The 144,179-nt window shown below is 39.0% G+C and overlaps 7 protein-coding genes and 6 non-coding genes across 17 annotated transcripts; 9 read left to right on the forward strand and 4 right to left on the reverse strand.

The window, feature by feature from the left end:
* Window positions 1-24,777: 24,777 nt before the first annotated feature.
* Window positions 24,778-24,851, reverse strand: TRNAV-AAC. The gene has a single exon. It is a non-coding gene; the product is annotated as a tRNA-Val (tRNA).
* A 22,418-nt stretch (window positions 24,852-47,269) lies between these two features.
* On the reverse strand, window positions 47,270-47,343 carry TRNAV-AAC. The gene has a single exon. It is a non-coding gene; the product is annotated as a tRNA-Val (tRNA).
* Window positions 47,344-47,444: 101 nt separating this feature from the next.
* TRNAV-AAC lies at window positions 47,445-47,518 on the reverse strand. The gene has a single exon. It is a non-coding gene; the product is annotated as a tRNA-Val (tRNA).
* Window positions 47,519-48,947: 1,429 nt separating this feature from the next.
* On the reverse strand, window positions 48,948-49,071 carry LOC121983650. Its single transcript, XR_006112671.1, has one exon. It is a non-coding gene; the product is annotated as a U6atac minor spliceosomal RNA (small nuclear RNA).
* A 723-nt stretch (window positions 49,072-49,794) lies between these two features.
* Window positions 49,795-65,888, forward strand: LOC121981602 (protein tesmin/TSO1-like CXC 5). The gene is made up of 8 exons (XM_042534200.1): window positions 49,795-50,329; window positions 50,892-51,008; window positions 51,754-51,931; window positions 53,253-53,588; window positions 53,901-53,995; window positions 54,101-54,195; window positions 55,279-55,674; window positions 65,189-65,888. The coding sequence occupies exons 1-8, from the start codon at window positions 50,292-50,294 to the stop codon at window positions 65,407-65,409; spliced, it is 1,476 nt and encodes a 491-aa protein (XP_042390134.1). The 5' UTR covers window positions 49,795-50,291; the 3' UTR covers window positions 65,410-65,888.
* Window positions 65,889-66,012: 124 nt separating this feature from the next.
* Window positions 66,013-66,097, forward strand: TRNAY-GUA. Its single transcript is given in 2 exon segments — window positions 66,013-66,049; window positions 66,062-66,097. It is a non-coding gene; the product is annotated as a tRNA-Tyr (tRNA).
* Window positions 66,098-68,936: 2,839 nt separating this feature from the next.
* Window positions 68,937-69,635, forward strand: LOC121983201. Its single transcript, XM_042536157.1, has one exon. The coding sequence runs from the start codon at window positions 69,049-69,051 to the stop codon at window positions 69,538-69,540; it is 492 nt and encodes a 163-aa protein (XP_042392091.1). The 5' UTR covers window positions 68,937-69,048; the 3' UTR covers window positions 69,541-69,635.
* Window positions 69,636-71,481: 1,846 nt separating this feature from the next.
* Window positions 71,482-75,826, forward strand: LOC121981603 (trihelix transcription factor ASIL1-like). 3 transcript variants are annotated; one of them, XR_006111882.1, is made up of 3 exons: window positions 71,489-72,810; window positions 75,255-75,348; window positions 75,561-75,826. XR_006111882.1 is itself a non-coding variant. In XM_042534203.1 (2 exons), the coding sequence occupies exons 1-2, from the start codon at window positions 71,940-71,942 to the stop codon at window positions 74,421-74,423; spliced, it is 894 nt and encodes a 297-aa protein (XP_042390137.1). In that variant the 5' UTR covers window positions 71,482-71,939; the 3' UTR covers window positions 74,424-74,780. The 3 variants fall into 3 exon arrangements, 2 of the variants coding, with proteins under 2 accessions (XP_042390137.1, XP_042390136.1); XM_042534203.1 differs by lacking the exons at window positions 75,255-75,348; window positions 75,561-75,826 and adding an exon at window positions 74,401-74,780 and having other exon boundaries at window positions 71,482-72,810; XM_042534202.1 differs by having other exon boundaries at window positions 75,255-75,826.
* An 11,377-nt stretch (window positions 75,827-87,203) lies between these two features.
* LOC121981604 (phosphoenolpyruvate carboxylase, housekeeping isozyme) lies at window positions 87,204-92,290 on the forward strand. Its single transcript, XM_042534204.1, has 10 exons — window positions 87,204-87,553; window positions 88,050-88,441; window positions 88,748-88,832; window positions 89,108-89,330; window positions 89,463-89,566; window positions 89,649-89,736; window positions 89,828-89,982; window positions 90,077-91,075; window positions 91,184-91,570; window positions 91,665-92,290. The coding sequence occupies exons 1-10, from the start codon at window positions 87,392-87,394 to the stop codon at window positions 91,959-91,961; spliced, it is 2,892 nt and encodes a 963-aa protein (XP_042390138.1). The 5' UTR covers window positions 87,204-87,391; the 3' UTR covers window positions 91,962-92,290.
* Window positions 92,291-105,399: 13,109 nt separating this feature from the next.
* On the forward strand, window positions 105,400-105,484 carry TRNAY-GUA. The gene is given in 2 exon segments: window positions 105,400-105,436; window positions 105,449-105,484. It is a non-coding gene; the product is annotated as a tRNA-Tyr (tRNA).
* A 2,870-nt stretch (window positions 105,485-108,354) lies between these two features.
* LOC121983202 lies at window positions 108,355-109,018 on the forward strand. The gene has a single exon (XM_042536158.1). The coding sequence runs from the start codon at window positions 108,432-108,434 to the stop codon at window positions 108,921-108,923; it is 492 nt and encodes a 163-aa protein (XP_042392092.1). The 5' UTR covers window positions 108,355-108,431; the 3' UTR covers window positions 108,924-109,018.
* Window positions 109,019-110,864: 1,846 nt separating this feature from the next.
* Window positions 110,865-115,247, forward strand: LOC121981605 (trihelix transcription factor ASIL1-like). 3 transcript variants are annotated; one of them, XR_006111883.1, is made up of 3 exons: window positions 110,871-112,193; window positions 114,639-114,732; window positions 114,945-115,210. XR_006111883.1 is itself a non-coding variant. In XM_042534206.1 (2 exons), the coding sequence occupies exons 1-2, from the start codon at window positions 111,323-111,325 to the stop codon at window positions 113,805-113,807; spliced, it is 894 nt and encodes a 297-aa protein (XP_042390140.1). In that variant the 5' UTR covers window positions 110,865-111,322; the 3' UTR covers window positions 113,808-114,166. The 3 variants fall into 3 exon arrangements, 2 of the variants coding, with proteins under 2 accessions (XP_042390140.1, XP_042390139.1); XM_042534206.1 differs by lacking the exons at window positions 114,639-114,732; window positions 114,945-115,210 and adding an exon at window positions 113,785-114,166 and having other exon boundaries at window positions 110,865-112,193; XM_042534205.1 differs by having other exon boundaries at window positions 110,879-112,193; window positions 114,639-115,247.
* Window positions 115,248-126,548: 11,301 nt separating this feature from the next.
* On the forward strand, window positions 126,549-131,638 carry LOC121981606 (phosphoenolpyruvate carboxylase, housekeeping isozyme). The gene is made up of 10 exons (XM_042534207.1): window positions 126,549-126,901; window positions 127,398-127,789; window positions 128,096-128,180; window positions 128,456-128,678; window positions 128,811-128,914; window positions 128,997-129,084; window positions 129,176-129,330; window positions 129,425-130,423; window positions 130,532-130,918; window positions 131,013-131,638. The coding sequence occupies exons 1-10, from the start codon at window positions 126,740-126,742 to the stop codon at window positions 131,307-131,309; spliced, it is 2,892 nt and encodes a 963-aa protein (XP_042390141.1). The 5' UTR covers window positions 126,549-126,739; the 3' UTR covers window positions 131,310-131,638.
* The last annotated feature ends 12,541 nt before the right edge of the window (window positions 131,639-144,179 follow it).

A 144,179-nucleotide genomic window follows, 5' to 3' on the forward strand; every position in this document is an offset into this window, starting at 1 on the left:
CGCTCGGCCGAAGCATAAAGCATCCTTGCTGTGAAATACTCTCAGCCGAGCACCCGGGCGGACCTATGCCTACCGAGTGGCTGGCCGCTCGGCGCGGGAACAGAAGAGACAAAAGGACAAAGGAAACATCGGGGGAACATCTCCTAACAGTGGGTATGTTCAACGACCAGGCCATACGCAAAATCTTACAACAGAGGATCCCGCTGTCCCATCATAGATGTGCTCGGACTGTAGCAGTATGGTGTCAGGTGAGCTCTTCTGACAAGCCCATACCGAGGTATGGACAGAGGACACGTATGCACCTCGGTATGTGTGCCCGAGCCTCTTCACAGCTCTATATAAAGGGTCCTCACCCTTCGCCGGAGGTACGCATTCTCTGATATTGAGAGCCACTTCTTTGTTGCTTGCTTGTCTGACTTGAGCGTCGGAGGGTCGTCACCGGGAACCCCTTCCCGGCCCGACTTCTTTGCAGGTTCGACGGAGCGTCGTACGACCGGCCGGAGATCCACGTCATCAACCAGGAGAGCGCCACGTGCCCAGCGTCCGTTGATTCAGCTTTCGGACAGGATCAATTTGGCGCCGTCTGTGGGAACGCTCCTGCATTCGAACGGAAACAATGGACGAGGCTGGACGATCACACATGGTGATGCTCTCCATGGAGAAACTCGACGCTCTGATAGAGGCAAGAGTAGCTAGGCTCGTGGAGCAACAGGAGCAGAAGGCTCAAGTAAAAGGATAACGCAGCAGGCCGCCTCCACCTCTGGGGGGGTCGAACTGCCATGGAGGACCGACCGGGAAGTTTCGCCATCCTCCTAGCCTTGATAAAATTCGACGAGTACATTGTATCCACCTCACCCCACGGGTATTCGGGAGTTGAGAAATTGAGTCAGATCTTATGCTGATCGGCAGGTTAGTCTTTCATAAATAGTTTCTTTCGGGCATAGAATTCATCGTAATTTTCCAAAAGAAGGGCCGTTCGGCCGGACGTATATCATCGGAGCCAAAGGCTTGACAATGAAGGCCCTGAGCCGTTCGGCCGAAGGTATAATATCCGAGTCAAGCGCTCGATGAAGAAGGCCCCGAGTCGTTCGGCCGGAGGTATAATATCCGAGCCAAGCGCTCGACGATGAAGGCCCCGAGCCCTTCGGCTGGAGGTATAGTATCCGAGCCAAGCGCTCGATGCCGAAGGCCCCGAGCCGTTCGGCCGGAGGTATAATATCCGAGCCAAGCGCTCGACGAAGAAGACCCCGAGCCGTTCGGCCGGGAGTACGTTATCCGAGCTGGGTGAAAGGTGCGCTAAATGTAAATTTATATACATTTCGGTCGCCTATGTCCTTGTAATGCTGGAAGCAAAATTATAAAGATGGCAAATATCTTCGCCGATCGGCTGTGTTAAAAGTAGCCTTAAAGGCCGTCGAGCTCCGACGTTAAATATCGAGAGACGAGCCGGCGTCTATAAACGTCCGAGCGGAAGACCGTCGAGCTCCGACATTAAATATCGAGAGATGAGCCGGCATCTATAAACGTCCGAGCGGAAGACCGTCGAGCTCCGACGTTAAATATCGAGAGACGAGCCGACGTCTATAAATCATCCGAGCAGAAGACCGTCAAGCTCCGACATTGAATATCGAGAGACGAGCCGGCGTCTATAAACCCTCCGAGCGGAAGATCGTCGAGCTCCGACGTTAAATATCAAGAGATGAGCCGACGTCTATAAATCATCCGAGCGGAAGACCGTTGAGCTCCGACGTTAAATATCGAGAGACGAGCCGGCGTCTATAAATCATCCGAGCGGAAGACCGTCGAGCTCCGACGTTAAATATCGAGAGACGAGCCGACGTCTATAAACCCTCCGAGCGGAAGACCGTCGAGCTCCGACGTTAAATATCGAGAGACGAGTCGGCGTCTATAAACCCTCCGAACGGAAGACCGTCGAGCTCCGATGTTAAATATCGAGAGACGAGCCGACGTCTATAAATCATCCGAACGGAAGACCGTCGAGCTCCGACGTTAAATATCGAGAGACGAGCCGGCGTCTATAAACCCTCCGAGCGGAAGACCGTCGAGCTCCGACGTTAAATATCGAGAGACGAGCCGACGTCTATAAACTCCCGAGCAGAAGACCGTCGAGCTCCGATGTTAAAAATCGAGAGACAAGCTAAGCCGGCGTCTATAAACCTTCCGAGCGGAAGACCGTCGAGCTCCGACAATAAATATCGAGAGTCGGACCGGCGACCATAAACCCTCCGGCCGGAAGTAATGCTGTTTAGTGGTAATTCCAGTTAAAGCCACGCATGTATTCAACTATGCGAGTCCGGCGGACCAAGTGTGCAAGCGGGCGGGTTACCAAGAGTACCCTGTAAACATCTGACGAAAATCTCATTTGCGAAACGAAATATATTCAGCCGAGCGGACTAGCTATACAAAATACTTCGTGAGAAATCCTTTGCAAAACGCAAGAGAGGTGGGATGAGAGGCGATTAATGAGGAGAAGAGGAGGATGGTTTCTTGGATGCGCCGCTCGACACTACGGGCGTCCAGTCAGTCAGACTATGCGCCTCCTTCGACTAGACTTGAAGGGGAGGCATGTGATCCGGTGGTAAGGACGGGGGACCCTCATGGGCGTAGGGTCAAAGACACGTGGAGGTCAACCCCAAGTTCGCGCCGAATGAAGGATGCCGGGCCGAACGGAAGGATGCCGGGCCAAACTGAAGCATGCCGGGCCGAACGGAAGGATGCCCTGCCGAACGGAAGGATGCCGGGCCGAACGGAAGAATGTCGGGCCGAACGGAAGGATGCCGAGCCGACCTGACATTCGGCCAGGAGCTTCCTGGGCCGGACAGAAAACAACCCGACCATGGACGGGTTTCCGATGCTCATAGTGAAAAGGGTCACTTGGCCGAGCGGATAGCCCGCTCGGCCGAAGTATAAAGCATCGTTGCTGTGGAACACTCTCAGCCGAGCACCCGGGCGGACCTATGCCTACCGAGCGGCTGGCCGCTCGGCGCGGGAACAGAAGAGACAAAAGGACAAAGGAAACATCGGGGGAACATCTCCTGACAGTGGGTATGTTCAACGACCAGGCCATACGCAAGATCTTACAAAAGAGGATCCCATTGTCCCATCATAGATGTGCTCGGACTGTAGCAGTATGGTGTCAGGTGAGCTCTTCTGACAAGCCCATACCGAGGTATGGACAGAGGACACGTATGCACCTCGGTATGTGTGCCCGAGCCTCTTCACAGCTCTATATAAAGGGTCCTCACCCTTCGCCGGAGGTACGCATTCTCCGATATTGAGAACCACTTCTTTGTTGCTTGCTTGCCTGACTTGAGCGTCGGAGGGTCGTCGCCAGGAACCCCTTCCCGGCCCGACTTCTTTGCAGGTTCGCCAGAGCGCCGTTCGACCGGCCGGAGATCCACGTCATCAACCAGGAGAGCGCCACGTGCCCAGCGTCCGTTGATTCAGCTTTCGGACAGGATCAGCGGAGAAGCCTCTTACGCTAGTTAATTGCTCAGGACTATTGCTAGAAAAAGAATACAAAAGTTGTTATCTATTTCTTATGTCCAAGGGTCTTTTTATAGCCTCTGGAAAATTTTATTCGTGGCTTGAAAGCGCCTTTCATAGGGCTGGAATGTGCCTCTAGCGAGGCGCCAAAGGATGAAACTTTATCCTATGGCAACGACTAAAATCAGCCTGGTCGAAGGCGCCTTCCATAGGGCTAGAAGACGCCTTCGTACTGTTCATCGAAAGCCCCTTCTAGCCATGGAAGGCGCCTTCCACAATGAAAGTGCAGGGGCGCCTTCAATTTATTTTGAAGGCGCCTCCAGCAGCAATTCCAGCCTCCTTTTGTTCTACTGCTGCTCCGATCGCTTGGGTGATTGCGACCATCCGAAATAGGGCTCACCCGGACCTATTTTTTTAGGGGTGTCAAAAATGAACCCGACCTGACGACCCAACCCGAGTCGACCCGAAAAAAATCAGGTTCGGGTTCGGGTTCGGGTCAAGTTCAGGTTGGAGGGTTGGAGAGTAAAAAAGTTTCGGGTCGAGTCGGATTCGGGTTGACCCGAGTTGACTTAAATATAGGGTTTTGTGGATTTTTTTAGGGTTAAATCAAATTTTATTTTAAAAATTTAGATGTTTTTATGTATATTAATATCATGTTTGTATGATAATGATGGAGTATTGAGATAAAAGTGAAGAATTATAGGGAAAATAGTCCAAAAAAGTCATTTTGAATCGGATTTTCGGATTATATGGGTCGGGTTCGGGTTGATCGGGTTGGTCGGGTTCGGGTTCGGGTTGAGGTGTTTTGGGTTGAACTCGGATTCGGGTCGGGTTTGGGTTGGGTTAAAAAAAAAAACTCAACCCGACCCAACCCACCCGAATTAACACCCTTACATTTTTTGGCCTTCTTTTCGAGCAGGTTTCCGCTCTGGATTCTCGTCCCTCAGAATGTCGCACACGTCCATCTCATCCACCGGTGTACTCTCCCGCAACACCTCATCTCTCGGATGCATCGAGCCCGTTGGCTCCCTTCCCGTCCCATCCTTCTTGCTAGCTGTATCTTCCACTCGACTTCTTGTGTTTCTAATCTCCTGCACACTTAGACACAAGGGTCAAAGACAACATGACCTAACTTAACCTGATTAATCACATCAAAACTATCACGGGGTTCTAACAGGCACCTCCTTGACGCGCTGCTAAGCAGTGACGTGCCAGCCGCATCTGGGCACCCAGACTAGGATAAGTTTATAATTTGTAGAATCGTTGCGATACGGATAAAATTTTATCCACACCCAGGCGCTTGGAGCCCTTCCAAGCACCGAGAGCCCTTCCAAGCGCCCGGAGCTGCAACATCAGTAAACAGTCAGTTTCGACCCGTAGACTATAAATAGAGTCATAGTTTCAGTAGTTCAAAACAATACTTGTAAACGAATTATGTACTTTAACTTCTAATTCTATTCTTTACTTTTTTGAGCTTTCAACATTGTAAGAGGCTACTCCACCTTTGGGAGAAGGAGATTTAGTGAGCTACATTTGTCTTGGATTAGCAATCATCTAATTGCAAACCAAGTAAATATTATTCTTTTTGTTTACTTTAATGCATTTAACTTTCTGTTATTTAATGAGTGTTTGCCTAACTTAGTCCAAAGATTGAGAAAGGATATTTTTTTAATTTCATGCAATTCACCTCCCTCTTGCCGACCACCGGGGGACCTACACAACCTCCATCCGCTTGGAGAAGTAGTTGACCGATCCCAAGAAGAACTTCTTCTGATTGGATCCTGTTGGGAAGGGTTTGACAATGTCCATCCCCTATTGGTCGAAGGGGTAGGAGGTGGTGGATGCCCTCAACAATGCCATAGGAAGTTGAGAGAGAGATTTTGATGCTTCTGGAAGTTGATGCAGGCACCGACAAGTTGAGTCGTGTTAGCTTGTAGGGTCGGCCAAAAGTAACCTGCCAATAGAGCCTTTTGGACGAAAGTCTGACCACCAACATGCTTTCTACAACTGCCTTGGTGAATCTCTTATATGATGTACTTGGCATCCTCAAGCCTAAGCATCTGAGCGGGTTCGGTTCGAGATTGGCCAATCCCAGAACCTGCCCCTCTAGAAAAAATGAACTCGAATTCGGATCCGCCACACCTACTTTTTCAATCAGCCCCGCCTTGACCCGGCTCAAAACCTGACAAGTTGCCCTGAACCCACTTCTAAACCCGGTCAATAAGTTTAGACCCGTCCCGTGTTTGACTGGGTTTAAATCCACCCCGAACATGGTGGATTTAATACGGGGTCGAGTTTAAACTCAATCCATTGCCATCCCTATCTGAGAAGGGGATATGAGAAAACACTCTTATATAAGTTGTCTCCGATAAGGACGAACCGTGTTGCTCTCCTTTTGAATAGTCAAGTATGCTCTGGGTTGTCTAACATGGTTCCCCATTGCAGGAAGGAGAGTAGAGGGGTTCGCCAATCTGCCAAGTTATCTAACTTAGATGCTTGATCGATTGATGCGATCACATGAACTTGGACAATCAAGTCATCTAAAATCCATGCAGCCAAGGCGCTGGCCATCTTGGGGAGCTCATCAGCCTTTTGGTTCTCAGCTTGAGAGATCTTCTAGAGGATGACTTCATGGAAATCAACCTTCAATTTTTTTAAGGCCATGATGTAGCGCCGAAGTCGATCACTCTTGGTTTCAAAAGTCCTTCAGTTGTTGTGCAGCCAGTTGGGAGTCTGAGTGATCATTCATGCTTTCAATTATGATCTATTATAGAAAGCATCTGCTTTCTAAACAATTACTTGTTTGGATTCATCCTGAAACCATATCTCCTTAGTGTGCCATAGGTTTCTTTAATGTTACTGATATTTCTCGGCCTTGGTGGTCTTGATCAGGATGTCATCCATATAAGTTTCCACATTCCTTCTGACTTGGTACTTGAAGACTTGGTCCATCAGCGGATGATATGTTGCCCCAGGATTTTTTAGTTTAAAAGGCATAATCGTGTAACAAAATGTTCCATTAGAGGTGACTAAGCTGACCTCTTTTTGTCCTCCATGACAAGAGAAATCTGATGGTAGCCCTAATATGTATATCCAGTATGCATATGAGCTCACATCCCGAGGTCGAATCCCTTAGTTGTTCGATTTGGCGGAGGGGATAATAGTATTTTAGACACACTTTGTTGAGATCCTGAAAGTCCACACAAATCCACTTGCCTCTAGGCTTGGGCACCAATACTATATTCACCAACTTGATTAGGAATTAGACTTCCTAAATGTGTCAGGCTTTCATCAACTTAGTAATCTCAACTCTGATTACTTTGTCTTGTTCCGACCTGAAGTATCACTTTTTTTGTCGGATCGACCACAATTCAAGTCGGTGTTGAGTCGGTTCTTCATAATATCGGGTGATATGCCCGTGATCTCTTTGGCTGACTAGGCAAAGATGTCCAAGTTATGTGAGAGACATACTATTATCTTTTGCTTTAGATTAGGGGGGAGGTCAGTCGCAACCTGAGTTGTTCAGTTTGGCTACTCTAGCACTATTGAAACTTCCTCATGCCCCTCGGCTAGCCGAGAGACAAGTAGGTCTTGGATGGTCTGAACTTTGGCTTCTAGTGTTCTCTGAGTTTTATGCAAATTTGCTTGTGTTATTTCCATGTAGCACTCATAGCGACTGTCTGATCTTCTATGATTTTGGCTACTTGATCATACACTGGGAAATTAATTTTTTGATGGTAAGTAGATGTAGGATCGAAAAGCATTTAGATATCTCCACAATGACATGATATTATCCACTTTGGACCTAAGCCCTCATGACTTTGCTCTTGGGTTCTCCCTAAAAGGCCTCATGCCAATGGAGATATCTTTTCTCTTATAAACCCATGATCTTTCCCATGTGTTTCCAATATGAGACTATGTTTGCAACCTCTCAAACAAAGGACCATAAGCTTCCCACGTCTCATTCTCGACCCACCAGGTCTTCCTGCCCCTCGGTCCACCCGACCTACTAGGACTTCCTTGCCTAGTCGCAACTAGGACTTCCTGCCTGGTGTCTGGTCCTCTTGATCTGAACATAGGAGCCCCCACTTTCTTTATTCAAGGTCAATATTGTACCCACATGGCTCAATCAGACCATATCTCTTGTGCACAGTTGGCGGTTAAACCTTCTGGCAGTCCGGGCTTTGATACCAATTGTAGGATCGAAAAGCATTTAGATATCTCCACAATGATATGATATTGTCCACTTTGGGCCTAGGCCCTCATGGCTTTGCTCTTGGGCTCTCCCCAAAAGGCCTCATGCCAATGGAGATATCTTTTCTCTTATAAACCCATGATTTTTCCCATGTGTTTCCAATATGAGACTATGTTTGCAACCTTGCAACCCCAACAGTAGACACCACAACTTGGAACGAGCTCATGGTCGATCACCCTAAAATGACATTGTAGGCAGGTGTGTCTACCACTATGAAGATAACAATCTGAGTTTGTCGCAGGGGTTCTTCTCCCAATGACAGTGGAAGACTGATTTGTCCCAGTGACTCCACCTCGTGTCCAGTAAACCCAAACATCGCGGTAGATATGGGTTACAACTTTGTCGGTCGATCTGCATCTGGTTGAAAGCCTTTTTGAAGAGCACATTAACTGAGCTCCCTATGTCGATGAAGACTAGCTACATTGTAGTTAGCTATGATGACTCATACCACCAGCGCATCCTCATGATGAGTGGTTACCCCTTCTAGGTCTCAAGAATCAAACTGATTGGGGCAGCCACCTCTAGTCTTATTTTATTATTAATCTCGTAGCTCTCGATACTTTGACCATGAGTCTTTTTTGTTTGATTCGAGTCTCCATCAATTATGCCTCTCGAGATCATATTAATGGTACCATAATAAGGGGAATTTTCCCTAGCGACCTTGGAAAAAACATCCTGATGATGCCGAGTCGGCTCTTGCGACCTTCTCCTTGAGGTTAAATCCCTTTGATGATCAACCTAGCAATATAAGTTTTCACCTCGAGCATACTTGGTTGGAGATCGCCAAGATGGTGTCGGGGATGATTTTTTGACAGACAAGCGAGCCTCGGCAGCACAATCGAGCTAGTTCTCTAGTATATTGTTGTCACTCATGGGTGAAGTGCCCATGATACCAGTGATAGGAGCAAAAATGCCTCGATTTCTCATTATCTGATCTGCTTGGTTCGAAGGGTGAGGTCGGGGATGCTTCAACGTTTGCACTACTCTCTCCCTCATTTGAGCCGATGCATACTGATGACTCAGGTATTACTCTTTTTGTCAGAGAGGGGGCTGGGGAGCTTTGATTTTAGGTTGGGTTATTATCGGTGTCGACCCACTGACCTGTTTCCTCTTTACGAATTAGGCTTCCTTAATGTTGATGTATTTTTTATAGGAATGTTGACGGCTAGTTAAAGGGGGGTGAATAGCCTTGAAATTAAAATTAGATAAATCTCTTCCCTTCAAACTTAGCAAGGATACAATATTAATTAAAATAAATAACAAACATAAAAAAATAACAAAAAGGTAAGAAGACTAAGGAATTTTTACTTGGTTGCAATATAGGTGGTTGTTAACCCAAGTCAGTTGAAAGATCCACTAAAATTCTCTTTCGTGAAGGCAGAGTAGCCTCTTACAGACTTTGAAAGCTCAAAAACTACTTTAAATACAATAATTGATAAATAATTCCTAGTTCTCGGACTATTTATAGCCTCCTGAGAAAAATTATCGTTGTGCTGACGTGACTTGAAGGTGCCTGCAATACAATAGCATCTGGGGCGCCCTCAATGGATTAAACTTCATCCACACAGCCAACGTCTTCAACTGCTCTACCGCATGAGAGGCACCTTCAATGTGATTGGAGTCGCTTCGATTATTGTTCATCTGAGGCACCTTGGGATACTGTTCATTCGATGCACCTTAGGCATATTGGAGATGCCTCAGGTCCCGAATTTAGCAGTTTCGCTGTCAAAACTTGAGGCACTTCCAAAGCCATTGAAGCACCTCGAGCACTATTAATCTGAATGGTCAATTGTTGTATTAACCACTCTTTTCCCCATGCTCACTTGGGTGATGCTTCTGCCATCTGGAATTGAGCTCACTCAAACTTAACTCTAACATTCTACTTGAGCAGACTTCCTCCCCTCCTTCTCATCCCTCGGATATGCCATGTGCATTCCTTCTCATCCACTAGTGCACTCTTCTATAACTTCTCATCCCTCGGATACATTGAGCTCATCGACTTGCTTCCAGTGTCATCCTTCTCGTTCGCTGCATCTTCTACTCGACTTCTTATATTCTTAAGTTTTTGCACACTTAGACACAAGACATCAAAATTATAAAACCTAACTTTCTCGGTTGACTACATCAAATTAATACAGAGTACTTGCACTTTTCAGCACTACCTAGTAATAGTGGAAATTTGTTGGCGACTTCTTTACTAGATATAGATAGAAGTCTTCTTCCAGCAACCCTTGTGAGAAAGCGCTCATCAATATTTTTGAGGTCGTAGAGGGGACTTCCAAGGTGACTCGGTATAACCATTAGATATACTCTCTTAAAGGCTCTCAGATCTTCTGCTTCAAGGAGAACAAGTTAAAAGGAGTCATATAATACCGCTAGATGCTAACGATAGGAAGGTGACCTTAAAGTCATTAAAGGACTAGATGGAAGAGGACAGTAGTCAACTAAACCAACACTGAGTTGAGTCCAAGAGGTCGTCAGAAAGATTCTGTTGGTGCAGTTAGCACTAACGGTCTAACTCAGGTTTTGATGAATGACAAACCAGGTTAAGTTAGGTTTGTCGTGGTCTAACACTCTGACCGAGTGCGCAGGCGAAGTCCAGACAGGTCGACGGGCTAACCGGATGTCTGGCACGAAGTCCAAGCGGGTCGACGGGCTGACCGGATGCTTGGCGAGAAGTCCAGCTAGGTCGACGGGTTGACCGGATAGCTGGCGAGAAGTCCAAGCGGGTCGATGGGCTGATCGGACGCTTGGCGAGAAGTCTAGACGGGTCGAAGGGCTGACCGGACGTCTGGCAGGTGAGTAAAGGTAAGTCACTGGAAGGGAGTGACTGTGAGGACGCGTTCCCGGGAAGGGAACATTAGGCGTCGATCCGGCTTAGATCCATTTCGGATATCTAAGTCGAGATCGTGACTAGATTCCGATCTCGGAAAGACGGAATCTAAGTCATACTTTTGATATTGAACTTATAAACTGTGCTAACATTTTGTTTTGCAGGATATACATTATCTATTTGCCTCAGACTAACCTTATCTTGCAGGAAAGATGGTCCCTGGAGAAAGGTGGTCCGGGCGCCCGGAGGGGATCCGGGCACCCGGAGGTTCGGGCGTCCGGAAGGGATCCGGGCGCCCGGGAGGCAAGTTTTATCCTATCGCATCGTCGCCACGTGTAGCTCGCTGGTTGGACCTGCCACGTCTCACCAGGGCGCTCAGAAGGGATCCGGGGCGCCCCGAGCCTCATATAAAAGGAGGGTCAGGGGTGGAGCTCAAAACAACAACTGACAAGAATATCTTCTACTGCTTGCTCTACTGCTCTGCACTCCTGCGACGCTAACGAAGTTCCGACAACACACTTCTCCTTTTCAATTTATTCAGTTGTCGGTATTTCTTTTAAGTTTCATTAGCATTTTATGTACGTAGTTTGTAATAAATTTTGAATTGCTAGTGATTGCCTATCGAAAGCACTCAAATAGTGCGGGCCTTGGAGTAGGAGTCAACACAGGCTCCGAACCAAGTAAAATTGGTCTGTGTTAGCATTGCTTAATTTTTCCGCTGCGTCTAACTCTTATCGAAGAATTTTTCGTAATCGATATTCACCCCCCCTCTATCGAAACATCACGATCCAACAGATTCAACACTAGACGTCGTATGTGTATCGGTGTAATAGATTGGCGTTCTCGAACTGACCAAGATGGTCTTTGAGATCGACTAAACCCATGCATTATCCTAGCTGAGAAGGTCGAAAGTTTCGCGACAGTTCATCTTCTAGTACGTGGCTCAAGAAAAGAGTGTCTTGCAGCTTCCTCTCTTCAATGAGTTTGAGCCATTTTCCTTCTAACCGTGTGAGTGTTCCTAGGGTAGGTTCACTATCTTGTTTGGTGATTGATAAATACCATTGGGGGAAGACCCATCGGATTTGATAGTACTTAGCTAGGGATGGGAGACACCTTAGTTGAGGCGGTGAGCACCCCTTTAGGGGTTGGATTCATTGACGGGAACCTTTGTAATATTTCTTACATAAGCTGATCGACTAGTCATTGAAAATCCTCTCTCATCGTGGTGATAGTTGTTGGGATTGCAAGGTTGCAAACATAGTCCCATATTGGAAACACATGGGAAAGATCATGGGTTTATAAGAGAAAAAGATATTTTCATTGACATGAGGCCTTTTGGGGAGAGCCCAAGAGCAAAACCTGTTGGTTACTACTCGGAAAACCTAGAGGTTCCACTGTACAAAAATTTTGTACAAAGGTCTGAACCTTTTCCTAGCTACCATGTGTTCTTTTAAATTAAATTTTGGATCGCCTGCGGAACTTAACACGTTTAATCCAAAACTTAATCTATTTGTTCTTTTAGGTTTTGACTTGGATCTCCTGCGGAACTTAACACGTTCGACCCAAATCACCTTAAGTTATTAATTCCATTAAATATTAATTTCCATAATTGGTTCCCAGTACTGACGTGGCGAGGCACACGGCCTTCTTGGATATGGGAGCAACCACCACCGACTAGACAAAACCTTTTATAGAAAGCTAATATTTAATTTCCTAAAATAACTTTAGGTTAACCGAAAAGAACAATCAAATCACAAGGAAAAGAAAAACAAAAGAACACAACATCGAAAAACATATTCGAAATTCTAGAATCGTAAGCCTCTTGTATTTGGTATTATTTCCATAAATAACTAGTATGATGCGGAAAGAAAAATTACTAGTTATACCTTGTAGAAAAACATCTTGATCTTCTACCGTATTCCTCTTCTAACCTCGGACGTTGTGTGGGCAACGATCTTCCGAGATGAGAAACCACCAAGCACCTTCTTCTTCTCCTAGCTAGGTTCGGCCAATCACAAAGAAGCTTCACCAAGGACGAAGAACAAAACACCAACCAAGCTCCAAGGGATACAAGCTTTCTCTCCTCCTTCTTCTTCTTCTCCAAGTAGTATCCGGCCACCACAAGAACTCCAAGCAAGAGATAAGTTTCGGCCACCACAAAAGAGGAAGAAAGGAAGAGGATGGCCGGCCACAATAATTTTCTTCAAGGATGAATAATTTCGGCCACCACCAATGCTCCAAGGGATGCTAGAGATGAGACTTGCTTTCTCTCCTTCTTCTCCTTCCTTGATCCGGCCACAAACAAAAGCTCCACCAAGAAGATAGGTTTCGGCCAACAAGAGGAGAAGAGAGAAAGGGAAGGGCCGGCCACCACACCAAGGAAAAGAGGGAGAAAATAATAGAGGTTGTTCACCATGAAGGCACCCCTACCCCTTCTTTTATATTCCTTGGCTTTGGCAAATAAGGAAATTTATTTATAATAAAATTTCCTTAACTTTCCTTGACAACAATTAATTAAGAAAAAATTAAATAAATTTTCCTAATTAATTGTATGTGGTCGGCCACCTCATGTAGAGCAAATAGGATAATTTTAATCAACAATTAAAACTTCCTTTTTTGTCTTTGGAAATTTTAAAAAATAAAATTTCCTTTTAAAATCCCTTCATGGTTGATAAAAAGAAATTTCTATAATTTTAATTTTCAACATGTGAATAATTTTTCAGAGAGAAAAAATAAAATATCTTTCCAATCTACAAATAAGGGAAGAGATCTAATCTCTTTCTATTAATCTTTTTGTAGATCTTTTTAAAGAGAGATATTTTAATTTTAATTCTCTGTAATAAATTATATCTTCTACATAATAAAAATTAAAATTAAAATTTTTTTCAATTTAATGGGGGCCGGCCACCTAAGCTTGGGTTCAAGCTAGGGTCGACCACCCATGAACCAAGGCTTGGCCGGCCCTAGCTTGAACCACAAGCTAGCTTGGTCGGCCCCTTTCTCATGGGTATGAAGGTGGGTATAGTACTCTATAAATAAGAGGCTACGATAGGGACCGAGAGGAGGAATTGGTTTTGGTCTCCCGATAAAATTAAGCATCCCGTGTTCGCCCCGAACACACAACTTAATTTTATCAATAATAATTCATTCCACTAGAGAACTATTATTGAACTACCGCACCAATCCCAAATTATATTTTTGGGCTCCTTCTTATTATGAGTGTGTTAGTCTCCCTGTGTTTAAGATATCGAATGTCCACTAATTAAGTGAATTACTGACAACTCATTTAATTAATATCTTAGTCCAAGAGTAGTACCACTCAACCTTATTATCATGTCGGACTAAGTCCACCTGCAGGGTTTAACATGACAATCCTTATGAGCTCCTCTTGAGGACATTATCAACCTAGTATCTCTAGGACACAGTTTTCTTTTATAATCAATAACACACACTATAAGTGATACCATTTCCCAACTTATCGGGCTTATTGATTTATCGAACTAAATCTCACCCATTGATAAATTAAAGAAATAAATATCAAATATATGTGCTTGTTATTATATTAGGATTAAGAGCACACACTTCTATAATAACCGAGGTCTTTGTTTCTTTATAAAGTCAGTATAAAAGAAACGACCTCAAATGGTCCTACTCAATACACTCTGAGTGTACTAGTGTAATTATACAGTCAAGATAAACTGATACCTAATTACACTACGACCTTCTAATGGTTTGTTCCTTTCCATTATGGTCGTGAGCTACTGTTTATAATTTATAAGATACTGATAACATGATCCTCTGTGTGTGACACCACACACCATGTTATCTACAATATAAATTAATTGAACAACTACATTTATCATAAATGTAGACATTTGACCAATGTGATTCTTATTTCTAGATAAATGTTTATACCAAAAGCTAGGCTTTTAGTATACACTCTAACAAAACCATGAGGGCTTAGGCCCAAAGTGGACAATATCATGTCATTGTGGAGATATCTAAATTCTTTTCGATCCTACAATTGGTATCAGAGCCCGGACTGCCAGAAGGTTTAACCGCCGACTGTGCACAAGAGTTATGGTCTGATTGAGCCATGTGGGTACAATATTGACCTCGAACAAAGAAAGTGGGGGCTCCTATGTTCGGATCAAGAGGACTAGACACCAGGTAGGAAGTCCTAGTTGTGACTAGGCAAGGAAGTCCTAGTAGGTCGGGTGGACTGAGGGACAGGAAGACCTGGTGGGTCGAGGATCGGACGTGGGAAGCCTATGGTCCTTTGTTTGAGGGGAGGGGGGATTGTTGGGATTGCAATGTTGCAAACATAGTCCCATATTGGAAACACATGGGAAAGATCATGGGTTTATAAGAGAAAAAGATATTTCCATTGACATGAGGCCTTTTGGGGAGAGCCCAAGAGCAAACCATGAGGGCTTAGGCCTAAAGTGGACAATATCATGTCATTGTGGAGATATCTAAATTCTTTTCGATCCTATAATAGTCTCCTCACAAACTTTGTCGTTTGTGGCATATTAATCTTCAACAGTTAATGTTCTCTCGGTTTCCACCATCTTAGCAGCTTAGGTTAGGTGATTTCCTATAGATGACACCAATTTGTTTCTATGTGAGATAACTATCGAGTGAGTCGGTGGAGAACAATTGTTGTGGTGAGAAGTCCTATTCCGATGGTGAGGAGAGCTTCCAAAATCCTTGTATCACTCAACAAGAGGTTAGAATGGACGCTGAGGTTGGACTCGATGTGAGTAGTCTGATGCTCAAGTCAGTACAAGGGCTAGGGGAAAAGAAAGCAGTGGAGAGTTTAGATGCGTATATGCGTGTACATGTGTTTACTGAAGCGAGCTTCCTTTTATACCTTGGCCCATGTTCAAATCGTGGACCGCCACATAAGCCACCATTCCCCTATCCACGTCTCTAGTTGCCCCCATATTCTTCATTTATGCCTGCACCCATGTTCTTCTCTTACCCCTGAAGATGTCTAACACAAGCAAGGCCAGAGGAGTCAGGAGTGACTAAGCTGAGGGAGTTAGGTGCGATAGAACTGTTAGGACCAAAAGTAGCTAGAGGGGGGGGGGTGAATAGCTCGTCGCGTTCGCTCGGTGCTCGGCGTTGCTTGTTCCTTCAAAGATGTGCAGCGGAAAATACAGAAACAAACACACAACGCTAACACGGTTGGTTTTACTTGGTATCCACCTCACAAGAGGTGACTAATCCAAGGATCCACACCAACACACACACCCTCCACTAAATAAAACTCTCCTTTGTGGTAACTACCAAGGGCGGAGAAGCCCTACAATACTCAATACAAGAAGAGAGGGAAAGGATACAAGAAATACAAGCTTACAAGCTTACAATGAGTACAAAACCCTAACCCTAGCTTCTCTTCTTGGCTTTGATCCGCCTCTTGACTTGGAGAGCTTCCAAGATCCTTCAAGAACTGGCGATCTGAGCTTTGTGAGTGCTGTGGAGGAGTTGGCGAGAGCTCTGGAGTGAATCGGAGAAGAGATGCCGCAGCCATCGAACGCCTGCAGCTATAAACGACGCCAACGGTCGGATCCCGATCGATTCGAATGTTCCCAATCGATCGGGGAGGCTTTGGATCGATCCACGGATCGATCCGAGCTCACTCTGAAGCGCCTAGATCGATCCACGGATCGATCCGGCGCTTATCGCAGGCAGCAGCGTCCCAATCGATCCATCGATCGATTGGGACCTCTGATCGATCCACGGATCGATCCGCAGGCTCTGGGACAGTCCGGATCGATCCACCGATCGATCGAGCCCGGATCGATCCATCGATCGATCCAAAGACTTGATTTTGTCCAAAACCAAGTCCCAAACCTCCCAAACCAACATCCGGTCAACCTTGACTGTTGGTATGTCATGCCTAGCATCTAGTCACTCCCTTGACCGCTAGGACTCCCTTACCAAGTGTCCGATCAACCTTTGACCCACTTGGACTTTTCTCTGCAAGTATCCGTCAATCCTTTGACCTACTTGGACTTTTCTTTCATGCCAAGTATCCAGTCAATCCTTTGACCTACTTGGACTTCCCAGCACCAGATGTCCGATCATCCTTGATCCATCTGGATTTTCCCTTGCCTGGCTTCACTCACCAGGACTTTCACCTAGCTTCACTCACTAGGGTTTTCCATCTGCCTAGCTTCACTCACTAGGACTTTCACCTGGCTTCACTCACCAGGACTTTCACCTAGCTTCACTCACTAGGGTTTTCTATCTGCCTAGCTTCACTCACTAGGACTTTCACCTGGCTTCACTCACCAGGATTTCCATCTGCCTAGCTTCACTCACTAGGACTTTCACCTGGCTTCACTCACCAGGATTTCCATCTGCCTAGCTTCACTCACTAGGACTTCCTTCTGCCTGGCTTCACTCACCAGGACTTTTCTTCTGCCTGGCTTCACTCACCAGGACTTTTCTTCTGCCTGGCTTCACTTACCAGGACTTTCCTTCTGTCTGGCTTCACTTACCAGGACTTCCATTCTGCCTGGCTTCACTCACCAGGACTTTCATACTGCCTAGCTTCACTCACTAGGTCTTTCATTTTGCCTAACATCCCAGTTAGGACTTCCCAGTCAAGTATCCGGTCAACCTTGACCTACTTGACTCTTATTCAATCAATATCTTATTGTCAAACATCTAAACCCAAACCAAGACTCGGCATGGTTACCCAGGTCAACCTTGACCTGAGGGATATTGCACCAACAATCTCCCCCTTTTTGATGTTTGACAATACCACAATAACACTTACAATCCCATATGTAAGTTAGGTTAATCTCATAGCCTCCTTCTTCATGCCACTAGGTAATGAAAGCATAAATTAAGCTCTTCATTCTCCCCCTAAGAGGGCAAACTCCCTCTAGGTAATGAAAGCCTAACTTACTCCCTTTCATGAGTCCTTTCATTCTCCCCCTATGACCTTCCCATAGGTAATGAAAGCCTAAACTTAACCATACATTCTCCCCCTATTGGCACACATCAACCCTTCGTTGGACACACATCAACCCATCGTTGGACACACATCAACCTATGCTCCAATTCTGGGCACACTTCAACAAATCCATTTGTTGAAGACTCTCCCCCTGAAGAGTTTCTCATCGTTGTTCACAACATCACTCGTTGTGATCAACACGATAATGAAGGTCCCATACCCTTCATTTATCCTTAACTTCTCCCTCAATGTAGACAACTACCCAACCTTGAGCATTATCTACCACTTGAGTGTCCACTTGAAATAATGAGGATATCCACTCCCCATTTCTCCCCATTTCAAGTTTAAATGCTCAACCTTGAGCAAGTTCACAACAGAAGGTTAACCACCTTCCAAGGTTCATGAAAAATAATTTTCATGTCTTTAAAGAGTCCCTCCCCCTAAAGACATGGTGGTAACTTCTGTCATTGCACCAACAATGACTTGGAATCCCTAACACATTAGGAAACCCAAATTTTAGAAGTTTTGAGGTTCAAATATTCAAAATTTGAAACAACCTCAACCTAAACTTCTACTTAGTCTTCGTTAGTCAATCCATCCTTGTTTTCAACATGAAAACACCCTTTGTATGTATACAAATGTATTTAAGGGGTTTGGAATGGTTACCTAGACTCAAAGAGGTTCAAAGATGCTGAAATCAGGCCTTCCCAGCCAAAACCAGCAACTTGGATCGATTGAAGTTGGGTTCCAATCGATTGAACCTTTCTGAATCGATCCACTGATCGATTCAGACTCCCTGGATCGATCGGCTGATCGATCCAGCGAGCTTCTGCTCGCGGGAATTGCCGTTTGAATCGATCCATGGATCGATTCGATCCATGGATCGATCGGAGCTCTGATAGTTGCTGAAATTCCATTTCAGTCAACTTCAGAAACCCCTAGAAAATTCTACAAAAATCCAAAAATTATGAAATTTTGTGTAGACATTATTTAGGGCGTTTACTATCACGGAAAAATAGTTTTCTATGAAAATACTTCATATTTTCAAAGATTGACACAAACTTGAGAACTTGCAAAAACTTTAGTGTTTTATTCAAGTTTGTGTCTAACTATTCAATGGTGATTACTATCAAAAGATAGCCTTCACCAAGGTTTTCCAAAATCATTTTGAAAACATTTTCAAAACCAATATCCCATCATGTTCCTTGGGCATAATGCACATGACTTGTACATTAGCTTTCCCAATGATGGGAAAACACATAACTATGTGTTTTGATGAATTTAAAACTCAAAGGAATGCACTAAATCAACATCTTGAGCTTTGTTCATCATCCTAACATCTCACTTGTATATAATATGCACTAAAACACATACAAGTCACCTTAGAGGTCTTTGTGAGATGTAAAATTTGGTTTTGCCCTATTCTAGGGATCATGCATATCTATCTAGGCATTTTAGAGATATTAGACATCCACCCAGGATGTCACTTGTTAATAAGTGTCGTTAAATGTCATTCGTCCTTAATTACAAGGAATTAAACTAAATGCATGATTATGTTATGACATACATCAACAGAAAATAATTTTCAAAAGAAAATAACCTATTACTACATGATGTATGAATGTCATGACATGGTATTTTTGGATTTTCCATAATAAAACATGAATGCAAAAACTAGACATGATGTCATGGCATATGATGGGCAAACAATCATGGCAAGATTTAGCATAAATAAAATATACCTAGATTAACTATCTAAGTATCCTTAAAATCTTAGCTAAACTTACGACTTAAACCTAGATTGCCCTAAAGTACTTCAAGAAAATGCCAAAACCTAAATTGGCATTTCTAATTTCCTTGATTTAATGTATGCCAATTGAAAATAAACATGTCCTCAAATGTTGGCATATTCCATGTTTTCTTCAAGAGTAGCACTTTTAAATTTAAGGCCCGGATTGCCTTAAATTGCCTAAGAACATACCAAAATCCCAACTTGATAGTTCTTATGAATTTCCCAATATGTGCCATTTAAGATTAAAATCAATTCTTCCACCATTAGGCACATTTTACTCTTTCAAGGAGTAATCAATAGGTCCATTTCATTTTCAAAGGTTAACTAAAACCTTGAAAATGCTCCTTGAGTGTCAATTTCCTCAAAGTTGGGTTAACTACCCTTCTAATCGGAGTTGACACTCTCTAACCCATCTATGGGGTAGAGAAGATGCTCCTAGGAACCCAACACCTATTGGTGCTCCTTGGATGCTCTAGGTACTCACTAGGGATAACTTCCCTAGATACCTTCCTAGTGACCTTGTTTGTGACTTTCTTAGACTTCTTAGAAGTCTTAGTCACATTTATTGCAAAAATACTCTTAGGGATGACTTCCCTAGTATTCTTGGCTTGACCACTAGACCTAGGGTTTGTTCCATAACTATATGGAACTCTATGGTAAGAGGGCACATCCTTCTTAGCCTTTGGTTTGTATCCCAAACCTCTATGGCCATTAGATGACCTTTGTGCTCCTAGACCTAGGCTATGCTCATTTTACCCTTTTAGGATATTTTCCATCCTTTTTAGGGTCTTTTCAATTTTATCAAGTCTTGACCTCAAGACTTGATTTTCCATCACTAAGTCCTTAGTTTTTGGTTTTCCATTAAGTTCATGAGCATTTTTGTTTCTAGGCTTGTAGCTGCAATCCTTAGAGTTTTTACCTAGACTTTTACCTACATTCCTAGTCTTAGGTGTAGTAGTTTTAGCATGAAAAGCTATATGTTTTTCTTTAACGCTATCATGCTTTCTATTTTCATGGTAAATAGCATTAAAATGATAGAAATTTGACCTAGCATGCTTTTTACCATTTTGTAAGGGAATAGGCTCAATGAAAGTTACCTTCCTTTTTACCTTAGAGGCTCCCCCTTGACTAGTGCCTCCTTGAGCCGTGACCACCTTCTTTCCCTTGGGGCATTGACTTCGGTAATGCCCCTTTTGATTGCAAGAGAAGCATATGATATGCTCCTTGCTCTTCTTCGTTCCGGGGATGGTCTCCTTGGGCTTCACCTTGCCCTTTTGTGCCACTTGGCCCTTCTTCTTGGTCAATTTAGGGCACTTGCTCTTGTAGTGCCCATGTTCCCTACACTCAAAACATATTATATGATTTTTATTATTAATTGAAATATTCATACCTTTTTGTATAGGGATGGCACTTGCTCCTCCATTTGATATTTCTTGAATTTCGGAGGTGGCACCATCTTCTTCTTCTTCACTTGACCCGGATGTAGAAGCTTCTCCTTCTTCTTGATCCGGCGTCACCAAGGATTGCTCCCCCTCAATCCTAGAGGTGGAGGCTTCATCATCTTGAATATGAAACAAGGAGTATGCTCCCTCCTTGTTCCCTTCGTTGCATTCCCTTGAGGATGAAGCTTCTTGGATCTCCTCTTCTTCGGAGGTTGAGCATCTCTCAACCTCGGAGCCCTCCTCTTGGTCTTGCTCCAAAGAGTCACCCTCTCTGGATACTTCTTGCTCTTGTACAGTGGAGGGGATCTCTTCATGAAGCTTGGCCAATTTGCTCCATAGTTCCTTGGCATCTTCAAACTCTCCAATTTGTTCCAAGATGTTGCTTGGCAATAAATTGACCAAAAGCTTGGTCACTTTGTCATTGGCCTCACATCTTTGGATTTGGTCTTTGCTCCACTTGCTCCTTTTGAGTACTTTGCCCTTGAAATTTGTGGGAGCTTCAAAACCTTCCATGAGAGCAAACCATTGCTCTATCTCCATCATAAGAAAATTTTCGATTCTTGATTTCCAAGAATCGAAACTCGTAGAAGTGTATGGTGGAGCCACCCTTGTGTCAAATCCAAGTCCATCTTGGAATTGCATGTTGAAGTTGAGCTTGATAAAGTCTTGAACTTGAAGAATTTGATCCAACTTTTTCACCCTCTAGCTTTTCTTGATATGTTTGACCCTTCCGGCGATGATTCCGGTGAAGAGCAGCCTTGCTCTGATACCACTTGTTAGGACCAAAAGTCTCTAGAGGGGGGGGGGGGGGTGAATAGCTCGTCGCGTTCGCTCGGTGCTCGGCGTTGCTTGTTCCTTCAAAGATGTGCAGCGGAAAATACAGAAACAAACACACAACGCTAACACGGTTGGTTTTACTTGGTATCCACCTCACAAGAGGTGACTAATCCAAGGATCCACACCAACACACACACCCTCCACTAAATAAAACTCTCCTTTGTGGTAACTACCAAGGGCGGAGAAGCCCTACAATACTCAATACAAGAAGAGAGGGAAAGGATACAAGAAATACAAGCTTACAATGAGTACAAAACCCTAACCCTAGCTTCTCTTCTTGGCTTTGATCCGCCTCTTGACTTGGAGAGCTTCCAAGATCCTTCAAGAACTGGCGATCTGAGCTTTGTGAGCGCTGTGGAGGAGTTGGCGAGAGCTCTGGAGTGAATCGGAGAAGAGATGCCGCAGCCATCGAACGCCTGCAGCTATAAACGACGCCAACGGTCGGATCCCGATCGATTCGAATGTTCCCAATCGATCGGGGAGGCTTTGGATCGATCCACGGATCGATCCAGAGCGCCTCTGTGCTCTGGAAACGCGCCTGGATCGATCCACGGATCGATCCAGCGCTTATCGCGCGAAGCAGCCGCGTCCCAATCGATCCACTGATCGATCCAGAGGCTCTCTGTTCGCTGGGACAGGTCTGGATCGATCCACTGATCGATCCAGCACTTGATTTTTGTCCAAAACCAAGTCCCAAACCTCCCAAACCAACATCCGGTCAACCTTGACCTGTTGGTATGTCATGCCTAGCATCTAGTCACTCCCTTGACCTGCTAGGACTCCCTTACCAAGTGTCCGGTCAATCCCTTTGACCCACTTGGACTTTTCTCTGTGCCAAGTATCCGGTCAATCCCTTTGACCTACTTGGACTTTTCTTTCATGCCAAGTATCCAGTCAATCCTTTGACCTACTTGGACTTCCCAGCACCAGATGTCCGATCATCCTTGATCCATCTGGATTTTCCCTTGCCTGGCTTCACTCACCAGGACTTTCACCTAGCTTCACTCACTAGGGTTTTCCATCTGCCTAGCTTCACTCACTAGGACTTTCACCTGGCTTCACTCACCAGGACTTTCACCTAGTTTCACTCACTAGGGTTTTCCATCTGCCTAGCTTCACTCACTAGGACTTTCACCTGGCTTCACTCACCAGGATTTCCATCTGCCTAGCTTCACTCACTAGGACTTTCACCTGGCTTCACTCACCAGGATTTCCATCTGCTTAGCTTCACTCACTAGGACTTCCTTCTGCCTGGCTTCACTCACCAGGACTTTTCTTCTGCCTGGCTTCACTCACCAGGACTTTTCTTCTGCCTGGCTTCACTCACCAGGACTTTTCTTCTGCCTGGCTTCACTTACCAGGACTTTCCTTCTGCCTGGCTTCACTCACCAGGACTTTCATACTGCCTAGCTTCACTCACTAGGTCTTTCATTTTGCCTAACATCCCAGTTAGGACTTCCCAGTCAAGTATCCGGTCAACCTTGACCTACTTGACTCTTCTTCAATCAATATCTTATTGTCAAACATCTAAACCCAAACCAAGACTCGGCTTGGTTACCCAGGTCAACCTTGACCTGAGGGATATTGCACCAACAAGAACTAGAGGGGTTAGGAAAGACCGAGCTAGGTAGTAGTGATCGAGCTGAAGGTATATTGGGTGGTCAGGAGAGACTAAACTGATTGAGCTCGAGCTAACCAAGTGATCTGGGGGTAGTTAGGAGAGACCGAGCAAAGGGAACCCAAGGTGATCGAGCTGAAAAAATGTGAGGTGACCGAGTTGAAGGAGCTGAGTAGACTGAGTTGGAGGAGTAGGGTGAATCAAGCTGGAGGAGTGGAGTGGACTAAGTAGGAGGAGTTGTGTGGATTGAGTTGGTTGAGCTAGGTGAACCGAGTTGGAGGAGCCAGGTGGACTGAGCTATAGGGGTCTGGTCTTGGCTAGGATCTAATCTGACCTAATATGATCTCCTTTACTTACATCTCTACTTGATTTTTAACCAAGCATTTTGACTTTTGACCTAATTGTGTCATATATGGTGGCAAAAAGATGATTCATTCGCCCTAAACGCTCATATCAATTCGTCACAGGACCAATACGGAATAGATAAATCATGGATGAATACTAACTTTTAGCATAATGACTAATGCATGAGGGAAGTATTTACCTTGACTATGTCGAAATTCGAATCCCAAACGTCATAATGACAGTACCTCAACAGTGCCATATATGGGTTCCTATATTTTCGACGTCAATATTTATAAACATCATATGCTAAATCTTAATTAAGCTTTCGGTGGCAAATATTTACCTTTGTTCTCATTGCCAACTTAAAGGAAACAAATGGTTAGGTAAATACATGTTGGCAAGTGTTTGTTTTAGTGATATGTCATATTTTTTATTTTTTTTATAATTAGTAGATAGATAGGCTTGTTTAATGCATGAGTTTAAAAAAGTCAGTGGTATATTAAAATAGTGAGGCTCGTAAGATTCTTTTACGTTATAAAAGAAGAGCAGGTCAGACACCTTCTAAATAATAGATTTGTTAAAATTATTTCATATTTTAATAGGTTTAATAAAACTATTTTATATTATAATAATTTTAATCAAAACTACTGCAATATTATTATTAGGTTTCATTTGTGGCCTAATTAAAAGTTAGAAAAATGTTATATAAGTTATTCTAATGTTATGTTTCTAATACAACAAATTGAATGATGCAGCTCTTCTTTTGGTCAACTCTCCTCGCTCATATTACACAATAAATAAATAAATAATTATATATATATTTTATTTGAGAGGAAGACATAATCATAGTTGACCTTTTCAAAACGAGCGTAATATATTTGTTCATATTTCTCCAAAACAAGATTTATTTACGTTAAATCTTGATGAATTCCAGGCAATACAATAATGTTTTCCTTATCGAAGTGAAATTTTTCATTTTGACATCTTAACTTTGTGTTTTTAAAAACTCCCCATTTCGAGGAGCATTTTAAAAAGGTAAACTTCCGATGGCAAAATGAAAGTATCCCATAGCACACATGTAATAAATCAATTCATAATTCTGGGCCATGCATTGTCAGTTACAACGGCCAATTTAATACCGAAATCCGAAGAAAATTTGAACGTCCATGAAAAAATTATGGCGTCGCCCGGACTCGAACCGGAGACCTTCAGTGTGTTAGACTGACGTGATAACCGACTACACCACGACACCAGATGATTAAAGCATCGTAGAAATATTTAAAATGAAATATTTAATCATGCATTTAATATATATATAACAATATCTATTTATTTAAAGAATTATTTCCTTTTAAAATATTTATATTTTCTATTGCCTTTTGAATTGCATCAAGTATCTAAGATATTTAAATAATATTTTCGTATAAAATATTTTATATGAAACAAATAAAATCTTACATTATTATTTAATTAATGGTTAAGGATGATAGAAACAAAATATCAACACGAATAATTTTTAAAGTTCTATTAAGAAGAAATTAGCTCAGAACCTAATAACAATAATCAAATCTTAATATCACATCGCCTAACCACTTTGCAAGGCACCACTGAGAATAGTCTTTCTCTAGCTTCCAAAAGCATCAATTTGGATGATTCTCTTTGGTCCTTTTCTAGTTTCTCACTGAGAGCTTCTTTCAAAGTGTATCAGATGTCACCCCTGGCTATGATCTAGTGACAGTGTGCCAAATGTTCGTAAATACTTATCCTTCGATTTCTTGCTATGGTATACTGTAGATATTTTTCTCTAGGATGAAAAATTAGAGAAGTCAACTGTTGGGCTAGAAACCACTTGTATTTTTTAATAAATTTCGATGATCAGTGAAAATTTTCTATAAATAGAAAGAGTTAAATATTTGGATTAATATCTAAGAAAAAAAACTGAATATGATGCCAAGTGCCACCATTGCCGCACAGAACAGAACACAAGCGATCGTCACCAAAAACACAAAAATGGCAAGCATAAATCTCACACGATTGCAGATAAGATTCACAAGATAATGATTCAACTACAGAATGTAGCAACAATACCTCCATTAGATTCTATAACATTAAGTCAACTATATGTTTCACGTCAACTCTTGGATTTCTCCAATTGCATCTGAACCTTTCAAGATCCTCAGCCTCCTCCTACAAGAACTAGTAAACATTCTGCGTTAGAAGAAGGTGAGTGAGGGGCGTTGGAATTTCGTTGTATTTTAATTTTTTTATAAAAAAAATTGTATAAGAATAGAACTCTTCCTAGCAACCCGCATGTTCGATAAAAATGTGTTCGATTAATCAAGCAAGTTCTTGAATGATCGAAGCACACCTTGATCAAAATACAAGATCGCTGGCCTCTTATGTTGGTATTCAAAATCTATACGCAAAATCGATACAGAGAAAAATGAAACTAGATACGTAGCGGAATTAAAGAACTAGTTGTACCTTTTTTTTGTACCTAAAGACCTCTTGATCTTCTGTCGTATTTGTTAGTTGCTACTCGGAAAACATAGAGGTTCCACTGTACAAAAATTTTGTACAAAGGTCTGAACCTTTTCCTAGCTACCATGTGTTCTTTTAAATTAAATTTTGGATCGCCTGCGGAACTTAACACGTTTGATCCAAAACTTAATCTATTCGTTCTTTTAGGTTTTGACTTGGGTCTCCTGCGAAACTTAACACGTTCGACCCAAATCACCTTAAGTTATTAATTCCATTAAATATTAATTTCCATAATTGGTTCCCAGTACTGACGTGGCGAGGCACACGACCTTCTTGGATATGGGAGCAACCACCACCGACTAGACAAAACCTTTTATGGAAAGCTAATATTTAATTTCCTAAAATAACTTTAGGTTAACCGAAATGAACAATCAAATCACAAGGAAAAATAAAACAAAAGAACACAACATCTAAAAACATATTCGAAATACTAGAATCGTAAGCCTCTTGTATTTGGTATTATTTCCATAAATAACTAGTATGATGCGGAAAGGAAAAATTACTAGTTATACCTTCTAGAAAGACCTCTTGATCTTCTACCGTATTCCTCTTCTAACCTCGGACGTTGTGTGGGCAACGATCTTCCGAGATGAGAAACCACCAACCACCTTCTTCTCCTCCTAGCTAGGTTCGGCCACAACAAGGAAGCTTTACCAAGGATGAAGAACAAATCACCAACCAAGCTCCAAGGGATGCAAGCTTTCTCTCCTTCTTCTTCTTCTTCTCCAAGTAGTATCCGACCACCACAAGAGCTCCAAGGGAGATGAAGAATTTGGCCACCACAAAGAGGAAGAAAGAAAAAGAGAATGGCCGGCCACAACACCAAGAAAAAGAGGGAGAGAACAATAGAAGTTGTCACCCATGAAGGCACCCCTACCCCTTCTTTTATATTCCTTGGCTTTGGCAAATAAGGAAATTTATTTATAATAAAATTTCCTTAACTTTCTTTGACAATAATTAATTAAGAAAAATTTAATAAAATTTCTTAATCAACTAATCATGGCCGGCCACCTCAAATAGAAAAATTAGGAGAGTTTCAATCAACAATTAAAACTTCCTTATTTGTCTTTGGAAATTTTAAAAAATAAAATTTCCCTTTATAATCCCTTATAAAAAGAAATTTCTATAATTTTAATTTTTCAACATGTGAATAATTTTTAAAAAGAAAAAATTAAATATCTTTCCAATCTACAAATAAGGAAAGAGATCTAATCTCTTTCTTTAATCTTTTGTAGATCCTTTTAAGAGAGATATTTTAATTTTAATTCTCTTTAATAAATTATATCTTCCACATAATAAAAAAATAAAATTAAAATTCTTTTTAATTTAATTATGGCCGGCCCCTCTAGCTTGGGTTCAAGCTAGGGCCGGCCACCCTAAACCATGCTTAGGCCGGCCCTAGCTTGATTCCAAGCTAGCTTGGCCGGCCCCCTTTAGGTGGGTATAGAAGGTGGGTATAGGTGGGTATAGTACTCTATAAATAAGAGGCTACGATAGGGACCGAGAGGAGGAATTGGTTTTGATCTCCCGATAAAATTAAGCATCCCGTGTTCGCCTCGAACACACAACTTAATTTTATCAATAATAATTCATTCCACTAGAGAACTATTATTGAACTACCGCACTAATCCCAAATTACATTTTTGGGCTCCTTCTTATTATGAGTGTGTTAGTCTCCCTGTGTTTAAGATATCGAATGTCCACTAATTAAGTGAGTTACTGACAACTCATTTAATTAATATCTTAGTCCAAGAGTAGTACCACTCAACCTTATCGTCATGTCGGACTAAGTCCACCTGCAGGGTTTAACATGACAATTCTTATGAGCTCCTCTTGGGGACATTATCAACCTAGTATCTCTAGGACACAGTTTCCTTCTATAATCAACAACACACACTATAAGTGATATCATTTCCCAACTTATCGGGTTTATTGATTCATCGAACTAAATCTCACTCATTGATAAATTAAAGAAATAAATATCAAATATATGTGCTTGTTATTATATTAGGATTAAGAGCACACACTTCCATAATAACCGAGGTCTTTGTTCCTTTATAAAGTCAGTATAAAAGAAACGACCTCAAATGGTCCTACTCAATACACTCTGAGTGTACTAGTGTAATTATATAGTCAAGATAAACTAATACCTAATTACACTACGACCTTCTAATGGTTTGTTCCTTTCCATTTTGGTCGTGAGCTACTGTTTATAATTTATAAGGTACTGATAACAACATCTTCTGCATGTGACACCACATACTATGTTATCTACAATATAAATTAATTGAACAACTATAAACAAATGTAGATAATTTGACCAAATGTGATTCTTTATTCCAAATAAATGTTTACAAAAACTTAGGCTTTCAGTATACACTCCAACAATCTCCCACTTATACTAATGACTAAGCTGCCATATCTTCTACCATACATCTGATTCCCATTCCCTCCACATGCCGATCGAAAGCTTTCGCTGGAAGGGCCTTAGTGAAAGGATCTGTCAGGTTATCCGCTGATGCAATCTTGGCGATGACAACTTCTCCTCGCTTCACGATATCTCGTATCAGGTGGTACTTGCGCTCTATATGTTTACTTGCCTTATGAGCTCGTGGTTCCTTCGAGTTTGCAACTGCACCGCTATTATCACAATAAATTGTGATGATTTTGGGCAAACCAGGAATCACATCTAAGTCCATTAGAAAGTTCCTGAGTCATACTGCTTCTTTAGCTGCCTCAAAGGCTGCTACATACTCAGCTTCCTTGGTTGAGTCCGAAACGCATTTCTGCTTAACACTCCTCCATGAAATGGCTCCACCTCCTAAAGTAAACACATAGCCTGATGTAGACTTACTGTTGTCCCTATCTGATTGGAAATCTGAATCTGTGTAACCCATAGGGAGCAAATCGTCTGCTTGGTAAACTAGCATATAATCTCTAGTCCTTCTCAGGTACTTTAATATACGTTTTACCGCAGTCCAATGTCCTTGTCCAGGGTTACTCTGATATCTGCTGACCATGCCCACAGCAAAACAAATATCATGTCTCGTACATAGCATTGCATACATAAGGCTTCCTACAGCCGAGGCATAAGGAACTGCTTTCATGTTTTCTATCTCCTTTGATGTCTTAGGAGACATCTCTTTAGATAGAGCTATTCCATGCCTAAAAGGTAAGAAGCCTTTCTTGGAATCCTGCATGCTAAAACGAGCAATGATTGTATCTATATATAAAGCTTGGGACAGACACAACATTCTTTTCTTGCGATCCCTTATTACTTTGATCCCAAGAATGTGTGCACACTCTCCTAAGTCCTTCATATCAAATTGTTTGGACAACCATACTCTTACGTCTGATAATACCTTGACATTGTTGCCAATTAACAAAATATCATCTACGTATAGTACAAGAAATACCACCACGTTTTCGTTACACTTCTTATATACACAAGACCCATCCGGACTTTGAATAAATCCATATGACTGAATTACTTCATTAAACCGGATGTTCCAAGATCTTGAAGCTTGCTTCAGTCCATAAATGGACCGATTGAGCTTGCATACTAGATGCTCTTTGCCTTTTTCAATGAACCCTTCTGGTTGCTTCATATGAATGTTCTCTTCAAGACTTCCATTAAGGAAAGCTGTCTTGACATCCATTTGCCAAATCTCATAATCCATATGAGCAGCAATGGATAAAAGTATCCGGATAGACTTAAGCATGGCTACCGGTGAAAAGGTTTCCTCATAATCGATTCCCTCTTTCTGAGTGTACCCTTTCGCAACAAGCCTAGCTTTGAATGTTTCTACCTTCCTGTCTGTCCCTCTTTTCCTTTTGTAGATCCACTTGCATCCAACGACTTTTACACCATCAGGTGGTTCTACAAGCTCCCAGACCTTATTAGAGTACATAGATGTTGATACAGTCTAACCTGGCTGTTGTTTTGATGTTGACACTGATTTAAGTTTGTATTAGATATTAATTAAATCCGGACTAGGTCAGAGAGGGCTCGGTAGCTCGTTCTCTGGACCGGACGAAGTCGGAGAGGGCTCGGTAGCTCATTCTCCGGACTAGGTCAGAGAGGGCTCGGTAGCTTGTTCTCCGGACTAGGTCAGAGAGGGCTCGATAGCTCGTTCTCTGGACCGGACGAAGTCGGAGAGGGCTCGGTAGCTCGTTCTCTGGACTAGGTCAGAGAGGGCTCGGTAGCTCGTTCTCTGGACCAGGAAGATGTTAGGGTTTAGGGCTGGGAAGCTCTAAAACCCAACAGAGGCATTGGATCGGTCAACAGACCGATCCAGTGATACTCTGATTGTCTGGATCGGTCTGTCGACCGATCCAGTGATACCTTAGGTATCTGATCAGTCGGTGGACCGATCAGTAACCACACAGAAGATTTCTGTGGGTTATCTGATCGGTCTGGTGACCGATCAGTAACAAGCGACGAAGACTCAGAACCATAGGGGGGTCGGTCTGTGGACCGATCCACCTATAGGTTGATCGGTCCACAGACCGATCAGAATCATGCCAGACCGATCAGGATATGTTCTGATCGGTCCGGAAGGCTATGGATCGGTCTGATGACCGATCCACAACGATGTCGTTTGTCTTCTGCTGTTTCTCTGCGATTTCTGATTCACTGATCAAATCATCTGCTATGAGATCTTTAAGTTACAGGTTGCAGGTGTCGTGCCAATGGTTAATTTCAAATTAAACTCCATCAGAAGAATGAGACCAAGTGATCTTTCTTCTGTGTTTCGCTGCAAATGGTGCATTTGAAGCATCAACGTTCACTGGCTGCGATCAGTGGCAACAGCTTGACTCTTGCTCATTGGTTCGAGCTCAGAGACACCAGAGAAGACCATGGATGGTATTGGTGTGAGTTCAGAGAACCAGATGAGGAGCAAGAGTGATTGACGACGCCTGAGTTGGTTGTAGTGATTCGATACAGGTGACAGCGATTCGGGACAGTGGAAAAGCAGAGGGATAAGAAGAAGGAAGAAGAGAGGTTTTGACAAAACAAAAAGGTTCTGGAAAAACTCTCTGTCGACCGAAGCAAGTGTGCTGTGTTGTTGAGCTCTTGGCTGAGGAATCCTTCTGTCTTTGCATTTTGCTTCGTGGCTGTAAGTTTATTTGTTCAATCCTTTAGCCACTGAACTCTGTAAGTCATTGTGCCTTATTTTCAAATCTATTCTGTGATTTTTGTGGAGAGGTTACTCCACCGAGAAGGATAAATACTTAGCCGAAATTTGTCCGGGGTGTGATCTACCGAACGATCAAGGGATCGTCCACTTTACGGACACGCCGAGGAGTAGGAGCAAGTTATCCCCGAACCTCGTACATACTTGTGTAAGCTGTGGGTTGTGTTTCTTTCCTTGCATCAGTTTTCTTTTTGTTTATTTCCGCTGTGCTAACAAATTTTTGTGAGGAATTGATTGAGTTTTTAGTGGAGGCTATTCACACCCCCCCTCTCTAGCCATCCGAAGGTCCTAACAAGTGGTATCAGAGCAAGGTGCTCTTCATCCGGATTAACACCCTAAAGAGCAAGAAGATGGCTATGAAAGAAGGTTTTAGCACCAATCGTCCACCCTACTTCGACGGAGCGGACTTCCAATATTGGAAGAGCCGTATGGAGTATTATCTCAAGACCGACATTTCCATGTGGTTCTCGGTCAAGGAAGGTTTCACACCTCCGAACGATGAAGAAGGTAAGGAACTAGAGTCGTCAAGGTGGTCCGCCGAGCAAACTCGTAAAGGACAAGCCGATGCCAAGGCGGTGGTCACCCTACAATGTGGGATAGCCAAAGATCAACTTGTCAAGGTAGGTCCATTTGTGAGTGCAAAGGATTTGTGGAACAAGCTCATCGAGCTCCAAGAAGGAACTCGAGACTCTCGGATCGCCAAGAGAGACTTGTTCCTAAACCAACTACAAAACTCACCATGAAGGAGAGTGAAACGGTAAGTGAACTACACGGAAGGTTCAAAGAGATCATCAATGGTCTTCACTCCGTAGATGAACGCGTAGAAAATTGCGATCTTGTAAGGTACGCTCTCAAAGCCTTTCCGAGGAATGCCTTGTGGTCATCTATGGTAGATGCCTACAAGGTCTCCAAGGACCTTTCAATTGTTAAGTTAGATGAATTCTTTTGTGAAATGGAACTTCATGAACTTGCTAACAAGGGTCAAAAAGAGAAAGGTATTGCTTTAGTTGCAGGAGAAAAGAGCAAGGATGGAAGAAGGAAGAAAGAAAAGAAGAAGGAGAAAGAAATTCCTACATCCTCATCCTCCTCCGAGTCCGATGATGAAGGTGGATCATCATCAAGCGAGATGGCCAATTTCGTGAGAAGAATCATGAGAAGGATCCGGAGATACAAAGGGAAAGGTAAGTCTATTGATCAAAATGTTGATAAGACTAATGTTACATGTTATGAGTGTAGCAAGAAAGGACACTATCGGAGCGAATGTCCAAAACTCAAGAAGAAGGAAGAAAGGGCCAAGAAGAAGAAGACTCTCAAAGCCACGTGGGATGAATCCTCCTCAAGCTCATCGAAGGAAGAGAAGGAGAAAAGCACTCGTCAATTAGCACTCATGGCAAGGGAGGAATCGGACTCCGGAAGTGATACATCAGCCGCGGCTTCATCATCTTCGAATGATGAAGAGGTAACTTCTCCTCATTTAGAAAAATGCTACAGGACTATTGCTCATTTATCTACTTTGCTTAAGAAATCAAAAACTGAAATTAAATCATTAAAAGATGAAGTAGAACACTTGAAGACTCTTAGGGAAGATGAGGTTGATGACCTACATCAAGAGCTTCTTGAGGATGAAAACAAAGCCCTAAAGAGTGAAGTTGAGAAACTCAAGAAAATGCTTGAGAAATTCTCAACTAGCTCTAAGACCTTAGATATGATTCTAAATGCCCAAAGGGCGGTCTACAACAAGGCTGGGTTAGGATATCAACCTAAGGAGTCTAGTTTCATTTCCTTAGTGTCTAGAACCCAATTTCATAGATCACATGCTTCTAGGGTTCATGAAACTAGGAAGGGTATGACCAAGGCATGGGTTCCTAGGTCTTTCATTGTAGATGCATTAGGTCCCAAGATTTGGGTACCTAAAACATCTATCTTTCGTGTCTTGTAGGCATTTGTCAAGGGGGAGCATCTATCAACTTGGTTTGTTGATAGTGGATGCTCCAAGCACATGACCGGGGACAAGTCACTCTTTACTACCCTTCAAAACAAAAATAGAGGTAATGTGTCCTTTGGTAATAATGGTAGTCTTAAGGTTATAGGAGTTGGAGATATTCAAATATCCGAATGTCTCCAAATCAAAAATGTCCTTCTAGTCAAGGGGATGACTTTTAATCTCCTAAGTGTCAGCCAATTGTGTGATACGGGTTACACAATTGAGTTTTATTCAAGTCAATGTCTGGTCAAACACATTGACACACTTGACACGGTACTAGTAGGCACAAGGGTAGATAACATTTACCAAGTATCTTTTAAAAGTGCTACTAATGCATCTGCTAAGTGTTTCATGTCAAAAGAAGAAGAATCATGGCTGTGGCATAGAAGGTTGGCCCACGTAAACATGAAGAATATTCGAAAGCTGGCCAACAAAGGATTAGTGCGAGACTTACCAAGCATCAAGTATCAAAAGACAAAATTATGTGATGTATGTCAAAAGGGTAAGCAAACAAAAGCGTTTCATAAAGGTAAAAGCGCTGTAAGTACATCTACTGTTTTAGATTTATTGCATATGGATTTGTTTGATTGCAGTAATGTTATTTCATTGAATGGGAGTAGATACTGTTTAGTGATCATTGATGATTTTACTAGATATACATGGACTTTCTTTTTGAAAAATAAGGATCAAACCATAGATGTTTTTGTTTCTTTTTTGTAGAAGAACTGAAAATGAAAAATCAACAACAATTAAAACAATCAGAAGTGATCATGGTGGAGAATTTCAAAACCATAGATTTTTAGAATTTTGTCAAGAAAAAGGATATAGGCATTAGTTCTCTACTCCAAGGACCCCACAACAAAATGGGGTTGTGGAGAGAAAGAACCAAGTCTTGCAAGAGGCTGCACGAAGCATGCTCAATGAGTACTCACTACCGAGCTACTTATGGGCTGAAGCGGTAAATACCGCTTGCTATGTGCAAAACCGAGTCTTGATACATAGGTTTTTAGGAAAGACTCCCCATGAACTCTGGTTTGGGAAACCCCCTACAATTAAACATCTTAGGGTGTTTAGTTGTAAGGTGTTTATCTTGAACACCAAGGATCATCTTGGAAAGTTCACGGCTAAGGCTGACGAAGGGATACTAGTCGGGTACTCTCTCACCAGCAAAGCCTATCGAGTCTACAACAATAGGACTAAATTGATTGAAGAGTCCTCGGATGTAGCATTTGAAGAAATCCCTAAATCAAATGATCAATCAAGGGATGTAGGAGAAATTCAATTTGAACTTAGAAATCTAAGTTTAAATGATCAAAACATAGAAAGAGTCGAAGTTGACTCCGATGACGATGAGCAAAGGCAAGAGAGGGCTCAGTCTGATCCTTTACCTGATACTGAGCCCTTGCCTGTGTCTAGTGAGATCACTCATGAGGCACCACTAACACCAAGGCAATCTAGGATAGCCTCTAGTCATCCCCAAGACCAGATTGTGGGAGACATTCAACAAGGGGTTAGGACTAGATCATTCTTCAGAAATAAGTCTAATGAGGTCGCCTTGATCTCAGAAATTGAACCAAAACTAGTTGATGAGGCATTGCACGATCCTGATTGGATCATAGCTATGCAAGATGAGTTAGGTCAATTTGAAAGGAGCCAAGTGTGGGACTTAGTTCCTAGACCTAAGAAGACCACCATTATTGGAACCAAATGAGTCTTCAAAAATAAGTTAAACCAAAAGGGAGAAGTCGTAAGAAACAAGGCAAGACTTGTAGCCAAGGGCTATAGTCAAGTCGAAGGCCTCGATTATGATGAGACTTATGCTCCCATGGCTCGATTAGAGTCCATTCGTTTAATGCTAGCTTTTGCTGCACATAGAGGCTTCAAGCTCTATCAAATGGACGTTAAATCGACCTTCTTAAATGGCTTCATTAAAGAAGAGGTCTATGTTGAACAACCACCGGAGTTTGTGAATACCGAAGCTCCAAACCACGTGTACAAGCTCAAGAAAGCTCTTTATGGGCTTAAACAAGCACCTCGAGCATGGTACGAAAGGTTGTCAACTTACTTACTAGAAAAGAGTTTTGTAAGAGGTCAAATAGACCGAACACTATTTCTGCGTAGAGATGGTGAAAACATATTTGTAGCCCAGGTGTATGTTGATGACATAATTTGTGACTCAAATAACAAGGGCTATTTGAATGAATTTATCACTCACATGGAAAGTGAGTTTGAGATGAGTCTGGTGGGAGAATTGACATTCTTCCTTGGACTCGAAATTAAACAAACTCGAGATGACATTTATGTCCATCAAACAAAATACACCCAAGAGATGCTCAAGAAATTCAAAATGAGTGACTCTAAGGAAGTATCCACTCCAATGGCGACAAACACTCGCCTTGACAATGATGAGAATGGAAAACCAGTTGATCTAACGTAATATAGAAGCATGATTGGTAGTCTTCTATATCTCACGGCTAGTCGACCTGACATACTTTTTGCTGTGGGCATGTGCGCTAGATATCAAGTCCGTGCCAAGGAATCTCATTTAATTGCAGTTAAGAGAATTCTGAGATACCTTAAGGGCACAATTCGAGTAGGTCTATGGTACCCTCGTACGGAGTCTTTTGACTTGATAGGCTATACCGACTCCGATTATGCTGGGTGCAAATTGGATCGGAAAAGCACTAGTGGGGGTTGCCAATTTCTAGGTTCATCATTGGTTAGTTGGTCAAGTCGGAAGCAACATTGCGTTGCTCTCTCCACAACCGAGGCTGAATACATTGCCATGGGAGAGAGTGTGTCACAATTGTTGTGGATGATCCACACTCTAGAAGATTATGGACTTTCGTATAAGGGAGTGCAAGTGTTGTGTGATAACATCAGCACGATAAACCTAACAAAAAATCCAGTCCATCATTCAAGGACCAAACATATTGAAGTGCGTCATCACTTCATTAGAGATCACGTAGCTAGGGGAGACATTGCACTCACATATGTTGAGTCAAAGTCAAACCTAGCCGATATTTTCATCAAACCTCTTCCGGAAAATGAATTTAGTCATTTGAGGAGAGAATTGGGGATGTGTTTGGCTCAATAAGCCATTAGGACCCCATTATGATCAATAAGGACAATTAAAACAACAAGAGAAATTGGGAAATTAATTTGGGCAACTTGGGGACATCTCACACAAACTATAGGATTAACAAATGATTTTTGTTTGCTAAAAATGGGGTGAGATGCTAGGATCAGTCGAATTATTCAAAATATATCTTGCATCCCTTGAATAATTAGGTTGAAGAGACATAAATTGAGTATGGGAAAGACCATTACATAATTCATGTGTATTTGGTTCCTAGATCTTACTCATATATTCTAACCAAGGAAACTTGGTTGGACCTTTATCTAGAAATAATGTAATTTTGGTTGATGGACTGTTTGATACATTTGAACGATACTTTTCATGATTTTGATTGAAACTAGGACAAGTCCTTGAAAGAATGATAGCAAGTTGGTTATATTTTGACAAACTTGAAACTGAACATAACAAGGTCGAAAATTTCAGTTTTCAGGCCTTAAGTTGCCTGTTTTCTAAATGTCTGAAATTTTCGGGCTATAAACAATTTCAGACCATAATTTTTAGGAAATAGTTATGCTTGTAGATCCTCCAGGTTCTAGGTACTGAACTTGGAAGTTTTCCTGGAGACACTTCTACGAATTATCGAACATCTCTACGAATTTCAGTTACTGAAATTACTGAAAAATTTAAGTATCAGACACTGATCGGTCTACGAACCGATCTCTCCACCCTTCTGTGTGTAATCTGATCGGTCCGGGGACCGATCAGGTTAGCCTGGCACGCAGAGCCCGCTACTGATCATTTTCTGATCGGTCTACAGACCGATCATGTAGTTCCCTGATCGGTCCAAGGACCGATCAGCGACTGCTGATCATCTCCTGATTGGTCTACAGACCGATCAGGGTGTTCCTGGATCGGTCCAGGGGCCGATCAGGAGGTTCCTGATAACTCCTGATCGGACAGCCGTCCGATCATTTCATCATCTGTACACCCATCTCGCTTAAAGCTTCCCGATCCTTTCTTTTCTTCTTTCACGCGGAAGCCCTAGCCGACTCTTTTCTACACCTCACCTCTTCTCTTCTCGCCGGAACCCTAGCCAAAGCTCTAGCCAAAAGATACTTCAATGGCACCAAGGTAACTCCATACTTCTCTAGAACTTGGCATTTCGGTTTCATTTCTCACCATATTTGTGCTTGTCGTTTCGGGTGTTGGTGGCTCCGGTGCTCACTTACTTACCCCATTGTATCACATTATTAACCCTTAGGAAGAAACTAGTGGGTGAAGGAACCTCTAAGTCTAAGTCACATGAGAAGTCGAAGTCTAAGGTTCCCTCCAGACCTCAACCATCTGTCTCCGGGAGATTCCCAAATCACCATTTTGAACAAGCCTTTAAACAACGGACCTTCAAATTGCTCCCTTGTAGGTCTGTGGATCGTAAATTCATGGACGAATTTTATCCAACTGTGTCAGAAATCATTGCCTACTACAAACTTGATTCACTTGTTTATTTAGAACGAGATATCAACTATGACTTAGTATCTGAGTTTTATAACAATCTTTATCAAACTAATGATGTAAGTTATAAAACAAAAGTTGCTAAGCAGACTCTTGATGTCAGTTTCTCAGCCTTCTTTGACTATCTAGGTTGTCGGAGGTGTTCCGGAAATGTCTTTTCGATATATCCTGACTTACCAGACCCCTTACCTTCACCTTTTGATGTTACACCTGACTCTATTTATGAGTATTTCTTCAGACATCCGAGACCGGGTGGACTAGATGAGTTGGATGTTAATTTTCCTACTTTTGCAGCCTTGAGATTATTTGCCCAAGATTACATCCTCTTTAAGATTGTCACAAACTGCCTTCTACCAATCACATTTAAACCATTGTCTGAGATCCGACCGTATCATTGCCTGATGCTTTATGGATTGCGTCAGCGTCTCAACTTTGACATCATGTCTAGCATCTACTCTTCGATCATCTCCTATAGTGAGTCAAACAGCTTCACTGTTTATATGCCTTATGGGCATATAATTACAGATTGGCTCGAGACCCTTCAGATTGATGTCTCCAAGGGTAGAATAGTCAAGATGATCAGGCAGGATTGCAGACTTGGGAAACAGGCATTTTCCAAGTCTGGCATCATAGGACAAAATGGAGATGTTCGGTGGAAGGATGGGAAAGCACTAGGTGAGCTACCACGGGCACCTCCACGACAGGTTGCGGCTGCTCCTGTTGCTGCTCCTCCTGCTGTTGCTACTGACGATGGAGAGGCAGACCTTGATCTGCGCTGGCAGATCGCCGAGCTGGAGAGTCGCTTTGATCGGCACGATGAGCTGCTGGTTGCTGAGCTCCACGGGCTGCGCGTCTGGATTGACCAGCGCTACGATGAGTTACGCAGACAGCAGTTGGCGACACATCAGGCGATTATGGGATGGATGGCCAGATACCCACCTCCGCAGGATTTCCCGGGCTATCCATCCTCGAGCAGCGGCATGCCACCTCAGGGACCCACTCCTCCCATTGATGATGCTGATGCTCCTCATGATGAGGAGGCTGATTGATACACATTGTTCTATGATGTCATTTTGACTATCTATGTTTTGGATGTTGTTTGTTGGATATTTATGTCTGACCTGGATACTTGCTGATTTCATCTATTTATGCTGTTAATTTCCTTGTTTTTCTTTATGTTTCACTTCCTATTGGCTATTAATTTGCTGTTCATATGCCATGTCTTGTATGTCTCTTATCTCTTTATTACTGTCTTATAATACACTTAGAGGGCATTTTAGGTGGATTAAGAAAAAGACAGTATGGGTTGAGGGGGATTCCTTTAACGTTCTCTTACCTAATTCGCACCTTTTCGGTGTTTGACAAAGGGGGAGAAGATAACTAAGTTTAGAGATAAATGAAAGTTTGACTTTAGGGGGAGGATCTTGATTCCCCTAAAATTGAGATATGAACATTTCTGATCTAAACTTAAATCGTGTTGTCAAACAACAAAAAGGGGGAGATTGTTGATACAGTCTGACCTGGCTGTTGTTTTGATGTTGACACTGATTTAAGTTTGTATTAGATATTAATTAAATCCAGACTAGGTCAAAGAGGGCTCGATAGCTCGTTCTCTGGACCAGACGAAGTCGGAGAGGGCTCGGTAGCTCGTTCTCTGGACTAGGTCAGAGAGGGCTCGGTAGCTCGTTCTCTGGACCGGACGAAGTCGGAGAGGGCTCGGTAGCTCGTTCTCTGGACCGGACGGAGTCGGAGAGGGCTCGGTAGCTCGTTCTCCGGACTAGGTCAGAGAGGGCTTGGTAGCTCGTTCTCTGGACTGGACGAAGTCGGAGAGGGCTCGGTAGCTCGTTCTCCGAACTAGGTCAGAGAGGGCTCGGTAGCTCGTTCTCTGGACCAGGAAGACGTTAGGGTTTAGGGCTGGGAAGCTCTAAAACCCAACAGAGGCATTGGATCGGTCAACAGACCGATCCAGTGATACTCTGGTTGTCTGGATCGGTCTGTCGACCGATCCAGTGATACCTTAGGTATCTGATCGGTCGGTGGACCGATCAGTAACCACACAGAAGATTTCTGTGGGTTATCTGATCGGTCTGGGACCGATCAGTAACAAGCGACGAAGACTCAGAACCATAGGGGGATCGGTCTGTGGACCGATCCACCTATAGGCTGATCGGTCCACAGACCGATCAGAATCATGCCAGACCAATCGGGATATGTCCTGATCGGTTCGGAAGGCTATGGATCGGTCTGATGACCGATCCACAACGATGTCGTTTGTCTTTTGCTATTTCTCTGCGATTTCTGATTCACTGATCAAATCATCTACTGTGAGATCTTTAAGTTACAGGTTGCAGGTGTCGTGCCAATGGTTAATTTCAAATTAAACTCCATCAGAAGAATAAGACCAAGTGATCTTTCTGCTGTGTTTTGCTGCAAATGGTGCATTTGAAGCATCAACGTTCACTGGCTGCGATCAGTGGCAACAGCTTGACTCTTGCTCATTGGTTCGAGCTCAGAGACACCAGAGAAGACCATGGATGGTATTGGTGTGAGTTCAGAGAACCAGATGAGGAGCAAGAGTGATTGGCGACGCCTGAGTTGGTTGCAGTGATTCGATACAGGTGACAGCGATTCGGGACAGTGGGAAAGCAGAGGGATAAGAAGAAGGAAGAAGAGAGGTTTTGACAAAACAAAAAGGTTCTGGAAAAACTCTCTGTCGACCGAAGCAAGTGTGCTGTGTTGTTGAGCTCTTGGCTGAGGAATCCTTCTGTCTTTACATTTTGCTTCGTGGCTGTAAGTTCATTTGTTCAATCCTTTAGCCACTGAACTCTGTAAGTCATTGTGCCTTATTTTCAAATCTATTCTGTGATTTTTGTGGAGAGGTTACTCCACCGAGAAGGATAAATACTTAGCCGGAATTTGTCCGGGGTGTGATCTACCGAACGATCAAGGGATCGTCCACCTTACGGACACGCCGAGGAGTAGGGGCAAGTTATCCCCGAACCTCATACATACTTGTGTAAGCTGTGGGTTGTGTTTCTTTCCTTGCATCAGTTTTCTTTTTGTTTATTTCCGCTGTGCTAACAAATTTTTGTGAGGAATTGATTGAGTTTTTAGTGGAGGCTATTCACACCCCCCCTCTCTAGCCATCCGAAGGTCCTAACAATAGACTCTATTTCAGAATTCATCGTCTTTTGCCAAGATGCTGCATCTATATCTTGGAGTGCTTCGTCATATGTCCGGGGATCAGGTTCATGTTTACCCGGGATCAAGTCCGAAGACTCTCCCAAAAACATGAATCTCTCAGGCTGTCTTACAACCCTCCCACTACGACGAGGCACTGTCTGTGGTTGTGTATCATGTGTGACACGTGTTGCAGTTTCTTGTGGTACTTCATCTTGTACTGTTGGTACTAAAGTAGACATTCCATTTCCTTTAGCTACTTACATCATAAAGTTAGCACATAAGCATAATATCAAACAGACATAAATAATTTGAAATTCTCAGGATTGTCTATCCTATTTTTAAATTTTCAATAAAACCCTAGGTCGGACCAATATCTACTGTTCTTTTCGTGGGAACGTATCATCACCTACTTCTCTTAGGACGGTTTACCTAACTTACCAACATCGAAAAGTAAAGGACAAAGAAGAGCGTTATTGTTAGAGCAATGTTTTAGCGTCATAATCGTATTTTTAAAGCATGGAGCACTTAAAAGAAGAGTAGCAAATGATGTATTGAGGCTCCTGGTCAAAAGATGTATTTATATTGCATTTAGGGTGCTTCAAAAGATCCGGTATCTCAAATTAACCTTACCTGATCCAATACGGCCGCTCATTACCCATTTGTGGTAAGAGTTTGATTCAGGGCACACTGGATTGTTCCAAGGCGCATTGGATTGTTCAGAAAGCTTGGAACCTTTTGGGACACTCTGAATTGTTCTAGGGCGCCTGGAACATTCTAGTGCCCAAAAACTCCTCCAGGCATCTAGAACTTCGTCCATGTCATTTCCTTCGGCTGCTTACATCACTAAGTTAGCACACAAGCATAATATCAAATAGACATAAATAATTTGAAAGTCTCAAGATTGTTTGGTCTTGATTTTTGAATTTCCAGTGAAATCTTAGGTCAAATCGATACCTATTGTTCCCATTAAGAGAACGCATCATCCTCTACTTAGTTTAGGAGGGTTTACCTAACTTACCAAACATCTGATTCTCCAAACTTATTTAGACTTTATGATCGACATCTGATCCTCTAACTCTTAGGGCTTCTTCTTGATGTCTGGTCCTTTAGACTCATTAAGTTGCTAGACGTTCGATCTTCCAGACTCGTCTAGTCTTCTTGTCTAGTGTACTTGATATGTCAAGTCTTCCTGCCTAGTCTCACCGACCAAGACTTTATTGCTTAGCCTTAACTTGGACTTCCACTTGCCTATCCACAAGCAGGGCTTTCCCTTTGCCAAGCATCCACTAAAACTTTTGTCTTGCCTAATATCTAATTAACTTGACCTATTAGGACTTTCTGGTTGAGCTACCTGTACACTTAGTTAAGCTCATTAGATCACAACACCACTTAACTTTAAACTCTTTGTCACTATTAAAACTTAGGTTTAATTATCTAGTGCTCCCTGCACCAATAATAGTTTCAACATAAGAACTCAGAATAAGTTCATGCCTTCACTACACTAATGATTTAAACATCGGTACCATCCTCAGTATTCTTGGGAGAGTTCTCGATCAAGAACCGAGCTAGAGTGAGTATAGTCAATTAGAAGAGCATCTTTTATTGTCACCTCTTTAAGTTCTACCCAATGAAGTTCTTTGGCCTTTTTCCATGGTTGATTGGAATATTTTCAATCGTGGCGACGGGGGCAGTCATGTGTTGAACCTATTGCCCCTCAATACTCTTCGTGGTTTTCTCAACAAAAATAAATTTATTTTAAGATTGTTAGACAATATTACCGGAGATAGAGGGGAAATATTTTAAATTTATAAAACTAAATTTAGAATTATTTGTTGAGTGATCTAAACTGATAATTTCATACTACCAAGTTGGGAAGGATTTGCTGCTTGGAATGACTTGAGTTTTTTGGAAGATGGCTACCTCGAATCACCGAGTTTGAGTTCCAGCCTAGTATGAGTATCGAGCTCCGAGTCGACCAAATAATCCGAGTGATAAGTCAAGAGAATTGTCGCTCGAGTAGATGCCGAGTGCAATCAAATCAAGATGAGTTTTTCTGAGTGGATTTGACGCAGTGTCCTTATAATAGATTCACCCTATCTCTGACACTACTTAGAGGTTATCGTGGGTCATCTGTTTCCCAGGATCTAATAGTAATTTGTTTCCCACCACTAAACATTGGTGATCACTGAAAGGTGGAAGAATTTCTATTGTTCTGTGTCTTCTTTCTCTGGTCATGACCTCCTCTTTATAAAGGAGCTCAACCATAGGTGATAGTAAATGGACAAATAAAGGATATTCAATATCATAGAAGTCAATTTGGTTCAGTGCAATCCAAACTCTGGATTTGCATCTCCCCTGTGCACCCACATTTAAGAGAGAGAGTCTCTCCCTATACATTTGTTCATATCATACGTTCATGTGCAACAATATAAACAAACCAATTAGTTATAACACTCTCAATGTGGGACTAAAATCCCATGGAGTCAATCCCTTCCATCCACCTCTTGTCCATTCAAATTTCCAACAACTTATCCCATGGCACATCATCAACGAGCATCCAGTCCCCATCCTCGTTATCGTAGATAAGAACCTGTTCAAACCCAAATTTCTGAAATGTTTAGAGAATGTCCAATACTTTTGAGCAATGCAAAAACTCCAAAAAAAAAAAATTTGTGACAATTGGCATCAAAACACATTTAGCTTACTAATCATACAACAAGTAAACATCTTCTGAAAAACCAATGAGAGTTCTTGACAGTTGGAGTGTGTGATGAGATCAACTTTTTTGAGATAAGGAGCTCCATCCATGCTGTGATGGAATTGTTTTCTAATCAAGAATTATAATCCTCATGAACTCAACAAGAACAAAAATATTTACAAGATCTAGTACCATTGTAATTTATAGCAAAAGGGAGATGACATAAACATAAAAAAATAATGGAATTGTCATTGTTTTTCATGTCATCCTCTTGATCTAGTGATCTTCCAGAGAAGCAATATACGCAGATCTTCTATTGGGAATTGGACGATGACAACATACTCTCCTCACCAATGGCAAAGCCTCTTGCAGCAAGTGTTTACAACAATACAATAAGAATATGAAATACAAAAGCAAATACATGAAAGAAACTACTTTACGAGCATCTTAATTTGGATATTTTCTTATTGATTGGAATTGTCTCTTGATGGTCTAGAAATATAGCAGCATGTCATACTCAAATATCCAAAAATCGACAACGAGAATCCTGCTTGAAATCCTCTTTATAAGATTGTTGTTTGAGCTGATTTCCACCTACCAATCGATTGTCATCAAATTCGACTGTTTAAACTAAAAGAACAATTATTTTTTTACCTTAACAATCGATTGTTAGGAGTCACCAATCGATTACCAATGAGTAGTCGAATCAGCTAGTTGATTTAGAAGCATTCTGTTCGCTGTTATAATGTGATCAATCGATTGGTATTATAGCAAAAACATTACAGTAGAAACCCTAAACCCTAACACTATAGTAAACCTCAGAAATATCGTAGCAACCCTAATTACTATACTAAATCCTATTTTTGAGGTTTGTGGCTTATAGCAAATCCTAGTTATTGTAGCAACCTTAGTAAGCATAAATCCTAGTTACTGTAGCAAACCCTAAAAACATCTCAAACCCCATTTTCGGGGTTTAGAGTCCATCAATTATCGATATGCTATCAATCGACTAATATTGCTATTTTAGTTTTACCAAAGTTGTATCCTCATCTTTCCTAGTATTTGGTTGACCTCAATCCGCAAGGACTTCTTTTGCTCAACATCTTGGTCAACCTTAACCTGTTGAGGCTGTCTGTTACCTAGCATCCAGTCAACCTTAATCAACTAAGATTTCACCTTTCCCATCAAACATCTGGTCCTTTATGACCCGTTAGGACTTTCATCCATATGCCAAGTGTCCTATCATTTATGATCCACTTGGACTTTCCCTATCTTCGATCATCAAGTGTTCAGTCAACCGTGACCCACTCGAACCTCTTGTCTTATCTCAACTTCCCGTTAGACTTTAGACCATCAAGTGTCTAATCGATTGTGACCCCTTGGACTTTTCACTTCTTATTAAGTATTCGGTCAACCTTGACTCGTACTTGACTAATTAATATATTGATCAAACATTTAAACCCAACTCGAGCTTGGTCAACCTTGATCAAAGGTTGATTGCGCCTAATAAGCTTAGATAGTAACAATACTAATGTCATGAATGACATAAAGTAAGATGTGGATATGTAACATGGAAATTACAAGCTAATGTGATATGTATATGTCAATTTCAATTGGTCCTCCTTATGATTGTAAATGAATCGAGCTTGTTCGAGAGTTTTTCGAGCCTACTCGAAAAATAATTTGATTAGTATTCAAAATTATCAAATTCAATCTGAACTTGAATATGTTTGATAATTTTTTTGAATTAAATTTAAACCCATAATATTTTGTTCGATTGTTCACGAGCCTTCTGTGAGCAAACTCGAACGGAACTTTGATTATGTTGCATAATTTTAATTTAAATATACTAAAATTAAGATTCAAATAACTCGAACTGAATTCGAATTTAAATTATTTCAAACTATATCCAGTTTGGTTCTGTTCGAATCAAGGTTCAAATAATTCGAATAGAACTCGTGTTCAAATTTTATTTTAAACCGAACTCAAGTTAAAATTATTTATATTTTCGATCTTCAAATCGAATTCAAATATCATATATCTTTTTTTAAGCTCTAACTCAAAAATTAATTTTTTTTCATACTAACTATTAAGTAAGTTCACATCCCTATTTCTCTTGATGAAACAAAAGGATGATGATCATATTTATAAATATTTTATGTTAAACTATAGCATGATGTATACCTTATGAATCAAATCTTAAATTAATTAAGCTTTAGGTGGCAAAAATTTACCTTTTATTAATTTCTAGTTGCCAACTTAAATGAAACAACGGTTAGGTAAATATATGTTAGGAAGTGTTTGTTTTACTGATATGCAATTATTTTTATTTTTTTATTTATTTATAATTAGTAGGTAGATAGGCTAGTTTAATGCATGAGTTTAAAAGTAAATAAACATAAGGATCGGAATCAACCGTTTGATCTTTAAAATTTGACGAATATTGTTGTTCAAGTTTAAAGTATCTTCCTTCTCGATTTGATGTCTTGTCGTTTAACGATTAATATGAGACGAGAGGGGAGGGGCAATCAAGCAAGAAGGAGAAAGGAGAAAGACAGGAAATAGCCACGATCGATATCATCTTCAAACTTAGATATCTTATTAATTATTATTATTATTATTATTATTATATAAATGTTGATTAACTAACTTGTCTAAAATTAAATCCTTAAACTAAGCAATATAAATGTACTGACTAGTTCCTCTACTTTGCAATAATAGCAATTTTATTCTTCATGAATTTCTATAGAATAAGTAATCCTAAACGTGAAAAAAAAAGAGATTATGATAATTCTGATAAATTTCATGATTCAAATAAACAATTATCAAATTATACGATAATAACATTCTCTCATTCATTTAAAAAAATAATTTCTATCGCTAAGTTATAAACGAAGAGTAGGTCATATACACTTTTAAATTATAATAGATTTGTCAAATTATTCCATATTATAATAATTTTGATTAAAATATTTTATATTATAATAATTTTAATCAAAACTACTATAATATTATTAAAGTAATTAATAGAACAACGAATGGAATGACGTAGCTCTTCTTTTCGTCAACGCTTCGATCTAATATTACACAATAAATAAATAAATAAATTTATATATATATTTTATTCGAGTGGAAGAGATAATACTTTCTCCGGATTTGGAGCATAATACATTTGTTCATATTTCCCCAAAACAAGATTTATTTACGTTAAATCTCGATGAATCCCATGCAATACAATAATGTTTTCCATATTGAAAAGAAAATTTTCATTTTGACACCTCAATTTAGTATTATTTTAAAAACATCCCCATTACGAGGAGTATTTTAAAAAGGTAAACTTCCGATGGAATAATGAAAATATTCCATATCACACTTGCTAAATCAATTCAAAATGCTGGGCCGCGCATTTTCAGTTACGAAGGCCCATTTAATGTCGAAATCTAAAGAAAATTTTTTAGGCCAATTGAAAAAAAAATGGCGTCGCCCGGACTCGAACCGGAGACCTTCAGTGTGTTAGACTGACGTGATAACCAACTACACCACGACACCAGATGATAAAAGTGTTTACAATAAAATATTTAAACATGTATTTAATATATATATATATATAACAATATCTATTTAATGCCGAAATCTAACCAAAAAAAATTTGGCGTCGCCCGGACTCGAACCGAAGACCTTCAGTGTGTTAGACTGACGTGATAACCAACTACACCACGACACCAATTGGTCAAAGTATTGTAGAAATATTTGAAATTAAATATTTTAATGATGCAGTTATATGTTTTTAAAATTAATATTTATTCATTTCAAATGGTTATTCCCTTAAAAAAAAATACTTACGTATAGGTAGTGGTTGATTTCTTAATTTTTCTATTTTTATTTTTTTGAGAAAAGAAAAAATATTGTTTGGTTGGTAATTTTCACATTTATTTTTAGCAAAGGAGATATCATTATGTGGAAAACAAAAAATATTTAAAAATTATTTTATAAGAAACAAATAAAACACGCTTTTTAAAAAAAAATGAAAATAGAAACAATAAAATCAGGCTCCTTTATTTTTTCCTAATGGCTTTTGAATTGCATCCAGTATTATGGCATAAATAATTTTCTGTAATATATATATTTTAAAATTGCTAATTTTTAACCGATAGATACACTTTATTTCTCAAAAACAAACCAATAATATTTTTCTCTTTTTAATACATATTTATTAAAAGCTTGAGAGAACTCCCTCAATTTCAAATTGTTTCTTCATACTCGTACCTTGAATCTCCACCTTCCTACCAAGAAGACATTGATGATTTGTCGGAGCACCGTACAAAGGATCAACACTAGCCCGAGCTACAAGTTAGCCTTTAGCGAGTCGATCAAACACGAATAGAGGAGAATTTTATCGTATAAGTTGAAGATGTTGATCTCGAGTAGAAGATGAGACGAACAAAAGAAAAGACAATGAGGAGAATTAATAGAAAGAGGAAGAGAATGCAACCAAGGAATGCTCTATAGAGAAGAGAAAGGAGGAGAAGCTCAAGGTTAGACACCATAATTATCTTAACATACCGTCTAGACTAATAAGCTATATATACTCCGATCGAAAATTTTAAAAAACTACCAACATGATTATAATTTAACTAACTTGAAAAAAAACAATACTATTTTTCAAATTTGATATTGCATTTTTTTAAAAGAAATAGAAGGTGAAATAAAACTTTCTAATTAAATAGATGTGTTTCATGCTTTGTTCTTCCTTAGTAAGATGGGCTTTGCTTAAAGAGAGGGGAGAATGGCTTGGTGAACAGGAGACGAGAAGACCAAGAAAGAAGCAATACCATACTTGTACAATTTTAGGACAGACTTAATGAAAATGTGAAACTTTTTCTTAATTAATATGGATATTTATTAGATACTTAAATAATTATTCACACCATTTTAAAGGAATTTCTCAGAATTTTACTATACAACCGGACTTTCTCATTGATATATTTATTTTCTATTAATACTCACATCTATCTTAACATTTTTTTACAACTCACATATAATAGAGAGAAGTATTGATTTTTATTTTTTATAATTGAAATAATAAAAACATTATATAGATATAGTATATTGAGATTATAATTTTTTTTATTTTACTAAAAAGTATTTCGGGAAAAAAAATTTGATAAAGATCCGCATAAGCGGGTAGCCTTAACCGTATGTGTTAACAGGAAAGCCCGAAGGCCGTTCCCGTCCCTGTCAGGGGAGATGCCAACCGTCTCTCCTTTCTACGAACACGCCTACTTGCTTGCCTACTAAAATTATAAGGAGAATTCATTTTAACAAGTCTTCGATGTGGGACTAAAAATTAAAAATTACGACGAGTTCCTCTTTCTCAGATTTGAAATCATGAGCGTCACCTCCGGTTGCTGTCTCTACTCCGCTCTCCTACGCCCTGCTCACCTCCGGCCCTCACCGTTGACTCTTTCGCAGCGGCTGACCTCGCCTCACTCCCTCCCCTCGGCAGCTTCCTCGCACTCAACCATATCCGGCGGAGGTCAAAGATAGCTGCAATGGAATACCGTGGCCGCTCGAACTCTTGCACCGACTGCAATTGACAATAGCGTCGGAGCCTCGGAAGGTTCCAGGAGCCGATCGGGAATAGCTCAAAAGGGGGAAAGAGCCTAGTGGAGAGAAGATGCGGAAGAGATCGCGAGCTTGCAGCCAAGGCCTGAACGGTGGCGAGTCTCCCGACCGGCTTTGCCGTCCATTGGGAAAGTTTACTCCAACAATAAATAATGCAAAATAATTGGACCGAAATGAAATTGTATTCATCCGACCCCGGGCTTTTTATTCACGGATCCGACGGCAATGAAGCCAACACATTGAACCCTATGAATGTGGACTGCTCGATCTCTACACGACTCCTGAACCGTCCGATCCTTCCAGGAATCCAAATCCGCCCGTCAAATATTAGAATTTGATTTGAAAAAGTAGAGAGGGAGTGAGAAAGTCATGCCCCCTTCGTGTCTTCTCTTTCTCTCTCTTTTCCTTGCGCTCGATTTCCCGCACCGGAACGAAAAAAAAATCCGACCTTTATCTCCCCGCCGCCGCTCCTTGCGGCAGATCTCGTATTTACGATCTCAACTGCGGCGCCGGAGATCCCTTCCGCTGCTTCGGGGGGTTTCTTCGCTCCCTTCAGGGTTCTCGGTCGATCCCTGAGCTGCGGCCGGACTCCATGTGTGAGGAGTTCGGCTTCTGCGACGAGGAGTGAATTGGGAGGGTAAGAATTGGTGGACTTGATTAATTGATCCACGAATCGGTGATCGATGGGCGCAGATGGAGCAAAGTGCTCCACCTTCAGCGTCGTCTGATTTCCCTCCGAGGAAACTCGTCCGCCAGCTGGATTTCACAGCCGCGGAGGGCAGCGGAGACCCCCCTTCGGCGACTGATCTGCCGTCCTCGAACCGTTGCAGCAACAGAGGCAGCTGCCTCCCACCGCGCCGGCTTCTCTCCCCATGTCGCTCCCGTTAATTTCTTCTATTTCCGTGGACGCGTGAGTTAATTTCATTTTACTACATCCTTTTTCGTTGATTGAACATTTTTTCTTTCAACGGAAAATTTTATTCTACTGAGAAAAAGGGAAGAGATTTCTGAAATAGTTGCCTGGGAGACCTTTGCAACGGACGACGCTCCTTTTTGATAATAGTTGGAATAGTTTAATGTCTGAGCATTCTTCCACAAGGACTCTTCATAAGGTTTATGCTTTAGGACCTAAAGTGCTTCACTTAATCCAATCTCATCTTTCCTTTAGTATTCTCATTGTTATGAGTCATAGTTTTAATTGCTTGATCTTCTTTCTGTTCTCTGTTAACCTATTTTTTTTCTCAATAACAAGGTTTTCCCAATTGCAACAATTTAATTTCCTGATAGTCTGACATCGAAAATGACAATGATTTTTTTGTTATGGAATTTTACACTAACACTTGGTACTTAATACCATTTTTATGACGATCCTTGTTGGTGTTGACTTGAAGCTTTATCCTTACCCGATGTCTGCATTTATTATACTTTAAACTTGCAAAAATAGCTTACTATCTTACTGTAAACCTCTTCAGCAAGCCAGAATCACCTAAGCCATGGTCACAAGATTCACGACCAGCAAATGATACAAAAGTTGGTACACCAACAAGAAAGAAGAACTGCAACTGCAAAAACTCAAAATGCTTGAAGCTGTAAGTGTAATTGTCATTTGTTATGAAGCGTTTGAACTTGTCTGATACTCAGATTGGAGGCAACATAAAAATTTGTGTCCAAAATACTTGTGGTCAGTTAGATGAATTTTATCCTCTATTGTAATCTATGTAAAGCTACATTATTAGTAATATTTTGGGTGTAGGCTGTTAATATTATGTGATAACTTTGCATTTAAGATCTGTTACTTGTAGGCTGCTAATTCTTGGTTAGCATTATTATTTCGTCAAGGTCATCCGTAGTCCTCAACATACATAGATGATAGATGCCAGTTGCCTTCAATATTTGATCTTTTTCCTCGTCCTCATGAGGACAACCTAATGTACTTAACAAATTATCTTCCCTGGAGCTGCTTCATGCACCAGCTATTATCAGCTAACAGAAATATGCAGCCTTGCAGCTGATTGTTTAAGAGCATGGAAACTATGCTTGAGCTTTCACTTGTCAGACACACATGAATATTAGTTATCAGATATAATTTTTCTTGGCTTTATCACTTTACTTGTTCCAACAAGTTGTTCTGAAACCCTTTAGTCGTCACTTAAATGACTAAAATGTTCAGATGCAGAAATAAGAAAAAAATAGCAGTTAGACTTAGAAGGATCAATATTACGTTTTTCTTATAATATAACTCAGCATGGCTATTAATTGATGGATCATAAAGTTATTTCTATATCACATTGCCAAACTTTCTCATTGTCCTTTGTTATTCACTTTTGCATGTAGGTATTGCGAGTGTTTTGCAGCTGGAGTTTATTGTGATGGATGCAACTGTACAAACTGTTGTAACAATGTTGACAATGAAACTGTTAGGCATGTGGCTGTTGAAGCTACTCTAGAACGCAATCCTAATGCTTTTAGGCCTAAGATTGGCAGTGGTACACAGACACTTCGAGATAGTAGGGTAAGTACAAGATTTGCAGTTATTTCAGTTTAGCTACATAAAATGAAATGTATATATAAGTGAGAGCTCTATTTGTGATTAGTCAAATACTTAAAGAAAGACAAATTGTGCAACGTGCTCTTCAATAAAAAATGAGAAAAATGGGAAACTGTGCTATACTAGCACACTCTAGACAACATCCGTTTCCATAATGTCTTGCCCATCACTTTGTAACTCAAATGGTGTATTCTATTTTATTGCATTTCTCGAATTGTTGAAACAGTGGATCAGAGACTTGGTTATAGACTCATTCTGAATGTTCAATTAATTACAAAATATGATGGAATAGAAACAAGAGATGTCATATGCTTATTTACCATTTCAATTGAGCTCCATGAAAACATTAAACAACAATAAGTAATTATATTTAGTCTTATGTGTATTTTCAATTATTACAATAGCATGGATTCAGCCCACTATGGATTAAGTGGTCTAAAGAAAATTGTCTTGTAAAAGGGCAGCCCGGTGCATGAAGCTCTCGCCATGCGGGGTCCCGAGGAAGGATCCATTGTACGCAGCCTTACCCTACTTTTTGCAAGAGGATGTTTCCAGGATTTGAACCCGTGACCTTTTGGTCACATGACAACAATTTTACCGTTGCGCCAAGGCTCCCCTTCAAAGAAAATTGTCTTGTAGATTAAGTTTATTGGATTAGCCCAAGTTATAAAAGTTGGTCATATGCATGGATGAATGTATTATCAGTCCAGTTTATATCAATAGTTCCATTTTGCATTTATTCTCTCTTTTCCTTTATCCTTGCATCCAAATATAGGTGTTCTCTTCTCTCTAAGAACACTAGTTATCCTCACTAGTTGTACTTAAATTGGTGGCTACAGTAATATGATATCACAACCACTAATGGTGGGAGCCTTCATTTAGAGAACCAAAATATTCATGAGAAAGTATAAGGACAATATGCATAATTTTACTGTATGAGTAAAATCACAGTCAAATTCAACCACTACTTAGACCTGTTTATTTATTCCCTAGAGGTGTCTTGCATCTCTTGACCTATCCTCATCTATTCTATTGCAGACACCTCCCTCCAAGAGATATTTTGTACTCCTCTTCCCCTCCCTCCCTCCTTTTTCTCTTCCTCCAATATCAAAAACTTACAAAAAGAAAATCTCCTCTCAATATCTTGTACCCACACCTCATCGATTAGCAACGATAAATAATAATAATAAAAATATTATTGTTATATGGCATAGGTAATCTACTGTGAGTAAGAAAGTTAAGACTTGTTTTCCATATGGTAACATGAATATTCTTGTATATGTAGGATGAAACAGGAGAACCTCTGTTTGGAAGGCATAATAAAGGATGCCACTGTAAGAAGTCTGAGTGCCTCAAGAAATATTGTGAGTGCTTTCAAGCCAATATTCTCTGCTCTGAAAATTGCAAATGCTTGGACTGTAAGAACTTTGAGGGAAGCATAGAGAGGAAACCTCTCTTCCGTGGCGATCATGGAAGCACTCTTTACATGCAGCATGCAGCCCTAAACGGGGCTGCCGGTGCTCACATATTTCTGTCTCCAACAATATCTAGGAAGAGGAAAATTCAGGATGTGTTCTCATGCACATCTGTAAATGGTCAATCCACCAAAAGTTTTACACAGGTAATTTTCTGGTATTCCAATGCTACATAGACGGTTTTGTTACATTATATTGGTTCGCCATGTACAATTTTGATACTCATTGTGTAGGGGGCTCTTATTAGTTTCCTCTACTGACTCAATTTCATTTTCTTTGTTCCATGGGATGTGCTAACTTCTGTTTCTTCATTTTCTAAGCATTGAAAAATTGAAATTTGTTACTATCACACTTTTATTTGTCCATAGCCTGCCTGATAAACTTGTATGTTGGATCATCTGATATTTTAAAAACAATATTTATGATTTATGTTACTGAGGCTAGACACTTTTTATCAGTCTAAGACTCCTGTACAAGTGTCGTCTTCTACTCCCATTCCTGCAGCTAGTTCTACTAATACTGCTCCAGTGGCATCTACTAAGGTCATTTATAGGTATATATAAATTCTGATATTTAAAATATTTTCTTTATGCTTTCTCTGTGGATGCATGATCTTTTTCCGAAACGTTTGAGATCTAGCCTTTATTTGCTATGGCAGATCTCTTCTAGCAGACACCGTACGAACAGAACATGTTAGGGATCTCTGCAAACTTTTGGTGATGGTATCTGGAGAGGTTGCCAAAACTGTTGCTGGTATGCCTACACAGTACAAGTAGATAAAAGGAAACAAATAATCATCTAGTGCAGTAGTATTTCCTGCAAAATTTGAATTGCATAGGATACAACTAGATCTATCTAAAAAGAATTAAGTGGACCGTCAATGCAAGCATATTACACTCTTGTCTTTCATAATGCTAACAATTCCTAAATAATTTGGCTATCGAATGTGTTAATGTGTTATTTACAGGGAAATTAAATCAGCATTTAAAATTTTATTCTTTAGACTTTCAAAAAAAAAAAACATGTTTTGCTCCATGCGTTTTCTAAATGTTTGTGTCTGTGTTTCTCGATTCTTTTGACTTTTTAATTCATTAACATAAAATTGGGTCTGAAAACTGAGTAACCATAAATCTCATCACAATTATATCCTGTACTTATTAAGCTAATAGTGAAACCTTAATAAGGTAGTTATTTTATCATAACAATTTCTAGATTTGGCTTAAAGAATAATTTTGTTTGTAGATATATTAAATGACCAGCAGTACCACTAGTGAAGTATTAATTGGCAGAGAATCCCCTCTTCATGCCATATGTTTGAGTGAAATTAAGATTCAAGCTTTCACCATCTGATTTTACATTAAATCTTGTATTCTTCAGACTTAGTCTCTACCTCCATTTCGTAGTTTTAACAATGATCTAGTCATCGAGTTAAACCAAAGAGAGCAGAAATTGATGGGAAACCCCCCAATCATTTTGACAATCAATTGTCTTATGTTAACATAAAGTTATAAGTGTCTTAACTGAGACAGCAAAGTCGAGACGAAGTTGATTTTTTCATTATGTAATAGTCCTATGCTAGTTTAGGCAATTTTGTTGAGCATGTATCATCGGAAGTGAATAGCAAACAGAAGTTGATATGGGTGGTTATCAGTAATAATAAAAATAGGTGTCTTTGCATTTTAAATATTCAAATTGTCAGAAAAAATAATGTAAACATACTAGTGACTAAAAAAAGTTTATCACAAGTAGCAGGGCTTTGTTCACATCATTTTCCTCACATTGATAAGAGTTTGCATTGGATTTATTCACATATTCACTTGCCAATTACTTGTTCAGATAGACAAATTGAGGAGTCATCTGTGCTGGAAGGCCATGTTGAATGTTCTCCACACTCAGATTATGAGAGAGATCAGAGTCAGAAAGATTTAGATATGCCCAGAACCTCGGCTGATGAGTGTTCAAGTGGAATTTCTCTTGACAAACCTGACAAAGAAGAGTCTAGGTCTGAATGCAGGGAAAGAGAGAAAGGAGGAAAGCCAATGTCTCCTGGAACTTTGGTGCTAATGTGCAATGAGAAAGACATGATTTTTATGGCCTCTCAAGCTGCTGCTGCAGATCCAAGTTCCTCAAACAACCGAAGTATGTCAGAAGCCTATGTAGAGCAAGAGAAAGGTGTACTAACCAAGTTCAGAGACTATCTCCTTAAGCTAGTTACCTGTGGTCAGATGAAAGGTAAGCATGTTTTCCCATGCTAAAGGTTGTAGAGGTGTTATATTAAATTTTATTCCCATGGTCGCGTCATGTTAGGATATTGCTTTTAAAGTCAAGTCCCAATGTTGCAACTACTGTTGTCTGTTTAATTAATATTTTTTTTCTTTCCTTGAATGTCCCTTCTTCTTCTTCGTCTTCTTCCATTTTCTTCCATTTTCAGTGTATATAGGATATGGAACCAACAATTAATTGTATCATACACCATACACCAAGTTATTCTTTAGATTTGATTAAGTTTTATCTTTCCAACACTTCGGGCTTGTCCTCATTTTCAGTGTATATAGGATATGGAGCCAACAATTAATTGTATCATACACCATACACCAAGTTATTCTTTAGATTTGATTAAGTTTTATCTTTCCTACACTTCGGGCTTGTCCTCATCCAAGAGGGTTGTATCATTACTAGAAAGAAGTTGATATGGTAGAATTCGGATATCCGTAGCCGAGTACTTTTTGGCCATCAATACTTCTTGGACGTTGATGTTCAAGCACTCCTCATATTCTCCGTATCAAGTTAAATGATTTCCTGCCCAAAATCAATATGTAGTCAAAGAGGGCATCGGTCTTGTCCCGGTCAGGCTCCTCCGATGCTTCAATGAGATAATTGAGAGCAGAAAAATAATGTAACGGAAGAGATGATTATATGAGAGTTAGCATAATTATCAATTTTTTTTTATAGTTCTATCTCGTAACAACACTAATTATGACATTAATATTCTTCTATCGCCATGGTCGCCGACCCTTATTACTTTTTTGTTCCGAAATGGTCTCACAATCTCTTCTCTTGGTAATGCTCTACTGTTAATAAATATTGTTATTAACGCTCGTCATTATTAACTATTGTTATTGCATTTTACCTTCTTTCAAAACATTGCTTCCTCTCCCCGAATTTATACTTCTGACATTGTATTGTTATTGCATTTGACCTCCTTTCAAAGCTTCGCATTCTCTCCTCGAATTTATACTTATGACATTGTAAGCCATTTGGACTTGGGCCATTTATCGAGCGTTGGTCTTTGAAATCAAGTGTCATTGGGCATCAGACCTAATTCTCGAGCACCTTTTGACTCTACCTTTGATTCCCGAGCACCCTATGACTCCGAATCTGATTCCCGAGCATTTTTTGACTCCGACCTCACTTCCTGAGCACTGCATAACTCTGACTGTGATTCTCGAGCACCCTTTGGTTCTTGCATCGTATAAAAACCCATGTACTGAGCCCACTTCTTTTTGTGCCTTACCCGGGCGGCCCATCACTAATTGCAGATTATTACATAGTATCATTAGTCACCCGTAGGGCCGAGCAATTGGTTCAAAACCGAACCGATTAAAATGAAACCGAACAAACCAAATTGTTTTTTGGATTAACTGAACCGACTATTTTTTCTAACAAAGACCAAACAAATCGAACGATAAAACATCAGTTAATTCGGTCGAAAATTGAATTAATTTGTGTTTGTTTTCAAAAATCAGCTTTACCGTGGTGCTTGTTTTAAAAAATCAGCACCATAGTTGTGCAGCTCCTGTTCGGTTGATAAAATCGATTTAACCAAATTAGGATTTTTAAATCCGAAACTGAACCAAATTACTAGAAATAATTGATATTTTTTAAAAAAAAAATGAATTTCTAGAATAACTAAACCAAAATTTTAAATTCGGTTGATTAATTTGATTTAACTGAACTTTTGCTCATCCCTGGTCACCCACTTTGTTAGTCAGATGATGTGTTACAAACGAGTCTGGCCGTAGAATCTTGACTATCGCATTTCCAACATACCCATCCACGCCATGATCATAATTTAAATGATTGCTTGATTAACGGACGTATCTACGTCCGACACCCGTATCCAACTGCGCATAGTTATCAGACCCTACTTAAGCATGCGAATCCGATCATGCTGCTACTTGCCTTATTATTCGTGCCTCCTCGATTATAAATCTCTTCCCTTCGATAAGTTCAAGATCCACATATACTGTTTACCCTAGACCTGCCCCGACTCAGGTCTGGCCTGGACCTGGCCTAGGCCATAACCGGGTCAATGGGTTGATTGCCCGAACTCGGGTCGCTCGGCCGAACCGTAACTAGCTCAGCATGATGTTGGACCGGTTACGGTTCCAAGCCTCCAAAAATCGGTGGACCGCCAGTTCGGCCTGGCAGTTTATATATATATATATATTTGTTGGAATGTTCCTAGCTGTTGGAACTGTCGATTCCTAGCGGGGGATGCTTTTTTTTGGTATTTTTTTTAACGGTTAAGATCATTTGTCCATTTTTTATCAATGATTATGATTTAGTGCCCATTATTATCTAAACTCTATAAGTTCATTTCATCATTTCCACATACATCTTCTCTACTTTCATTTTTAATTTTTCATTTTTTACACATTTTCGACTCCAAGTCTCTATTTCTACGCACTTTCGTCTCTAACTTTAACTACAATGGAAGGAGGTCGTGGAGGTTCATCATCTCGGTCTTAGAGGGGAAAGGAAATAGTTAATCCGCCCAACATTCAATCCATCTATTTTGAGAAGGTCACTCTTCCATCGGGAGAATTGCGTACAAAATGTAAGTACTACAATGCTTCCTACAAATCTCAAGCCGGTGGCGGCTTTGGGTCGTTGAAACGATACCTAAAAACGAAGCACCCAATAGAATATGGACTCGACCATTCTCTATCACAATTATTTAGATTTTCTTCAACTAGCGGTAGTATTGATTCTGATTTTTTTTTTATATTCGGATAATAAATTAAGAGAATTATTAGCTAAATTTGTTTCCGTAAAACATCTTTCTTTTAGTTTTGGTTTTAATACAGATTTGAAGAATTTTTTTAAGAATATCTTAATCCATGTGCTAAATGTGTCACTAGGACCATACTTACTCATACAATTAAAAATTTAATAAAACAAGGAAAATAAGAATTTAATTGATGAATTTAGTAAATTAAATAATAATGTTTTCCTATATTTGGAGTGATCATTGATAAATACATTCGTATATGGGTGTGACTTGCCATTAGATCGATAACTCTTGGAACCTAAAAAAAAAGATTGTTAGCTTATAGTGTTTTTGATGAATTGCATATTACTTGTAACATCATACATTATTATGTTTAATTTTAGAAGAATATAGATTAACTCATAAAATATTTTCAATATAATTAAATAATGTTAATTCTAATACCGCTTGTATAGAAGATCTAAAATTTATTTGTCAACCTGTTATTGCTTTTCATATTCATTGTGTATGCCATATTTTAAATTTATTTGTTCAAGATGAATTAAAATTTTTTTAAAATCATATTAAATCAATTAGATATGTAATTTCTTATTTATGGTCGAATCTATCTATAATGAAACAATGAGGTAAGTTTTGTAAAACTAATGAAATGAGACCTAAAAACTTTCCACATGATGTACCAACATGTTGTAATTCAACATATCAATTATTATAAGATTCATTTCAATATAAAGAATTATTATGTTCATTTTTTTTGCACAAAATACTAATACTAATATATATTTATTTTCACAACAATTAAATATTTGTAATAGTATTTATGAAATTTTAAAAGTATTTAACGATGCAACCGAACAATTTTTCGGTGTTTAGTATCCTACTGTTCATTTAGTTTTAGAGAATTTTTCTAATATATTATTAGTTTTAAATGAACTTATTAATAATAATTCTATTTAAAGATTCTTTTTCTCCTGATCATGTTAATATTGATATAATATTAGAATTTATTTATATGATATTTATAATCAATATTATGTAAAATATAGAATACAAACTAATATTTTTGAAACATAGCAAATTACTAGTAGTAGTTTAAAACTTACAAAAGCACTATTTTTATTAAAAGAACGGACGAAACGTCTAGATCCTCAAGTTCCACATAGGAATTTGAGAATTATTTTATAACTTCTTTTGATTTTAATGAAGCAGATAGCAAAAACTTCGATATCTTAAAATGGTGGTCACATAAGGCTCAAAGTTTCTTGTCCTCTTCGTGATTTCTAGAGATTTTAGTTTGTCCAATGTCAACTGTTGCTGTAGAGCAGATATTTAGTGTTGGTGACAATATATTAGATGAATGATGATAGACTTTGTCTCCTAACTCGTTGAAAGCCTAAGCATTACTCGATGATTGGACTAGAGTCGAGAAAAGAATCCAAGGAATGCAACTTTCCAATGGTAAAGTCGAAGATTTTGATACCGAAGGAACGAATACAACGGGAACCGGAAATGGAAGTGAGTAACGTCACTTCCTAATGTAAAAGAGTAAAAATATTAAAAAACTACGTGTGCTTTTTAAAATAAACTTTAAAATTTAAAATTTAAAATTTTTAATATAATGATCGTGAACCGGTAGTTCCGAACTATGACCGTAAATCCGTAATCGTCTTTGACGGTTAAGGGTCGACCTGCCAGGAACCGTCGAACCGACAATTCCGAACCGTCGAACCATCAGTTTCGAATGGTCAAATTGTCGGTTATGAATCGTGATCAAATCTAATTTACCCTACCCTAGGCACTCATCTTCGTCTTCCTTCAAATAATCGAACCCCAACTTTTCTTTTCTTACAACCTTTTGGCCAACCTCCAACCCTTGCTTCCTCCTCAACAGCTACTCCTCTTACTCAGTAAGTATTTGCTTCTTTCTTCACATTCCCGATCCTCATGGCCTCCTTGTCTGAAAACCAAAAACCCCTTTGTCACTTCTCCTTCGTTTGAATCCATCATAACACTAAACTTGACCCATTCCTTTGTTGTCCGCGGCGATAAGTACATCGTTGAAAGAACCAAATTGATGCTTTCTAAATCATCCGATACCAACACCCTTTTGGTACTGTTACTTTCTTCGTTGGTCAGTTTGAAGGACTTCATCTTCCTATCCCTTATTTCCTTCTTCAAAATCCCTCTCAGCCAACTTTTAAATCATAGCTGGGACTGTCATTGCTTTCGAACACCTTGACCTCTCGTTATCACCCATTCTCTTTCATTACTTCTATCAACTGAAAATCGCGGAGCCAGGGGGTCTTTTATTTCATGGCCCATCCCGATCAATCCTAATTGACATGTCTTCTTCTCATAAGGATTGGATAAACTTCTTCTTCACCCGATTGAACACATCTCTTTCCTTTTCATCTGATTATGCGATGAAGCTTCCCCTTCTTCATGGCATGAAGAATGTCCGAGCTCAATGTCCCTTCACCTCTACCATCCAACCTCTTCAAGACGAAACTGTCATGGTCCCGAGTGCAGGATTGAGTCACAGGTTAAGATCCGGATCCGTACTTGATCATGCAACACGCAAGAGAAAAAGCGAGGGGCAAAAGGCTCGTCCTAGACAAAATCCAATTACTCATGTTGGTCCCTTTGGAGGCCGATAAGAGGGGAGGCGCCCTGCAAAAATAAAACAATCCCTTTCTCGGATTTTTAACTAAGACACTTGCATAAACAAAGTAAACAAAATAGAACAGAAAAAACGAGGCTCACAGTTTACTTGATTATAACCGGGGAGGTTGTTAATCCAAGGCAGATGAAAAGCGTACTAAAATATCTCCTCTGGGCGGAGAAGCTTTTTACAACATTAGCACACAAGAAATAGAAACTTAACTTATAATGGAGCGTACAAGTGCTGGAATTGAATTACTTGTGATTGATGAAAAGCTTCTGGATCAAGGCTATATTTATAGCCTTGGTCGGGGCGCCCCGAAGGGGTTCTGGGCGCCCTGGGGGATAAAACTTTATCCCCAACACAACGGATCGCGCTTGACGCGATCTAGTCAAAAGGCCAACTCCGGGCACCCGGACGGTCCGGGCACCCGGACCACTAAGTCAACCAGGTTGACTTTCTGGTCCGGGCCTTCTGCTCCGGTGCTGCTTGTCTCAGTCCGGGTCTTTCGCTCCGGCTTTGCCAGCTTGGGTGATCTCGACCATCCGGAATAGGGCTCATCCGTACCCAAGTTCCAGCCTTCTCCTCGAGCAGCCTTCCTTCCCGGTTTCTCGTCCCTCGAACGTTGCGTACGTTCTTCTCTTCCACCAGTGTACTCTTTCGCGGTCACCTCGTCCCTCGGACGCACAGAGCCGGTCGGCTCTCTCCCCGTGTCGTCCTTCTCGCTAGCCGCGTCTTCCGCTCGACTTTCTGTGTTCCTAAGCTCTTGCACACTTAGACACAAGGGTTAAACCAAATAGGACCTAACTTAACATGTTTGATCACATTAAAACACCTTGGGGTTTCAACAAATTTCACTTCCTCTCTCAACACTCCTTATATAAGGAGTCAAACATAATACGATTCAGGAAAGACCAATCCATAAAGGAAACAAGGAATCCAAAATAGAAAAGCTAATTAGGCCATTATTTGTTTCTACTATAACAGTAGTTAAATTAGGTCATTATTTGTTTCTACTAATTAGACAATAGCTAATTTATTTCTACTATAGTAGTAGCTAATTAGATAGTAGCTAATTTATTTTATTTGCTTTCGATTATAGCGGCGTCCAACAAAGACGTTCACATCAATTGAAAATCAACCCATCGATTTCTTCTCTAGAGCCGATTTGCTTCTATCAACTTAAAATGGGGGACCAGGGGTCTTTTATTTCATGGCCTGTCTCGACTATCAATTCCTAATTGACATGCCTTCTTTTTATAAGGGCTGGATAAACTTCTTCTTCGCCCGACTAAACACATCTCTTTCCTTTTCATCTGTTTGGGCGATGAAGCTCCTCCTTCTTCGTGACATGAAGAATGCCCGAGCTTAATGTCCCTTCACCACTACCATCCAATCTCTTCAAGACAAAACATATAACATCTCTACTCTCTTGGACGATCGGCTCTGTCCCATTTCAAGCTTTATCCTTTTAAATCCAACCCAAAGTCCATCAGTGCTTTGCTTATTATTATTTTTAATATTTACTTGCTCCTAACTCATATTATTTTTGTCTCCTTCCTCTTGCTCGACGAAGCTTCTATCCAAGAGAAAAAGGGTGGGCTTGTTGGCCCTTATTGTTATTTTTAATATTTACTTGCTCCTAACTCATATAATTTTGTAAAGGATATTGTTGACAAAAAAAAAGAAGATAGTTCTTGAGTATATACTTACACGTGCTATGCTTGCAGATAATTTTTCTGAAGCCATTGACTAAAAGGGCATTTGAAGGATATGTGAAGTCATTGCAGATAATTTTTATTAAGCCATTGACTAGTGAAGTCTTTAGGACTTCGTAAAATGTAACATATTGTAAAATGTCATGAAGTGTATATGTTGTTATTACATTTTGGATAAAAGTCTCGGTCACGTAAACAATCATCTCTATTTGTTAAGTATAAATAGAGATAAGACCATTACTTATAGGACAACTTATGTAGTTATGAATAGAGACATATTTATAAGTCGGGGCCGCCTTGATAATTGTGTAAAGATGAGATCATTTAATGTATTAATAATGATTGGAGTAAATGAATCCAACATTTACCGAATTGCTAAAGGTTAGATTGGAATTCATAAGTTGAATTCAAGATTAGACATTAGATATGTCTAGATCAAAATCTTAAATTTTGAGAAAAGCATACACTCTTTATTGGTAAAGCGAAAAATATTGTAGCATGTGATTCATACTACATGTGCTATGACGACAATAAGGGTAGTAGGAGAATAGATCTCTGCTTGTTAATCCCGGTTTTACCCTAAGTGACTATTTAGCTGTTTCTTTAGTATGTATCCTATTGGGTATGAATGATTTGGTCTATGGAACATAACTAGGAAAGCGATGGATTAGAATAAATAAATTTTAGCTAAAAAAGATGATTAAAATACATTTATATCTTTGACATTTATTCAGTTGCATTTTTTGTTGAACATTTAAAATGTGATTGTGAATAATTATATTAATTGGAGATATTGAACATGCTCTCGATATAATAGTCATTATGAGGGATTAGAGATGCTCATATTGATATAAATGATTTAATTTGAGGTAAAGGCAAGATATTGATGTCTCTGGTTTGTAATAATTTTCTTGGTTGTAGTTATTCAATGTGCTTGTTGTCGCACGAATCATGTTCCCTGAAGTATGAATTGAATGTTCTTACATGGTTTTGTGACTAGATGACCCTTATGGACTGACTTGGATAAGTGGGAGATGTTGGACACATGCAATTACTACACACATTGTTCATTGAGTGACTGTCACTTGCCCACTCATCTTCCTCTTTTGTGCGCAAATTATTGCACACGTTACTAGATTCTACTCCTATAAATTCGTCCAAGGAAATCATAGAGGTGAGGAACAACAAATTAAGAAGCTGGTTTGTCCATTTGCACAAGAGGGATTTGGTTCATGAACGGTGAAGAGTTTCATTCATGATCGCTCTTCCAACCACAAGTTCTCCGATTTCTTCTCCTAGAGCACTGTAAATTTTTGTTTCGTACGAATTTCTTACCGAAACAGAAGCTCTATTCCGTGCCAACTCCTTACAACAAAAATTAGACTTGCAAAACTCAACTGGCACAGACTATCAAAGAATAGAAAGAAAAAGACATTCTAATAAAGATCCTAGAGAAAAAGTTGGAAGTAGAGTAGGATCTAGTCACTCATTTCATGGAAGAAAGGAATGCGGCCAACTCCCGAGCCCCAGAGGTGAAACAAAATTGCTAGATTCGCTTTGCCCAAAGCTTAGGCCACCTCTCAGCCATCAAAATCCTATCAACTGAGGTATCCAAACAAACTTCTGAAGGTTTTAATGCCCTGGTTTCCCAACTTAAAGATGCCAATCAACAAAGAAGCATGCTAGCCCACGACCTACTGAATCCTCTAAGGAAACAACTGCTGCTAAGTTAGAATTAAAGCAGTTTAAGATTACCGAGGGAGAAAGATGGAAAGTTTGGGAGGAACAGTTGACTAAAAAAGAGCAGTGAAGATTGGAATTTATTTTCAGCTCGGGTTTGAGGGAGCAGTGAAACAGTTTAAAGAACATGGATTCCCTCCTTTTGGCCAACCTGATGACTTCTTGGAATATGAGATAGCTCTACTAAGTTATCCCCCGGAGGCCTTTGAGGCCGAACTAGATTAGGGTTTTATATATTTTTTTCATATAATGCTTTAGTACTGCATCTTTTGAATTTCCAACACTATGTTTTCTTTCCAGAGTATATGTGGTACTGCTATTATGTCTACTGGTTGAAATCGTCTTTAGATTTTCATGCATTCATCTAACTCTTAAACAATTCAAAGTACCTTTCAACTAAATAGCCATTATATGCACCGACCAAAATCCTTGCTGAACCACAGTACATAAGACTGTTTGCTAATGCTGCCCAGTTTAAAATTGATTTTACAAGTAGCCAAGCGTTCCAAGATGGTAAAGGGTATCCAACTGAATCTTTAGTAGCTTATGATGGTATATATTTAATTTCTACATTATGAATTTTGGAAGTAAAGCTGATTCGATGTGTTGCAGAAGAGAAGTACAGATCCATGTCCTCCATGCATGAAAGAGCTTGTCATATGGAATCAGCTCTCTACAGCATTGCTAGAACTTCAGTTCCAGCTACGACTGTGGAGATACCTCTGACAAGGACGTCAAGCCCTGCATATTCAACAAACATATGTCCACCAGTTGGATGTCAAACCCTAGGAAATGGAGACATGAAGATTAAGCTTGAGAAAGCAGAGATGTAAAACAAACAGGAAAAGAGCAGAAAGAACTTCTAAAAGGTCATTACTGGATCATTGATGTTACATTGGTGCAACATGCTACTTGGCAGAAAAATGTCCACCAGTTGGACCGACTGCAAACCCTACGAAATTAAGACATGAAGCTTAAATTTGAGAAAGCAGAGATTCAACAACCAGGTAGGACAAATAAAACACAGCACTTCTCAAATGTCATTTCTGAATCATAGTCGTGCAGCAAAATGCTAGTACAAGCTTAAACTCAGTTGGAGGAGGATATTTTCAACATTTTTTGTCCAATAGTTTATACATCCTTTAGTTGAGCATCAGATGTGCCATTCCTGCTCCATTGTATTTTGTAAGTTCATACAAGTGATTAATGTATACTTTATTGTATCTGGTCCTCATCACATTCTCCTCTAATATGTGATCGTATTAGAACTACACAGGTTGTAGGCTAGTAATCGAGTTTGTGGGCTTGTTGTGGATTTACTAATATGTTGTCAATTAACTCTAATTTCTGCACTTTAAAAGTTTAAAGTTATGTATGATTCTATTGGGAATAAATATAATTATATTAGATAATATCAGTTGAATTGTTCATCAATACCGACCTTAGCTCAGTTGGTAGAGCGGAGGACTGTAGTTGTCGCAGATCATCCTTAGGTCGCTGGTTCGAATCCGGCAGGTCGGAAATTTTTTTCTTAAATATCAAAAACATCCTAAAAAGCAGTTTTTCTATTTTAAAAAAATATATAAAATCATTTTACATGAAGTTAAATTAAACATTATTAAGTCTCCTATCAATCAAACTCAGGTCCTGTCCAATAATCATCATAACAATCACACAGTTAATCTTTTATTAAGTCGACATAATGCTACCACATTAACGACTTAATAACAAATACTAATTCTTAATCCGAATTATAAAATATAAAATTTAAAACCAACGTAGATTTTGGAAGAATACTATCAAATTGGCCACGTTGAACTGACAAAGATAGCTCACCAACTCCGTCACCTCCATTATATGACAGCCACGGTCTCAACATCTAAATTTCGATTAATTCGGAGATGGTCAATTGGGTCCTAATAAGTTAACTACCAACCTGATAAGGAAATACTCGGTCAACATCGATCGGACCTGTGTCCGACCTCTATGCGGTGCGTAAACCGTTCCAATCTCTCAAAGAGTTAGCTCATCCACCGATCTCAATCGGATCATGCAATTACAATGATACTCATTTAACACGAATACGAGGGGATATACGGCATACACACTCGTCGTGCAAAAAGGCACATCCCAATGCTTAAAAAAGGGGTTTGGGAAGCATTATCGTGGAAGGAATAGAAATGTGGCCTTAAATATTGTGAGTCCACTACTGTTTGTCCTTGGCAGATTGGCCTCTGTTTTGTGTACTCCATTAAACAACTCAAGAGGGTTTCAGGTCCTTTGATCAGTGTTGCCAAGTGGGGTAGCAATCTCCTCATGATCCACAAACTGTGCTCTCTCTTCAGTGGGTCTATGTGCATTGGTTTGTCCACATCCATGTGCTCCGAGCCATAGGTTTTCTTTTATTTATTTTTTTTTTCTTCTTCTAAATTACTCTGTTTGGTTTCATCATGCACATCTTCCATTTTCTATCGATCGATTGATCAACTCAATGTGACGCGAGCTTTTCCTTGGGGGTCCACGGGCAATTTAACGTGACGCGAGCGTTCGGTTGGGTCTCATTGATACTCTTAAGATTTATGCACAAGTTCAAATACAAACAAAGAGATGTCCTTTTGCGTAAAGGAATTAGAGTGAAAGGCCTTTAAGTGATGAAAGTTTTCATATACAAAAAGAGAGACCTCTTTTCATGGGCACAGATGTCCGGATCATTTTTTTTGTCCAGGGGATGTGTCATTCATATTTGTGATCGGATCGTAGTCGTGATGCAGCCGTAAATTGTTACGATCCCTTTTTAAGTTCACCGTCCCCACCAGGTTATAGTTTTTGTTCGGAGCGGTTGGTCGAAGGCCGTCCGGAAACCTCCGGTGGTGGATAAATGGTCAGGTTATTAGGCGCCGAGCGAGAGTGTCCTCCAGGCGACCTTCGGTTGCTCGCTCCAAACAAAAACTATAACCTGATGGGGATGATGAATCCAAGAAGGGATCACAACCATTTGCGGTTGGATCACGATCACGATCCCCCCACAAATATGAGTGACATATCTCCTATACCATAAAAAATGGTCCAAGAGATCCTGCCTCACTTTTCACCTTATATGTTTCATATACAAAGAAAGACACCTCTTTTCACCTTTATATGTGAAAATAGCCATTATGCTAATTTAAATTAAAATATTTTAAGATTCACCCACGAACTCATTTTGAACATTAGGTGTGAATGAATCAAATATTCATTAACAAATTTGATATTAGACTGAGTAAGAAATTATTTATGTTAAAAAAAATAATTATAAAGCTTATTAACCAGCTAAATAATCTTTAAAATATAAAAGTTTTAAATAATCAAAAACTCAAATTATAGTGTCGTCATCCCCTAAGTCCCTTAGAAAATTATTTTTGGACGACGCTAAAGATAAGGACAATGTCTCTTCAATCAGGTTGCTTATTGTATTTTATTTAATGTGTTATGTTATTAGGGCAGCTGTAATGCTTGTTAATAGGGGGTGTTATAACACTCCTTGGTGTTAACACCCATTGTGGAGGGGTGTTATAACACCCTCCCACTTTGAACGTGTTCAAACAATTGAACGCGTTCAAAGTACAATTCTTGTACAGTGGGTGGACCAACCCTAATTTTTTTAATAATTGAATAAAATCTTAAAATTAGGAAAAATAAATAAAATGGGTAACTAATAAATAATAAAGATATTTTTAATAATATTATTATTCATTTAAATTTTATTTATTTAATATGATATAATTTTAAATGCACGGTGGGACCTATGAATAATGAATATTAACGTTAAAAAGAATGCGGGTGAGAGAGATGTTGTTATAACGACTATGTGGCAATGGACCCCATACTTTTTGATGAGGTGATCGGCGCTATAACACGGATGCATTACGGATGCTCTTATATCATGATTAATTAAAGAAACTAGATCCATACACATATTCTTGTATTTCCCAAGTTCTTATTTCGGATATTTATACTACTTAGGTTTTATAAGTTATAACACCCCCAATCTCGAAGTTCTCAAATTTTTATCCATCAATTCTTATGGCTTGGTTGAGTTGATTATTACATGGTAGAGTTATAGACTGAAGTAAGAGTCGAAGATTTGCGATGAATTAGGGAGAAATATGCTTCTATGACCTACTTAGTTTTTAAATTTATCTTTTTATCAATGATTGTGAGACTCACTGTATTAATCTTTCCATGCGATTATCTACTTAGTTTTCTAATTTACATTTTTACAAATGGTTGGGATACCACCTTCTACAGAAACAAATCTTTATCCATCAAAAGTGGGTGGCTGAGTGAGTGAGTGAGTGAGTGAGTCCTACTATAAACTTAAGCTCTTTCAAGGGCACCCCTGCCCTTTTTTATCGCTTTTCTTTCACTTCACTTGCTTTGCTCTGTTTTCGATCTTGTTTCTGCTCTGCTTTCCCCTGTTTTCTCTGGCGGCCATGAGGGAGGCCATAAGGTGCTGCATCGCCTGCATCCTGCCGTGCGGCGCCCTCGACGTGGTGCGCGTCGTGCACGCCAACGGCCGCGTGGAGGAGATCCGCGCCGCCGTGACCGCCGGCGACGTCATGCGGGCGCACCCCGACCACGTGCTTCGTCGGCCGCCCAACGGCGCCGAGGCCACCAAGGCCGTCACGCTGCCGCCGGACGCCGAGCTCGAGAGGGGCAGGATTTACTTCCTGGTGCCCGTCGAGACGACGGCGGCGGCGCGGAGGCGGAGGAAGGGGAGGAGGAGGAAGACGAAGGCGGCCGACAGCGACGGCGCCTCAGCGGCGGCAGCAGCCGGCAAGGCCATGCGCGACCTGAACGAGCGGTACCTATCGGAGATCCTGTCGGAGAAGGTGTCGACTGGGTACATAGAGAGGCGGCGCGGTCGGGTGGCCGTGTGGCGGCCGCACTTAGACAGCATCTCCGAAACCTCCATGGAGCTCTGAAACAGAGCACGGACCCTGTGATTTTCCTCCTATCGTTTGTTAATAATATCATAATCTTTAATTTTGTTGCTAAATTCAAGATTATGCCTACAAAATCATAGATTTACATTTGTCCATAAGAGAATAATGATCCAATTGATCTTTAATAAAATTATAATCTTTAATTTTGATGGATAAGAGAATAACGATCGAATTGATGTACATCTCCGATTGGGTCTAAACTAGCCAAGTTGATCGATCCCGAAACACTTATTTCTAAAAACTAGTCATAAAAAAAAAAGACACAAATAAATGAAAAAGCAGTGCCCCACTCCTTTCACTACTCTTTCTCTTCCTTTCTATCCCTCTTACAGTGTAGTATTTGTGGTTGTTGAATGTGGCAATGATTGATGGCTTCATTGGCCCCATTTTCTTTATGGGTCTCTCGTACTCTATTCTTCTATATTATACCATCATATTATGGGTATGATGCAATGACAAAGTATTTAGAAGATAAATAAGAGGATTAGAATTTAAATTTTAATATGAACTATTTTGAAAATTTATCCGATAAAAGAATTAAGAAGAAGATCGTCTATCTTTGTCTATCTTCAGATTAATCAAATGAAATTCAGAGACCTCAATTCCTATCTTTGCATGCTGATAGTGCTGGTACTCCCCTGCCATTTTAAAAATCAACCTTGGAGTTTTCTGGTCGCTTTCAGTTGTTGCACCGGACGACTATAAAATAAAATTTAAATAATAGACTTATCTAATCTATCGGGATTTTTTAGAATACTAGTTTGAATTGGAGAGCTCAAAGAGTCCAATCGAGTCAGCACCGAGTTGAGTAGAGTGGAGTCGAGTCGAGTCGAGTCGAGGCATTTGAGAGAGAGAACTGAGTCACATTGTTTAGGAGATTGAGCAAAACTCAGGCCAAACTGCTGAGCTTATCCAGCTGCTCCTGCTCCTGCTCCTGCTCCTGCCGCTGTGGGGAAAAAGAAAAAAAAGCAAGAAGGAGAAGAGAAGAAATCTTTCAATAGTAGCAAAGATAAAGTCGTTATCTTAGAGGCTTGCCGGCCCTACATACTTTGCAAAAAGAACAAATCACGAGTACTTATTCAAGTTTAGAATCAGCTTTTCTAAACCGAGGAAATCTTCCTCACTCAAGCTCATGTGTATATGGAATGGCCTCATGTGCACTGATCAAAAGCTGGGCTCACTGACTTCACTCATCCCTCCCTTTTGCCCTTCTGCCATCTTAATTTATCCTCAACTTTTTTGGCAAAAGCAGTGGGGATTGGTTCTACTTGCTGCTGCTGCACAAATGCATTCAAAATGAAGATCATTATACTCTGATATTCTGTATAGGTATTTTAAAAGATTCGAATTAAGATTTTTTTTTTAGATAATCAATCTTTAACCCAATTCGAATTCACATCCTTAGTCTTACCTCCTCTTAACATTTCTGATATTTTATATATCGTTGTACAATATGAATGACAACTTTAAAATATCTCAATTTAACAATAAAATAGATTCTTACATCAAACACCTATACAAATTTATCAACGAGATTTATTTACACCAATATGTCATTAGTCACGGAGGATAGGGATGGACTATATATTGAGAGATGGAGCATGCTAACATGGCCCAAATTTGGAAGTTGTGCACGTCAATGGAAGTGATGACGATACTTTTGTCCATTATTGTTGTAGTATTTTCAATATAAAATAATTTTAATCATGATTATAATAATATTAAAATAAAAATAATTATGATAATAAGTTTTTTTTTTTTTTTTTTTTGCTATGTTTCGCACACAGTGTGAGATTTGGGATTTCCTTCGTACCAAACCCTTCGGGAACTTTCCCGTCGATACGGTAGACGTAGATCTTCAGATTCTTTTCCATTAGTCCGGTCCCCACTTCCACTGGTTACATCTCTCTCTCTCTCCTTCGTACCCTAAAATACGACGCCACCGTAACCCTAAACTCCAGAACCCCTAAACGGCTAAACCCCAAATCCAACTGCATCTCCGCTCGATGACCCCAAACCGGGTCGCTGGCTGATCTGATACGGTCAAACCTCCCGCCCTTACCGGCTGTTCCCGGTGGCCGCCTCCCTCGTCTTTATTCCCCGCCCGCCATTAATTTAACTCGCCTCCCCGCCTTCCCCGTCAACCACCCAAAACCAACGGCGGTGAGACCCCGTCTCCCGCATGGACCCCGCGACAACGTCGCCGCACGGCGACTGCCCCTCGCTGGCTCGCTCGCATGCCCCTCACGTGCCTCCCCTCCCCTCGCCACCTGCCGCCCCCTCTCTCTTTCCGTCAGCTACACGACAACCGAATAAGAGAAGAGAAACCAAGGGGCGGCGGCGATCGGATCTGATCTAGATCTGGGGATTTGGATCTGATGGAGGGGAAGGAGGCAGGCGCTTCTCGGCCGGCGAACTCGGGCTTGCCGTACCGGGAGGATTGCTGGAGCGAGGGGGAGACGTCGGCGCTGGTGGACGCCTGGGGCGACCGTTACCTCGAGCTCAACTGCGGCCATCTCCGCCAGAAGCACTGGCAGGAGGTCGCCGACGCCGTCAACTCCCGCCGCGGTGCCACCGGGCGCCGCCAGCCTCGCACCGACGTGCAGTGCAAGAACCGGATCGACACCCTGAAGAAGAAGTACAAGGTGGAGAAGGGGCGGATCGGGTCCGGGTCGGGAGCCGCCGGCAGCCAGTGGCCGTTCTTCTCCCGCCTCGATGCGCTCGTTGGATCGTCGGCGTCTGCGGCTGCTCCCGCTGTGAAGAAGCGTCCTTTGTCGCCTCCGCTAGCCTTGCCGCTCCCGTACCAACGAAAGGGCGGGTCTTTGCCGGTTGCTGCGGCGGCCGCCGTCCGGCCATTGAATTTGAAGGACAAGCGTCCCACGGCGCCCTCCCTTTCTCTGGCGGACTCTATCTTCCAGCGGGCTGCTGCTGCTGCGGCAGCAGCGGAGGAGGACGATTACGAGGAATATGACGAGGACTTGGGATCGCCGTCTAGGTCTCCGGACAGATCTGGATGCGGATGGAAGAGACCTATAGGGGACGGAGATGGAATCCGTGAGCTTGCGAAGGCGATGGTGAGGTTTTCCGAGATATATGAGAGGGTTGAGGTGGAGAAACAGCAGCAGACGATGGAAATAGAGAAGAAGAGAATGGAGTTTGCCAAGGAGCTAGAGATCCGGAGGATGCAGATGCTTGTGGATTCACAGGTACAGCTTGTGAAGATTAAGCGTGCCAAGCGAGCTGATACCGGTGAGCTTGCTGACTTTCCTCCCTTCTTAACTTTTTTAACTGATTTTTATAAACTTTGTATTTGCTCTGTAGCCTCATGATGTTTTACTTTTCTTCATTATATCAAGACTTACTTCCTTTTTGTCATAGTTTAGATACAAACATTGATATTACACGCATCAGCACTCGGGGCCACTTGATCATTGATATCAAGTTATATTTTGTGTCTATAAGTGGTATTCATCATTAATTTTTCTTTAGCAATCTTGTTGAGTTGGTTACATTTAGGAAATAGGAAAAAGTGCAAACATTTATCTGTTTTATCCTTTGGTTCTTGTAGGGATCAAATTCAAATTAGTAGATAAGCTCTAGACAAAGCGAAAAAGCTTTCATTTTATATTTCATGGATCATGGTAACTTTAATGTTAACCTCACTCTATCCATATAATTTAGCAAAAATGAAGCAACTGTTGTTGTCAATGAATGCTCCAATAGAATTAGGATACTCATGGAAAAGTAAGAAGGCATTAGTTTCTATAGCTGTGCTAGCCTGAGTTATTTTTCTTCCCAATTGTTTAATAGGCATTGTTAAGGGTGGTTTGATTTCTAATCGTCGATGATAAAGTGACCATATATTGCTGCATAATATGTTGGCTTGCTACACCAGCATGGAATCAGTCATTTGAAAGTTTTCACAAATAAATGCCCTGCATGCTTACCTAAGCTTTGCTCTTCCTCATGCTCGTCAAGGAAATGTGCTAGTCTACTGTGCCAACTTTGAATGAGTCATTTGAATGTTTGAACTAATAAATGGTTGCATGCTTACTTCGGTTTGCTCTCTCCGATACTTGCCAGGGTAATGCCTTTCCCATTTCAATGTTAAGAACTAGGAATTCTTTCATGATTTCTCCTTTGAACGATGTTACTACTCCATGTTATAACAGATGGGCGTGCGGGAATTAGGAAAGTGAAAATGTACTAGTTTTAAATTTAAGGATCCAAGTCAGTTTATAAGATATATCATTCATTGCTGGCTCTAATAACTATTTGTTTTGTTATGCTTTTGATTTTCTAACAATAGCAGTTGTTCATGTAATATCTGATGACCACATCAATATGCTTGGTGTTAAGTTTGATTGATCACTAGTTGACTTGATTATCACCAGTGATATAATCATCTATAGAGCTCATTGCAAGATAAAATCCATATAACCAATTCTTAATAATTGGACTTCCCATTCTCATCTTTTGTTATTTATTGAGTGTATTTAACCAAAGAACCTAATTGATTGTTAGGAAATAATTTAATTTATACATTTATATTTTAAACACTTCCCTGATGTGTGAACTAGGGAATTAGACTAGACTTGGCTAAGCTCGACACATGTTACCTCGTAAATGGCTACTTAATTTTCCTAATTAAAGACAATACTGAGATACAAGCTTAGGATTTTCTTCTTTAAAACTATGATAAGTTTCGATTGAGTGATCACTTGTCTCCAAAGTTTAAGATGTTAGGAAGCAAGCCAATAACTCATTTATTACTTTGTTTTAGTCTTTGATCATGAGGAATCCTCACATCACATTGAATGAAAGATAATTGTTTGTCAGGGTGGCGGAAGGGACGAGGTTAAACTGTGGGAGTGCTGCTATAAGAATTCAAATCCTGATAGTTAACAAAAAGACCTCTGGATCTAGCTCGCTTACCACTAGACCAAGCAATTGTTGACCGATCCATTTATACTTTGTGATGACAAATTGGTTATGCTTCTCCATAAGTTGTAACTTCATCTTGTTATTTGCCTTACCAAGCTCGGTCAAAAAGTACTAAAAGAACTATTCAGATTGCCATTATCAACTCCACTATCTGAAGACCAGTTGATGCGTTCTCCTTAACTTGTAAATGTAGAATGGAACCAAAATTCCAGGTGCATGGAGAATTACATGTTTTTAACATTTGGCGGTTTATGGTCTTTATATAGTATACTATCTAAAGTCGGGATAAAATTTTTGTAGCTTGCAAGTGATCTCAAATAGTTAGGATAAACATGTGTTTTTATGATCACGATGATGATAGTGTCGTGTCCATTATCATGCGTGCTTACATTCAGATTTGGTCTATTATAACATCTCTTGGACTGTCATTATCATGTGTGCTTACGATAGTCCAATGGAATTTCAATGGCTGCTAGATTACTACATATTGTAAATGTTGTACTAGATTTGAACTATTAGATATGCCAAAATTATACTAGGTTTGTGTACTGACCTTTTTATGCACTATATCCCCAGATCTTACGATATTATAAACAATTATACGACAGAATCTCGGTATCTCGAGATGAAAATGCTCTTATTTCACATATGCTTTTGATTGTTGTTAAATCTTCATTCTTTGTTGTTGCTGCCTCATATATCTGTTGGATTGGTTATTGAATATTGTGCTTATACTGCTGTTGCTACAGATGGTTACATGGAGAATCTCGAGTAACTTGGACCCATGTTTCATCCATCTTCATCCTTGTGATCCAGGAGATCGATGAGACACCACAGCAACTGGTTTTTCTTCTCTTTTCAGCCGCCACTTAATTGTGTTATTTAAAGCTCATTATCTTAACGCTAGAAAGATGCTTTGTAACCATCATTTGTGTGTTTAGGAATCCAGTTTGCAGCGAATGTTCTGTCTCTAACACCATATGATTACGGAGTCAGATATAGTTGCAAGATTACTGGTGTCGTGACGACTCATCTAATTCAGTGTTTTTAAACAGGATCAGATTCAGTTATGCAAGTGATGACCACTGATCATGAATAAATGGCTCAGGAGAGGACTCCATACTTCAGGTATACCGACAATAAACTTATCAAGTCCTTTGCGATTCTATAGTGCCACTAATAGTTTAAACTTCTTGCATTCATAGTGTATTAGGTGTTGCCACTAAATACTTTGCCAAAGTGCTTGTCAAAGTTGTCACCAAGCAATTTAAGGATAATTGTTTGTTTGGTAGCATTTTAATGTGGACTAACTTTTCTACGAGTCTTTTTTTAATCTATTTGATGAAAATTGTTTAATAGCACTTCAAAGTCGTAAACTCAAAGGGTGCGTTTGGTTGGGGGTTATACTCGATAATCTTGATTATCCATCCAAAATTATCAACAAAAATTCTGTTTAATTTAGGTAATCGATGATTCCTGAATAATGTTTCATGTTCGACACCTTAGTAAAAGGGGTATACAATTGGGAATTAGAAAATTTCAAAAAATTGAGATTTTTTTTATTTTGGGGTTAACAATTTTTTTTTACCAAAAATATCATTTGATAAGAGAAAAACATAAAATTTTTTTAGAAAAAACGTAAAATAATAATAATAATAATAATATCCCTCCATACAATCTTGTATTCATTGATCATGTTTTCATAGGGATGCCCTGTTGTTAGATAGAGGGTGACAGATTTATTACAATTGGATATGGATCAATTTTTGATTGGTATATTTTCTTGGAAAAAATTTTTTTGGCACCCTTTAGGTATTTGACAATCAACTATAAGTTGATCCTGTGATTTATCTCCATTCACATAAGTTGGGACGAGCTGTGAGGAGAGTATAGGATGAACGTAATCATATTTTGTTATAATTATATTCATTTATCACATTAAAAAATGGGCGAGTGATTCCTGATCAAGTTGATAGAAAAATATTCTCTCACGTGATGATTTGCTTGATTTCTTGGTTTATTTTTTTATGTATAGTCATGGGGCTAGCTTTGTTTGATTTCTTGGTTTATTTTTTTTTATGTATAGTCATGGGGCTAGCTTTGGGGTTGAATTAGTGCTAGACATTTTTAGAAAATTGTACCCATTAGCCACAAATCCTACAAACCATTAAGATCACATGCTTAGGTCTATCTCAACCATTATTAGGGCCCTAGATAAAAAAAATTGTATTTTTAAAAATATAAATTTATAACATACTTGTTTATTATAAAATTTGTTTTTTTTAAATGTAAAGTTATTATTAAATGTTTATATTCAAATTTAGATAATAATTTTTCCGATCAAATTGTTGAATTATTTAATATTGTTTAAGATATTATTGAAAGATTTTATTAATTTTAATTAAAAATTAGTGAAGCTATATTAATCTTGAGGCATTATAGAAGTTGTATTTTCATGAGTATTTTATAAGTTATTATTAAAAAAAATTATTATTTTTATTAAATATCATATCTTTTTAAATTTTAACTATATTATTTTTTTTAAAAAAATGATTGTGCAAATAAATCTAAATCATTAATATTTATTGTTTTCAAAGATTCAAGCATTTTTCTTCTAGAAAGTTATCATCAAATGATTTTAATTTTTCTAAAATTATTTTCTATTTTTTAAATTATTCAAACTATTTTTAAGTTAAGAAATGACATCATCAATAATATAATTGAAGTAATTACTTAAAAAAAATAAATAAAATTTTTACCTCAGTTATATTCTCATCAATTTATTTATTTTTTTTAATTATATATTTTCATGAAATTTTGATTTCATCATAACAAATGTAAATATATTTTCTCAATAATCCTTTAAATTGATTTAATATAATAATAATGTTTGTAAAAATTTACTAATAGGATGAATTTAAGATGGTATTTATCACTTTATATAATTAAAAAAAAAAGAATAAATGAGGAATCCTATTTTTCTTAAAAAGGAGGAAGAAGAATGAGCGGAGAACGGAGATCTTCCATGAGAAAGGAAAAGGATGTGTAGATTTTATAGAATCAATATGTAAACCGAAGAGGCGATTAAGTTTTTAAAAATGAACTTTATATATATAAACAATTTTAATATAATTAATATTAAAAATATCTTAGGCTTGAATTCGTCCCTGCTTAGGTCAATGCCATAGAAAGAGTTAAAGCACAATTGTAGAGAACATGGGTAGGTCTCAACTTTTCCCCCTCCAATCATGTACTTAATTTGCAAAATCTAATGTGAAAATCTGTAACCCAATTTTTTTTCCTTACCTTGTCTTTATTTGAAACCGTTGATGTCGATTTGAAGTCCTGATGAAGAGAATTGATAGTTGTATTAGATTATCCGTCAATGTTAACTATAGGCGAATATGTTATGCCCAGGTAGCTTCTGGAGTATACAAACTGATCGTCGAGGCTAGTGTTCGACACTATCTCCGTAAACGATATTGCTCCGTTACGGTGCTTAACGGATTGTTGCAATTTGTTCCCAAGATACAACGACGACGAACGTCTCGGAATCGTAGCACAAGATGAGATGAATGTTTAAGGAAGAGAAGAGAGGATTGAGTGAATATTCCATCATCTGGAGGGTTCTATTTATACTGAAAGAAGAGGTTGAGTGTCCTTTGGGTGAGTGGATGTGTTCTTTGGGCTGGATCGATCTAGATCATCCATTCTGAAGGGTTGTAACCCTTCACCAAGCCCACTTCAATCTCATCCATCAGATCTGAGGAGTTGTGACCCTCAGATCCCGCCTATTGTCATCGGCCATCGGATCTGGATCCATTGATTCGATGCTTCAGATCAAGTCTCATCCCAAGCCGTCAGATCGTTACTCTTTACGATCCAACGCTCTAGATCGCATCACAAGCGATCCATCATACCTATTTGATCAACGTTGATCAACGGTAGCCATCCATTCCCTAAGTCAACTGTCCAGTCATCTCCCTTTGCCCACGAGGATGCTGCATAGGTACTGCCACGTCAGGTACGAGCCTGACACGTCACCTGGAGCATAAATTTAAGCTCCTCAATGCTCCTCGCGACGATGCGAAGTGCAAAGTGCGCCTACAATGCGTACGTGCGCACGTGGCGGGTGGCGGGCTCACAGGTGCGAGCACCTGCTCGCCCTGGGCTAAGGGAGCACCTGTCCTTTTATTTTTGTGTTAACTCCATTAACACATCTTCATTAATAAGTAGAGAACACACATCGAGAATTTCCGATGTGGGACTATTCTCCCATGCACTTTATTAATGAATAATAAATGTTATTTTGGGCCGATTTTAAACATTAATTTCTCATTCACCCTTAATCGGTTTTGAGCAAATTAATAGTCTAAATCTATCTACGCGAATCGTAGATTTCAATTTTGAAGTCAATTACGACTTTCAACAATTGATGGCTTCCTTCCTCAAAATCGTTTTGGTCCATTTAAGGCCCCAATATCCAACAATCCCCCACATGAATGGAAATTAATGCAATGCGTGTATGCATGCTGACACTTTACAAGAGTCCAATCGATAAGTCACTGCATCGGGAGAGGTAGCTTGTGGCTTTGAACCTTCCGTAGTGAAATGCTATCGAGTATACTAGGCTGCGCAGTGAACGTGATGTCTTGAACTGCTCAGCTGTTGGTGTATACTTAGACAATAACACCCACACAGAGATCTATCTCACCTACTTTAGGTTCTCATGGTTGGTTCCATTTCGGCCATGGATACCATCTTGGATTCATGAGTGTTTCATTGAAGCGGCCTGTCTTCACACTCATATAGGTGACACTTCTATCAAGAGTATCCTACCATACTCCACCTTATCAGGTATAGAAGTCACTAAAAGCATAAGCTTAACCTCACTACATGAGGTAGGATAGCACAAATTTATCCTAGGATTGGGATAGAGATAAACTATCTAATGTGCCGGACCACAACTTCTGAACCGTTGTCCCGTTGAACCAAGATCTTGGGATCTCCAGTCAACAAGGTTGGGTTACCGCTACAGTCGTTTTCAGTTGTAGATTTTTAATCTCATTCCTCTTGATGAACAGTATACTCGATCTCGACTCAACCCCTTCGTTAGAGGATCTGCCAAATTATCTTTGGACTTAACATAGTCGATTGCAATCACTCCATTCGAGATCAACTGTCTAATGGTATTATGTCTACGACGTATATGTCGTGACTTCCCATTATACATATTACTGCGTCCTTTCAATCGATTGACTATCACGAAGGATTAGTACAGCACGGTGTTTCATCCATTTAATATCGTCCAAGAAATTCGCGACCATTCAACTTCCTCACCGCTTTGTCTAGTACTATAAACTCGGATTCCATAGTTGATCGAACAATGCAAGTCCGCTTAGTGGATTTCCAAGATACTGCGCCCCCACCGATCGTGAATACATATCCACTAGTGGATTTGGAGTCTTTTGTCGATATCCAATTAGCATCACAATATCCTTCCAACATAGCGGGATATTTTCCATAATGTAATCCATAATTCATAGTATATTTCAAATATCGAGAACTCGCATCAATGCTTTCCAATGGGTGTCGTTTGGATTACTCTTAAAACGACTCATTTGTTGACCATACAGGCAATATCCGGGCGTGCGGTTTGTGAGATACATCAAACTGCCTATTATCCGAGAATATTCCAATGCGATATGGTCTCACCATGGTTTTTCGCTAAGTGTTGACTTAGATCCATAGGTGTTTTCACCGAGAGAGATCGTACGCATTGAATTTTTTCAATCAGATTCTACATAATGGGATTGTGTTAAACTATCCCTTCGATGTTCGAGAATTTTAATTCCCAATATAACATCTGCTTGACTCATATCTTCATATCAAAATTTCTGGTCAACATTTTTTTTGTAGTCATGATTACATCATGATTACGCCCATTATTAGCATGTCGTCTACGTATAGATGCACAATTACATAGTCTTCGTGTGTTTTGACATAAATGCATTTGTCACATTCATTTATTCTGAATTCGTTTGACGATTACTTTGTCAAATTTTTCGTGCCATTGTTTAGGCGCTTAAGTCCGTATAATGACTTAACAAGTCGACACACCTTTTTCTCATTTCAGAGCCATGAACCCTTGGGTTGCTCCATATAAATTTTCTTCCAACTCACCATTTAAGAACAGTCTTAACATCTATTTGATGTATTTCAAGGTCATACAGTCGCAATGGCTATTAGCACTCGTATGGGACGTAATCCTTGTCACCGGTGAGTATGTATCAAGTAATTAAGGCCTTCCTCTTGCTTGTACCCCTTGACTACAAGTCGGCCTTATACTTGTCAATTGATCCATCGACTTTATACTTACGTTTTAGTATCCACTTACAACCTAATGGTTTATTACCAGAAGGAAGGTCTACTAATTCCCAAGTATGATTATTCATGATAGACTCAATTTCACTATTGACAACTTCTTTCCACATTGGAGCATCGGGTCTAGAGAGAGCTTCACTTAATGTTCTTGGTTCCATTTCTGACATGAAAGTCATGAAATCTGGCCCGAACGATTTCTCAACTCTAGCCCGTTTGCTACGACGTGGCTCTTCACTTTGATCGTCAATAGTCCTTTTATAACAGCTAAGTTCGGTAACGTCATTTTTGTTTGAACTTCCGTTGTTATCACTTTCAACGTTTCCCTTTTTATTTGGGAATACGTTTTCAAAGAATATTGCATTCCGAGATTCTATGATTGTTCCCACATGTATATCAGGAATGTCTGATTTGTGAACTAGGAAACGATATGCACTACTATTATGGGCATATCCGACAAATACCGCATCGAACGTTTTAGGTCCGATCTTTACTTGCTTTGGTTTAGGTAATTCGACCTTTGCCAAGCACCCCCACACTTTCAGGTATTTGTACGATGGCTCGCGGCCTTTCCATAGTTCATATGAAGTTTTATCATTTTTCTTATGAGGGATTCTGTTGAGAATGTGATTTGCCGATAATATTGCTTCCCCCCACAAGTTTTGAGGTAAGCCTGAATTTATCAACAAGGCATTCATCATTTCTTTTAGTGTCCGATTTTTACGTTCGGCAACACCGTTTGATTGAGGTGAGTAAGGCGCCGTTGTTTGATGGATAATGCCAGATTCTGTACAAAATTCATCAAACGGTGCACCATATTCTCCACCTCTATCGCTTCGAATTATTTTAATTCGTTTGTCAAGTTGATTTTCAACTTCTGTTTTATAGGTTCTGAACGCCTCTAGGGCTTCGTCTTTACTTCTTAAAAGAAAGACATAACAGAACTTTGTGCAGTCATCGATAAAAGTAATAAAATATTTTTTACCTCCTCTAGTTTGCACAAATTTCAAGTCACATAGATCACTATGTATTAACTCTAGAGGAGTTGTTGTCCTTTCCACCGAATGAAAAGGTAGTTTCGTCATTTTCGCTTCCACGCACACTTCACATTTGTGTGTTCCGTCAACATTGACGTTTGGTAATAAATTTAATTTGACGAGACGTTTGAGAGTATTATTATGCACATGTCCGAGTCGATCATGCCATAAATTAAAACACTCAACAACATAGTGAAGCATTTATTTTATTACCATCAAAATTTGGAGTACAGGCATTACAACTATTTTGAATAGACCCTTTTCTAGGTACCCATTTCCTCGAAGACACCATTCTTCGTAGTACAAAGTTATCGATGGAACACTAGCCTAAATCGGCCTTGACCAATGCTCGAAACTAGGTTCTTACTGATGTCGGGAACATGAAGTACATCAATGAGTGTTAGCTCCTTTCCGGACGTCATCTTCAGAACAACCTTTCCGAGTCCAACAATTGGCGACATCGTGGAATTACCCATATAGAGCTTCCTGCCATTTATCGGAGTATACTTGGAGAACATCGCCTTATCGGAACAGATATGACGAGTTGCTCCAGTATCAATGAACCACTGCTTCGGGTTGGTATCCACCAAGTTGGCTTCAAATACAACCGCAGTGAGATCCAAGTCCTCAAGAGAGGTTGCGACATGATTCGCAGCATCCTTTGGCCCCTTGGTTGGCTTCTTTGGGCGTCTGCAGTCCTTGGACAGGTGTCCTGCCTTTCCACAGTTGTAGCAGGAGCTTTTGAACTTCTTTGCTTGAGCCTTCTTTTTGAACTGCTTCGGCTTTTTAACGTTCGGCTCGACCAGGTTGGACATTTCGTCTATAGTCCGCTTGGTTCCTCTGGAGTCGGATAACTTTCGATTATCCTCCTCTATTCGTAGCCTCAGGATCAGGTCTTACAGCCCTATCTCCTTTTGCTTGTGCTTTAGGTAATTCTTGAAATCCTTCCATGACGGAGGGAGCTTCTCAATTACCGCAGCAACTGCGAATGTCTCGTTCAGCTTCATGCCTTCGGCGTCCAGATCATGCAGTATTAATTGCATATTTTGGACTTGAGATGAGACGCTTTTTGAGTACACCATCTTGAAATCCAGAAACTGACAGACGGTGAATTTCTTCAATCCAGCATAAAATAACATCTTCTGCTGCCATCTTTTGAAGTCGGTTCCGGTGAATTTCTCCGGCTTTTCTCCGTGCGGAATGACGGTCGGTACGGCCGTCGGAATGTCGTTGGTAGCCATATCAGTTTGCACGAAATATCGTTTACGACTGTTATGCCCGGGGTAGCTTCTGGAGTATGCAAATCGTCGAGGCTAGTGTTCGACACTATCTCCGTAAACGATATTGCTCCGCTACGGTGCTTAACGGATTGTTGCAATTCGTTCCCAAGATACAACGACGATAAACGTCTCGAAATCGTAGCACTCCGACTTCCGAGACCAGCGAACCTTCTAGTAGACTTCTTGGACTCTTGAATGCACAAGATGAGATGAATGCTTGAGGAAGAGAAGAGAGGATTGAGTGAATATTCCATCATCTGGAGGGTTCTATTTATACTGAAAGAAGATGTTGAGTGTCCTTTGGGTGAGTGGATGTGTTCCTTGGGCTGGATCGATCTAGATCATCCATTCTGAATGGTTGTAACCCTTCACCAAGCCCACTTCAATCTCATCCATCAGATCTGAGGAGTTGTGACCCTCAGATCCCGCCTATTGTCATCGGCCATCGGATCTGGATCCATTGATTCGATGCTTCAGATCAAGTCTCATCCCAAGCCGTCAGATCGTTACTCTTTGCGATCCAACGCTCTAGATCGCATCACAAGCGATCCATCATACATATTTGATCAACGTTGATCAACGGTAGCCATCCATTCCCTAAGTCAACTGTCCAGTCATCTCCCTTTGCCCACGAGGATGCTGCATAGGTACTGCCACGTCAGGTACGAGCCTGACACGTCATCCGAGTGCCACGTAGGCACTGCAATGTCAGCGAAGTGCAAAGTGCGCCTATAAAGCGCCCATTGCGCCAATTGCGCGTGCGCACGTGCGCACGTGGCGGGCTCACAAGTGCGAGCTCCTGCTCGCCCTGGGCTAAGGGAGCACCTGTCCTTTTATTTTTGTGTTAACTCCATTAACACATCTTCATTAATAAGTAGAGAACACACATCGAGAATTTCCGATGTGAGACTATTCTCCCATGTACTTTATTAATGAATAATAAATGTTATTTTGGGCCGATTTTAAACATTAATTTCTCATTCACCCTTAATCGGTTTTGAGCAAATTAATAGTCTAAATCTATCTACGCGAATCGTAGATTTCAATTTTGAAGTCAATTACGACTTTCAACAATTGATGGTTTCCTTCCTCAAAATCGTTTTGGTTTACCCTAATATCCAACAGAATATTGTATGAACGGATTACTTGTCTTTGTTTGTATCTAAAATATATCTACGCATGTGTTTTAGTTTAAAATTATTTGAGGGAGAAAATCAACTTGAATTATGAGAGCTTAAAGAGTTCAAATTTGACTTTAATTTGTATTTCGTAAGTATATTGGTTATTTAATTTTAAAAATTTAAAATTGTTTCGCTCTCACAACCATTATTACTATTATTTATTAAAAATGTTAAACTTTAAAGAATTTAGAAAGAAAACTCATCATTTTTATCCAAAAAAGAATTGTAGCTCTTTACAGTTATTCACTACTTCAAACAACCAACCATAAAATATTTTAACTTACGATTTCAAACTGTTTATTTAAGGAGATCAACTAATTTGTTTAGCAAGAAGGGAAGGAAAGGAAAGGAAAACCATATTCTTTTCTATGATCCTTGATTTGTGGACAGTTGACAAAATTCACCTTGAAAGTTTACTCACCATCATTTTTTTTAAAAAAAAATTTATTTAAGTGCCCTTTAATTTGCTCACTAAATTCTATTTTTTTAATAATTTTGATGGCTAATTGATTTAGAGATAGATGGTCTTTTCTATCTATTAAATTTAGAACATAACTTATGCTTACTTATAAATTGACTTTTAAGATATTTATTTTATTTAGAATTTAAATTGTCATCCTTTTTATGGGTCCGAGTGCTTGACAACTAGATCATATTCGTAGGGGTTGTTTGCTAATTTTTGTTATTGGCAATTTTATTTTTTTTATAAAATTGGCTTTGATTAATTCTTTAGTTGTGATTCGAACTATGATACTTGATTAATTTGATTAACGCTTTGTCATTTCATCGAAGAAAATTCTTCTTTTTTTTCATGTGACAACTAACTTCCCTTTCTCTAGCTCTACTCCGTTCAAATTCCGCTTAACTAAACACAACATTACAAAATTGGCTAAGTCAACTAAACTTGCCATTTTGCAAAAGAGCTCGCAAAGCGATAAGGAATATTCCCAATAGGATCGATCGATCGATCTCTTGTTTATATTATCACCTTTGACTTTAATAATAACAATAATATATAATATGATCACATAAGGCATCAAGTTCCGCAATTCGAGGCGTGGAAAATATGAAATTCTCCACTGTTTCTCATTTTGACTTTGAATTCAAAGATGCTCCACTTTCACTCAGATCCACAGATCGATCAAAGGAGTTTTCCACTTCTAATATTTACCACAATTTACAAGGAACTCTAGTCAATAGATAGCCCAGTCCACTTATCACAGTTAAACACCTTTGATAATATAAATATATAGTTGTTTAATTAGATTTTAAAGTATTATTTATATATATATATATATATATATATATATATATATATATATATATATGAATTGCAGTCATTGTTGCTGGTCTTCTTTGGCTTCTTTGCGTAGAAAATCAATGGAACAGGAGAGCAAAATTTGCGTGATGGATCTGCAACTTGGATTGCGACGCATCCTTTCGGCCGGGATGACAAGTCTGATGAAGAAGTCTCTTGAAGCATCTTAAAAGGAGATTCCGATTACGAGGAGCTTTAATTTTAAGCATGTTTTGTGCACTCTGTCTAAGTTGTTTAGAACACGATACCATGCTAATCATTTAACTTTATGCGTCACGATATTCGTCTTCTTCTACAAGATACATGCCATTTTGATAGTACTCCATGAGTGACCACAGAATCTACTAATTGTTAAGGTGATTCAAATTTGGGTAATAAAATTACGAGTGACATTTTTAAGTAATTATTTAATTGTTTTTATTGCTAATTTGGGTGGTTGGTGTCTCACATCATGCCACGTTGCTTTACACACGTTTGGCTGATATTTCTTTTGGATTTGATTTTACTGATTGAGCGAAGAGTGATCGATGACACATTTGGCGTCGTGTCATTTAAATGATTAAATATGTTGATAAGGAGTGAGGATCATTAAGAAGACGATAAGCTATCTAATTGAGCACGCATGGAATCCGACATCAAGCATGACGTTCGCTTTAGACAATTCAATTTTGCCTTCATTTCATCATATTGTAGACATGATCATAATTAAGTGGCCTGTCAATTTATCCCTACGTCAATACGAAGGAGATAGACGTGATCATAGTTAATGAACTAAGACGATGCGCTTATTTCTAACCTCTAATTTTGTTTGTAGAGGTTACACCATTTATTCATGCTATTGATGATTTGCACGCAAGCTCATGGTATTTGCGAACTTGTAGTCACTATAGGTGATTCATGACCTACTTGTGAGCCCATAGTGTTTGTCCAATCATATTGAGTCTATTATATATAATTTCTATAAAATTCATAGCTATAAAATCACATAATAATAATTTTATCATTACACCCAGATTTTTCATCTATTTATTAAATAGATAAGTAATTCAGAAAAAGTTTAAAATTCTCATCAGTAAGGCTTTTTATAATTTTTTTTGAAATTTTTTGCTTAATTTTAAAATAAAATAATATCCTAAATAAATTAAAATAACATATTTATCATTTAAACAATATAGTATTATGTATATTTTTTGTCATTTGGTGGTAGCAAATAGCAAAAACAATCATTCTACTGTTTTGGAGATATTTTGTAAAAAAAAAAAAGAAAAAAAAAGAAAGTATATTCTCTTTTGATACTTCTCATATTGTTTGACTAGAAGAATAAATAAAACCCAATATTTATAACATAATAATTACATTTTCATTTGAATTTATTTTTATTTATAATGTTTGATTGCCAAATGCCAAATAATAGCAGTAATTTCATTTTTTTATATGTTTTTAATAGCTCGAGCTGTCGATTAATAGTGTCAGTTCTTTTTCTATAAATAGAACCCAGCGAAGGCAGTGGTTGCGCATCGCGTCGTCGCTGCTTCCCCCCTCGCTGCACGCTTGTCCTCGATCCCTCGTGAAGACGATTGCAGAAGAAAACAAGGGTTTCTTCGCAGGCAGCCGTCCCGCGCGCCTTGCTTGCGCTTTCTCTGTGGCGGTGCATAGTTTTTGACCGGCGTGAGTAGATCGGAGGTAGAGATGTCTAAGTTGGAGAAAATGGCATCCATTGATGCCCACATGAGGCTTCTTGCCCCAGCTAAGGTATCCGAGGACGACAAGTTGGTCGAGTACGACGCGCTCCTCTTGGATCGCTTCCTCGACATCCTTCAGGATCTCCACGGCGAGGAGATCAGAGAAACGGTATTCTCACTCTGTTTGTGTTGTTCGGTGTTTCGGTTTGTTTGGATCTTTGATTTCTCTTTCGGGTCATAGGTAGTATCTGCGAAAAAAATGGATTTTTGGTGGACTCTGACTGATTGATTTGTCGGAAGGGGTGGTAACCATCTGGAATTTTCTTTTTCTTTTCCTTTTCCTCGACGATTCTTATGCTGATCCATTCAGGTTTTCTCCGTGGAGTAGTAATTGTTGTTCCTTTCTTCGATTTATTTGATGGGTTTGTAGATCTGACTTTTGTAACTAGATTATTTCGCACATAGTGTAGGAACCACAAAAATAACGCCCTAGTGGCGAAGAAGCTTTCTCACACAAGGTTCTATATTGTTGCCCTAGCATTCATATTCTTTGGTATTCACTATTTGATTTGATTATTGAATCTTGTTTTTATTTAGACCTAAAGGAGCTAGATGATCTTTATTGATAGAAGATTGGACTCTCTGCTTGTTTGTGTTGGTATCAGGTTCAAGAGTTGTATGAGCTTTCTGCCGAATATGAAGACAAGCCCGAGCCCCAGAAGCTAGAGGATCTGGGGAAAGTGCTTACTAGTTTGGATGCGGGTGATACCATCGTGGTCACAAAATCATTCTCGCACATGCTTAACTTGGCTAATTTAGCTGAGGAGGTTCAGATAGCCTATCGCAGAAGGACCAAGCTGAAAAAGGGAGATTTTGTTGATGAAAATTCTGCAACCACTGAATCAGACATAGAGGAAACACTTAAGCGACTTGTGGTGGTCCTGAAGAAGTCCAAAGAAGAGGTATTTGATGCTTTGAAAAATCAGACAGTTGATTTGGTATTGACTGCACACCCAACACAGTCAGTCAGAAGATCCTTGCTTCAGAAGCATGCAAGGTTTGTGTAGCTTATCAATTACTATATACATTTTATAATTCATTTTGAGATACTTGCCATGATCTTGTTTGATTGCCCAGTTAGTATTGGGAAATATTTCTTTTTACTCACTATATATCCGCATTGCAAATACTTAAAAGATGTATCTTCTAAGTCTTAGTAATTTCTTATCTCTATCATTCTGGATGTTTTATGGTTGCTTAACTATGATGAGCTTAAGTGAAACGAAGTTGGTAACTTTAGGAGTGGAAGCGCAAAGAAAACTGGTGTCTTACTTATCATTTGTGATATATATGATTTATTCAGGATTAGGAATTGTTTGACTCAGCTGAATGCGAAAGATATTACTCCTGATGACAAGCAAGAGCTTGATGAGGCTCTTCAGAGAGAGGTAATCTCCATCATATCATGCTTGCATAACTTCACCGTATAATGAATGCATAAACTCCATTGGACAGGTTTAATATTTTGAAACAATTTATATTTAAGTTGAAACACCTTCAATCTTCTAATGGTCGAAGTTTCTCTTTTGACTTCCTCGATTGCTTCTCTTTTCTTCACTATCAGCCCATAATTGCATTTTTGACTCTTGGTTACTTATTAAACTACCTTCTAAGATTATCTTTGAAGTATGACAATTACTATTTAATTGATGTGATTGTATAGATTCAAGCTGCATTCAGAACTGATGAAATCAAAAGAACTCCCCCAACTCCTCAAGATGAAATGCGTGCCGGAATGAGCTATTTCCATGAAACCATATGGAAGGGTGTACCCAAATTCTTGCGTCGGGTTGATACAGCACTGAAAAATATTGGGATAAATGAGAGAGTGCCCTATAATGCGCCTCTTATTCAGTTTTCATCTTGGATGGGTGGTGATCGCGATGGTAAGCTGTTTTACTGATTTTAGATGAGTCTTACATTCATTGTCCTAATACTTGACTATAATGCACATGACCTAACTCCTGAACATGTAAGAACTTGGCTGCATCGTTCTTATAAACTTCTTGTGAATTTAGGTAACCCGAGAGTTACTCCGGAAGTGACAAGGGATGTTTGCTTGTTGGCCAGAATGATGGCTGCAAACTTGTACTATGCACAAATTGAAGATCTGATGTTTGAGGTATTAACTGATCTTATTTTGTTTACTTGAAAATGTGATGTTTTATGCCTTCACAAGTTATTGATGACTTATTTTATTGCAGTTGTCTATGTGGCGCTGCAACACTGAACTTCGGGTGCGAGCTGATGTGCTTGACCGGTCCTCGAAAAAAGATGCAAAGCACTACATAGGTACTATTTATTTATTGATATATCTCTGTGGACATTCAGGTTCATTTAAGCTTTTGTAACTTGTAATTTGCTTCCATTTGTTGTTCAACAGAGTTCTGGAAGCAAGTTCCTCCAAATGAACCTTACCGCGTTGTTCTTAGTGATGTCAGAGATAAATTATACAGCACACGTGAGAGGTCCCGCCATTTACTTTCAAATGGATACTCTGACATTCCTGAGGAAGCAACTTTCACCAATGTTGAACAGGTGCTATACTTCGGCTCAAATTAGCTGAAATACTTGCCTGTGCAATTTTTCCAACTTTTCCATTGTCCTAACTTTTGCAATGTCTTTCTTGCAGTTTTTAGAGCCTCTTGAAGTCTGCTATCGATCACTCTGTGACTGTGGCGATAGATCAATTGCTGATGGGAGCCTTCTTGACTTTTTGCGCCAAGTGTCAACCTTTGGCCTGTCTCTTGTTAGACTTGATATTAGGCAAGAATCGGACAGGCATACTGATGTTGTTGATGCTATTACTAAACACTTGGGAATTGGATCCTACCGTGATTGGTCTGAGGAGCAACGTCAAGAGTGGCTATTGTCGGAACTTAATGGAAAACGCCCTTTATTTGGGATTGACTTACCGAAGACAAATGAAGTTGCAGATGTTTTGGACACATTCCATGTCATAGCAGAGCTTCCTTCGGACAACTTTGGGGCTTACATCATTTCAATGGCAACTGCTCCATCAGATGTCTTGGCCGTCGAGCTGCTGCAGCGTGAGTGCCATGTGAAAACTCCATTGAGAGTAGTACCATTGTTTGAGAAACTTGCAGATCTTGAGGCTGCTCCAGCAGCTTTAGCCAGACTTTTCTCAATAGATTGGTACAGGAACAGAATTAACGGGAAGCAGGAAGTTATGATTGGATACTCAGATTCAGGGAAGGATGCCGGTAGATTTTCTGCAGCCTGGCAGTTATATAAAGCTCAAGAAGACCTTATAAAAGTTGCCAACAAGTATGGAGTAAAACTAACCATGTTCCACGGGCGAGGTGGAACTGTTGGAAGAGGTGGTGGCCCTACTCATCTGGCTATCCTATCTCAGCCGCCTGATACAGTCCATGGATCTCTTCGTGTTACGGTTCAAGGTGAAGTTATCGAGCAGTCATTTGGAGAAGAACATTTGTGCTTCAGGACACTCCAACGTTTCACAGCTGCTACACTTGAACATGGAATGCATCCCCCCATCCCTCCCAAGCCAGAATGGCGTTCATTGATGGATGAAATGGCTGTTCTAGCTACAAAGGAATATCGATCTATTGTCTTCCAAGAACCACGTTTTGTCGAGTATTTCCGCCTAGTGAGTAATCTAACTTTGGTACTTTATCATTCACATGTACTTGGCATGTGAGAGGCTTCATCAACATCTTTTACTTCCCTATAATGCAATTCTTGTTACAACTGACAGGCTACACCTGAGCTGGAGTATGGTAGGATGAACATAGGTAGCCGACCGTCTAAACGAAAGCCGAGTGGGGGCATCGAGTCACTTCGTGCAATTCCTTGGATATTTGCATGGACACAAACACGGTTCCATCTACCAGTGTGGCTTGGCTTCCGTGCAGCTTTCAAGCATGTCTTGCAAAAAGATGCCAAGAATCTTCAAACCCTTCAGCAAATGTACAACGAATGGCCCTTTTTCAGGGTCACCATTGACTTGGTAGAGATGGTTTTCGCTAAGGGAGATCCTGGAATAGCTGCTTTATATGATAAATTGCTGGTTTCCGAAGATCTGTGGAAATTCGGGGAAGAGCTAAGGGCCAACTACAACGAAACAAAGCAACTTCTTCTTCAGGTGCAAATGCAATGTTCTCTCTTAAGTTTGTTCATGAACAAGCAAAAAGTGGTGCCATGTTTGGTTTTGTTAATTCTTGTGTGCCGTCTTGTAGGTTGCTGGGCACAAAGATCTGTTGGAAGGGGATCCATACTTGAAGCAGAGGTTACGTCTGAGAGACGCATACATCACGACTCTGAATGCTTGCCAAGCCTACACCTTGAAGCGAATCAGGGACCCGTCCTACCATGTCAATGTGAGGCCCCATCTCTCGAGGGAGATTACAGAGTCCAGCAAACCCGCCGCGGAGTTGGTGAAACTCAACCCAAGCAGTGAGTATGCCCCTGGTCTGGAGGACACCCTCATCTTGACCATGAAAGGAATTGCTGCCGGAATGCAGAACACTGGTTGAATTATGAACTCGATGTCGTCCCGATAAATAAGGCATTGGAAGCTTCTCTTTCTTGTGGAAGCTAATTCGCCACAGCAGCATTGAGGCTATCGTCGATTTCTTAAGGATTGTCCGAAATGCTTTTCGCCATTGTTGCCTAATCAAATATAGTAGCTTCCTTACGAAGCAAACCGCAAAAACTCTTTCCTTTCTTACAATGTGTTTCCTGAACTTGTTAATGTTTTGAATCGGATGATGTTCCGTCTCCAATGAACTGTATTTTTACTATATTTTTTCACATTCGTTGTGTTTATCATTACCCAAATCTTTATACCAAATGAACTTTTATACCCGATTATGTCAATAAAATTTTACTTTTATGGTGTAAGGGTTAAGTTATAGTATTAAGTATAAAAAATTAAATTATTTTTTTTTTTTTTTTTGGATATGCGGCATAAAATAGTTAGAGTATCATCTCTCTCTATATCAAGATGATATGGTGCTGAAACAACCCTAAGTTTTTTTTTTCCCACACATCATATAACATTCCAATAAATAATAAAATTATTTATAATTAATAAACCAGTCATACATCCTGGGGATCTTAATTGAAAACTACTTTATTCTCTCTAAATCATAAACATTGTTTATTTATTCTTTATGTGGAATCGGAAGGTCTTCAGGAGTGTACTGTCCAGCCCAGTCTGGTCAAGGGTCCAGGCCTCCAACGTCTTCCGTTTCTACACTTGCCACAAACCAAACCTAGTGAGTTTAACTCAGCACCTCCAAACCATAGCAGCAAAATTCCTTAACTAGTTGCATACATCATTAAATCTACCTTTACTTGGAACTTGTTGTCAAGCATACAAGTAAGCATACATATAAACATTTTTCCATAAAACATTAAACTATTAGTATCACATAACATTATTTTGAGTATCCTTCAATCATTACATTATGAAGCATTTTCCTTTAGCATTTATCATATATCATTCTTAGGTGGAGATATATTAGTCATCCTTTATCCTTTATCCTTTGTTCGATTGATCAATTTGTTTAACCAAGGTACCAAGTGACGGGGCGTCAACAACTCTCGTCACTGGACCATGGCCAAATATGAAAATATGGTATTGGAGTCCTTTTGGGGCCTTGTCCCGTAAACGGAGTCCCTCTGGGGCCTTGACCCTCACAGAATTTCCATTAATCCTCATCATCATTGTCATTTTTTATTTTTTTTTTCCATCATTAAATAAGCATTCATACCATTCATTTAAATAAGACTCACATAAACATGTATATCATTAACTACATGAGCTCAATAAGCATGGATATCACTAACTAAATAAAGCTAAATAAACATGATTATCATTTACTATATAAAACTAATTAAACAATTATACCATTAACTACATGAGTTCGATAAGCATGGATATCATTAACTAAGTGAAGCTAAATAAACATGATTATCATTTATTATATAAAACTAATTAAACAATTATACCATTAACTACATGAGTTCGATAAGCATGGATATCATTAACTAAGTGAAGCTAAATAAACATGATTATCATTTACTATATAAAGCTAATTAAACAATCATACCATTAACTACATGAGCTCGATAAGCATGGATATCATTAACTAAGTAAAACTAAATAAGCATGATTATCAATTACGACATAAAGCTAATTAAACATTCATATCATTAATCTACATGAGGCTCAAATAAGCATGCATATTATCAACTACGTGAAGCTCAATGAATATGAACATCATTAACTATTTAAAGCTAAATAAATATCCACACTCTTAGACCTCCTTGAACATCAAGTGACCAACCATCCGTCAAAATCTACTACACACCCTTTGACAACTTCTCAAACCTTGTCGCAAATAACCCAAGTAATCCTTCAAAAACTCTGTTGCTTATAGCTCCTAATTCCCCCTCAAAACTTGCTGCACATACCCCAAATCTCCTCAAAAATCTGCTTCTCTTAGCATTCAAATCTCCCTTGAAAACTTGCTGCGTATAACCCCGATATCTCTCAAAAACCTGCTGCTCTTAACCCTCAAATCCCCCTCGAAAACCTGTTGTGTATAACCCAGAAATCTCCCAATAATTTGCTACTCTTAGCCTTCAAATTCTCCTCGAAAACCTGCTGTGTATAGCCCAGAAATCTCCCAAAAATCTGCTATTCTTAGCCCTCAAATCCCCCTCGAAAACCTGTTGTGTATGACCCTGATATTTCTCAAAAACTTGCTGCTCTTAACCCTCAAATCCCCCTCGAAAACTTGCTGTGTATAACCCAGAAATCTCCCATAAACCTACTGCATACACAGATTCAAAGGAGTAGAAAGAAGAGTCGAAAACCTACTGCATATACAGATTCAAAGGAGTAAAAAGAAAAAGGTTTAAGAGGTGCCTTGCTCGGAGGCTTGCTGTTGGCACAGGTGACGACGAGGAGCAATGGTGGGGCGTCTCTTTGGCCTCGTACTTCCTTCCAAGGTCGAAGCCAAGAGCTCTCTCTCCCCCTTTCTTTTCTCCTGCCAAGACTTCTCCCTCCCCCTTTCTTTTCTTCCGCCAAGAGTCCTCCTTCCTCTTTTCTTATTTTTTTTTCCTCTTCACCACCCCTCTTATAAGAACTAAACCCTAAGGTTAAGTCTAGTCCTCACCAATTGGGCTGAGCCCATGTGTTTATTAGTTGGTTATTAGCAAATTAGCCACCCCTTAAGTAAATAAAGAGCCTATTATCATGCTCCCCTTTAATTTTTTTTTAAAAGTCAGGCCTTACAGGTGCTCAATGCACTTCCGCGCCTTATTTTCATGGTTGATATGAATTGGGGGGGTCTGAAAGTGATTCGGGTGTCCCGAGTGACCCGGTGCACCTCGAGTCATCTCAGTCACGGAAATGAGGCGCGGAAGTAAGTCGGACACCAAATTACTAATTCGGGGCACCTTGAGTCATCTCAATCGTGGAAATGAGGCGCGAAAGTGAGTCGACCATCATATTACTAATACGGGATACCTTGAGTCATCTCAGTCGTGGAAATGAGGTGCAAAAGTGAGTCAGACACTGTATTACTCTTCTCTCTCTCTATATATAGGAGTATAATACGGTGTCTAACTCACTTTCGTGTCTCATTTCAGCTACTGAGATGAATTGGGATGTCTAGAAGTGATCTGGGTCATTTTAGTTATGTTGCGTCTATGATCGCGTCATTTTAGTTTTTTTTTTAATTTTTTTTAAGCTCTCGGTTATGCAATAAGATTTTACCTTTAGGCTTTGGAGTTGAGTTATATAATATTAAACACAATAAAAATTTCAAATTGAAATTTTTTTTTAGATGTACACAGAGTTTGTGACATAAGGTAAGTAGGGTATATATTTATATTTATCAAATTAATTTTATTAATTTGAAAAAAAATATTGAACCAGGTAACATCAAATCTAGGACAAGTAGCCCGACCATATAAAATTTTCCTACCATTCGATAAAGTAAATAGGGAAGACTTGTAGTAGGTGGTCCAGAAGTTCAACATCTCGTAGTTGCACATCCTATTTAGAAGAAAAATCCTTATAAATACGTTATAGTTAAAGATTAAACCACGGATATTTGAGTCATAATTTGATACATTCGGCTGTATCATAGCCCCATTGGCTAATTCTCTTAATTCGAAAAATGATATAGGAAAGATGAGAAATATAAAAGATTCTCTTGATTAGATAATCAAATTTATAAATATATTCTTAATAATATTAAATTTTACTTGATATTAAACTATGCTTATAATTGCTAAAAAAGCAATATAATAACCGTTAGGTTTTAAGTATAATTACTAATTGATATATTATTGCTCTCATCTAAAAACTATAGAGATGACACGTTGGATACGATGACTTACCAGTTGACTGAGAGAAGATTTCTTACTCCATGGAGTGGCTCCCTTTCGATCCTGCGCATACAGAGATGAGCCGATAAAATGTCAGCGCCTAGAAACCAAAAATAAGCCCCTGGTGAAGGTCCTCCGACGCTCAAGTCAGTACAAGTCTGGACGGGTGAATGAAGCAGAAAACGTGTTCACGAGAGTAAGCTTTAGATGTTCAGAGAACGTACCTTGCCAACGGAAAGGACCCCTTTATATACCACTTCTTATAACCTCTACAATCATAAGGTGACGAAATGTGTTAGACGTTGTAAGGTAAAGGAAAGTGTACAACCTAAGCAATATGCAATAATTGTCCAAGGAATCTTTCATTTACTCACATGCATACCTCTTTTGCGTTTATAACTTATGTCATTATTGAGGTTGTTGAAGGAATATGCTGTCATAACTGGTTTGCTGATGAGAAACATGATTATTCCTAAAGAAGGTTCCAAAAGAATATTCTTTGACATGTGGTTGTTATTCTGACAGATTGCAGATTATTACATAGTATCATTAGTCACCCGTAGGGCCGAGCAATTGGTTCAAAACCGAACCGATTAAAATGAAACCGAACAAACCAAATTGTTTTTTGGATTAACTGAACCGACTATTTTTTCTAACAAAGACCAAACAAATCGAACGATAAAACATCAGTTAATTCGGTCGAAAATTGAATTAATTTGTGTTTGTTTTCAAAAATCAGCTTTACCGTGGTGCTTGTTTTAAAAAATCAGCACCATAGTTGTGCAGCTCCTGTTCGGTTGATAAAATCGATTTAACCAAATTAGGATTTTTAAATCCGAAACTGAACCAAATTACTAGAAATAATTGATATTTTTTAAAAAAAAAATGAATTTCTAGAATAACTAAACCAAAATTTTAAATTCGGTTGATTAATTTGATTTAACTGAACTTTTGCTCATCCCTGGTCACCCACTTTGTTAGTCAGATGATGTGTTACAAACGAGTCTGGCCGTAGAATCTTGACTATCGCATTTCCAACATACCCATCCACGCCATGATCATAATTTAAATGATTGCTTGATTAACGGACGTATCTACGTCCGACACCCGTATCCAACTGCGCATAGTTATCAGACCCTACTTAAGCATGCGAATCCGATCATGCTGCTACTTGCCTTATTATTCGTGCCTCCTCGATTATAAATCTCTTCCCTTCGATAAGTTCAAGATCCACATATACTGTTTACCCTAGACCTGCCCCGACTCAGGTCTGGCCTGGACCTGGCCTAGGCCATAACCGGGTCAATGGGTTGATTGCCCGAACTCGGGTCGCTCGGCCGAACCGTAACTAGCTCAGCATGATGTTGGACCGGTTACGGTTCCAAGCCTCCAAAAATCGGTGGACCGCCAGTTCGGCCTGGCAGTTTATATATATATATATATTTGTTGGAATGTTCCTAGCTGTTGGAACTGTCGATTCCTAGCGGGGGATGCTTTTTTTTGGTATTTTTTTTAACGGTTAAGATCATTTGTCCATTTTTTATCAATGATTATGATTTAGTGCCCATTATTATCTAAACTCTATAAGTTCATTTCATCATTTCCACATACATCTTCTCTACTTTCATTTTTAATTTTTCATTTTTTACACATTTTCGACTCCAAGTCTCTATTTCTACGCACTTTCGTCTCTAACTTTAACTACAATGGAAGGAGGTCGTGGAGGTTCATCATCTCGGTCTTAGAGGGGAAAGGAAATAGTTAATCCGCCCAACATTCAATCCATCTATTTTGAGAAGGTCACTCTTCCATCGGGAGAATTGCGTACAAAATGTAAGTACTACAATGCTTCCTACAAATCTCAAGCCGGTGGCGGCTTTGGGTCGTTGAAACGATACCTAAAAACGAAGCACCCAATAGAATATGGACTCGACCATTCTCTATCACAATTATTTAGATTTTCTTCAACTAGCGGTAGTATTGATTCTGATTTTTTTTTTATATTCGGATAATAAATTAAGAGAATTATTAGCTAAATTTGTTTCCGTAAAACATCTTTCTTTTAGTTTTGGTTTTAATACAGATTTGAAGAATTTTTTTAAGAATATCTTAATCCATGTGCTAAATGTGTCACTAGGACCATACTTACTCATACAATTAAAAATTTAATAAAACAAGGAAAATAAGAATTTAATTGATGAATTTAGTAAATTAAATAATAATGTTTTCCTATATTTGGAGTGATCATTGATAAATACATTCGTATATGGGTGTGACTTGCCATTAGATCGATAACTCTTGGAACCTAAAAAAAAAGATTGTTAGCTTATAGTGTTTTTGATGAATTGCATATTACTTGTAACATCATACATTATTATGTTTAATTTTAGAAGAATATAGATTAACTCATAAAATATTTTCAATATAATTAAATAATGTTAATTCTAATACCGCTTGTATAGAAGATCTAAAATTTATTTGTCAACCTGTTATTGCTTTTCATATTCATTGTGTATGCCATATTTTAAATTTATTTGTTCAAGATGAATTAAAATTTTTTTAAAATCATATTAAATCAATTAGATATGTAATTTCTTATTTATGGTCGAATCTATCTATAATGAAACAATGAGGTAAGTTTTGTAAAACTAATGAAATGAGACCTAAAAACTTTCCACATGATGTACCAACATGTTGTAATTCAACATATCAATTATTATAAGATTCATTTCAATATAAAGAATTATTATGTTCATTTTTTTTGCACAAAATACTAATACTAATATATATTTATTTTCACAACAATTAAATATTTGTAATAGTATTTATGAAATTTTAAAAGTATTTAACGATGCAACCGAACAATTTTTCGGTGTTTAGTATCCTACTGTTCATTTAGTTTTAGAGAATTTTTCTAATATATTATTAGTTTTAAATGAACTTATTAATAATAATTCTATTTAAAGATTCTTTTTCTCCTGATCATGTTAATATTGATATAATATTAGAATTTATTTATATGATATTTATAATCAATATTATGTAAAATATAGAATACAAACTAATATTTTTGAAACATAGCAAATTACTAGTAGTAGTTTAAAACTTACAAAAGCACTATTTTTATTAAAAGAACGGACGAAACGTCTAGATCCTCAAGTTCCACATAGGAATTTGAGAATTATTTTATAACTTCTTTTGATTTTAATGAAGCAGATAGCAAAAACTTCGATATCTTAAAATGGTGGTCACATAAGGCTCAAAGTTTCTTGTCCTCTTCGTGATTTCTAGAGATTTTAGTTTGTCCAATGTCAACTGTTGCTGTAGAGCAGATATTTAGTGTTGGTGACAATATATTAGATGAATGATGATAGACTTTGTCTCCTAACTCGTTGAAAGCCTAAGCATTACTCGATGATTGGACTAGAGTCGAGAAAAGAATCCAAGGAATGCAACTTTCCAATGGTAAAGTCGAAGATTTTGATACCGAAGGAACGAATACAACGGGAACCGGAAATGGAAGTGAGTAACGTCACTTCCTAATGTAAAAGAGTAAAAATATTAAAAAACTACGTGTGCTTTTTAAAATAAACTTTAAAATTTAAAATTTAAAATTTTTAATATAATGATAAGTGAGCCATTAGTTCGAACTATGGCCAGAAGTAAATCCGTAATGGTCTTTGGCGGTTAGATCGACTTTACCGAGAGCCGGAAGTCGAACCGACAATTCGAACGTGAACCCGTGATTTCGAATGGTCAAATTGTCGGTTATGAATCGTGATCAAATCTAATTTACCCTACCCTAGGCACTCATCTTCGTCTTCCTTCAAATAATCGAACCCCAACTTTTCTTTTCTTACAACCTTTTGGCCAACCTCCAACCCTTGCTTCCTCCTCAACAGCTACTCCTCTTACTCAGTAAGTATTTGCTTCTTTCTTCACATTCCCGATCCTCATGGCCTCCTTGTCTGAAAACCAAAAACCCCTTTGTCACTTCTCCTTCGTTTGAATCCATCATAACACTAAACTTGACCCATTCCTTTGTTGTCCGCGGCGATAAGTACATCGTTGAAAGAACCAAATTGATGCTTTCTAAATCATCCGATACCAACACCCTTTTGGTACTGTTACTTTCTTCGTTGGTCAGTTTGAAGGACTTCATCTTCCTATCCCTTATTTCCTTCTTCAAAATCCCTCTCAGCCAACTTTTAAATCATAGCTGGGACTGTCATTGCTTTCGAACACCTTGACCTCTCGTTATCACCCATTCTCTTTCATTACTTCTATCAACTGAAAATCGCGGAGCCAGGGGGTCTTTTATTTCATGGCCCATCCCGATCAATCCTAATTGACATGTCTTCTTCTCATAAGGATTGGATAAACTTCTTCTTCACCCGATTGAACACATCTCTTTCCTTTTCATCTGATTATGCGATGAAGCTTCCCCTTCTTCATGGCATGAAGAATGTCCGAGCTCAATGTCCCTTCACCTCTACCATCCAACCTCTTCAAGACGAAACTGTCATGGTCCCGAGTGCAGGATTGAGTCACAGGTTAAGATCCGGATCCGTACTTGATCATGCAACACGCAAGAGAAAAAGCGAGGGGCAAAAGGCTCGTCCTAGACAAAATCCAATTACTCATGTTGGTCCCTTTGGAGGCCGATAAGAGGGGAGGCGCCCTGCAAAAATAAAACAATCCCTTTCTCGGATTTTTAACTAAGACACTTGCATAAACAAAGTAAACAAAATAGAACAGAAAAAACGAGGCTCACAGTTTACTTGATTATAACCGGGGAGGTTGTTAATCCAAGGCAGATGAAAAGCGTACTAAAATATCTCCTCTGGGCGGAGAAGCTTTTTACAACATTAGCACACAAGAAATAGAAACTTAACTTATAATGGAGCGTACAAGTGCTGGAATTGAATTACTTGTGATTGATGAAAAGCTTCTGGATCAAGGCTATATTTATAGCCTTGGTCGGGGCGCCCCGAAGGGGTTCTGGGCGCCCTGGGGGATAAAACTTTATCCCCAACACAACGGATCGCGCTTGACGCGATCTAGTCAAAAGGCCAACTCCGGGCACCCGGACGGTCCGGGCACCCGGACCACTAAGTCAACCAGGTTGACTTTCTGGTCCGGGCCTTCTGCTCCGGTGCTGCTTGTCTCAGTCCGGGTCTTTCGCTCCGGCTTTGCCAGCTTGGGTGATCTCGACCATCCGGAATAGGGCTCATCCGTACCCAAGTTCCAGCCTTCTCCTCGAGCAGCCTTCCTTCCCGGTTTCTCGTCCCTCGAACGTTGCGTACGTTCTTCTCTTCCACCAGTGTACTCTTTCGCGGTCACCTCGTCCCTCGGACGCACAGAGCCGGTCGGCTCTCTCCCCGTGTCGTCCTTCTCGCTAGCCGCGTCTTCCGCTCGACTTTCTGTGTTCCTAAGCTCTTGCACACTTAGACACAAGGGTTAAACCAAATAGGACCTAACTTAACATGTTTGATCACATTAAAACACCTTGGGGTTTCAACAAATTTCACTTCCTCTCTCAACACTCCTTATATAAGGAGTCAAACATAATACGATTCAGGAAAGACCAATCCATAAAGGAAACAAGGAATCCAAAATAGAAAAGCTAATTAGGCCATTATTTGTTTCTACTATAACAGTAGTTAAATTAGGTCATTATTTGTTTCTACTAATTAGACAATAGCTAATTTATTTCTACTATAGTAGTAGCTAATTAGATAGTAGCTAATTTATTTTATTTGCTTTCGATTATAGCGGCGTCCAACAAAGACGTTCACATCAATTGAAAATCAACCCATCGATTTCTTCTCTAGAGCCGATTTGCTTCTATCAACTTAAAATGGGGGACCAGGGGTCTTTTATTTCATGGCCTGTCTCGACTATCAATTCCTAATTGACATGCCTTCTTTTTATAAGGGCTGGATAAACTTCTTCTTCGCCCGACTAAACACATCTCTTTCCTTTTCATCTGTTTGGGCGATGAAGCTCCTCCTTCTTCGTGACATGAAGAATGCCCGAGCTTAATGTCCCTTCACCACTACCATCCAATCTCTTCAAGACAAAACATATAACATCTCTACTCTCTTGGACGATCGGCTCTGTCCCATTTCAAGCTTTATCCTTTTAAATCCAACCCAAAGTCCATCAGTGCTTTGCTTATTATTATTTTTAATATTTACTTGCTCCTAACTCATATTATTTTTGTCTCCTTCCTCTTGCTCGACGAAGCTTCTATCCAAGAGAAAAAGGGTGGGCTTGTTGGCCCTTATTGTTATTTTTAATATTTACTTGCTCCTAACTCATATAATTTTGTAAAGGATATTGTTGACAAAAAAAAAGAAGATAGTTCTTGAGTATATACTTACACGTGCTATGCTTGCAGATAATTTTTCTGAAGCCATTGACTAAAAGGGCATTTGAAGGATATGTGAAGTCATTGCAGATAATTTTTATTAAGCCATTGACTAGTGAAGTCTTTAGGACTTCGTAAAATGTAACATATTGTAAAATGTCATGAAGTGTATATGTTGTTATTACATTTTGGATAAAAGTCTCGGTCACGTAAACAATCATCTCTATTTGTTAAGTATAAATAGAGATAAGACCATTACTTATAGGACAACTTATGTAGTTATGAATAGAGACATATTTATAAGTCGGGGCCGCCTTGATAATTGTGTAAAGATGAGATCATTTAATGTATTAATAATGATTGGAGTAAATGAATCCAACATTTACCGAATTGCTAAAGGTTAGATTGGAATTCATAAGTTGAATTCAAGATTAGACATTAGATATGTCTAGATCAAAATCTTAAATTTTGAGAAAAGCATACACTCTTTATTGGTAAAGCGAAAAATATTGTAGCATGTGATTCATACTACATGTGCTATGACGACAATAAGGGTAGTAGGAGAATAGATCTCTGCTTGTTAATCCCGGTTTTACCCTAAGTGACTATTTAGCTGTTTCTTTAGTATGTATCCTATTGGGTATGAATGATTTGGTCTATGGAACATAACTAGGAAAGCGATGGATTAGAATAAATAAATTTTAGCTAAAAAAGATGATTAAAATACATTTATATCTTTGACATTTATTCAGTTGCATTTTTTGTTGAACATTTAAAATGTGATTGTGAATAATTATATTAATTGGAGATATTGAACATGCTCTCGATATAATAGTCATTATGAGGGATTAGAGATGCTCATATTGATATAAATGATTTAATTTGAGGTAAAGGCAAGATATTGATGTCTCTGGTTTGTAATAATTTTCTTGGTTGTAGTTATTCAATGTGCTTGTTGTCGCACGAATCATGTTCCCTGAAGTATGAATTGAATGTTCTTACATGGTTTTGTGACTAGATGACCCTTATGGACTGACTTGGATAAGTGGGAGATGTTGGACACATGCAATTACTACACACATTGTTCATTGAGTGACTGTCACTTGCCCACTCATCTTCCTCTTTTGTGCGCAAATTATTGCACACGTTACTAGATTCTACTCCTATAAATTCGTCCAAGGAAATCATAGAGGTGAGGAACAACAAATTAAGAAGCTGGTTTGTCCATTTGCACAAGAGGGATTTGGTTCATGAACGGTGAAGAGTTTCATTCATGATCGCTCTTCCAACCACAAGTTCTCCGATTTCTTCTCCTAGAGCACTGTAAATTTTTGTTTCGTACGAATTTCTTACCGAAACAGAAGCTCTATTCCGTGCCAACTCCTTACAACAAAAATTAGACTTGCAAAACTCAACTGGCACAGACTATCAAAGAATAGAAAGAAAAAGACATTCTAATAAAGATCCTAGAGAAAAAGTTGGAAGTAGAGTAGGATCTAGTCACTCATTTCATGGAAGAAAGGAATGCGGCCAACTCCCGAGCCCCAGAGGTGAAACAAAATTGCTAGATTCGCTTTGCCCAAAGCTTAGGCCACCTCTCAGCCATCAAAATCCTATCAACTGAGGTATCCAAACAAACTTCTGAAGGTTTTAATGCCCTGGTTTCCCAACTTAAAGATGCCAATCAACAAAGAAGCATGCTAGCCCACGACCTACTGAATCCTCTAAGGAAACAACTGCTGCTAAGTTAGAATTAAAGCAGTTTAAGATTACCGAGGGAGAAAGATGGAAAGTTTGGGAGGAACAGTTGACTAAAAAAGAGCAGTGAAGATTGGAATTTATTTTCAGCTCGGGTTTGAGGGAGCAGTGAAACAGTTTAAAGAACATGGATTCCCTCCTTTTGGCCAACCTGATGACTTCTTGGAATATGAGATAGCTCGACGAAGTTATCCCCGGGAGGCCTTTGAGGCCGAACTAGATTAGGGTTTTATATATTTTTTTCATATAATGCTTTAGTACTGCATCTTTTGAATTTCCAACACTATGTTTTCTTTCCAGAGTATATGTGGTACTGCTATTATGTCTACTGGTTGAAATCGTCTTTAGATTTTCATGCATTCATCTAACTCTTAAACAATTCAAAGTACCTTTCAACTAAATAGCCATTATATGCACCGACCAAAATCCTTGCTGAACCACAGTACATAAGACTGTTTGCTAATGCTGCCCAGTTTAAAATTGATTTTACAAGTAGCCAAGCGTTCCAAGATGGTAAAGGGTATCCAACTGAATCTTTAGTAGCTTATGATGGTATATATTTAATTTCTACATTATGAATTTTGGAAGTAAAGCTGATTCGATGTGTTGCAGAAGAGAAGTACAGATCCATGTCCTCCATGCATGAAAGAGCTTGTCATATGGAATCAGCTCTCTACAGCATTGCTAGAACTTCAGTTCCAGCTACGACTGTGGAGATACCTCTGACAAGGACGTCAAGCCCTGCATATTCAACAAACATATGTCCACCAGTTGGATGTCAAACCCTAGGAAATGGAGACATGAAGATTAAGCTTGAGAAAGCAGAGATGTAAAACAAACAGGAAAAGAGCAGAAAGAACTTCTAAAAGGTCATTACTGGATCATTGATGTTACATTGGTGCAACATGCTACTTGGCAGAAAAATGTCCACCAGTTGGACCGACTGCAAACCCTACGAAATTAAGACATGAAGCTTAAATTTGAGAAAGCAGAGATTCAACAACCAGGTAGGACAAATAAAACACAGCACTTCTCAAATGTCATTTCTGAATCATAGTCGTGCAGCAAAATGCTAGTACAAGCTTAAACTCAGTTGGAGGAGGATATTTTCAACATTTTTTGTCCAATAGTTTATACATCCTTTAGTTGAGCATCAGATGTGCCATTCCTGCTCCATTGTATTTTGTAAGTTCATACAAGTGATTAATGTATACTTTATTGTATCTGGTCCTCATCACATTCTCCTCTAATATGTGATCGTATTAGAACTACACAGGTTGTAGGCTAGTAATCGAGTTTGTGGGCTTGTTGTGGATTTACTAATATGTTGTCAATTAACTCTAATTTCTGCACTTTAAAAGTTTAAAGTTATGTATGATTCTATTGGGAATAAATATAATTATATTAGATAATATCAGTTGAATTGTTCATCAATACCGACCTTAGCTCAGTTGGTAGAGCGGAGGACTGTAGTTGTCGCAGATCATCCTTAGGTCGCTGGTTCGAATCCGGCAGGTCGGAAATTTTTTTCTTAAATATCAAAAACATCCTAAAAAGCAGTTTTTCTATTTTAAAAAAATATATAAAATCATTTTACATGAAGTTAAATTAAACATTATTAAGTCTCCTATCAATCAAACTCAGGTCCTGTCCAATAATCATCATAACAATCACACAGTTAATCTTTTATTAAGTCGACATAATGCTACCACATTAACGACTTAATAACAAATACTAATTCTTAATCCGAATTATAAAATATAAAATTTAAAACCAACGTAGATTTTGGAAGAATACTATCAAATTGGCCACGTTGAACTGACAAAGATAGCTCACCAACTCCGTCACCTCCATTATATGACAGCCACGGTCTCAACATCTAAATTTCGATTAATTCGGAGATGGTCAATTGGGTCCTAATAAGTTAACTACCAACCTGATAAGGAAATACTCGGTCAACATCGATCGGACCTGTGTCCGACCTCTATGCGGTGCGTAAACCGTTCCAATCTCTCAAAGAGTTAGCTCATCCACCGATCTCAATCGGATCATGCAATTACAATGATACTCATTTAACACGAATACGAGGGGATATACGGCATACACACTCGTCGTGCAAAAAGGCACATCCCAATGCTTAAAAAAGGGGTTTGGGAAGCATTATCGTGGAAGGAATAGAAATGTGGCCTTAAATATTGTGAGTCCACTACTGTTTGTCCTTGGCAGATTGGCCTCTGTTTTGTGTACTCCATTAAACAACTCAAGAGGGTTTCAGGTCCTTTGATCAGTGTTGCCAAGTGGGGTAGCAATCTCCTCATGATCCACAAACTGTGCTCTCTCTTCAGTGGGTCTATGTGCATTGGTTTGTCCACATCCATGTGCTCCGAGCCATAGGTTTTCTTTTATTTATTTTTTTTTTCTTCTTCTAAATTACTCTGTTTGGTTTCATCATGCACATCTTCCATTTTCTATCGATCGATTGATCAACTCAATGTGACGCGAGCTTTTCCTTGGGGGTCCACGGGCAATTTAACGTGACGCGAGCGTTCGGTTGGGTCTCATTGATACTCTTAAGATTTATGCACAAGTTCAAATACAAACAAAGAGATGTCCTTTTGCGTAAAGGAATTAGAGTGAAAGGCCTTTAAGTGATGAAAGTTTTCATATACAAAAAGAGAGACCTCTTTTCATGGGCACAGATGTCCGGATCATTTTTTTTGTCCAGGGGATGTGTCATTCATATTTGTGATCGGATCGTAGTCGTGATGCAGCCGTAAATTGTTACGATCCCTTTTTAAGTTCACCGTCCCCACCAGGTTATAGTTTTTGTTCGGAGCGGTTGGTCGAAGGCCGTCCGGAAACCTCCGGTGGTGGATAAATGGTCAGGTTATTAGGCGCCGAGCGAGAGTGTCCTCCAGGCGACCTTCGGTTGCTCGCTCCAAACAAAAACTATAACCTGATGGGGATGATGAATCCAAGAAGGGATCACAACCATTTGCGGTTGGATCACGATCACGATCCCCCCACAAATATGAGTGACATATCTCCTATACCATAAAAAATGGTCCAAGAGATCCTGCCTCACTTTTCACCTTATATGTTTCATATACAAAGAAAGACACCTCTTTTCACCTTTATATGTGAAAATAGCCATTATGCTAATTTAAATTAAAATATTTTAAGATTCACCCACGAACTCATTTTGAACATTAGGTGTGAATGAATCAAATATTCATTAACAAATTTGATATTAGACTGAGTAAGAAATTATTTATGTTAAAAAAAATAATTATAAAGCTTATTAACCAGCTAAATAATCTTTAAAATATAAAAGTTTTAAATAATCAAAAACTCAAATTATAGTGTCGTCATCCCCTAAGTCCCTTAGAAAATTATTTTTGGACGACGCTAAAGATAAGGACAATGTCTCTTCAATCAGGTTGCTTATTGTATTTTATTTAATGTGTTATGTTATTAGGGCAGCTGTAATGCTTGTTAATAGGGGGTGTTATAACACTCCTTGGTGTTAACACCCATTGTGGAGGGGTGTTATAACACCCTCCCACTTTGAACGTGTTCAAACAATTGAACGCGTTCAAAGTACAATTCTTGTACCGCATGGTGACCAACCCTAATTTTTAATAATTGAATAAAATCTTAAAATTAGGAAAATAAATAAAATGGGTAACTAATAAATAATAAAGATATTTTTAATAATATTATTATTCATTTAAATTTTATTTATTTAATATGATATAATTTTAAATGCACGGTGGGACCTATGAATAATGAATATTAACGTTAAAAAGAATGCGGGTGAGAGAGATGTTGTTATAACGACTATGTGGCAATGGACCCCATACTTTTTGATGAGGTGATCGGCGCTATAACACGGATGCATTACGGATGCTCTTATATCATGATTAATTAAAGAAACTAGATCCATACACATATTCTTGTATTTCCCAAGTTCTTATTTCGGATATTTATACTACTTAGGTTTTATAAGTTATAACACCCCCAATCTCGAAGTTCTCAAATTTTTATCCATCAATTCTTATGGCTTGGTTGAGTTGATTATTACATGGTAGAGTTATAGACTGAAGTAAGAGTCGAAGATTTGCGATGAATTAGGGAGAAATATGCTTCTATGACCTACTTAGTTTTTAAATTTATCTTTTTATCAATGATTGTGAGACTCACTGTATTAATCTTTCCATGCGATTATCTACTTAGTTTTCTAATTTACATTTTTACAAATGGTTGGGATACCACCTTCTACAGAAACAAATCTTTATCCATCAAAAGTGGGTGGCTGAGTGAGTGAGTGAGTGAGTGAGTCCTACTATAAACTTAAGCTCTTTCAAGGGCACCCCTGCCCTTTTTATCGCTTTTCTTTCACTTCACTTGCTTTGCTCTGTTTTCGATCTTGTTTCTGCTCTGCTTTCCCCTGTTTTCTCTGGCGGCCATGAGGGAGGCCATAAGGTGCTGCATCGCCTGCATCCTGCCGTGCGGCGCCCTCGACGTGGTGCGCGTCGTGCACGCCAACGGCCGCGTGGAGGAGATCCGCGCCGCCGTGACCGCCGGCGACGTCATGCGGGCGCACCCCGACCACGTGCTTCGTCGGCCGCCCAACGGCGCCGAGGCCACCAAGGCCGTCACGCTGCCGCCGGACGCCGAGCTCGAGAGGGGCAGGATTTACTTCCTGGTGCCCGTCGAGACGACGGCGGCGGCGCGGAGGCGGAGGAAGGGGAGGAGGAGGAAGACGAAGGCGGCCGACAGCGACGGCGCCTCAGCGGCGGCAGCAGCCGGCAAGGCCATGCGCGACCTGAACGAGCGGTACCTATCGGAGATCCTGTCGGAGAAGGTGTCGACTGGGTACATAGAGAGGCGGCGCGGTCGGGTGGCCGTGTGGCGGCCGCACTTAGACAGCATCTCCGAAACCTCCATGGAGCTCTGAAACAGAGCACGGACCCTGTGATTTTCCTCCTATCGTTTGTTAATAATATCATAATCTTTAATTTTGTTGCTAAATTCAAGATTATGCCTACAAAATCATAGATTTACATTTGTCCATAAGAGAATAATGATCCAATTGATCTTTAATAAAATTATAATCTTTAATTTTGATGGATAAGAGAATAACGATCGAATTGATGTACATCTCCGATTGGGTCTAAACTAGCCAAGTTGATCGATCCCGAAACACTTATTTCTAAAAACTAGTCATAAAAAAAAAAGACACAAATAAATGAAAAAGCAGTGCCCCACTCCTTTCACTACTCTTTCTCTTCCTTTCTATCCCTCTTACAGTGTAGTATTTGTGGTTGTTGAATGTGGCAATGATTGATGGCTTCATTGGCCCCATTTTCTTTATGGGTCTCTCGTACTCTATTCTTCTATATTATACCATCATATTATGGGTATGATGCAATGACAAAGTATTTAGAAGATAAATAAGAGGATTAGAATTTAAATTTTAATATGAACTATTTTGAAAATTTATCCGATAAAAGAATTAAGAAGAAGATCGTCTATCTTTGTCTATCTTCAGATTAATCAAATGAAATTCAGAGACCTCAATTCCTATCTTTGCATGCTGATAGTGCTGGTACTCCCCTGCCATTTTAAAAATCAACCTTGGAGTTTTCTGGTCGCTTTCAGTTGTTGCACCGGACGACTATAAAATAAAATTTAAATAATAGACTTATCTAATCTATCGGGATTTTTTAGAATACTAGTTTGAATTGGAGAGCTCAAAGAGTCCAATCGAGTCAGCACCGAGTTGAGTAGAGTGGAGTCGAGTCGAGTCGAGTCGAGGCATTTGAGAGAGAGAACTGAGTCACATTGTTTAGGAGATTGAGCAAAACTCAGGCCAAACTGCTGAGCTTATCCAGCTGCTCCTGCTCCTGCTCCTGCTCCTGCCGCTGTGGGGAAAAAGAAAAAAAAGCAAGAAGGAGAAGAGAAGAAATCTTTCAATAGTAGCAAAGATAAAGTCGTTATCTTAGAGGCTTGCCGGCCCTACATACTTTGCAAAAAGAACAAATCACGAGTACTTATTCAAGTTTAGAATCAGCTTTTCTAAACCGAGGAAATCTTCCTCACTCAAGCTCATGTGTATATGGAATGGCCTCATGTGCACTGATCAAAAGCTGGGCTCACTGACTTCACTCATCCCTCCCTTTTGCCCTTCTGCCATCTTAATTTATCCTCAACTTTTTTGGCAAAAGCAGTGGGGATTGGTTCTACTTGCTGCTGCTGCACAAATGCATTCAAAATGAAGATCATTATACTCTGATATTCTGTATAGGTATTTTAAAAGATTCGAATTAAGATTTTTTTTTTAGATAATCAATCTTTAACCCAATTCGAATTCACATCCTTAGTCTTACCTCCTCTTAACATTTCTGATATTTTATATATCGTTGTACAATATGAATGACAACTTTAAAATATCTCAATTTAACAATAAAATAGATTCTTACATCAAACACCTATACAAATTTATCAACGAGATTTATTTACACCAATATGTCATTAGTCACGGAGGATAGGGATGGACTATATATTGAGAGATGGAGCATGCTAACATGGCCCAAATTTGGAAGTTGTGCACGTCAATGGAAGTGATGACGATACTTTTGTCCATTATTGTTGTAGTATTTTCAATATAAAATAATTTTAATCATGATTATAATAATATTAAAATAAAAATAATTATGATAATAAGTTTTTTTTTTTTTTTTTTTTGCTATGTTTCGCACACAGTGTGAGATTTGGGATTTCCTTCGTACCAAACCCTTCGGGAACTTTCCCGTCGATACGGTAGACGTAGATCTTCAGATTCTTTTCCATTAGTCCGGTCCCCACTTCCACTGGTTACATCTCTCTCTCTCTCCTTCGTACCCTAAAATACGACGCCACCGTAACCCTAAACTCCAGAACCCCTAAACGGCTAAACCCCAAATCCAACTGCATCTCCGCTCGATGACCCCAAACCGGGTCGCTGGCTGATCTGATACGGTCAAACCTCCCGCCCTTACCGGCTGTTCCCGGTGGCCGCCTCCCTCGTCTTTATTCCCCGCCCGCCATTAATTTAACTCGCCTCCCCGCCTTCCCCGTCAACCACCCAAAACCAACGGCGGTGAGACCCCGTCTCCCGCATGGACCCCGCGACAACGTCGCCGCACGGCGACTGCCCCTCGCTGGCTCGCTCGCATGCCCCTCACGTGCCTCCCCTCCCCTCGCCACCTGCCGCCCCCTCTCTCTTTCCGTCAGCTACACGACAACCGAATAAGAGAAGAGAAACCAAGGGGCGGCGGCGATCGGATCTGATCTAGATCTGGGGATTTGGATCTGATGGAGGGGAAGGAGGCAGGCGCTTCTCGGCCGGCGAACTCGGGCTTGCCGTACCGGGAGGATTGCTGGAGCGAGGGGGAGACGTCGGCGCTGGTGGACGCCTGGGGCGACCGTTACCTCGAGCTCAACCGCGGCCATCTCCGCCAGAAGCACTGGCAGGAGGTCGCCGACGCCGTCAACTCCCGCCGCGGTGCCACCGGGCGCCGCCAGCCTCGCACCGACGTGCAGTGCAAGAACCGGATCGACACCCTGAAGAAGAAGTACAAGGTGGAGAAGGGGCGGATCGGGTCCGGGTCGGGAGCCGCCGGCAGCCAGTGGCCGTTCTTCTCCCGCCTCGATGCGCTCGTTGGATCGTCGGCGTCTGCGGCTGCTCCCGCTGTGAAGAAGCGTCCTTTGTCGCCTCCGCTAGCCTTGCCGCTCCCGTACCAACGAAAGGGCGGGTCTTTGCCGGTTGCTGCGGCGGCCGCCGTCCGGCCATTGAATTTGAAGGACAAGCGTCCCACGGCGCCCTCCCTTTCTCTGGCGGACTCTATCTTCCAGCGGGCTGCTGCTGCTGCGGCAGCAGCGGAGGAGGACGATTACGAGGAATATGACGAGGACTTGGGATCGCCGTCTAGGTCTCCGGACAGATCTGGATGCGGATGGAAGAGACCTATAGGGGACGGAGATGGAATCCGTGAGCTTGCGAAGGCGATGGTGAGGTTTTCCGAGATATATGAGAGGGTTGAGGTGGAGAAACAGCAGCAGACGATGGAAATAGAGAAGAAGAGAATGGAGTTTGCCAAGGAGCTAGAGATCCGGAGGATGCAGATGCTTGTGGATTCACAGGTACAGCTTGTGAAGATTAAGCGTGCCAAGCGAGCTGATACCGGTGAGCTTGCTGACTTTCCTCCCTTCTTAACTTTTTTAACTGATTTTTATAAACTTTGTATTTGCTCTGTAGCCTCATGATGTTTTACTTTTCTTCATTATATCAAGACTTACTTCCTTTTTGTCATAGTTTAGATACAAACATTGATATTACACGCATCAGCACTCGGGGCCACTTGATCATTGATATCAAGTTATATTTTGTGTCTATAAGTGGTATTCATCATTAATTTTTCTTTAGCAATCTTGTTGAGTTGGTTACATTTAGGAAATAGGAAAAAGTGCAAACATTTATCTGTTTTATCCTTTGGTTCTTGTAGGGATCAAATTCAAATTAGTAGATAAGCTCTAGACAAAGCGAAAAAGCTTTCATTTTATATTTCATGGATCATGGTAACTTTAATGTTAACCTCACTCTATCCATATAATTTAGCAAAAATGAAGCAACTGTTGTTGTCAATGAATGCTCCAATAGAATTAGGATACTCATGGAAAAGTAAGAAGGCATTAGTTTCTATAGCTGTGCTAGCCTGAGTTATTTTTCTTCCCAATTGTTTAATAGGCATTGTTAAGGGTGGTTTGATTTCTAATCGTCGATGATAAAGTGACCATATATTGCTGCATAATATGTTGGCTTGCTACACCAGCATGGAATCAGTCATTTGAAAGTTTTCACAAATAAATGCCCTGCATGCTTACCTAAGCTTTGCTCTTCCTCATGCTCGTCAAGGAAATGTGCTAGTCTACTGTGCCAACTTTGAATGAGTCATTTGAATGTTTGAACTAATAAATGGTTGCATGCTTACTTCGGTTTGCTCTCTCCGATACTTGCCAGGGTAATGCCTTTCCCATTTCAATGTTAAGAACTAGGAATTCTTTCATGATTTCTCCTTTGAACGATGTTACTACTCCATGTTATAACAGATGGGCGTGCGGGAATTAGGAAAGTGAAAATGTACTAGTTTTAAATTTAAGGATCCAAGTCAGTTTATAAGATATATCATTCATTGCTGGCTCTAATAACTATTTGTTTTGTTATGCTTTTGATTTTCTAACAATAGCAGTTGTTCATGTAATATCTGATGACCACATCAATATGCTTGGTGTTAAGTTTGATTGATCACTAGTTGACTTGATTATCACCAGTGATATAATCATCTATAGAGCTCATTGCAAGATAAAATCCATATAACCAATTCTTAATAATTGGACTTCCCATTCTCATCTTTTGTTATTTATTGAGTGTATTTAACCAAAGAACCTAATTGATTGTTAGGAAATAATTTAATTTATACATTTATATTTTAAACACTTCCCCTGATGTGTGAACTAGGGAATTAGACTAGACTTGGCTAAGCTCGACACATGTTACCTCGTAAATGGCTACTTAATTTTCCTAATTAAAGACAATACTGAGATACAAGCTTAGGATTTTCTTCTTTAAAACTATGATAAGTTTCGATTGAGTGATCACTTGTCTCCAAAGTTTAAGATGTTAGGAAGCAAGCCAATAACTCATTTATTACTTTGTTTTAGTCTTTGATCATGAGGAATCCTCACATCACATTGAATGAAAGATAATTGTTTGTCAGGGTGGCGGAAGGGACGAGGTTAAACTGTGGGAGTGCTGCTATAAGAATTCAAATCCTGATAGTTAACAAAAAGACCTCTGGATCTAGCTCGCTTACCACTAGACCAAGCAATTGTTGACCGATCCATTTATACTTTGTGATGACAAATTGGTTATGCTTCTCCATAAGTTGTAACTTCATCTTGTTATTTGCCTTACCAAGCTCGGTCAAAAAGTACTAAAAGAACTATTCAGATTGCCATTATCAACTCCACTATCTGAAGACCAGTTGATGCGTTCTCCTTAACTTGTAAATGTAGAATGGAACCAAAATTCCAGGTGCATGGAGAATTACATGTTTTTAACATTTGGCGGTTTATGGTCTTTATATAGTATACTATCTAAAGTCGGGATAAAATTTTTGTAGCTTGCAAGTGATCTCAAATAGTTAGGATAAACATGTGTTTTTATGATCACGATGATGATAGTGTCGTGTCCATTATCATGCGTGCTTACATTCAGATTTGGTCTATTATAACATCTCTTGGACTGTCATTATCATGTGTGCTTACGATAGTCCAATGGAATTTCAATGGCTGCTAGATTACTACATATTGTAAATGTTGTACTAGATTTGAACTATTAGATATGCCAAAATTATACTAGGTTTGTGTACTGACCTTTTTATGCACTATATCCCCAGATCTTACGATATTATAAACAATTATACGACAGAATCTCGGTATCTCGAGATGAAAATGCTCTTATTTCACATATGCTTTTGATTGTTGTTAAATCTTCATTCTTTGTTGTTGCTGCCTCATATATCTGTTGGATTGGTTATTGAATATTGTGCTTATACTGCTGTTGCTACAGATGGTTACATGGAGAATCTCGAGTAACTTGGACCCATGTTTCATCCATCTTCATCCTTGTGATCCAGGAGATCGATGAGACACCACAGCAACTGGTTTTTCTTCTCTTTTCAGCCGCCACTTAATTGTGTTATTTAAAGCTCATTATCTTAACGCTAGAAAGATGCTTTGTAACCATCATTTGTGTGTTTAGGAATCCAGTTTGCAGCGAATGTTCTGTCTCTAACACCATATGATTACGGAGTCAGATATAGTTGCAAGATTACTGGTGTCGTGACGACTCATCTAATTCAGTGTTTTTAAACAGGATCAGATTCAGTTATGCAAGTGATGACCACTGATCATGAATAAATGGCTCAGGAGAGGACTCCATACTTCAGGTATACCGACAATAAACTTATCAAGTCCTTTGCGATTCTATAGTGCCACTAATAGTTTAAACTTCTTGCATTCATAGTGTATTAGGTGTTGCCACTAAATACTTTGCCAAAGTGCTTGTCAAAGTTGTCACCAAGCAATTTAAGGATAATTGTTTGTTTGGTAGCATTTTAATGTGGACTAACTTTTCTACGAGTCTTTTTTTAATCTATTTGATGAAAATTGTTTAATAGCACTTCAAAGTCGTAAACTCAAAGGGTGCGTTTGGTTGGGGGTTATACTCGATAATCTTGATTATCCATCCAAAATTATCAACAAAAATTCTGTTTAATTTAGGTAATCGATGATTCCTGAATAATGTTTCATGTTCGACACCTTAGTAAAAGGGGTATACAATTGGGAATTAGAAAATTTCAAAAAATTGAGATTTTTTTTATTTTGGGGTTAACAATTTTTTTTTACCAAAAATATCATTTGATAAGAGAAAAACATAAAATTTTTTTAGAAAAAACGTAAAATAATAATAATAATAATAATATCCCTCCATACAATCTTGTATTCATTGATCATGTTTTCATAGGGATGCCCTGTTGTTAGATAGAGGGTGACAGATTTATTACAATTGGATATGGATCAATTTTTGATTGGTATATTTTCTTGGAAAAAATTTTTTTGGCACCCTTTAGGTATTTGACAATCAACTATAAGTTGATCCTGTGATTTATCTCCATTCACATAAGTTGGGACGAGCTGTGAGGAGAGTATAGGATGAACGTAATCATATTTTGTTATAATTATATTCATTTATCACATTAAAAAATGGGCGAGTGATTCCTGATCAAGTTGATAGAAAAATATTCTCTCACGTGATGATTTGCTTGATTTCTTGGTTTATTTTTTTATGTATAGTCATGGGGCTAGCTTTGTTTGATTTCTTGGTTTATTTTTTTTTATGTATAGTCATGGGGCTAGCTTTGGGGTTGAATTAGTGCTAGACATTTTTAGAAAATTGTACCCATTAGCCACAAATCCTACAAACCATTAAGATCACATGCTTAGGTCTATCTCAACCATTATTAGGGCCCTAGATAAAAAAAATTGTATTTTTAAAAATATAAATTTATAACATACTTGTTTATTATAAAATTTGTTTTTTTTTATTTTTAAATGTAAAGTTATTATTAAATGTTTATATTCAAATTTAGATAATAATTTTTTCCGATCAAATTGTTGAATTATTTAATATTGTTTAAGATATTATTGAAAGATTTTATTAATTTTAATTAAAAAATTAGTGAAGCTATATTAATCTTGAGGCATTATAGAAGTTGTATTTTCATGAGTATTTTATAAGTTATTATTAAAAAAAATTATTATTTTTATTAAATATCATATCTTTTTAAATTTTAACTATATTATTTTTTTTAAAAAAATGATTGTGCAAATAAATCTAAATCATTAATATTTATTGTTTTCAAAGATTCAAGCATTTTTCTTCTAGAAAGTTATCATCAAATGATTTTAATTTTTCTAAAATTATTTTCTATTTTTTAAATTATTCAAACTATTTTTAAGTTAAGAAATGACATCATCAATAATATAATTGAAGTAATTACTTAAAAAAAATAAATAAAATTTTTACCTCAGTTATATTCTCATCAATTTATTTATTTTTTTTAATTATATATTTTCATGAAATTTTGATTTCATCATAACAAATGTAAATATATTTTCTCAATAATCCTTTAAATTGATTTAATATAATAATAATGTTTGTAAAAATTTACTAATAGGATGAATTTAAGATGGTATTTATCACTTTATATAATTAAAAAAAAAAGAATAAATGAGGAATCCTATTTTTCTTAAAAAGGAGGAAGAAGAATGAGCGGAGAACGGAGATCTTCCATGAGAAAGGAAAAGGATGTGTAGATTTTATAGAATCAATATGTAAACCGAAGAGGCGATTAAGTTTTTAAAAATGAACTTTATATATATAAACAATTTTAATATAATTAATATTAAAAATATCTTAGGCTTGAATTCGTCCCTGCTTAGGTCAATGCCATAGAAAGAGTTAAAGCACAATTGTAGAGAACATGGGTAGGTCTCAACTTTTCCCCCTCCAATCATGTACTTAATTTGCAAAATCTAATGTGAAAATCTGTAACCCAATTTTTTTTCCTTACCTTGTCTTTATTTGAAACCGTTGATGTCGATTTGAAGTCCTGATGAAGAGAATTGATAGTTGTATTAGATTATCCGTCAATGTTAACTATAGGCGAATATGTTATGCCCAGGTAGCTTCTGGAGTATACAAACTGATCGTCGAGGCTAGTGTTCGACACTATCTCCGTAAACGATATTGCTCCGTTACGGTGCTTAACGGATTGTTGCAATTTGTTCCCAAGATACAACGACGACGAACGTCTCGGAATCGTAGCACAAGATGAGATGAATGTTTAAGGAAGAGAAGAGAGGATTGAGTGAATATTCCATCATCTGGAGGGTTCTATTTATACTGAAAGAAGAGGTTGAGTGTCCTTTGGGTGAGTGGATGTGTTCTTTGGGCTGGATCGATCTAGATCATCCATTCTGAAGGGTTGTAACCCTTCACCAAGCCCACTTCAATCTCATCCATCAGATCTGAGGAGTTGTGACCCTCAGATCCCCCCTATTGTCATCGGCCATCGGATCTGGATCCATTGATTCGATGCTTCGGATCAAGTCTCATCCCAAGCCGTCAGATCGTTACTCTACGATCCAGCGCTAGATCGCGTCCTAGCGATCCATCGTACCTATTTGATCAACGTTGATCGGCGGTAGCCATCCATTCCTAAGTCAACTGTCCGGTCATCTCCCTTTGCCCACGAGGATGTCGCATAGGTGCCACGTAGGCACTGAAACGTCACCTGGGCGTAAATTTAAGCTCCTCAATGCTCCTCGCGACGATGCGGTGCGAAGTCGCCTACATTGCGCACGTGCGCACGTGGCGGGTGGCGGGCTTACAGGTGCGAGCACCTGCTCGCCCTGGGCTAAGGGAGCACCTGTCCTTTTATTTTTGTGTTAACTCCATTAACACATCTTCATTAATAAGTAGAGAACACACATCGAGAATTTCCGATGTGGGACTATTCTCCCATGCACTTTATTAATGAATAATAAATGTTATTTTGGGCTGACTTTAAACATTAATTTCTCATTCACCCTTAATCGGTTTTGAGCAAATTAATAGTCTAAATCTATCTACGCGAATCGTAGATTTCAATTTTGAAGTCAATTACGACTTTCAACAATTGATGGCTTCCTTCCTCAAAATCGTTTTGGTCCATTTAAGGCCCCAATATCCAACAATCCCCCACATGAATGGAAATTAATGCAATGCGTGTATGCATGCTGACACTTTACAAGAGTCCAATCGATAAGTCACTGCATCGGGAGAGGTAGCTTGTGGCTTTGAACCTTCCGTAGTGAAATGCTATCGAGTATACTAGGTTGCGCAGTGAACGTGATGTCTTGAACTGCTCAGCTGTTGGTGTATACTTAGACAATAACACCCACACAGAGATCTATCTCACCTACTTTAGGTTCTCATGGTTGGTTCCATTTCGGCCATGGATACCATCTTGGATTCATGAGTGTTTCATTGAAGCGGCCTGTCTTCACACTCATATAGGTGACACTTCTATCAAGAGTATCCTACCATACTCCACCTTATCAGGTATAGAAGTCACTAAAAGCATAAGCTTAACCTCACTACATGAGGTAGGATAGCACAAATTTATCCTAGGATTGGGATAGAGATAAACTATCTAATGTGCTGGACCACAACTTCTGTAACTTCGTTGTCCCGTTGAACCAAGATCTTGGGATCTCCAGTCAACAAGGTTGGGTTACCGCTACAGTCGTTTTCAGTTGTAGATTTTTAATCTCATTCCTCTTGATGAACAGTATACTCGATCTCGACTCAACCCCTTCGTTAGAGGATCTGCCAAATTATCTTTGGACTTAACATAGTCGATTGCAATCACTCCATTCGAGATCAACTGTCTAATGGTATTATGTCTACGACGTATATGTCGTGACTTCCCATTATACATATTACTCTGCGTCCTTTCAATCGCCGATTGACTATCACAGTGGATTAGTACGGCAGGCACAGGTTTCATCCAGCTCGGAATATCGTCCAAGAAATTCCGCAGCCATTCAGCTTCCTCAGCTGCTTTGTCTAGTACTATAAACTCGGATTCCATAGTTGACCGAACAATGCAAGTCTGCTTAGTGGATTTCCAAGATACTGCTCCCCCACCGATCGTGAATACATATCCACTAGTGGATTTGGAGTCTTTTGTATCTGATATCCAATTAGCATCACAATATCCTTCCAACATAGCGGGATATTTTCCATAATGTAATCCATAATTCATAGTATATTTCAAATATCTGAGAACTCGCATCAATGCTTTCCAATGGGTGTCGTTTGGATTACTCTTAAAACGACTCAGTTTGTTGACCATACAGGCAATATCTGGACGTGTGCAGTTTGTGAGATACATCAAACTGCCTGTTATCCGAGAATATTCCAACTGCGATATGGTCTCACCATGGTTTTTCGCTAAGTGTTGACTTAGATCCATAGGTGTTTTCACTGTAGAGAGATCGTACGCATTGAATTTTTTCAATACAGATTCTACATAATGGGATTGTGTTAAAACTATCCCTTCTGATGTTCTGAGAATTTTAATTCCCAATATAACATCTGCTTGACTCATATCTTTCATATCAAAATTTCTGGTCAACATTTTCTTTGTAGTCATGATTACATCATGATTACTGCCCATTATTAGCATGTCGTCTACGTATAGACAGACAATTACATAGTCTTCAGGTGTGTTTTTGACATAAATGCATTTGTCACATTCATTTATTCTGAATTCGTTTGACAGCATTACTTTGTCAAATTTTTCGTGCCATTGTTTAGGCGCTTGCTTAAGTCCGTACAATGACTTAACAAGTCGACACACCTTTTTCTCATTTCCAGGAGCCATGAACCCTTCGGGTTGCTCCATATAAATTTTTTCTTCCAACTCACCATTTAAGAACACAGTCTTAACATCTATTTGATGTATTTCAAGGTCATACAGTGCTGCAATGGCTATTAGCACTCGTATGGACGTAATCCTTGTCACCGGTGAGTATGTATCGAAGTAATTAAGGCCTTCCTCTTGCTTGTACCCCTTGACTACAAGTCTGGCCTTATACTTGTCAATTGATCCATCAGCTTTATACTTACGTTTTAGTATCCACTTACAACCTAATGGTTTATTACCAGAAGGAAGGTCTACTAATTCCCAAGTATGATTATTCATGATAGACTCAATTTCACTATTGACAGCTTCTTTCCACATTGGAGCATCGGGTCTAGAGAGAGCTTCACTTAATGTTCTTGGTTCCATTTCTGACACGAAAGTCATGAAATCTGGCCCGAACGATTTCTCAACTCTAGCCCGTTTGCTACGACGTGGCTCTTCACTTTGATCGTCAATAGTCCTCTTATAACAGCTAAGTTCGGTGACGTCATTTTTGTTTGAACTTCTGTTGTTATCACTTTCAACGTTTCCCTTTTTATTTGGGAATACGTTTTCAAAGAATATCGCATTCCGAGATTCTATGGTTGTTCCCACATATATATCAGGAATGTCTGATTTGTGAACTAGGAAACGATATGCACTACTATTATGGGCATATCCGACAAATACCGCATCGAACGTTTTAGGTCCGATCTTTACTTGCTTTGGTTTAGGTAATTCGACCTTTGCCAAGCACCCCCACACTTTCAGGTATTTGTACGATGGCTCGCGGCCTTTCCATAGTTCATATGAAGTTTTATCATTTTTCTTATGAGAGATTCTGTTGAGAATGTGATTTGCCGATAATATTGCTTCCCCCCACAAGTTTTGAGGTAAGCCTGAATTTATCAACAAGGCATTCATCATTTCTTTTAGTGTCCGATTTTTACGTTCGGCAACACCGTTTGATTGAGGTGAGTAAGGCGCCGTTGTTTGATGGATAATGCCAGATTCTGTACAAAATTCATCAAACGGTGCACCATATTCTCCACCTCTATCGCTTCGAATTATTTTAATTCGTTTGTCAAGTTGATTTTCAACTTCTGTTTTATAGGTTCTGAACGCCTCTAGGGCTTCGTCTTTACTTCTTAAAAGAAAGACATAACAGAACTTTGTGCAGTCATCGATAAAAGTAATAAAATATTTTTTACCTCCTCTAGTTTGCAAAAATTTCAAGTCACATAGATCACTATGTATTAACTCTAGAGGAGTTGTTGTCCTTTCCACCGAATGAAAAGGTAGTTTCGTCATTTTCGCTTCCACGCACACTTCACATTTGTGTGTTCCGTCAACATTGACGTTTGGTAATAAATTTAATTTGACGAGACATTTGAGAGTATTATTATGCACATGTCCGAGTCGATCATGCCATAAATTAAAACACTCAACAACATAGCTGGAAGCATTTATTTTATTACCATAAAAATTTCGGAGTACAGGCATTACAACCATTTTGAATAGACCCTTTTCTAGGTACCCTTTTCCTACGAAGACACCATTCTTCGTAAGTACAAAGTTGTCTGACTGGAACACTAGCCTGACCAATGCCGCTCCAGAAACTAGGTTCTTACTGATGTCGGGAACATGGAGTACATCAATGAGTGTTAGCTCCTTTCCGGACGTCATCTTCAGAACAACCTTTCCGAGTCCAACAATTGGCGACGTCGTGGAATTACCCATATAGAGCTTCCTGCCATTTATCGGAGTATACTTGGAGAACATCGCCTTATCGGAGCAGATATGTGAGTTGCTCGATGTCAATGAACCACTGCTTCGGGTTGGTATCCACCAAGTTGGCTTCAAATACAACCGCGGTGAGATCCAAGTCCTCAAGAGAGGTTGCGACATGATTCGCGACATCCTTTGGCCCCTTGGTTGGCTTCTTTGGGCGTCTGCGGTCCTTGGACAGGTGCCTTTCCACAGTTATGGCAGGAGCTTTTGAACTTCTTTGCTTGAGCCTTCTTTTGAACTGCCGGCTTTTTAACGTTCGGCTCGACCGTTGGACATTTCGTTATAGTCCGCTTGGTTCCTCTGAGTCGGATAACTTCGATTATCCTCCTCTATTCGTAGCCTCGGGATCGGTCTTATCTCCTTTTGCTTGTGCTTTAGGTAATTCTTGAAATCCTTCCATGACGGAGGGAGCTTCTCAATTACCGCAGCAACTGCGAATGTCTCGTTCAGCTTCATGCCTTCGGCGTCCAGATCATGCAGTATTAATTGCATATTTTGGACTTGAGATGAGACGCTTTTTGAGTACACCATCTTGAAATCCAGAAACTGACAGACGGTGAATTTCTTCAATCCAGCATAAAATAACATCTTCTGCTGCCATCTTTTGAAGTCGGTTCCGGTGAATTTCTCCGGCTTTTCTCCGTGCGGAATGACGGTCGGTACGGCCGTCGGAATGTCGTTGGTAGCCATATCAGTTTGCACGAAATATCGTTTACGACTGTTATGCCCGGGGTAGCTTCTGGAGTATGCAAATCGTCGAGGCTAGTGTTCGACACTATCTCCGTAAACGATATTGCTCCGCTACGGTGCTTAACGGATTGTTGCAATTCGTTCCCAAGATACAACGACGATAAACGTCTCGAAATCGTAGCACTCCGACTTCCGAGACCAGCGAACCTTCTAGTAGACTTCTTGGACTCTTGAATGCACAAGATGAGATGAATGCTTGAGGAAGAGAAGAGAGGATTGAGTGAATATTCCATCATCTGGAGGGTTCTATTTATACTGAAAGAAGATGTTGAGTGTCCTTTGGGTGAGTGGATGTGTTCCTTGGGCTGGATCGATCTAGATCATCCATTCTGAATGGTTGTAACCCTTCACCAAGCCCACTTCAATCTCATCCATCAGATCTGAGGAGTTGTGACCCTCAGATCCCGCCTATTGTCATCGGCCATCGGATCTGGATCCATTGATTCGATGCTTCAGATCAAGTCTCATCCCAAGCCGTCAGATCGTTACTCTTTGCGATCCAACGCTCTAGATCGCATCACAAGCGATCCATCATACATATTTGATCAACGTTGATCAACGGTAGCCATCCATTCCCTAAGTCAACTGTCTAGTCATCTCCCTTTGCCCACGAGGATGCCGCATAGGTGCTGCCACGTCAGGTACGAGCCTGACACGTCACTCGAGTGCGCCTACAAAGCGCCCATTGCGCACGTGCGCACGTGGCGGGCTCACAAGTGCGAGCACCTGCTCGCCCTGGGCTAAGGGAGCACTGTCCTTTTATTTTTGTGTTAACTCCATTAACACATCTTCGTTAATAAGTAGAGAACACACGTCGAGAATTTCCGATGTGAGACTATTCTCCCATGTACTTTATTAATGAATAATAAATGTTATTTTGGGCCGATTTTAAACATTAATTTCTCATTCACCCTTAATCGGTTTTGAGCAAATTAATAGTCTAAATCTATCTACGCGAATCGTAGATTTCAATTTTGAAGTCAATTACGACTTTCAACAATTGATGGTTTCCTTCCTCAAAATCGTTTTGGTTTACCCTAATATCCAACAGAATATTGTATGAACGGATTACTTGTCTTTGTTTGTATCTAAAATATATCTACGCATGTGTTTTAGTTTAAAATTATTTGAGGGAGAAAATCAACTTGAATTATGAGAGCTTAAAGAGTTCAAATTTGACTTTAATTTGTATTTCGTAAGTATATTGGTTATTTAATTTTAAAAATTTAAAATTGTTTCGCTCTCACAACCATTATTACTATTATTTATTAAAAATGTTAAACTTTAAAGAATTTAGAAAGAAAACTCATCATTTTTATCCAAAAAAGAATTGTAGCTCTTTACAGTTATTCACTACTTCAAACAACCAACCATAAAATATTTTAACTTACGATTTCAAACTGTTTATTTAAGGAGATCAACTAATTTGTTTAGCAAGAAGGGAAGGAAAGGAAAGGAAAACCATATTCTTTTCTATGATCCTTGATTTGTGGACAGTTGACAAAATTCACCTTGAAAGTTTACTCACCATCATTTTTTTTAAAAAAAAATTTATTTAAGTGCCCTTTAATTTGCTCACTAAATTCTATTTTTTTAATAATTTTGATGGCTAATTGATTTAGAGATAGATGGTCTTTTCTATCTATTAAATTTAGAACATAACTTATGCTTACTTATAAATTGACTTTTAAGATATTTATTTTATTTAGAATTTAAATTGTCATCCTTTTTATGGGTCCGAGTGCTTGACAACTAGATCATATTCGTAGGGGTTGTTTGCTAATTTTTGTTATTGGCAATTTTATTTTTTTTATAAAATTGGCTTTGATTAATTCTTTAGTTGTGATTCGAACTATGATACTTGATTAATTTGATTAACGCTTTGTCATTTCATCGAAGAAAATTCTTCTTTTTTTTCATGTGACAACTAACTTCCCTTTCTCTAGCTCTACTCCGTTCAAATTCCGCTTAACTAAACACAACATTACAAAATTGGCTAAGTCAACTAAACTTGCCATTTTGCAAAAGAGCTCGCAAAGCGATAAGGAATATTCCCAATAGGATCGATCGATCGATCTCTTGTTTATATTATCACCTTTGACTTTAATAATAACAATAATATATAATATGATCACATAAGGCATCAAGTTCCGCAATTCGAGGCGTGGAAAATATGAAATTCTCCACTGTTTCTCATTTTGACTTTGAATTCAAAGATGCTCCACTTTCACTCAGATCCACAGATCGATCAAAGGAGTTTTCCACTTCTAATATTTACCACAATTTACAAGGAACTCTAGTCAATAGATAGCCCAGTCCACTTATCACAGTTAAACACCTTTGATAATATAAATATATAGTTGTTTAATTAGATTTTAAAGTATTATTTATATATATATATATATATATATATATATATATATATATATATATATGAATTGCAGTCATTGTTGCTGGTCTTCTTTGGCTTCTTTGCGTAGAAAATCAATGGAACAGGAGAGCAAAATTTGCGTGATGGATCTGCAACTTGGATTGCGACGCATCCTTTCGGCCGGGATGACAAGTCTGATGAAGAAGTCTCTTGAAGCATCTTAAAAGGAGATTCCGATTACGAGGAGCTTTAATTTTAAGCATGTTTTGTGCACTCTGTCTAAGTTGTTTAGAACACGATACCATGCTAATCATTTAACTTTATGCGTCACGATATTCGTCTTCTTCTACAAGATACATGCCATTTTGATAGTACTCCATGAGTGACCACAGAATCTACTAATTGTTAAGGTGATTCAAATTTGGGTAATAAAATTACGAGTGACATTTTTAAGTAATTATTTAATTGTTTTTATTGCTAATTTGGGTGGTTGGTGTCTCACATCATGCCACGTTGCTTTACACACGTTTGGCTGATATTTCTTTTGGATTTGATTTTACTGATTGAGCGAAGAGTGATCGATGACACATTTGGCGTCGTGTCATTTAAATGATTAAATATGTTGATAAGGAGTGAGGATCATTAAGAAGACGATAAGCTATCTAATTGAGCACGCATGGAATCCGACATCAAGCATGACGTTCGCTTTAGACAATTCAATTTTGCCTTCATTTCATCATATTGTAGACATGATCATAATTAAGTGGCCTGTCAATTTATCCCTACGTCAATACGAAGGAGATAGACGTGATCATAGTTAATGAACTAAGACGATGCGCTTATTTCTAACCTCTAATTTTGTTTGTAGAGGTTACACCATTTATTCATGCTATTGATGATTTGCACGCAAGCTCATGGTATTTGCGAACTTGTAGTCACTATAGGTGATTCATGACCTACTTGTGAGCCCATAGTGTTTGTCCAATCATATTGAGTCTATTATATATAATTTCTATAAAATTCATAGCTATAAAATCACATAATAATAATTTTATCATTACACCCAGATTTTTCATCTATTTATTAAATAGATAAGTAATTCAGAAAAAGTTTAAAATTCTCATCAGTAAGGCTTTTTATAATTTTTTTTGAAATTTTTTGCTTAATTTTAAAATAAAATAATATCCTAAATAAATTAAAATAACATATTTATCATTTAAACAATATAGTATTATGTATATTTTTTGTCATTTGGTGGTAGCAAATAGCAAAAACAATCATTCTACTGTTTTGGAGATATTTTGTAAAAAAAAAAAAGAAAAAAAAAGAAAGTATATTCTCTTTTGATACTTCTCATATTGTTTGACTAGAAGAATAAATAAAACCCAATATTTATAACATAATAATTACATTTTCATTTGAATTTATTTTTATTTATAATGTTTGATTGCCAAATGCCAAATAATAGCAGTAATTTCATTTTTTTATATGTTTTTAATAGCTCGAGCTGTCGATTAATAGTGTCAGTTCTTTTTCTATAAATAGAACCCAGCGAAGGCAGTGGTTGCGCATCGCGTCGTCGCTGCTTCCCCCCTCGCTGCACGCTTGTCCTCGATCCCTCGTGAAGACGATTGCAGAAGAAAACAAGGGTTTCTTCGCAGGCAGCCGTCCCGCGCGCCTTGCTTGCGCTTTCTCTGTGGCGGTGCATAGTTTTTGACCGGCGTGAGTAGATCGGAGGTAGAGATGTCTAAGTTGGAGAAAATGGCATCCATTGATGCCCACATGAGGCTTCTTGCCCCAGCTAAGGTATCCGAGGACGACAAGTTGGTCGAGTACGACGCGCTCCTCTTGGATCGCTTCCTCGACATCCTTCAGGATCTCCACGGCGAGGAGATCAGAGAAACGGTATTCTCACTCTGTTTGTGTTGTTCGGTGTTTCGGTTTGTTTGGATCTTTGATTTCTCTTTCGGGTCATAGGTAGTATCTGCGAAAAAAATGGATTTTTGGTGGACTCTGACTGATTGATTTGTCGGAAGGGGTGGTAACCATCTGGAATTTTCTTTTTCTTTTCCTTTTCCTCGACGATTCTTATGCTGATCCATTCAGGTTTTCTCCGTGGAGTAGTAATTGTTGTTCCTTTCTTCGATTTATTTGATGGGTTTGTAGATCTGACTTTTGTAACTAGATTATTTCGCACATAGTGTAGGAACCACAAAAATAACGCCCTAGTGGCGAAGAAGCTTTCTCACACAAGGTTCTATATTGTTGCCCTAGCATTCATATTCTTTGGTATTCACTATTTGATTTGATTATTGAATCTTGTTTTTATTTAGACCTAAAGGAGCTAGATGATCTTTATTGATAGAAGATTGGACTCTCTGCTTGTTTGTGTTGGTATCAGGTTCAAGAGTTGTATGAGCTTTCTGCCGAATATGAAGACAAGCCCGAGCCCCAGAAGCTAGAGGATCTGGGGAAAGTGCTTACTAGTTTGGATGCGGGTGATACCATCGTGGTCACAAAATCATTCTCGCACATGCTTAACTTGGCTAATTTAGCTGAGGAGGTTCAGATAGCCTATCGCAGAAGGACCAAGCTGAAAAAGGGAGATTTTGTTGATGAAAATTCTGCAACCACTGAATCAGACATAGAGGAAACACTTAAGCGACTTGTGGTGGTCCTGAAGAAGTCCAAAGAAGAGGTATTTGATGCTTTGAAAAATCAGACAGTTGATTTGGTATTGACTGCACACCCAACACAGTCAGTCAGAAGATCCTTGCTTCAGAAGCATGCAAGGTTTGTGTAGCTTATCAATTACTATATACATTTTATAATTCATTTTGAGATACTTGCCATGATCTTGTTTGATTGCCCAGTTAGTATTGGGAAATATTTCTTTTTACTCACTATATATCCGCATTGCAAATACTTAAAAGATGTATCTTCTAAGTCTTAGTAATTTCTTATCTCTATCATTCTGGATGTTTTATGGTTGCTTAACTATGATGAGCTTAAGTGAAACGAAGTTGGTAACTTTAGGAGTGGAAGCGCAAAGAAAACTGGTGTCTTACTTATCATTTGTGATATATATGATTTATTCAGGATTAGGAATTGTTTGACTCAGCTGAATGCGAAAGATATTACTCCTGATGACAAGCAAGAGCTTGATGAGGCTCTTCAGAGAGAGGTAATCTCCATCATATCATGCTTGCATAACTTCACCGTATAATGAATGCATAAACTCCATTGGACAGGTTTAATATTTTGAAACAATTTATATTTAAGTTGAAACACCTTCAATCTTCTAATGGTCGAAGTTTCTCTTTTGACTTCCTCGATTGCTTCTCTTTTCTTCACTATCAGCCCATAATTGCATTTTTGACTCTTGGTTACTTATTAAACTACCTTCTAAGATTATCTTTGAAGTATGACAATTACTATTTAATTGATGTGATTGTATAGATTCAAGCTGCATTCAGAACTGATGAAATCAAAAGAACTCCCCCAACTCCTCAAGATGAAATGCGTGCCGGAATGAGCTATTTCCATGAAACCATATGGAAGGGTGTACCCAAATTCTTGCGTCGGGTTGATACAGCACTGAAAAATATTGGGATAAATGAGAGAGTGCCCTATAATGCGCCTCTTATTCAGTTTTCATCTTGGATGGGTGGTGATCGCGATGGTAAGCTGTTTTACTGATTTTAGATGAGTCTTACATTCATTGTCCTAATACTTGACTATAATGCACATGACCTAACTCCTGAACATGTAAGAACTTGGCTGCATCGTTCTTATAAACTTCTTGTGAATTTAGGTAACCCGAGAGTTACTCCGGAAGTGACAAGGGATGTTTGCTTGTTGGCCAGAATGATGGCTGCAAACTTGTACTATGCACAAATTGAAGATCTGATGTTTGAGGTATTAACTGATCTTATTTTGTTTACTTGAAAATGTGATGTTTTATGCCTTCACAAGTTATTGATGACTTATTTTATTGCAGTTGTCTATGTGGCGCTGCAACACTGAACTTCGGGTGCGAGCTGATGTGCTTGACCGGTCCTCGAAAAAAGATGCAAAGCACTACATAGGTACTATTTATTTATTGATATATCTCTGTGGACATTCAGGTTCATTTAAGCTTTTGTAACTTGTAATTTGCTTCCATTTGTTGTTCAACAGAGTTCTGGAAGCAAGTTCCTCCAAATGAACCTTACCGCGTTGTTCTTAGTGATGTCAGAGATAAATTATACAGCACACGTGAGAGGTCCCGCCATTTACTTTCAAATGGATACTCTGACATTCCTGAGGAAGCAACTTTCACCAATGTTGAACAGGTGCTATACTTCGGCTCAAATTAGCTGAAATACTTGCCTGTGCAATTTTTCCAACTTTTCCATTGTCCTAACTTTTGCAATGTCTTTCTTGCAGTTTTTAGAGCCTCTTGAAGTCTGCTATCGATCACTCTGTGACTGTGGCGATAGATCAATTGCTGATGGGAGCCTTCTTGACTTTTTGCGCCAAGTGTCAACCTTTGGCCTGTCTCTTGTTAGACTTGATATTAGGCAAGAATCGGACAGGCATACTGATGTTGTTGATGCTATTACTAAACACTTGGGAATTGGATCCTACCGTGATTGGTCTGAGGAGCAACGTCAAGAGTGGCTATTGTCGGAACTTAATGGAAAACGCCCTTTATTTGGGATTGACTTACCGAAGACAAATGAAGTTGCAGATGTTTTGGACACATTCCATGTCATAGCAGAGCTTCCTTCGGACAACTTTGGGGCTTACATCATTTCAATGGCAACTGCTCCATCAGATGTCTTGGCCGTCGAGCTGCTGCAGCGTGAGTGCCATGTGAAAACTCCATTGAGAGTAGTACCATTGTTTGAGAAACTTGCAGATCTTGAGGCTGCTCCAGCAGCTTTAGCCAGACTTTTCTCAATAGATTGGTACAGGAACAGAATTAACGGGAAGCAGGAAGTTATGATTGGATACTCAGATTCAGGGAAGGATGCCGGTAGATTTTCTGCAGCCTGGCAGTTATATAAAGCTCAAGAAGACCTTATAAAAGTTGCCAACAAGTATGGAGTAAAACTAACCATGTTCCACGGGCGAGGTGGAACTGTTGGAAGAGGTGGTGGCCCTACTCATCTGGCTATCCTATCTCAGCCGCCTGATACAGTCCATGGATCTCTTCGTGTTACGGTTCAAGGTGAAGTTATCGAGCAGTCATTTGGAGAAGAACATTTGTGCTTCAGGACACTCCAACGTTTCACAGCTGCTACACTTGAACATGGAATGCATCCCCCCATCCCTCCCAAGCCAGAATGGCGTTCATTGATGGATGAAATGGCTGTTCTAGCTACAAAGGAATATCGATCTATTGTCTTCCAAGAACCACGTTTTGTCGAGTATTTCCGCCTAGTGAGTAATCTAACTTTGGTACTTTATCATTCACATGTACTTGGCATGTGAGAGGCTTCATCAACATCTTTTACTTCCCTATAATGCAATTCTTGTTACAACTGACAGGCTACACCTGAGCTGGAGTATGGTAGGATGAACATAGGTAGCCGACCGTCTAAACGAAAGCCGAGTGGGGGCATCGAGTCACTTCGTGCAATTCCTTGGATATTTGCATGGACACAAACACGGTTCCATCTACCAGTGTGGCTTGGCTTCCGTGCAGCTTTCAAGCATGTCTTGCAAAAAGATGCCAAGAATCTTCAAACCCTTCAGCAAATGTACAACGAATGGCCCTTTTTCAGGGTCACCATTGACTTGGTAGAGATGGTTTTCGCTAAGGGAGATCCTGGAATAGCTGCTTTATATGATAAATTGCTGGTTTCCGAAGATCTGTGGAAATTCGGGGAAGAGCTAAGGGCCAACTACAACGAAACAAAGCAACTTCTTCTTCAGGTGCAAATGCAATGTTCTCTCTTAAGTTTGTTCATGAACAAGCAAAAAGTGGTGCCATGTTTGGTTTTGTTAATTCTTGTGTGCCGTCTTGTAGGTTGCTGGGCACAAAGATCTGTTGGAAGGGGATCCATACTTGAAGCAGAGGTTACGTCTGAGAGACGCATACATCACGACTCTGAATGCTTGCCAAGCCTACACCTTGAAGCGAATCAGGGACCCGTCCTACCATGTCAATGTGAGGCCCCATCTCTCGAGGGAGATTACAGAGTCCAGCAAACCCGCCGCGGAGTTGGTGAAACTCAACCCAAGCAGTGAGTATGCCCCTGGTCTGGAGGACACCCTCATCTTGACCATGAAAGGAATTGCTGCCGGAATGCAGAACACTGGTTGAATTATGAACTCGATGTCGTCCCGATAAATAAGGCATTGGAAGCTTCTCTTTCTTGCGGAAGCTAATTCGCCACAGCAGCATTGAGGCTATCGTCGATTTCTTAAGGATTGTCCAAAATGCTTTTCGCCATTGTTGCCTAATCAAATATAGTAGCTTCCTTACGAAGCAAACCGCAAAAACTCTTTCCTTTCTTACAATGTGTTTCCTGAACTTGTTAATGTTTTGAATCGGATGATGTTCCGTCTCCAATGAACTGTATTTTTACTATATTTTTTCACATTCGTTGTGTTTATCATTACCCAAATCTTTATACCAAATGAACTTTTATACCCGATTATGTCAATAAAATTTTACTTTTATGGTGTAAGGGTTAAGTTATAGTATTAAGTATAAAAAATTAAATTATTTTTTTTTTTTTTTTTGGATATGCGGCATAAAATAGTTAGAGTATCATCTCTCTCTATATCAAGATGATATGGTGCTGAAACAACCCTAAGTTTTTTTTTTCCCACACATCATATAACATTCCAATAAATAATAAAATTATTTATAATTAATAAACCAGTCATACATCCTGGGGATCTTAATTGAAAACTACTTTATTCTCTCTAAATCATAAACATTGTTTATTTATTCTTTATGTGGAATCGGAAGGTCTTCAGGAGTGTACTGTCCAGCCCAGTCTGGTCAAGGGTCCAGGCCTCCAACGTCTTCCGTTTCTACACTTGCCACAAACCAAACCTAGTGAGTTTAACTCAGCACCTCCAAACCATAGCAGCAAAATTCCTTAACTAGTTGCATACATCATTAAATCTACCTTTACTTGGAACTTGTTGTCAAGCATACAAGTAAGCATACATATAAACATTTTTCCATAAAACATTAAACTATTAGTATCACATAACATTATTTTGAGTATCCTTCAATCATTACATTATGAAGCATTTTCCTTTAGCATTTATCATATATCATTCTTAGGTGGAGATATATTAGTCATCCTTTATCCTTTATCCTTTGTTCGATTGATCAATTTGTTTAACCAAGGTACCAAGTGACGGGGCGTCAACAACTCTCGTCACTGGACCATGGCCAAATATGAAAATATGGTATTGGAGTCCTTTTGGGGCCTTGTCCCGTAAACGGAGTCCCTCTGGGGCCTTGACCCTCACAGAATTTCCATTAATCCTCATCATCATTGTCATTTTTTATTTTTTTTTTCCATCATTAAATAAGCATTCATACCATTCATTTAAATAAGACTCACATAAACATGTATATCATTAACTACATGAGCTCAATAAGCATGGATATCACTAACTAAATAAAGCTAAATAAACATGATTATCATTTACTATATAAAACTAATTAAACAATTATACCATTAACTACATGAGTTCGATAAGCATGGATATCATTAACTAAGTGAAGCTAAATAAACATGATTATCATTTATTATATAAAACTAATTAAACAATTATACCATTAACTACATGAGTTCGATAAGCATGGATATCATTAACTAAGTGAAGCTAAATAAACATGATTATCATTTACTATATAAAGCTAATTAAACAATCATACCATTAACTACATGAGCTCGATAAGCATGGATATCATTAACTAAGTAAAACTAAATAAGCATGATTATCAATTACGACATAAAGCTAATTAAACATTCATATCATTAATCTACATGAGGCTCAAATAAGCATGCATATTATCAACTACGTGAAGCTCAATGAATATGAACATCATTAACTATTTAAAGCTAAATAAATATCCACACTCTTAGACCTCCTTGAACATCAAGTGACCAACCATCCGTCAAAATCTACTACACACCCTTTGACAACTTCTCAAACCTTGTCGCAAATAACCCAAGTAATCCTTCAAAAACTCTGTTGCTTATAGCTCCTAATTCCCCCTCAAAACTTGCTGCACATACCCCAAATCTCCTCAAAAATCTGCTTCTCTTAGCATTCAAATCTCCCTTGAAAACTTGCTGCGTATAACCCCGATATCTCTCAAAAACCTGCTGCTCTTAACCCTCAAATCCCCCTCGAAAACCTGTTGTGTATAACCCAGAAATCTCCCAATAATTTGCTACTCTTAGCCTTCAAATTCTCCTCGAAAACCTGCTGTGTATAGCCCAGAAATCTCCCAAAAATCTGCTATTCTTAGCCCTCAAATCCCCCTCGAAAACCTGTTGTGTATGACCCTGATATTTCTCAAAAACTTGCTGCTCTTAACCCTCAAATCCCCCTCGAAAACTTGCTGTGTATAACCCAGAAATCTCCCATAAACCTACTGCATACACAGATTCAAAGGAGTAGAAAGAAGAGTCGAAAACCTACTGCATATACAGATTCAAAGGAGTAAAAAGAAAAAGGTTTAAGAGGTGCCTTGCTCGGAGGCTTGCTGTTGGCACAGGTGACGACGAGGAGCAATGGTGGGGCGTCTCTTTGGCCTCGTACTTCCTTCCAAGGTCGAAGCCAAGAGCTCTCTCTCCCCCTTTCTTTTCTCCTGCCAAGACTTCTCCCTCCCCCTTTCTTTTCTTCCGCCAAGAGTCCTCCTTCCTCTTTTCTTATTTTTTTTTCCTCTTCACCACCCCTCTTATAAGAACTAAACCCTAAGGTTAAGTCTAGTCCTCACCAATTGGGCTGAGCCCATGTGTTTATTAGTTGGTTATTAGCAAATTAGCCACCCCTTAAGTAAATAAAGAGCCTATTATCATGCTCCCCTTTAATTTTTTTTTAAAAGTCAGGCCTTACAGGTGCTCAATGCACTTCCGCGCCTTATTTTCATGGTTGATATGAATTGGGGGGGTCTGAAAGTGATTCGGGTGTCCCGAGTGACCCGGTGCACCTCGAGTCATCTCAGTCACGGAAATGAGGCGCGGAAGTAAGTCGGACACCAAATTACTAATTCGGGGCACCTTGAGTCATCTCAATCGTGGAAATGAGGCGCGAAAGTGAGTCGACCATCATATTACTAATACGGGATACCTTGAGTCATCTCAGTCGTGGAAATGAGGTGCAAAAGTGAGTCAGACACTGTATTACTCTTCTCTCTCTCTATATATAGGAGTATAATACGGTGTCTAACTCACTTTCGTGTCTCATTTCAGCTACTGAGATGAATTGGGATGTCTAGAAGTGATCTGGGTCATTTTAGTTATGTTGCGTCTATGATCGCGTCATTTTAGTTTTTTTTTTAATTTTTTTTAAGCTCTCGGTTATGCAATAAGATTTTACCTTTAGGCTTTGGAGTTGAGTTATATAATATTAAACACAATAAAAATTTCAAATTGAAATTTTTTTTTAGATGTACACAGAGTTTGTGACATAAGGTAAGTAGGGTATATATTTATATTTATCAAATTAATTTTATTAATTTGAAAAAAAATATTGAACCAGGTAACATCAAATCTAGGACAAGTAGCCCGACCATATAAAATTTTCCTACCATTCGATAAAGTAAATAGGGAAGACTTGTAGTAGGTGGTCCAGAAGTTCAACATCTCGTAGTTGCACATCCTATTTAGAAGAAAAATCCTTATAAATACGTTATAGTTAAAGATTAAACCACGGATATTTGAGTCATAATTTGATACATTCGGCTGTATCATAGCCCCATTGGCTAATTCTCTTAATTCGAAAAATGATATAGGAAAGATGAGAAATATAAAAGATTCTCTTGATTAGATAATCAAATTTATAAATATATTCTTAATAATATTAAATTTTACTTGATATTAAACTATGCTTATAATTGCTAAAAAAAAGCAATATAATAACCGTTAGGTTTTAAGTATAATTACTAATTGATATATTATTGCTCTCATCTAAAAACTATAGAGATGACACGTTGGATACGATGACTTACCAGTTGACTGAGAGAAGATTTCTTACTCCATGGAGTGGCTCCCTTTCGATCCTGCGCATACAGAGATGAGCCGATAAAATGTCAGCGCCTAGAAACCAAAAATAAGCCCCTGGTGAAGGTCCTCCGACGCTCAAGTCAGTACAAGTCTGGACGGGTGAATGAAGCAGAAAACGTGTTCACGAGAGTAAGCTTTAGATGTTCAGAGAACGTACCTTGCCAACGGAAAGGACCCCTTTATATACCACTTCTTATAACCTCTACAATCATAAGGTGACGAAATGTGTTAGACGTTGTAAGGTAAAGGAAAGTGTACAACCTAAGCAATATGCAATAATTGTCCAAGGAATCTTTCATTTACTCACATGCATACCTCTTTTGCGTTTATAACTTATGTCATTATTGAGGTTGTTGAAGGAATATGCTGTCATAACTGGTTTGCTGATGAGAAACATGATTATTCCTAAAGAAGGTTCCAAAAGAATATTCTTTGACATGTGGTTGTTATTCTGACAGACTATTAGGATTCTCTACTCATGTTGTTGGCTGAGTATATCCCAGTCGGCCCATAAGCCCGGTTGTCTTTATGTTTATCCTTGCATTAAGCTGCTCAGTTTATGTTCTGCACAGTACTAGTGATCCATTCGGCAAATAATATGATGCATTGGGCGTCCTGGAAATCTGTTCAAGAAGTCGTATGACAAATTGTGCATGCTGGAATCCCTTTGGGAATTAATATAAAGCTAACTACTTTAGGTATGACCGACCTTTTGTCCGGTCATGCATGACCGAACGGATACACAGGCATATTAGCGTGTGGAAACTCATAGAGACGATCAATAATAAGGTCGACCAAGCATATGCAGAGAGACTTGTACAGAGTAAGGAGTTTGACTTTTCCTGCAACCAAATCTATGACTAGTCGGTTGTAAGGTGGGTCAGTCCCTCTAGTCGACCCATAAGGATGGTTGTCCTTAAACTCAGTCGATTATTGAATGATCGGACATGTTATCTTTCCATTTCAAGAATAAAACACTAAACCCCCTATGTTTGACTGACTTAAGGGTCGATCGACCTTTTCCTGAACGACTTATAATCCGGTCGGGTTGGATCTGAGAGCCTTAGTGCTGGTCGAGCAATCAAGCCAGGTGGGGAATGCCCTTTACCCTTGACTTTGACTGCCACGTCATCCTGACTTTGACCATCACTAGCATTCCCTTCAAGTCTAGTCGAAGGAGGCTAATAGCCGATTGACTAGACCTAAGTATTCCTTTGGTCCGAACGGGGATGCTCCTGCTTGTTCTTAAATGCTATCCTTAATTATTTTTGACATACCGTATGTCAATGACTTGGCTCCTAATGATGTACTATAGCTCCTAATGAACTCATAGTAGGCCTAACATGAGATTTCGATCGAAATCAATTAATTCACCTAGAGAGCTCTGATTGCACTCATTTAAGGTTCTATGAATTTTTGGGATTGCAAGGAGTCCAAATATGCCCTCCATTATTTATTTCGGATTCTTCGGAGGTGAGATTTTATATTAGGCACAATATATGTGAGATATCAGTCAATTCTTTTAATAACATTTTAATACATCCAGAGAAGTTAAAATAAACAATGGATAGCATATTTGAACTTCTTATAACCTCAAAAATCCACATGACCTAAAATGGGCACAATCGGAGCTATCTAGGTCAATCAGTGAGTTTTGATCAAAATCCACTGATTGACCTAGAGAACTCCGATTGCATTCATTTTAGGTCCTGTGAATTTCTTAGGTTGTAAGGAGTTCAAATATGCTATCCATTGTTTATTTCAACTTCTTTAGATATGTTAAAATGATATTTGAAAAATCAGCTAAAATTCGACATTGGGCCTGATTTAAAATCCCACCTACGGAGAAGTTGAAATAAAGAATGGAGGACATATTTAGACTCTTTGCAATCCAGGAATCCATAGGATCTGAAATAAGTGTAATATAAGCTATCTATGTCTATTAATAGATTTTAACCGAAATCCCACGTTAGGTCTGATATGAGTTCATAACAGGCCTAATGTGGGCCTAATATAAACTCATATCAGGCCCAACATGAGATTTCGGTCGAGTTCAGTTGAAATCCATTAATTTACCTAGAGAGTTCCGATTGCACCCATTTCAAGTCCTGTGGATTTCTGAAGTTGCAAAGAGTTCAAATATGCCCTCTATTGTTTATTTTAGATTCTCCAAAAGTGGATTTTATATCATGCCCAATATATGTGAGATATCAATCTATTCTTTCAATAACATTTTAATTCATCAGGAAAAGCTGAAATAAAAAATGGATAGAATATTTAACCTCCTTGTAACATCAAAAATCCACAAGACCTGAAATGAGTTTAATCGGATCGAAATCCACTGATTGATCTAGAGAACTCTGATTGCATCTATTTCAGCTCTTATAAATTTCTTAGGTTGTAAAGAATTCAAATATGCTATCCATTGTTTATTTCGGCTTATCTGAATTTGTTACAATGTTATTTAAAAAACTGGCTGAAATTTGACATTGAGCCTGATATAAAATCCCACCTCCAGAGAAGCCTAAATAAATAATGGAGAACATATTTGGACTCCTTGCAATTTCATAAATCCACAGGACTTAAAATGAGTGCAATTGAAGCTCTCTAGGTCTATTAATGAATTTCGACCAAAATAGATTGAAATCTCATGTTGAGCCTGATATGAGTTCATAACAGGCCTAATATGAGCTTATATGAATCATAACGTGGGATTTCGACCGATTTTGATCGAAATCCACTAGTTGACCTAAAGAGCTTTGATTGTATATATTTCAGGTCCTGTGGATTTTTGAGGTTGCAAGGAGTCCAAATATGCCCTCCATTGTTTATTTCGGATTCTCCGAAGGTGAGATTTTATATCAGACCCAACATATGTGAGATATTAGTTGATTCTTTTAATAACATTTTAATACATCCAGAGAAGTCGAAATAAAAAATGGATAGCATATTTGAACTCCTTGTAACCTCAAAAATCCACAAGCCCTGAAATGAGTGCAATTGAAGTTCTCTAGGTCAATTAGTGGATTTTGATTGAAATCCACTAATTGACCTAGAGAGCTCTGATTGCACTCATTTTAAGTCCTGTGAATTTCTGAAGTGGTAAGGAGTTCAAAAATACTATCTATTATTATTTTTGGTCTTCCCTAATGGTGATATTTTGAAAAGATAAATTTGAGTCAAATAGATAGCTGAGAGAGATTAACTTTCAACGAATGGAAAGAGGAGAGGGAGATTGAGATTGCATGTAATTGATAAGGGGGGGGGGGGTATAATAGGAAAATCAAATAAATTATTTTATATATATATATATATATATATTTTGGTAATTATTATACTATATATATATATATTTTGGTAATTATTAAAGTATAGTAGTCTATTTTTGTAAATTCCAAAAACATTATGTGCCCCTTTTATAAATCGCCGTTGTTTAATAATCCACGTTCTAGTTTATTCAGTTTTTGGTGGTTAATTTAGTAATTTATTGGAACTTACGATCTGTGAGTTTCTTGATGAATAGATATAACGATTGATGTCGGTCGACGTGGTGACTACTGGGGTGGAGGTGTAGTCACAACAGTATATGACGCAAATGACGCTTGAAGTTGTTGTTGGATAAATATAAGAGAGAGAAAGGGGATGAATTTAACGTGTTTAAAATTTTATTTTATAAATTAAATTAAAGTTACAGTATAATAAAAATAAAAATAAAAATATAATTCAATTTTACTGGGTTCATAGTCTACTCTAATCTATTAAAATATTCTTTTTTAAAAACTTTTGAAGAGGGAGAAAAACTCTTACAAATAACAATCTACTATCACCTCAAATAAATATAAGTAATAGATTATACTTACAACAAATAGTAGAAGTTAGGTGTAGGTTGTTGGTGAGTTTCTCAATATTATTAGTGTGTACACTTATATGTCAAGACACTCCTTATATATTTTATAGATATTTTTTTTCATAAAGACAAGTATTTATCGTTAATCATTTACTTTTCTGTACGTATATGATTAATAATAAAGTTTCATGAATTAATGAGTATATTAATCTGAAAATAGTCTCGGATAGATATCTAAAGGGGATATGAATATCTAAATCAACACTAAGTATAACTAGGTCGAGATAGACTGAGGAATGTATATCCAAATTGTACTTGAGATGTCTTGAGTTTAGAGGTATACTGGACACGACTCGCTTAAGAGGAGACTACATATTAAACATAATTGATCATTCCTCTTATGAACGAGTGTAATTGATCTTTTGACTTGAGACTTTTATTTATTCTATGCATGGAGTTATATGCTTTGATGCCATTAAAAGCAATATTTAATCAGATTATGATTAATACGGTAGTTGGGTGTATGACAAAACATAGAGAGAATAGTATTGAGTAAGAATTCATCGCTCTCTTGTATTAGGAATTAATATCCTGACCGCTTGATAGAGATATTAGTGACTTGAAATCCATGGTCATGGGAAGAATGATTTTATCATTCAAGAGAAGTCTATTATATCTTAGAAATCAAGTAAAACGATTAATTTGGTGATGATACATAATATATCGAATTAATTGGGATGTAGCTTAGATGAAAAGATTGAATTACACAATAATCAGTTCATGATGATTTATAGTTTAAGAATAATATTAATTTTTTCATGTTAAGTGACTAAAAACTATTACTAGACGCTTAGTCTATGTATGAATTTATGCTATCTTTGTTTATAAAACCTAGAGAGTCACACGGATAGACATGAACATTGTCTATAATTGATTATTTTAGTGGATACTAAAATTAATCAATTTATTATTTCAGAATAAGAAATAATTAGATTATTAATTAATTCTGAAATATTAGAAACTAATACAAGTCAAGATCACATGATTTTATTTGATTCAAAGAAGAGGGAATAGAGAATTTGGATAAACATGATCATGGTGATCCTTGGAAAATTTGAAGAGTCATAACTCTTCATCTTCCTTGAAGAATTAATGGATGCCATAACTCTACTTAAATGAAGAATTAATGGAGGTTATAACTCTTTATCTTGCTAATTAATGAAGAACATAATTCTACTTATTAAATGAAGAATTAATAGAGACTTTAACTTTTCATCTTCCTTGGAGACTATAAATAGTCACCCTTAGAAAGGTTGGCATATGAGCTCTTTTTCACTTCTCTCTTTCCTCCATCAAAAAGATCGATAGTGCTTCCAAAAGGTTTTGTCCATCCAAGAGGCTATCACCTAACATATTGTATCAAATTTGTGATCTAGTGCGCGTGGATACCGTTAGAGGAGTCACATGTGGATATCTTATTTGTTTGTGATATCATTCACACTTATCGATGACTTAAGGTAAGATTTTATGTTATTTTTGTTTAAAACTATATTGATCATATTTGAAAACAGTGAAGATAACTGGCTAGGGAGGTGGCTTCGCTGTTGACTCTATGAAGACTTCGCTGCGCTCTGCTCTGCAAGACAAAGAATGTCAGTGCTGGCCAAGAGAAGGGGTCTCCGGCGTTGGTCCTCCGATGCTCAAGTTAGTCACCATACCAGTAGAAAAACAGTAGAGCTTTGGAGCAAAAGAGATGCAGACGATGATCGTGCGTACCTCCACCAATACATGGGCCCCCCTTTATATAACGCTCCAGTGGGCGACGTGCACACGTCTCAAGGTGAGGGCATGTTTTCTCAACTGTCCCATGAAAAGATATGTCAGGAAAGTGTCTTTGACACTATACCTTAACATGGCGTGCAAATCCCTAATATGACAATAAAAGCTTCTGTCATACGATTTGTCTGTTGACCAAGCCCTATTGTCAGTGACATTACCTCCCAAATGAATATTATGAGATATGAGAGGGGTCCCATTGTATGGCCGAACAGGGGAGTCACTCGGTCGGGATTCCCCATCCGGTCGATCACAACTACTCTTCTCCGTAGTCACTCTACTCTGTAGTCCCTCCGGTCGGCATAGCATTTAGTTGGTCACTTGTGGGCATCTGATGTTCTTTCTATAGTCCATATCGGACGAGAGATATGGTCAAATGAGCCTCCTAGCCACCCTGACCCTTCAAGCCCCGATTGGCAGTTAGTGTCAACTTCCGCTCGGCCAACCGTTGGTTCTCTAGCGTTGACCATCTTGACTTTGATCTCCACGTCGGCTGCATTTCCTGCTCCGACTCATCCTTGGTATGCCCCTTTTACCACCGCATCATATATGTACCACGAAGAGATCCATGATTCAAGAGAAAAAAATTGATTTTAGTATATGCATTCCGCTGCGCTCCGATTCCAACAGATGTAGTAGTAATAGAATTTGCACGAACATAAACAACATAAGTGAGATGGATCGATGAGGGAATTGATGTTGATGAGTCTCAGACCTCGGGGCTTTTTTTATAGGTTGCTTCTAGTCGATTAGAAATTGATCAGTCACTAAACCCTATTAGTCAATTTGTCACGCCCTGGAGGAGTCCTTGTCCGAAGAAATTTCGGCAGCATCTCCCCTGTACGGCGGACAATCTGAAACTTTCTACATATCCATATATCTCAGCCACATGCGGCTGGAATAATAACAGTAAATAAACACAGCACATAGACATTCCACGCAATTTAATAAGCAATGAATAGAAGACTCAAAATCCACCCTACTCAACTACACTCATAAAACACAAATCCGACGATAAGATCAATTTACCTCTTCTGCCGTCTAGGCAGGCATGTAGTAAAAGTAAAACCAAACCAAATCCATCGACATTACAAAATCCATATCATATGCATACCATCAAACAAAACAAATTTAGCATAGTCTATGTAAGAAAACCGAAAGACCAATAATATCCTCGAGGTATGCGGGGACTAGCAACTGGAACTCTCTCCTGACAGCATCAACCTGAAAAATAACAACAATGGAGGCGGGGTGAGTCCAACACTCAGCAGGTACAACTGATATACAAAGTAGGGAAATAACACCTAGCACTAATCATGCGTACAGTCTCCTGATATAAGAAAGATAAAAATGCATCTGAAGTAAACAGGAGAGAAACTGTACTAACCAGAACCTGGGTATAAGGATAAATAGTCCGAGTGGTATAGAAATCCTGTATACATGTCAAACATAGGTATCCAAATAATATGCAGCATATAAATGCAGCAAACACAAACACAAGCAATAAATGCATCATGTATATGATGCCAATGATGCGTCCTGGTCACCCCTGACGCCAGTCGATCATCTCACATACAATAGTGAGGCCGAGTGGGTAGGACTGTGACAACCGTGCACTCTGTCGTCACTACTCCTGATGAGTGACCGAGTGGACGGGATGCTGTCGGAGTACACCTATCCTCCTACCCCAAATCATAAATGGGGGAGCGCAATGCTCTCAACTCCCGGTATACGATGACGAGGAGGAATTCCTGCCGGCTAACACGTTGCATCACGCTACCCATGAGCGGACCAACGGAGCCAAATAAAGTCCCTACTGCAACACACACTGCCTGAATCGACCACTAACCCATGAGTGGTGGTGTGTGCAGATCCATGTAACTGGTGATGTGCTCAACAATAATGGAGCGGACTATCGCACAGCATGCAATCATGCAAATGGTGCATGACACTAACCATAAAATATCCTGAGCTAAACCATGTATATATATAGAAAGTGCACCATAAGTCAATGAAGCAAAACAACGGTACATAGATCAGATAAGGTATACAATCTAGGTCCTGAACATGGTGAAGCATGGTATATCACTATCCCTACAATCATGTATAAACAGGTAAAGTATACATGAGATGCAAACCAAGCAATTAATCAAGCATGTAACAAGTTTTGGGTAGTGATTAACCGAAACAGAATGAGGAACATAATTAATGCAATTTGTTAAATTCACTACTATACATATCAAAGACATAAAGTCAAAAGTACCCGCCTCCAATAGAAATGTCCAAATCCGACATCGAGATACTCGTCTCGCGTCAAAGTCCTGTATCCAATAGTCAAAGTCCTGTATCCAATAAATATTCAATTATTTAGCTAAATTCCTATAAATAGCTAAATAAATTCTTTAACCCTAAATTATGGCAAAACCTTAATTTCAAAAACACATAAACCTAATCAACATACACATGATCATCTAACCAAATCCTCCAATTCGGAACATAATCTACAACAAGTATTCCAACACATCTAATCCTTACCTCACAACTCTAAAGATTCTGTCAACAACACAACTGGAGATCGACTTGTCGCTGCTAGCAACAAAATAAATTGTTGGATCAAGGAAACCACAATAAATCCTATTATAAATTCTTTCCCACTGTCCAATTAAGATGAGGACATCACAAATCAGCAATACCTAATTTTCCTTACCTAACTTGTATCCGTGCTTGTTGATCCACACCAGGACTGTGACTACCAGCACAAATTGATTGCTGCTGGAATAAAACAACCAAACCAAATCAACAATTAATCAAGATCCTTGAACCTACAGCATTTCCAACCAAAACTAAACCTCACCGTGGATTTGATCAAGGGCAGAGGTGTTGGAGTGTATACTGAAAGCCTAAGCTTTGTAAACATTTATTATGAATAAAGAATCACATTTGATCTAATTGTCTACATTTGTTTGTAGTTGTTCATTTAATTTATATTGTAGATAACATAGTATGTGGTGTCACATACAGAAGATGATGTTATCAGTACCTTATAAATTATAAACAGTAGCTCACGACCAAAATGGAAAAGGAACAAACCATTAGAAGGTCGTAGTGTAATTAGGTATTAGTTTATCTTGACTATATAATTACACTAGTACACTCAGAGTGTATTGAGTAGGACCATTTGAGGCCGTTTCTTTTATACTGACTTTATAAAGGAACAAAGACCTCAGTTATTATGGAAGTGTGTGCT

Source organism: Zingiber officinale, chromosome 5A (genome assembly GCF_018446385.1).
Source record: "Zingiber officinale cultivar Zhangliang chromosome 5A, Zo_v1.1, whole genome shotgun sequence".
Lineage (NCBI taxonomy): Eukaryota > Viridiplantae > Streptophyta > Magnoliopsida > Zingiberales > Zingiberaceae > Zingiber > Zingiber officinale.

Coding starts and splice junctions, on each gene's coding strand:
- LOC121981604 (XM_042534204.1), top strand. CDS start 87,392: ATGTCTAAGTTGGAGAAAATGGCATCCATTGATGCCCACATGAGGCTT. Junction 88,442..88,747: donor TTGCTTCAGAAGCATGCAAG/GTTTGTGTAGCT, acceptor TGATTTATTCAG/GATTAGGAATTGTTTGACTC. Junction 89,983..90,076: donor CTTTCACCAATGTTGAACAG/GTGCTATACTTC, acceptor TCTTTCTTGCAG/TTTTTAGAGCCTCTTGAAGT.
- LOC121981602 (XM_042534200.1), top strand. CDS start 50,292: ATGTCGCTCCCGTTAATTTCTTCTATTTCCGTGGACGC. Junction 51,009..51,753: donor AACTCAAAATGCTTGAAGCT/GTAAGTGTAATT, acceptor TTTTGCATGTAG/GTATTGCGAGTGTTTTGCAG. Junction 53,996..54,100: donor TCTACTAAGGTCATTTATAG/GTATATATAAAT, acceptor TTGCTATGGCAG/ATCTCTTCTAGCAGACACCG.
- LOC121981606 (XM_042534207.1), top strand. CDS start 126,740: ATGTCTAAGTTGGAGAAAATGGCATCCATTGATGCCCACATGAGGCTT. Junction 128,915..128,996: donor TTGAAGATCTGATGTTTGAG/GTATTAACTGAT, acceptor ATTTTATTGCAG/TTGTCTATGTGGCGCTGCAA. Junction 130,919..131,012: donor CAAAGCAACTTCTTCTTCAG/GTGCAAATGCAA, acceptor GCCGTCTTGTAG/GTTGCTGGGCACAAAGATCT.
- LOC121983202 (XM_042536158.1), top strand. CDS start 108,432: ATGAGGGAGGCCATAAGGTGCTGCATCGCCTGCATCCTGCCGTGCGGC.
- LOC121983201 (XM_042536157.1), top strand. CDS start 69,049: ATGAGGGAGGCCATAAGGTGCTGCATCGCCTGCATCCTGCCGTGCGGC.
- LOC121981605 (XM_042534205.1), top strand. CDS start 111,323: ATGGAGGGGAAGGAGGCAGGCGCTTCTCGGCCGGCGAACTCGGGCTTG. Junction 112,194..114,638: donor TGCCAAGCGAGCTGATACCG/GTGAGCTTGCTG, acceptor CTGTTGCTACAG/ATGGTTACATGGAGAATCTC.
- LOC121981603 (XM_042534202.1), top strand. CDS start 71,940: ATGGAGGGGAAGGAGGCAGGCGCTTCTCGGCCGGCGAACTCGGGCTTG. Junction 72,811..75,254: donor TGCCAAGCGAGCTGATACCG/GTGAGCTTGCTG, acceptor CTGTTGCTACAG/ATGGTTACATGGAGAATCTC.